At 39.8% G+C, this 115,836-nt stretch overlaps 4 protein-coding genes and 1 long non-coding RNA gene across 9 annotated transcripts; 1 reads left to right on the plus strand and 4 right to left on the minus strand.

Moving 5' to 3' along the window:
- Positions 1–17,401: 17,401 nt before the first annotated feature.
- HAVCR1 (hepatitis A virus cellular receptor 1) lies at positions 17,402–42,511 on the minus strand. Of its 4 annotated transcripts, none has more exons than XM_058544739.1 (9): positions 42,347–42,511; positions 36,733–36,790; positions 34,457–34,798; positions 31,344–31,427; positions 28,303–28,398; positions 24,699–24,754; positions 21,700–21,811; positions 20,798–20,834; positions 17,402–18,616 (listed from the first exon to the last, which is right to left on the minus strand). In XM_058544739.1, exons 2-9 carry the CDS (start codon positions 36,776–36,778, stop codon positions 18,502–18,504), a joined length of 888 nt encoding a protein of 295 aa, XP_058400722.1. In that variant the 5' UTR covers positions 36,779–36,790; positions 42,347–42,511; the 3' UTR covers positions 17,402–18,501. The 4 variants fall into 4 exon arrangements, with proteins under 4 accessions (XP_058400722.1, XP_058400711.1, XP_058400717.1 ...); XM_058544728.1 differs by having other exon boundaries at positions 28,303–28,401; positions 42,347–42,508; XM_058544734.1 differs by lacking the exon at positions 42,347–42,511 and adding an exon at positions 37,172–37,253 and having other exon boundaries at positions 28,303–28,401.
- A 5,866-nt stretch (positions 42,512–48,377) lies between these two features.
- HAVCR2 (hepatitis A virus cellular receptor 2) lies at positions 48,378–64,403 on the minus strand. Its single transcript, XM_058544750.1, has 7 exons — positions 64,122–64,403; positions 62,788–63,126; positions 61,600–61,683; positions 57,799–57,839; positions 56,182–56,308; positions 52,708–52,744; positions 48,378–50,568 (listed from the first exon to the last, which is right to left on the minus strand). Exons 1-7 carry the CDS (start codon positions 64,174–64,176, stop codon positions 50,409–50,411), a joined length of 843 nt encoding a protein of 280 aa, XP_058400733.1. The 5' UTR covers positions 64,177–64,403; the 3' UTR covers positions 48,378–50,408.
- A 14,447-nt stretch (positions 64,404–78,850) lies between these two features.
- Positions 78,851–87,749, minus strand: MED7 (mediator complex subunit 7). Of its 2 annotated transcripts, none has more exons than XM_058544759.1 (2): positions 87,669–87,749; positions 78,851–81,763 (listed from the first exon to the last, which is right to left on the minus strand). In XM_058544759.1, the coding sequence occupies exon 2, from the start codon at positions 81,744–81,746 to the stop codon at positions 81,045–81,047; it is 702 nt and encodes a 233-aa protein (XP_058400742.1). In that variant the 5' UTR covers positions 81,747–81,763; positions 87,669–87,749; the 3' UTR covers positions 78,851–81,044. The 2 variants fall into 2 exon arrangements, with proteins under 2 accessions (XP_058400742.1, XP_058400744.1); XM_058544761.1 differs by lacking the exon at positions 87,669–87,749 and adding an exon at positions 87,489–87,605.
- A 126-nt stretch (positions 87,750–87,875) lies between these two features.
- On the plus strand, positions 87,876–106,615 carry LOC131408248 (uncharacterized). The gene is made up of 3 exons (XR_009220741.1): positions 87,876–88,020; positions 93,031–93,073; positions 104,016–106,615. It is a non-coding gene; the product is annotated as an uncharacterized LOC131408248 (long non-coding RNA).
- On the minus strand, positions 102,040–104,595 carry GARIN3 (golgi associated RAB2B interactor family member 3). Its single transcript, XM_058544786.1, has 2 exons — positions 103,978–104,595; positions 102,040–103,179 (listed from the first exon to the last, which is right to left on the minus strand). Exons 1-2 carry the CDS (start codon positions 104,593–104,595, stop codon positions 102,040–102,042), a joined length of 1,758 nt encoding a protein of 585 aa, XP_058400769.1.
- Positions 106,616–115,836: the final 9,221 nt, after the last annotated feature.

The raw sequence follows: 115,836 nt of genomic DNA on the forward strand, positions 1-115,836 counted from the left end.
AGTTTTTCTCTAATGTGTTTGGATATGTAAGTATCCTTGAAAGATGCTTAGTATTGCTTTGTATATTATGTTTTAAATTTACAAAATATTTTGCTATAGATCTCATTCTGCTTCCTTTTTTACTCAACCTTTGTTTATAAGAAAGAACTGTGTTACCATATGTACATTTATCTTAAAGCTCCTAGTTGCTACATAATATACCATTGTAGGCATATCTCCTGTTATACTCGTCTGTTCTCTTAATGATGAAAGCCTAGTTTGCCTCCAACACCCCCCTAACGCAAAAAATATTTCAATGAACAACCTCATACATGTCCCTACATGGACCTGAGAAAGAGTTTCCGAGGGGTAGGTATCCAGGAAGGCTATGGTTATATCACAGGCTAGACACACACTTAATTTCCATAAGTACTGCCAAATCTCTTTCCAGAATAACTGGCCAGTTTTACTCCTATCAACTGTGCGTGAGAGTTCCTTTTCCACATATCCTTGCTAATATTATCCTTCTTTATAATTTTTGCCAAGCTGATGGATGTAATGTGTGACTTCGTTCTCTTTGGATTTCTTTGATTACTAGTGAGTTTAATCTCTTCATGTACTGGTTAGCTGTTTACGTTTCCCCTTCAGTGAATTGACTTTTCTTATCTTTGCCCATTTTTCTATTGGTTTCCTTCCTCTCTCTCTCTTTCTGTGTGTGCGTGTGTGTGTGTGTGTGTGTGTGTGTGTAATGTCATCTCTGAACATTAAAAGTAATTTATTTTGCTCCATCATCTCTCTACAAACTTCGTCCATTGAATACTTCACTGAAGTGAAATCATTAATAATGATTTATTAAAATCCATCAAGATTTACCTTTATGGCTTCCACTTTGGGATTCTCGTTTAAGATTTCCTTTTCCATTCCAAGATTACTATGATATTTACCTTTATTTTTTCTATTAACTTTATAGTTTTACTTTTGCAATTGGTCTTTAATCCTTCTGGAGTTCACCCTTATATATGATATGAGGTAGGGATCCAAATTTATTTTTTCTGTATCTTAAGCTAGTTTTCTCACCACTTTCTGCTAAGAATCCAGTCTTTCTTCATTGATTGGTGATGCCATCTCTATCATATGCTATGTAGAATATTAGACAGGTAGATAAATCTATGTGAGTGTGTGTGTGTGTTCTGTGCTATGTATTCTGTTGCACTGGGTTTTTTTTTTTTTTTGCTGTTGTTCTTGTGCCGGTATCACATGATCTGTTATGATGGCTTTGTAACAGGCTTTAATATTAAGAAGAGTGAGTCTAAACCCTCCCACTGCCTTTGTTTTTTTTTTTTAATTTTTTAGCTATTTTATAATTTATACTTCCATGAAAATTCTAGAATCAGTCATTGAGTACTTACAAAGATCCTGTGAGGAGGATGGGGGGTGGGCGAAATGGGTAAAGACGGTCAAAAGGTACAAACCTCCAGCATGTACAGTAATGTGCAGCATGGTGACTAAAGTTAACAATACCGAATGTATCATATATTTGAAAATTGCTAAGAGATTAGATCTTAGTTCTTATCACAAGAAAAAAAATTAGAACTATGTGAGGAGATGGAGGTTAACAAAACTTATTATGGTGATCATTTCACAATATATACACATATCAAATCATCATGTTGTACATCTAAAACTAATACAATATTACATGCCGATTATGTCTCAATGAAACTGGAAAAAAAATGATCCTATTAGATTTCTATTGGAATTGGCTTGAGTGACCTGATTGATTAAAGAAGAATTTGTATCTTTACACATGTTAAATCGTTCTGTCCATGAACTTGGTACATCAGGTTTTCCTGTATCCTTAATAGAGTTTTAAATTTGTCTTCATAAAGGTTTTGTGCACCCTTGATTGGGTTAATTACTACCTACTGGATGCTTTCTATTGCTAATGTGATTTATATTGTATTTTTATATTTTCTAGACAATTATTGCTGAGATAGAGATTGCTGTTGACCTCTTAGCTACTTTCTATTTTGTATTCAATTAACATGGATTACTTTCAAAAATTTGTTTACAAAATGAAAGGAGAAAAAAAAGAACACATACTAAAAGCTTGCCTTGCAGGAGCAAGGCTATTTCTTCCTCTAAAACAGGAAGGAGTAAAACAAGAAAGGTTAAAGATAAGGAAAAATGTAGTGGATTAAGTGAGGGAAGTTGAATAGTTCATTCCTCAAACTGAAATACAGTCAGGCGCCACATGACGTTTCAATAACGAGGGACTGCATATTCGCCGGGGGTCTCATAAGATGGTACCATATAGCCTATGTGTGTAGTAGGCTATACCATCTAGATTTGTGTAAGTACACGCTATGATGTTCACACAATGCCGAAATCGCCCAATGACACATTTCTCGGAAGGTATCCCCATCATTAAGCAATGCATGACTGTATTCCTAAGGGGTTTAATCCTCATTCTTTGAAGAAAGAAAATACTTTTCTGTTAGAAAACTCAGTCCGGTCATTGTGAATCAAGGAGTTGCTAGGGAAACAACTCTTTTCAAAAAGAGTTACATAAGCCAAGAATTGAAGAATCTTCAGTGCAGAAAGAAAACAAAGATCAGAATGGAAATCTAAATGTTATATTCTCCACCTGCTTCCTCATCTATAAAATGAAGAGACTGTGCTAAATGACATCTATAATGTCTTCTGCCTCAAGTCTCTGAAAATATTCTTTTTAGAAAATGAAGAAGTGGGAGTGGAAAAAGACTTTTAAGTGTGAATGAATCTTCTCTATTGACTTTCCTATTCTATTATTTTCTCTGGCAGAGACTTCATGAACAGTTATTCTTACGGCAACTCAAGGGGAATAAGTTTAGTCCATATAAACGCACAGAGACAATTTGGGAAAGGACACTTTTGGAGAGGAACTGGATTATTTTTGTCACTGTCATTTTGGCTGGTTACAGAACTGGCTCTTTCCCTGCCATCAGCTCTAGCCCCACTCTAATATTGAAGTTCTTCTCAACTGGGTGCATGTATTTTAAGAGTTTTCTAGTTTGGGAAGAGAGGAGGAGGAGAGAGAAGTGAAACTTCTGGAGTTGCATTGCTAAAGTAAGCTTGTTCTTTTAGACACTTTGCTGCCAAATTTTTACTCAAAGTTCCTCTTTTGTAAGGTAGGAGGGTTTTTCTTCCATACTCAAATAAAAAAAATATTTGAGACAAAGTACAAAACCCACCACCTGAGTGTCTTGCATAACAGACATATTTCTTCATTGAGATGCGTTCCATTCCTCCATCTACAAGCAAGTCCAATCCCCCCACCAACATCTCTAGGATAACTTGGAAAGAAACCAAAATTAAGCTTTTGAAGAAAGACAAATCTTAAAAGTAAATGATCATCTCAAAATTCAAAAATATGGTTTAGAGATAGGTGGAGATACAAATAAATTCTTAAAAACAAATACAAGACTATTGCTAATAACAGCACAAAACTGAAAATAACCTGAGTGACATGCGCCATTAATATCGAGATTCATACTGAGTCATCATTATAGAGATTCAGTAACCATTTAAAAGAATGTCATAGGTATATATTTATTGATGTGAAAATCTCCAGGATAGAAGTGAGGAATATGATCTTCACGATTGTGTGTGACAATCAGGACACAAAAGATTGTGCATAAGCTGAACCTATTTTGTAAGAAGAAACACACACATACCTAGGCACAGCCTGAAATGATATTAAAGTGTTAACAATGGTCTCCTCTGAACAGATGAAACAGGCAATTTTTGGTTCCTTTTTCCTTTATAGATCTATATTTTCTAATTTTGTGTAGCAATTAACCTACATTCTTGTACTAAAGCAAAAGTTTAAAAAGAAAGAAAACATAAACCAAAAGCAAGTGAGCACTGGAGATTTGTGCCCTAGTCTTACCATGTCCAAAGTCTAATAGTAGAAAAGTCTGAGTAAATCACCAAACTTTCCTCATGCCTCAGTTTTCTTAGCTGTAAAGTAGGGGATGGAGTTTTTGTGAAGAGTCAAAACATCTTCCCACTAACAATTAGCAACAAATGAAACATACACTTGCCATAAAGCCCAGCAATTCCACTCTTAGGTATTTACCCAAGAGAAACGAAAGCATGTCCATGCAAAGACTTGTGCATAAATGTCCATAGCATTATTCCCAGTAGCCAAAGACTGGAATGTTCATACAACAAAATGCTACTCAGCAATAAAAAAGAACAAACTACTGATACGTGCAACAACATTGATGAATCTCAAAAACATTATGCCAGGTGAAAAATCTAGACACGAAAGACTACATACTATACTACTCCATTTATATGAAATTCTAAAAAAAACACAAAACTATAGTGACAGAAAGCACGTCAATAGTTGCTTGGGGCTGGAGCGGAGGGGAGAGGTTTGCCTACAAAGAGGCACGTGCGAACTTTCTGCAGTGATGGAAACGTCTGTATCTTGAATGTGGTGGTGGTTACATAATTGTATGCATTTGCCAATATGATGTACACTTAAAATGGGTGAATTTTATTGTATGTAAATTATACCTGAATACAGCTGTTTTTTAAGCACACAGCAGAACTAGAAGAAAAAACACTATCCAGCAAAGTATGTGAAAAAATATTGTAAAATGTAAAGCTCTATAGAAGTGTAAGGAATTTTTCTTCAGCGCGTTTCTTTTAAAACTAAACAAAGTACAAAGAAACAACCTTGGCATATATTCAGCTAATGATAATTTCCCTTTGATAAGTGGGGGAGTGGGTGTAAGCAAAGAAAAAAAGAATAATTGTTATCTGTTCCTTTGATTTCTTTTAGCTGTGTTAAATTTTACGTAACGTTCAGGGGAAATATAAACATCCTCTAAATTATTTGAATACTGTTCTCTGTTGAATACTTAGTTGGAAAGTAGAGAGGAGAAAGTAAAGGAGAAAAAATTTCCTCAACTTCAGCACCAAACCTTGACATTGGAAACTTAGCAAAACAGCCATCAAATGTTAAATATTTGGAAAACCTCCAAGTTCACATTCTGTGTTTCTAATGACACTTTGGAGAAACTGAGTCTGAGAGTTGTTAATTGCTCTCTTGAGGATGCATGCTAACAAGTGGTAGAGCCAGACTTCCATCTGGCTAGAGCCTGGACATCTGGTCACCACCCGACCCTGCCTCAAAGAGAAGCTCCCTGAAGAACAAATATATGGCAAGAACCAATGAGGGGCTGGTGAGGGTTTCGGAGGACAAAGTCCTTTGGAAATAAGAAGTGTGGAAAGTGGGGCGGCCACACAAGGAGAAGAATCCCAAAAGGGAAATGGTGAGGAGCCGGAAGTCAGGCTCTCCTACACAGCTGTGGCCTGGCTGCCCTCCAGTGCCCCGCACCATGGGCACGAGGGCGAGACGCCCACATGACACAGCCTGCTCTGCGCCTAGGGTGACTGCCCGGTGTGTCTCAGTCACGGGGTGGGGCATTCGTGTGCTGAGGGCTCCCTGAATCTCTGAGTTAAAAAGGAGCAGCTAACAACCCTACTTGTTACACTATGAGACATTTACATTCTGTTTCTAACGTGTCTTGTCTGCCCCCTCTCCCAGGTTTCTGGGCTCCTGAAGCCGGTCGTGTGTTGCTTTGCTTCACCATCTGGTGCCTCTTTAAAGAAGATGGTCTGGAGGAGTTGAGGAACCTGCAGAAAGCCACAGAGGTTTACACCCTCTTTACATTATTTTGTTTCTGGGGGATGCTTTTGTAAGGTAACTTCCATTGGTTTTATGTTAGTATTATTACAAAGCAATGCATGATCATTATGTATCTCTCTTTTCTTTATTTCCTACAAAGGAAAAACAGGACAAATAGTTTATGATCCCACCACTAATTGATAGGGTCGTGATGTAGATCCTGCCAGTCATAATCACCCGTGGAATATCTACTCTTTGGTGACCAGTTTTTTTCATTTACTGTACCATGAACATGTTTCATAGTCTCAAATTTTAATTTAAACCCTCTTCTACTGCATGATTTTAAATGTCTTCAGGATTGATTGCACACTGTATGGATATGTCATAATTTATTTAAACGTCTCCTTTACTAGATAGTTAGGTTCCCTCTCAATTTTTTACTGTTAGAAACAGCACTTTAATAACACCACTTATGAAATATTCTTTACAAAAATATCGAAATTGGATCTAATCAAGCATTTATCTCTAACTTCAAATTTACAGGAAATGAAACAATCTGGACAGTCACGATGTGGAACATTTTACAGGACAACTCATCTAGTTTTTCAATAAGTCAATGACATGAAAAAAGGGAGGGCTCTGTTCTAGATGAGAAGAACCTTAAAAGACATAACAACCACAACCAATCAATGGGTCTTGTTTGGATATTGATTTGGAAGAATCAATTATAAACAGACACTTCGGGGGAAAATTAGGGAAATTCAAATATGGACTGGTATTAAAGATTTATCATCACTAGTTTTGTTAGGTGGAATAATGATGATTACATACAAATTTTATTTTCTGTTTCAGAGATACATACTGAAATACTTATATAAATGGCCATCACTTTAAGAAGTATCCTTGTCCCTAAAAATGTCTAGGACTATCAACCAAGAAATAGAAGTTATAAATATGAACCAAATGAAAATCATGGACTTGAAAAATGCAATAAGTAAAATAACTGAAATAAAAGCTTGATGGATAAGCTCCATACTAGAGTGGAGATAATAGAGGAGAGAAGCAGAGAACTTGAGGACAGATTAGTAGAATTTACCCAATCTGAGTAACAGAGATAAAATAGACTGAAAAAAAAAAAAATGAACCAAATCTCAGCGACCTGAATGACTATAATGAAAGAGCTAACATTCATATCATTGGAGTTCCAAGAGGAGGGAAAGAGTGGAACTGACATAATGGGAAGAAATAATGGCCAGAAACGTCTCAATTAGGCGAAGACATAAACTTAGAGTTCACAACTGGGTCTGTAGTTCAAGGGAGAGATCTGACTGTACAGAGATTTGGGGGTCTCCAGTAAATAGGGGAAGATGTTAAGAAAGAAGCAAGTGGTGGATTGCGTCCTGGAGGACATGAACACTTAGGGAGATAGCGAAAGAGGATCCAGTCAAGCATACTATGAACAAATGCAGAGGGGTATGAAGAAAACCAGGACAAATGGTACCACTCCTTGAGAGCAAAAGGGAAGTGTTGTAAGAAGGATGATTTGGTCAGTAGTGTCAAATGCTACGAAAAGGTCAAGTGTGATAAGGATTGAGGTATCGCCACTGCACTTACATTGAACTTTTGCCTCACAGCTTCATTGGAGGACTGGAGCCAGAAGCCAGACTTCAGCAGTTTAAGGAGTAAATGGGAGACAGGGAAATGGATATTTGGAATAGAAAATTTTGGCTCTGAAGTCAAGAAAGAGAAAGGGGAGTAGCTAGAGGTTTTAAAGTGTTAAGGGGAAGTTGTTAGGGGCTCTTGTCTGTCATGCTGACAGGCAGAAGGGAAAGTTCCAAAAGAAAGCAGACGGCTGCAGATATAGCTGAGAATGGAAAGTGCATATATCAGGGTATCTCATAAAGTTCTCTTAGTCATGGGCCTTGTTCAAAGCCCAGATGCCCTCAATCCAAGCTTTTCTATTCCTATGATTGGATCCCATAAAAAATCCTTCCTCCCACAGTTCCCAAGTCATACATGTCCCTCTATCAATCAATCCAAGTCCTTTCCCTACTCTTAATATTTTTTATTGAGGTGCAATGCACACATCATAAAGTTCCCCATTTTAAAGTGGTTTTTAGTATACCCACAAAGTTGTACAATCAACACCACTATCTAATTTCAGAATGTTTTCATCACCCCAAAAGGAACCCCTACCCATTAGCAGTCAGTCTCTATTCTCCCCTCTTCCCAGCCTCCGGCAACCACTAATCTACTTTCTTTCTCTATGTATTTGCCTATTTTGGTCCTTTCATAGAACAGAATCATGCACTATAGGCCTTTTATGTCTTCCTTCTTTCACTTAGCGTAACGTTTGTGAGGTTCATCTATGTTGTAGCATAAATCAGTACTTCATTCCATTTTATTACTGAGTAATATTCCATATATGGATACATCACATTGTATTTATCCATTCATCAGTTATGGACATTTGGGTTGTTTCCACTTTTTGCTATTAAGAGTAACACTGCTATGAACATTTGTGTACAAATTTTTGTATGAACATATGTTTTCAATTCTCTTGGGTATATACCTAGGTGTGGAATTGCTGGATCATATGGTAACTCTATATTTAACTTTTTGAGGAACAGCCAGACTGTTTTCCAAAGTGGCTATACCATATTATACTCACGACTGCAATGTACAACAGTTCCAAGTTCTCCACATCCTCACCAACACTTGTTATTTCCTGGGGTTTTAAAAATTATTATTATAGCTATCCTAGTGGGTGTGGAGTGGTGTCTCATTGTGGTTTTGGTTTCCACTTCCCTAATGACTAACAATGTTAAACATCTCTTCCTGCACTTATTGGCCCTTTGTATATCTTCTTTGGCGAAAGGTCCATTAAAGTCCTTTGCCCATTTTTTAATTGGTTACTTGTCTTTTCGTTCTTGAATTGTTAGAGATCTTTATATATTCCAGATGCTAGACTCTTATCAGATATATGATTTGCAAATATTTTCTCCCACTCTGTAGGTTGTCTTTTCACTTTCTTGATAGTGTCCTTTGATGCATAAAAGTTTTAAATTTTGATAAAGTCCAACTTATCTATTTTTTCTTTGGTTGCTCATCGTTTTACTGTTGTAGCTAAGAACCATTGCCTAATCTAAGGTCATAAAGATTTATACTTACGTTTTCTCCTACTCTTAATCTTAAAAGAAACAAATACCATCAAGGATGTGAAGAAAAGGGAACGCCTGTCCACTATTAGTGGGATTATAAATTGGTATAGCTACTATGGAAAAAAGTATGGAGATTCCTCAAAAAATTAGAAATAGAATTACCATATGATCTAGCAATTCCACTTCTGGGTATATATCTGAAGGAAACAAAAACACTATATTGAAGAGATATCTTCACCCTCATGTTCATAGCAGCATTATTTACAATAGCCAAGACATGGAAACAACCTAAGTGTCCATGGACGGATGAATGGATAAAGAAGAAGTGGTATATATATATACAATGGAATATTATTTAGCCATAAAAATGAAGGAAATCCTACCATTTGCAACAACATGGATAGATCTAGAGGGCATTGTACTAAGTGAAATGAGTCAGACAGAGAAAGACAAATACTGTATGATCTCACTTATATGTGGAATCTAAAAAAAAAAAAAAGGAAAAGGGGCCAGCCCGGTGGCGCAGCAGTTAAGTTCGTGCATTCCGCTTGGGCAGCCTGGGGTTCGCCTGTTCGGATCCCGCGCATGGACGTATTCACTGCTCATAAAGCCACGCTGAGGCAGCATCCCACATAGAAGAACTAGAATGACCTACAACTGGGATATACAACTATGTACTAGGGACTTTGGGGAGAAAAAAAAAAAAGAAGAAAAGAAGGAGACTGGCAACAGACGTTAACTCAGGGCCAATCTTCCTCAAAAAATAAAAAGAAGAATAAAGTTTGTTAATTAAAAAAAAAGACATACAAAAAAATCCTAACAGTGTCTTGTGCTGCAATTGCACAACAAAGATTTGTTAAATTTGAATGGAAGACCAGTTGGGGGTAGAAAAAATAAATATGAATTTTCTTTCCTAAAAAATGTGGATCTAGGGCCGGCCCGGTGGCGCAAGCGGTTGGATGCGCGCGCTCCGCTGCGGCGGCCCGGGGTTCGCTGGTTCGGATCCCGGGTGCGCACTGACGCACTGCTTGGTAAGCCATGCTGTGGCGGCGTCCCATATAAAGTGGAGGAAGACAGGCACAGATGTTAGCCCAGGGCCGTCTTCCTCAGCAAAAAAAGAGGAGGATTGGCGGATGTTAGCTCAGGGCTGATCTCCTCACAAAAAAAAAAAAAAGAAAGAAAAAAAAAATGTGGATCTATAGAGGGAAACTTAACTTGATTTTTAAAAAATCTACAAAAAACATACAGCTAATGTCATACTTATGGTGAGAAACTAGATACTTTTCCAATAATATTAGGAACAAGGCAAGGATATCCCCTCTCACCTCTCCTTTTCAACACCATACTGGAAGTCCTAGCTAATTTAATAAGATAAGAAAAGAAAAAAAAATGTATACAGATGAGGAAGGAAGAAATAAAACTCTCTTTCTTCACGTATGACATGATAGTCTATGAAGAAAATCCCAAAGAACTGACAAAAAAAATCCTGGAACTAATAAGCGATTACAGCAAGGTTGCAAGATATAAGGCTAGTATCTGAAGTCTATTGCTTTCCCATATACCAGCAATGAAAAATTGGAACTTGAAATTAAAAACATAAAACCATTTACATTAGCACCAAAAAAATGAAACACTTAGGTATAAATCTAACAAAATATGTATAAGATCTATGTGAGGAAAGCTACAAAACTCTGATGAAAGAAATCAAAGAATTAAATAAACGGAGAGACATTCCATGTTTATGGATCACAAGACTCAGTATTGTTAAGATATCAATTCCTCCTAACTTTATCTGTATACTCAGTGCAATGCCAATCAAAATCCTAGCAAGTTATTTTGTGGATATTGACAAACTGTTTCTAAAGTGTATATGGAAAGGCAAAAGACCCAGAATAGTCAATACAATATTGAAGAACAAAGTCAGATGATGGATGCTACCCAACTCCAAGGTTTATTATAAAGCTACAGTAATCAAGACAGTGTGCTATAGGCCAGAGAATAGAAAAACAAATCAATGGAACAGAATAGAGAGCCAAGAAGGAGACCCACACAAATATACTCTACTGCTCTGTGACAAAGGGGCAAAGGCAATTCAATGGAGAAAGGATTGTTTTTTCAACAAATGGTGCTGGAACAACTGGATATCCACACGCAAAAAAATGAACCTACACGCAGATGTTACACCCTTCACAAAAATGAACTTGAAATGAATCACAGCCCTAAAAGTAAAACCAAAACTATAAAATTCCTAGAAGATAACATAGGAGAAAATCTAGATGACCTTGAGTATGGCAATGGCTTTTTAGATACAACACCAAAGACATGATCTATAAAAGAAAAAAGTGATAAGTTGGACTTCATTAAAATGAAAAAACTTCTGCTCTATGAAAGACACTGTCAAGAGAATGAGAAGATAAGTCACAGATTGGCAGAAAATATTTGCAAAAGACCTATCTGATAAAGGACTGTTATGCAAAATCTACAAAGAGCTCTCAAAACTCAACAACAATAAAAATGAACAACCTGATTTAAAAAATGGTCAAAAGATCTGAATAGACACCTCATCAAAGAAGATATACAGACAGCAAAAAACCATATGAAAACATGTTCTACATTATATATTATTAGGGAATGCAAATTAAAGCAACAATGAGCTACCACTACATACCTATTAGAATGGTTAAAATCCAACACAAAAGGCTGGCAAGGATGTGGAGCAACAGGAACTCGTACCTTGCTCCTGGGAATACAAAATGAGATAGCCACTTTGGAAGACAGTTTAGTAGTTTCTTACAAAACTAGACACACTCTTACCACACAATCCATCCATCACAATCCTTAACATACACATGAATATTTATAGCAGCTTTATTTATAATTGCCAAAACTTAGAAGCAACCAAGATGTCCTTCAATAGGTCAATGAATAAACAAACTGTGGTACATTCAAACAATGAAATATTATTCCACAATAGAAAGAAATAAGCCAAGAAGCCACAAAAAGAAATAGAGGAACCTTAAATTCACATTGCTAAGTGAAAGAAGCCAATCTGAAAAGACTACATACTGTATAATTCCAACCAGATGACGTACTGAAAAGGTAAAACTATGGAGACAATAAAAATGTTGGTGGTTGTCATTGGTTTAGGGGGAGGAAGGGATGAATAGACAGAACATAGGAGATTTTTAGGGCAGTAAAACTATTCTGTATGATACTATAATGGTGGATACATGTCATTATACATTTGTCAAAACCCATAGAATGTACAGAACAAAGCATGAACCATAACGTAAACTACGGACTTTAGTCAATAATGTGTCAATGTTGGCTCATCAATTTTACCGAATGTACCACGCTTGGGAAAGATGGTGGTGGTGGAGGACGCTCTATGTTTTGGGGAGAAGAGGAACTCTACTGCCTGCTCAATTTTGCTGTGAGCCTAAAACTGCTCTAAAAAATAAAGTCCATTGAGAAATGTTGTGAATCAGTCATCATTCAAGCATTTTTTAGGCTCAGGCAGGTGCAGGGACTTTCAGACAGAGCAAACCCCATCTCAGCAGTCCACAGTACAAAACAGGGAAGGTTACCTTCGAGCATTTCCTCACAGGCCAAAGGGGACTTTCTTCTTTGCTTATTGTTACAACTTGTGGAAGAAAACATTTAGTTCTTAGGAGGCCCAGGGACAGTCAGCTAGACAGCTGCCGGCCGGCTTTCTGAGAAGTTTTACAGAAGCATGGCAGCTGCCACCAATATAATGCTGTTGCCATGGAAGCCAGACAGGGGACAGACCTGCTGTCACCCAGAGTCATGCCCTTTCTCTACTTGGTTGTTCACCTGTCCCAATCCATTGTTGATATTTTCCTGTTTTAGTTCGTATCTTTTATGCTTTTCCAGAGCGCTTGTCACACAGAACAAGAAAACATGCTGTCATCTTCCTCCCCCAAGTCTCTCTAGGTCAGTGGTTCTGAACCTCCGCTATATGCTGAAGTCACCTGGCAGACTGAAAAAATAACGATAACTGGGCCCCATCTCCTGAGATTCTGATTCAATTAGTCTGGGTGTGGGTAGTTGGCCAAGCTTCCCAGGTGATTCTAATGTACTGCCAAGGTTGCAAATTAGCGGTCTCAGAGAGTCCTTGAGGTTCACACAGACTCCCACACTCCAGCCAGTCATATGAAGAGAATTGTTTCTATCTCATAAAAGAATTTTAAAGACACTCTTCTCTACCCAACCCCCTCCCTAGCTCACACAGGAAGATTCTAGGAAACATTCTTTCAGTCAATTTATTCACTAATTTTCATACATATTGTTAAGCAATGTGTAACTTACTACGTGTAAGCTAGGTGCTGAGAAACTATCGAAACTTCCCTCAACGATCTCAGTATAAAAAGCATCAACAACCTAAACATCTCTAATACAGAGGACTAAGATATAGGGTCACTAATTGTGGTTGTAGTTTATACAGCACAAAGATCATAGGCCAGACTCCATTCGACAAGCCTCTGCCCTGGCTCAGGGCTGTGTCAGGCAGAAGGAGGAGCGGGCCTCTTTGCAATTCACCCAAAGGTGCCACACACACTAGGTGTGGCAGAATGACCTGAGCTTGTGCAAAATGACCTGAGCTAGGCATAGCACCACACCTGGCATAAGGGATGCCCTCTGTAATATTCGTTGAGTGACTAAAAGGGCTAACAGAAGTGTGAGTTAATTCTATCTAGGTGGTGAGGTCCAGAAAGGCTGATATGGGGATATCTGAGCTGAGCCTTGAGAAATGACACGGCCAGTGGAGAGACAGGAGACCAGCATTCCTGGGAGGTGGGTTGATCTACGGAGAGGAGGCTGGGTATCTGAGGCATTTACATCCGCTGGAGCACAGCAGAGAGGGGCTGCAAGAAGCAGGCAAGGGAGAAGCTGTGAAGGACTTACACAGAGTAGGGATTTGTACCCACTGGGGCGCAGCAGGAGGATTTTCAGCTAATATGTAACATAATCAGGCCTTGGGTTTTTAAATTATACTGGTGGCAATGTGGAGGAAGGACTCAGGGGACACTGGGGAAAAGCACAAGTGGCCATCAAAGACTCCAAGTCAGAGTTGGAAAGTCCCTTCAGTTCCTTACACCACGCTCACTTCTACATCAAGGCTACTAAAGGCACAACCTTATTGTTTGTTGGCTATTGTCACTTTTGTAGTGGGTGGTGCAATGACTTCTTGTTTATATTTCTTCAGATAATCTGATGAGATCAAGGGTCAAAGGAGAAGAAAAGTCTTGGGAGGATGTGTATCCTGAGACTCTCCAAAGCTGTGCACAACTAACTGATAAAAGACCTTGATCAGAGGGAGAGCAAATGACAAACTGTTATTCCTTTCCTTCCAGAGAACACTATGAACCTAGAAGAACCATCTGTGAACAAACCAGGCTATGAAGACCAGAGTGTAAATATGCTTCCCCTCCATTTCTTAGGGTTTTCCTTTATTTTGGGGACACTGAATGAGGAATTTGTTTAGCTTCAAAATTGGCAATCCAATACCCACACAGTCTAAATCTAACGTTTTCTTGTTCATTTCCTGAGATTTACCTCTGAAACAAGTAGAAATGAAGCATTATTGTGTGTCTTATTTCTACACATTCTTTCATGAAGTCTAAACTTTTTGGTTGACATGTAAAATAATTTGTAGTAGCTTGTCTTCTGTAACTTAAACAAACAAAAAAATTCATTCTTAGGGTCCACCTGTCTTACTGAATCAGCATCTCTAGGCTTAGGGCCCAGGAATCTGTATTTCAACAAGCTATCAGCTGATCTAACCCATTGCCTCCCCAGCTTCGGGCATCTACATAACCTTTGCCAGTTATTTTAGATTAATTAACTTTAAAATTTTAGTCATTTAAACAATATCCATTAAATCATGGTTTTGATGCATTGTTTTCTAAAAATACACATCAAAACACACAACTATGTTAAAAATCTACTGTGGACCAACCGAAGCAGCCCCTGCACCATCCCACTACTCAAAGCTGTGAGTTTGGGGAGAGTGGGTTCAGCTGCTGCTGGGCCCAGTATGATCAGAGCCAAACTTTGGCACCCCATCCCTCAGCTTCCAGGACCTCTCTTCCTAGGCCTGGGTGCCCTCATACAGTCCCGTGGAAAGCCCTTCACTGCCAGGATGTACCCCTCTCCCCATCTTTCCCCTATGCCCCCTCTTCTGTCACCCCAACCAAACTGGCTTTTTATATTTGAACTTAGAACTGTGTCACTGAAGCACATTAATAAATGTTCAAATATAATTTGGGGATGGATAGCAGGTTTAACCTTTAATGTGCTAAAGTGCTTTGTTTTCTAAGAGTGGGTCTTTTCCCAAACAGATGTGTTCCTAGAGCCCTATTCATCCAGCACCTTGCGAGATCCGAGGCCCATCTCTCCAGCTTCATTTCTTTCCAGTCTTCCTCACTCACTTTGGGGCAGTCACCCTGGCTTTTTTTGAAACACAGCTAACTTTCTTCCTCTTAATACACAAGCTTCTTCCTGCCCCATGGCCCTTGCCTTTGGTGGATCCCTTCAAGTGGCTGCCGCCTACACCTTACTTTGATTTCAACTCAAATATCACCTCTTTCCCAGAGGCAGCTCCTGATCAACCCAGCTAAAGCTACCCCACTCCCCACACCCCCACACCCTCCAGGCATCCTCTATCACAGTGGTTTTCAACCAGGGGTGGTATTGCTTCTCAGGAGACATTTATAGTTGTCACAACTGGAAGGGCACAACTGTTCTCTGGTGGATAGAGGCCTGGGATGCTGCTAAACATCCTACAATGCACAGGACAGTCCCCACAACAAAGGGTTATCTGGCCCCAAATGCCACAGTTGAGAACCTGGCTCTATCACTATGTTCTTTTTTTCCTTAGCATTAGTCAGTACTAGAATAGATGGTTTGGAGTTTCTTCCTTACTAAATTGGTGCTCCTCGGGTATTGGAGTTCGGGGTTGTTTTCTGCTCCACCTCCAGCACAAGACAGATGCTGGGCACACTTGACTCTCAAATCTTGCCCTACGTACCCTTGACTGCCACAGCAAGTTGAAGATGCCTGGCCCTAACTAACTGATGAGCCCGAGAAAACAAGTCAGTTTTCAAAATGAAAGCAAAAATCTCTTTTATTAGTGAGTGAGTATACATACAAACGAAAAGTCACAGGGAGTCCCTCACACTTTCATTCATTCACAAAATTATCTTCACAGCCATCAGTGAAAGATTGGTTCTGCTACTTCTTAAAGATGTGCAAATTTTCCTAAGTTTAAATATACAGTCTTAATCACACCAGTGTCCTAATGTCCCAAGACAAATTGTGGAAAATGGAATCCCAATTGTCTCAAAGCATTGAAAATAAAACTCAATACATTCTACAAAATTGATATATGTACCAAAAAAAACCTTAATATCAACTAAATACCCCCCTTCCTTCCCTCTAATCTGTTCACCCTCTCTATTGACAATTTTTTTCTGCAGTATAAAATTATAGCCAAATTACTCAATATCAACTTTTCCCAAAAAGCAACATTATTAAAAAAAAAAAAATGAGGTCCCATATGGCAAGAGACTTACAAATGCAACACTGTTGAAATTATTTACTGAGCACTAATGCTAGATCTTCTACAAATTCAACCAAAAAAAAAAAAAAACCTTTGCATGTCTATAGTGTTTTTCACTTTTCAAAGACTTCTCACAAGTAGTATGTGATTGGAATTACCACTATATACCAATGTAGGTATGGAAATGATTATCTCTAATAGATTTTTAAAAATTTAAGCATAAAGAATAATTTGTCCTAATGTCATCCAATGTTACTGGTAAGATTTAGGATTAGAACTCAGGTCCTATTCCTAATTCTGTGTGCTACCTGCTTTCCCCCACACTCCCACATATGGGTATGCCAGGAGTCATTGTGCTCATGGGTTTCAAACAAGTTTGGGAAATGCTGGATTAAACAAAGTTAACCGGATTCCCAGAGCCTTTATTGTGCCATCATAAATCTCCAGGAAGGGTATGGAGAATAGAGCAGGTGTCATAAATTCAAAGCCCCACAGTCACAAAGCAAGTAACAAATGTGAGTGTGCAAGAAAAGTGAGAACTGGGGGGCTGAAGGGATGTAATGCCATCTAATGGGGCCCTGACTACACAGGAATGCAGTTCAATGTTGCCAGTTCTTTCCAGAGAAGCTACAGATCTGGGCTTTAATCTGAAATCTCCACGTTTATGCCCATTGTCTTGAATTTAAAAGAAAAACACTGTAGTTTGAACAAAATTTTTTAGACCAGATCAGGCTGGCTGCATTTGAGAAATCTGATATAGAATGTTTAACAATCCTATTTGCCCACATAACCTTCATTCAGAGGTCCTATTAATTTCCTAGAACTCCGCAGAATAGTGTCAAAAATGTTGCCTTTGAAAACAAGCGTTCTGACCTCTTAGACCACTTATGGTGTGAGTAGCTCTGAACAGTTCACCCAAGCATGAGTTATTTCAGGGTATACTCAAAATTGAAATTAATACCCAGCCTTGTTAACTGTGTAGCAGTAATTTTCATGTAGAAAATGCTTCTGGTGACTAAAAATATCCTTACTTTTAGCCCTTGTTTAACTCTCTTGGCCAAACCAAAAATTTAATTGACTTGTGAAAAAAATAGCATTGGAATTGATTTGATATGAAAAAAAACCCTTCATCCTTCCAAAACACTTTTAAAAATCAAAGTGGTTTGGGGACCATTTAGAATTTTGGTCAAAACTAGTAACACTCTCAAACAACACTATTATATTTGCAAAACAACTTTTCAAAGGCCTTTTTCCCTATTCCTTCCCTTTCTTTTTTCCTTTTATGTCTTCCCTGCCTCATTCCAAACTTGAGTCCAGAAAGCCTGACAGTCGTCTACATAAGTGTCTAGAACTGTGACATAGATACAGCAGATATAGCATACATGTGTTAAATCACATGGCAATTGTTGTTCTTCCCCTAGTATCTACTTGGTCCACTCACTACCCTCGCTTCTTCTAACTGCTAAAATACCCATCTTGGTCCCAGGGAAAGCACTTAAAACCTTGTATTTCCAGAGCCATGAGAAACCAGTTCTACGTATAATGGTGAAATCACACTCCTATTTTCCCATGGGGGAAATAAAAATCTGTGCTCCACATGATTTGAAACCCTTGGGGGACCTAAGAATGTAATATTCGGAGTTACAAGATAAAAAACAAGAGAGAGTCATAAAATGCTTCCAAATGAAGTCAAGTTCCAAGTTGGATTTACTAATTCTACTTTTCTTGAGAGCATTGGTGACCAAGGTAGAGGTTCTTTTCCTGTTTCTCTAATGAAAATTGCTGATGGATACAGGATTCATAAGGTCTAAAGAGAATACACAATTTTAAAGTATTCATTTCATGTGTGGGAGAGAGCTCTGCAATGACCAGAAAGATGGAGCCAGTTTCAGTATAAAAAATTAGGACTATATTTCCAATGAGGTTGACTGTACACAGAGGAGCTGGAGTCACTCTACCCAACATCACTGACATGTTGGAATGACAAGTGAAACTGCCAGAAAAATCATCCTGGAGCTTAAAAGGAGTCTGACGTGGCGATATCTGTTCACTGTCTTCTGCAGTCAAGAGCATAAACCCTTAGAGGCCACTGGGTCTTAATCCATGACGTAAACATTGTCCTCAATAACGTAGATATTGTCTTCTGCTCGGACACGTAATTCAGCTGCACTTTGCAAAGCTCCAATCTGAGGGTCATTAAATGAAACCACACTACAAAAAGAATAACATATGTAAGGGAGAAGCAGACCACTTCTAAAGTATGAGCAGCACAATTGTATATGCTCAGGCAAGACTGGGTATTTACAACTCCTGGAGTCCCACTGACACAGCCTATGAAATGAATAGAAGCTTCCAGAGTTGTGACTATTAAGTCGCAGGAAATTCTGTTTAACAAGCAGATAGAAATCCTAAGCAGTAGTCAAAATCCTTCAAGAGACTCACGTAATAGAGTACAAAAATTGAAAATCTGAGAAGACAGATATCAGACATCAAATTAAAGTGCTACATCAAGATGCATTCTCAAAAGTGGCTAAGAAATAGTTCGGCTGGTGTTTTTCCAACTGTGGATTATGACCCTTTAGAGGGTTATTAAATTCATTTAGCAGTCTACATCCTGTATTTAAAATAAACATAGAATACAAAATATCAGAGCATATTGGATGTAATAAAATAGTATTGTTTCATGTTAAGTGTGTACTGGATCATGGTATCAAAAATCTTACTGTGTCTTAATGGTCAGAATTCAAAAGCCATGGATTAGATGATTTTTATAACACATACACTCACACATCAAGTGTATGAAAAGGTCATGTGTGGAGTTTTGGTATAGGTTCTCTTTTATGATTTGTATATAGTGACTGTTTTTATCACCTCAGCCCACCCAGAAATTATATTGAGTCTTCATTCAGCTCATCTTCAGACGGACCAATCGTACATGTGTGAAAACGGTTTAGGTGTCAATAGCTCAAAATGAGTCAGTGTGACATAGCTGCCAAAAAATATGTCATGAGGAAATGCTCGTTTTTATCTTTTCTATATTTTACAACATTTTCTACAATAAATATTTTTTTTTACAATTAGGTAATAAAAAGTGGATCTTTAAAAACAGTTAGTGATAGGACAGAAATCAACTAAAAGGATGCTACGTTCCATGCTCTTCTGCCTATAAGGAGTATTTTTTTCTTTCAATTTTGGAAGCAGACAGTCAAAAACTTCTATAAGTATGGGTTTTGGACTCTAACAGACCTAAAATTGAGTCTTTTACCTGCTGTGTGGTGTGACCTTGGATGTCACTTAACATTTCTAAACCTGTTTTCTAATCTGTAACCTGAGAATAATAGTGCCTATCTCACAGGTGTATTGCTGTGAAGGACATGATTGCAATAACAGAAGCCAACACTTATGGAGCACTTACAATGTGTTGGGTGTTGTTCAATGCACAGTCTGTGGATTGGCTCATGTAATTAACTCAGACCTAGGAAAGACTGTGTGCAAACTTCCAATGAAAGACAACTAGGAATAGTGGATGGCAGCCTAAGGGGATGAATTTTGAATCAAAGGAAGACCTTGCTTAAAGCCCAAGCTGGCGTAACGAAGCAGGCTACTTGGATGTGGAAGTATGTAGTGGTTTCCTACCATTACAGGTGTTCTGGCAGATGACCACAGGGCGTGGATGCAAGTAAAGGGGATTTAAGTTCTAATTGGACAGTAGAGTGGATTTACAAAACTTGTAAATTCAAATGCCTATGAGGCCAGATAACTAATGAGAATGAGCAGAGCAGGCTGAGTATGGAACAGTAGGCGATGATAGAGACTGTGGAGAACCAGAGACACTTGCCCCACCACAGTGCCTTGGCACTTCTTCAGCCTGCAGTTGTCTTCCTCCGGATCTTTGCAGAGCTGCCTTCCACTCCTCAGGGCTCCCTCAAATAGCCCATTATCCTGCTCTCTATTCCCCATGGTATTTGTCTAGAAGCACTAAAAGGACTGTGTATTTGCTTATATGTTTTCTGTCTGCTTTGTTCTTCTCTTTGGAATATAGTAGGCATTCAGTAAAAAAAGTGCTGAATGAAATCAAAGAACAAACCACACTCATTCAAGTGTTCCATCAAACACAATTTTCGATTTAGTTCTCTTGCTCTAAGGGGTTAGGATTGAGGTGTTCTTTCTGTAGCAGTTCTGGCACAATTCCAGGGAAATAGAGAAAGCTAAAAATATCACTGGAAGGTGTGGACAGCAATAGAGGCGCTCCTTAAACTAGATTTTTTAAGATCTATGGCATAAAATGGAGAGTTCAGGAGAAAAAGAGGATCAGCATAGAGAGAAATTTTTCTTTATTTTTACTAGAATAGGAACATCAAACGGTGTTGACACAAACCCTTTCAAACTTACCTGAGTTGCTCCTGCTTGTTTCTCATGCTCAAATATTCTAAATTAGGGAGTAGTTGAAGAGAAAATTAACATGTCAGCCAAAGAGTTCATGAGATCTTTTTCTAAACAAGTATATTATTTCTACTATGACTTCACCATGACCAAAATCTGTACAGAGCTCAGAGCCTGAAAAAATTAAATTTAGAAGAATGTTTAAAAAAATAAAGGAAAAAAACCCCAGACTGGCCTCTTCCTTGGTAACTTCAGGTGATTCCTTTTGAATCTGTATGACCCAAACAAGCCTCTTAGTGTAAAGAATCTCATGCTCATTAACGGTTTAGTGTATTCACCCACATGCCTCAGCTTACTTTAATGCAATTATTAATAATTATATTTCACTTTAAAAAATGGATGACTATGGTTCTTTTATAGGCGACAGATTGTACACACACACACACACACACACACACACACACACCCCTGGTGGATGGCTGCTTTTGAAACCCTTTGTTCTATCCCTAGCCCTGACATCAGTTTCCCTCCCAAAGTCTCACTGCCTCTTCAGTTAAATGAGTGTAGAACTCTCAAGGCTCTCATCCCTCATGGGGACAAAAACTGACTCTGGAGGGGTTGAGAGGAGGAGTGAACAAATCTTATGTATTACAATGATTTGCTGCCTTCCAAATCCCAACTCTACCCAACAAACTCTTATTTCTTAGTATTTAATTTCTCCTATAGAGAATATAAATTTCATTTTTCTCTTTACAGGTCAATAATTTCAAGGGAAAAAAAAAGAACAATGTTAAGAAACAGGGAAGTTATGTGAGATCGAAATCCCATGCCGTGTGAAGCTACTTGACCCAGGCCATCTGGCTCTAGAACCCTTGCTCTGTTCCCTTAGGCACAATCTTGAAATGACTTACTTTTGGCAATCATGACAACCAAAAAAGTGAGCACTACCATGGCAGTAATACTGATTCCAACAGAGAGCCCCTTACTGGTGATCATCCATGGATTCTGTGCCAGCAACACATGCTAAGGAAACATCGGCAGATCGAAAAAGCATCTGTTAGAGTTAGGTACAAAACAGGTCCTAAAATGACATACCCAGACACATTTATCTTCATTAGCCCTTGGCTACTTCTAGACCATGATGGGTAAGACCAAATGATCTGAGGTTGTAACCCTATGGTGAAATTCTAGATAATTTGAAATGCAAACTGTATTTGGGGATGGTGGAAATGTTTCCTATCTTGCTTGGGGTGGTATTTACATAGGTGTATACATTTGTCAACTCTCAGACTGTATGCTTCTAATGGGTGTACTTTATTAATATGTCAATTACATATTATATGTCAATTACATTTATTATATGTCAATTGATATTTTTTTAATCAATAAGCTACTTCCATAAATGCATCTTCTTATATTAAAAAAGCAAAAAAAAACAATTTTTGTTCATGTATAAGTTGACTTGGTGATATTATCTGAATGTGCTCAGTTATTGAATTTGGTCCTTGATTACAGTTTTGTTTTTTTTTAACTATAATTCAAGATTCTATCTATGTCTACATAAATGGACTTGGAAGGAGCTGCTCACAGACATGGCCCTGATTAAAAATTAACTTAAAATGCTGTGCAATTGGGTAGAAATGCAGAATTTTGTTTAAATCTCCTAGTGCAGTTCATAAGGGATCACTACCTCCTGGAATAAGCCTGAATATGCCAGGCATTATGCTTGGCCCCTCTACACAGCTTAGCTCTAATCCTAAAGCGATCCCACAGCATAGGTATTTTAACAGAAAGGAAACGGAAGATCAGAGAGAAGGATCAAGTTTCTTCCTGTGTCAGAGTTTAGTCTCTTAATCCCAGCTCTTAATTGCTGTGCAACCCTGGACAAGTTATTTAGCCTCTCTGAACCTCTATTTCTGTGTCTGTCAACTACAGATTAAATACAGTTCTTGGGAAAGGTACTTCTAGGTACTTCCTGACAAACAGTATGAGGAATATAGGGGAAGATAACTTGGCGTTTGAGCCATCCTTGCTTAAAGCGGGAATGGCCAGTGTCCGGGAGGAAAAAGTCATGTTGTTATTACCTTACCAATAGGCGGTAAAGTGGTTAGATGGAACATGGTGTTGCAGGAGTCAGGCTTTGCTTTCATTTTATAAAATATTATATTACATAAAAACTGCATGTCCATTTTAGAATGTGCAGCTAAGTATAAAGAAAGGAAACTAAAATCAACCATAATCCTAACATCCACAATCAACCACTGTTACCGTTTTTCATTATATAGTCTCCTAGAATTGTATCCTTCTGGTGTTTTTCTTATCAGAAACAATTACCATATTCAATATATACTACAGTATATCTACTATTTTAAAAGTTGCTTTTTTCATTTAACAAGCAATAGTAACTGTCTTCCCATGTCAGTAAATGTACTGCAGTGACTACATTCTTAATGGCAATATTTGGGAATGCTCAATTGACTTGTAATTAATCCCTTACTCCTGAACATTTAGGTTGTTTATAACATTTTCATGATTACAAGTAGCAGCAATGAACATCTTTTCTCATACATCTTCATGTATCTGTTCAATTCTCTCCTTAAGATAGAGTCCAGGAAGTTGACTTACTGGGTCAAAATATATGCTGCATGTTTTCAAGATACCTGAAGACATCTTAACATTCTCAGAGTCAAGGCACAAAAAGCTCACGAATTTGCTACTGCCTGTTGTGAACTTGCTTCTAAATTGCTTCTACTTGCTGCTAAACATACCTGTTCTGGAGGTAACTGAGGTCAAGAACAATGTCACCATTCGGAATTTTTTTTTTTTAATCCAACATAGATCTGGCCATATAGCAGTATAATAATCATTTACATGGTGGCAGTTCTGATATTTAGCAGGTATATACAAATTCAGCCCACATCCATCAGATCAATCAGTGCCCATGCCATACAAGTTGTTAAAATTTTTAATATCACTTCTATGTAGCATTCTCATTGTCACTAAGGTATACAAGATAAATCCATTTGACCCAACACTAAAGAACCCCACCATGACTGAGTGTGAGCTCCTCTTACTATGGCTGTGTTGTCATTTTCACCACTTGCAGCCAGAAGGATTATTCTGATACCTCAAACTCTTTTTGTTTGTTGCACATAGTTATTTGCCCGTAGTAAAAGGAAAATTGTGTCTCCCAGGGGAGCCAAAAGAAAATGTTCTATTGATAAATTTGTCTAATTTATTTGCAAAGATGAGACTTGATGGGCATCATGAGACTAGAACTCCTTAGATTTTTCCCAAGCTCACTGTGGAAAAAGTATGAGAACATTTACAGAATCACGAAGGTGTTTAAGACCCTAAGACCTTAATAAGTAATAATATGGGGAGGTTTATGCATAGAAAAACTCAGCAGTGGTCTCCAAATTTCCTCATAGGAGGGCAACTGGGTTGGAAAAGAATATTAGGGGGCCTATGTTTAAGTAAGCACACTTTCACTTCCATAATATTTTTGTTCGGGATGTCCTCCACTCCACCACATTGATTCAAAGCATGTTATTTCTCTAACAATAACAAGTCTTCATTGGTATGTTATGTTAACTCACTCTCTTTGAATTAGTTCACTCTTTTTTTCCAATTTTTGGTCAAGAGAAAGTCTGTAGTGTGTGAGTGTGTGCGTATATAGAGTGAAATATCACTTATCAGGTATTTCTAACAAACTGGTCCATCTATACGAAATTTTCAAATTAATTAAAGCATCCATATTTAAGAGTCAAATTCTTTTCTTCCTTTTTTTTTTTAACTAGAAAGAATCAATCTCTGGGCTAGTCTTACAGAAGTAAGCTCTAAATGTAAGTTGCTTCCAGAGAAACATACAAGTGAATCTGGCTAATAAAGTAGGAAGGAATATGCTTACAGTTTGATTGTTATGCCAAAGGCCATCTGAAAACTGTGTCACAGTGCCATTCTCATCTGCTCAACAAGAAAGAAAATTAATTAGAATTATAAAAAATATTGAATTTTTACTGCAGACACTAAATATATTCACATTGCCTTCTGGTGATGAATAAAAAGTTGGATAATAATATGATCAAACGCTGCAGGCATTGCAAGAGTTATATCAAGTTACTAACATTTATTAATCTATCCCATAAGGTTGTGTTTCTTAACCATTTTGTCATGGACTCTTCGAAAATGGACCCTCTTTTTCTTCTTTAGGGAAAAAAATGCAAGTTCACACAAAGTTTTACCTAGAATCTTAGGGGCGTCACAGACACTCAGTCTTGGAACCAGGTTAAAAATGCCACTTAAAGATAGGTAATCAATATTTTCACGCCAAGTAAGAACCTCTCAATAAGTGCCCAGTGACTATATGCATATCCAAAGATCAGAAACATGTTATTTAGAATGGACATTACATTGGCTTTACATTCAAAATGTGAGTAAAATGTACTAAGATATCTAAAACAGGTGGCATATAACTCCTGCACTGTATGCCAATGTGCCTAGACATTGATCCAGAAGTATTCTAGAAAATATCTGTCACATCAGCCACAAGACCAATGTATCTTACACTACCTAAAATCCTAATACAAAAGGATATTATGCCTTAAAGTTTTGAATGTTAAAATTTTAACAGTGTTTGGAAATATCTATTTTGTAATACAGAACATCTATTTGTTGGCCTTCCTAGGCAACTATAGGTCAAATATAGAATTCCCTTTTTACTGAGTATCTATTGCATATTTACTGAGTATTTCAGCCCTGGTGGTCTAGTGGTTAAGATCAGGTGCTGTCACTGCTGCAGCCCGGGTTCATTTCCTGGTCAGGAAATCACACCACTCATCTGTCTGTTGTCATACTGGCAGCTGTGTATTGCCGTAATGCTGAAAGCTATGCCACCAGTATTTCAAATACCAGCAGGGTCACCCGTGGTGGACGGGTTTCAGCAGAGCTTCCAGACTAAGAGAGACTAGGAAGAAGGACCTGGCCACCCACTTCCAAAAAAATTGCCCGTGAAAACCCTATGAATAGCAGTGGAGCATTGTCTGATGCAGCACCGGAAGGTGAGAGGATGGCGCAAAAAAACTGGGCTGAGTTCTGCTCTGCTGAACACAAGGTCACTACGAGTCAGAATCGACTCAACAATACTAACAACAAACAAAATCGACCATCTACTAAGCACTTTCCATCCTTACAAGAATTTCCTTAATCCCATTTTGTAGATGAGGAAACAGACCCGGAATGGTCAAACAAGTTTCCAACTCTAGTAAATGAGAAGAGCCTCTGCTCATCACCACCACACACTTTGCACTCCCATCAAATGAAAATACTACGGGGGATTTCAAAGACTACTGACAAAGCTATAGAAGCTCAGTGGTAATGAAACTGGACTAACCACATCTCCCAAAATCTTTACAGTACTACTGTGTTTACATTTTACTCATTCTGAGACCACTTCTTAGCCAAAGAAGTATCTACAGTCTAGGTTCTGTCTGTGACTTGTGTTACAACTTTAAGTAAGCCCTTCAGGTATAGAACTGGACAATGCAGTAAAAATAGCATGGACTTGAGTCAGATAAAATTTGAGTTCAATGCTGAAAATGTCCCTTTGCTATGTGACCTTAATCAAGGTCCTTTGCATACATATATATGTACGTATGTGTCTATGTGTACATATGTATGTGTGTGTGTATATATATAAATAATATATATAATAAATATATAATATTTCTAGCTGGAGTAACCTTGAACTACAAGCTATTAATAGTACCTATCTCATAAAGTTGTTAAATTAGATATTGCATGTAAAGCACTTAACACCATGTTAGATAAATATCAGCTATTACTAACTATTATGATATTATAACGGAAGGAGCAGTGCAGGATAAACACCGTGCAATGCATTTCCCAAACATTGTGCCCTTCAAGCATCAGAAACATCCAGTGAGGAGTGCGACAACTTGCCCATGGGCACGCAGCTAGTAGCTAGCAGTTGAATTGGGAGCTGTCTGTCTCCAGAGCGGGACTACAGGGCCTCCTCAATCTGGCCATGGCAATAAATAAGGCGTGCCTTGAAAGAATTAAATGACATGATGCATGACAGTTTCCTGGCACATACATCTTCCAAAGGTGGGTGGCGGGCCATATGACGACCAAAATCCCTTCCAGACCTAATATTCTTTGCTTCTGTGAGGCTTCAGCCTACTGAAGGCTGACTCAGGCACAGTGAGGATTTGGCTCCAGAGCCTCAGATACACCGCCAAGATGGCAGCAGTCACACAAGCCATCGGGACACAGCTGCTCCAATGTCTGTTCCATTCTGGAAAGCTCTACCTTGACTAGGTTTTAGTGACATGATATTTTAGAGAATGATTCTCCTCTCCTACTTTCTTTCTCCTCACACCCCAAAAGTGTGGGGTGCAGCTGCTCCTACTGTTATTACCTTGTGTTCTTATCTGTTTTCGCTTTGTTTTTGTGCCTGGAAACGGCTCACACTAAGGATTCCACTTTCAAAACCAAATATCACCATTATCTAATCCCATCGGAATGGGTCCCACTGTGAATCTCACAGCAGGTCCATCTTAAACTAACCACCTTCCAGAGATGACTGGCAAAAGGTAGGTCATATGGGGGCCCCCTACAGATTGGCAACTCCTGAGTACAAATGAGTCATACACATGAGGAGCTTGCAAGGCTTGACCTTGTCTAGATGCAGCACAGGCACAAGGACACATAAGCCAGCTCTGCGTTACACAGGGGTTCTGCGTGTGGCACTCCCCCAAATTACCACTATGGGTAACAGAGCTAGCTGAGAAAGGTGACAAGGTTCAGTATCGCCTTTCTTCACCACAGGAAAGACAGGTCAATCTTATATTTCAAAAGAGTAGAGATTATATGGGACCTGCCCCGAATGCGGAGAGTGGAGAAGAGTTTTTGGTGCCAGTGTCGGTGTCCTCAACCCAACTCAAAGAGTTCAGGTGCAAGCTTGACAAGGTAGCAGGGGAGCCTCCTCGCTGTATTTAGGTTCTGGGGCTCAGGCGAAGCATAACTGGGTGACCAGTTTGGTTTGGATTTAATTGTTTTAAGGCTCCCCAGTAATAAGTTTGGAGTCAAGACTGGTTCATTTGATTTAGAAAAATACCTATATGCATGTGGATGTTGCCAAATCTTACAAGCTACCTAGGCCAGTCAGGTGTATGTATTCTGGACATTCTAAGTAATAGTCATATTGCCATTGTATCTATCACTTACTCCCTTTAACCACATCCCAAGCTCTTCCGTCTCATGTAATCTTCACAAGGATTCTACCAGATCAGGGATACTCCATCCATTTTGCAAATGATGAAAACAGGTTCAGAGAGAGTAAGACATTTGTTCAAGCCACATGGCTGATTGAAGTGGCCAGTGTAGGCACTCAGGCACATCCATCTTATTCCAGAATATGTGCTCTTAATAATGTGTCAATGGTTATCAAAATGCGAGTGCTCCCGGGTGCTCAGGAAAGAAAACGAAGTTACCTGCTGAGCAAGAGAGCAATGGCGCGCTGGTCGTGCGTGTTTCCTGCAGGGTGGTAGGCTGGGTTTCTGCTGTCTGCACTGGAGAAGACAAAGTAGCTACTGGAATGAAAAGAATGGGATAACTATGTTCTATTTGTGGAGGCAAATTCCCATTCCCAGCAAAAATAAAAAACAAAACTAAAATCAGAATTACGTTTCAACTCCCTCTTAGAAATTTATTCAAAGATGGCCTGGAGGCATTGCACGGGCATCTAGGTATTTCATTATCATGAATAAATCTGATCTAGGTAATGATCTGGATAGCTTATCTATAGAAAGAGTTATTTCACACTTTTTATACTCCTAGGATCCCCCTAAATGTGTAACTTCTAAAACAGGGCATCCAATTAAGCTTTTATTCATACAAATGACATTTCACTTTCACAGAACAGGGCCTGGAAGTTTACACTAATCTGCCCTCCCTCCTTCACAGCAACCCCAATCTGGATTTCCTGGGCTTATTCAAATTACCAATTATCCATTCACACATCTTTCCAGGGAGATGCACATATTGACCAGCGCAGAATACATCCTCACAATAATTAATTCCTTGTGGTCTCTTCAAGGTAACTGTAATGTCCAGTGTCTGAACCTTGGTAATGATTGACAACCCTCAAAGCAACATTCCTGGTAGACCTTGACCCTGGCTCCTTCTGCAGTGGCTCCTTTTGTTAAACTGATTTCCTGTGTTATCTGACTCATCTTCCATTTCTCACCGAAAAGCTTCACTAAGAATTCTCCCTTACAGGACTATGTTTCCCTTTCCTTTTTTGAAATCACTCAGTTATTTTCTATCAGATATCTCACCTTACCTGCAGAGGTAATTACTTGCCTCTTTATAAGATCTTTATATTCCTTCCCATTAGAGCACCACAGAACTTTAGAGCAAATTACTGGCGCCAGCTGGACAAGAATTCTCAATCCTCAGCTTTTCTTATTGCCTCTCACTGGTCTTTCTGTTTCCTCTTCTCCACCATGGTCTTCACACTTTAACATCACACTTTCTCATGTCCTGAACTGTTTTCCTCTAATACTGAAATCTCTAATGGGATGTAGCTCTCTTTAGGAACTAAGAACAGGACAATACAAGAAAGTCAGATGATCAGTCTTTATCCAACTTAGATCTGTGCAAAACAGCTCTTGAGCATAACTTCTTTCCCAAGTTTGCGTCTTTGTGGGCATCATTTTTTTCTCCCCTTCCCCTACAACCTTACATCTAAACATTCCATGAATATTTTAGGCAACTAGCATGTACTAGAGGCACTGAGCACAGGAAGGGAGTGGATGTAAAGATAAATGTCCCTGTATTGGATTAGCTCCAGTGCTCACCTCCTTCCTGTATTATAAAGTTCAACTCTAAGCTCAAACTCTTTAGGAAACTATCAGGATAAGGATAAGGCTTGATTCATTTAACACTATCCACCAGGAGGTCACATGGACATATAAACCAATACTTTTCTTTTAAATCTCTGTTTTAAATGAAGTTAATAACTTATGCATGGTCGCCAAACCAGGTCCATTAATCCATCCACCTTCACAGGCACAAACTAAGTATTAAGAGGCTAATCAATATTGAGAAACTCAACAGATTCTCTCATGTGTTCAGCTGCCTGGAACAAAGCTGTTTTTCTTGCAAACTTTTATGGCTCTAAAATCCCAGTTTTAACCTAAAGCCCTCTCTTCCAAACATAGCTCATAGCCCAATCCTTCAGATCCCTCCTGGTTGAATATACACGTGCTTCAATGGGAGTCAAGGGAAATCAATACGTTCAATCAGATTTTTCTGGCTAAAACGTTGCGACATCTCTGTTACTCCTCAGAATTCAGAGCCACCTCAAAGGGTCAAAGAGTTTTGGAGGCTTTGAGAATCTCCACTAAAAGTTATCTTTTTAATCCTAGAAATAGAAGATTTGAACCTAAACTTGTCCTCAGAATGGCAAGCTATTTCCCAACCTATAAGTCAAATTATTCTCCATTTGTACTAAATCTAAAGTTTTATCTATCGAAAATTTGAAGCATGAAGCATATGGCCTGAATTGAAAAAACAACAAACGTGTAAATTTTAAATCTCTGAGGTCCTTAAATCTGATGTTTACTTTTTAATGAGTATAAATGGCATCTTTTGCAATTTCTATGCTACATAAATAAATTAAAGGAAGCTAGAAGCAAAACCCTGTAAGTCACGGACTGCCCTGAAAAGACAAGGTAATTGTATAAAGGCTTTTTCAGCGAGGATGTCAGATCAGGAAAAACTCATCCAAACATGAGCTCAGTGTTCATGATAGAAGGCACGATCTGATAGGTAAAAGCACAAGCCCCAAATTCAAATTAACAGAGACTGAATCCCGACTCAATCACTTTCTATCCGTATGACTTTCAACAACAAACTTAGACTTTGTGCCTCGGTTTCCACAACTATAAAATAGGATTGAATCACACCTACAATGCAAAGGGTTGTCATAACAATTAAGTGATATAACACTTGTACAGCACTTAGCACAGTTCCTGGTACATAGGAAAGAGTAAATGTTAACCTCACTGAAATCTTATCCTCAAGTGGAGGGTCCGACTTCAGAACAGAACAAACAACCTCCATTCAGAGCTCCTTGTGAGGACAGAATCTCATTAACCTGACCCTTGTACTCTGGCATTCCCTGTTCTTTCCTCATAAACCTGAGCTCAAGTGGGCCGAATCCATACCATTCTCATTAGATGTCCAAGATCAGTTGTCTGGCTTTTGTTTTGGGGGATTTCTTTTGGCTAATACTGAATCCCTTTGAGAATGTGACAAAAAGCTATGGGTCCCCTCACTCTGAAAATGCTTATATGTTCAAAAGGTGCATATAATTTGGGACAAGGTGTTCACAGACCCTGTGAAGTCCATGTTTGGAATCCAGGTAAGAACTCTTATCCTAGATTGTACTTCTGCCTTAACATAATGCCCTGGATGGTCTACATCCTCTCATTAGAAGGCCTCTAGGCTCAGAAACACATCTGTTTACCTGGCTTGAGGTTCTGCGTGGCTGCTGGCATTGGAGGAGCAGAGGTAGAGGCCCTAGGTGATGTTGGAACACTGGTGACCTCAGCTGGAGTTAGAAATCAACATGAAAGCAAGGATTAGTCAAGCAGCAGGAAACAAGAGCCTTGTGCTGGGCCTGTGCATACACCAACACAACGAATGAGAGACCGTCCCCAGGCAGAACTGGGTACTAGTTTCCCATGAACTCAGAGTTCATGTCATTGGTCAACTAGAATCTGTGACTAGGGATGGCTTGAAGACATGTTTGCAAAAAGGAAACTGCTGTATTGAAAGGTACATATTTGGGGAGGTTCCGAGGTAAAAAATGATATCTGGGATTTGCATTCAAGCACTTTGAGAAGACCAGTCATGCATATTAGATTTATGTATCATCATAAATATCTGTGAGGTAGGGGAAAATGTCTAGACACTGGAGCTATCTTCGTCCTCTCAGTGGTGAATGACTAAGACGTAAAACAGTAGTTTCCAGGCCCAGAATAGTTACCAAATAAATAACATTTAGCTCAGTCAGTCCTGATGGCCCTGATGCAGTTCCCAATGGCCCTGCATCTTAAATGAGGGATAACTCACACCCATTAGCATATGCTAGATCCCACGGATGATCTATACATTTGGTTAGAACGTGGACTAGACCTTTTAAGGTTCCTTCTCACCTAAGAGATAATAGCAAGAGGTAACAACTTTGACTCTCTCCAGAATCAGAAGTGATGTAGGATTCCAAACCACTTACTGAAGGTCTCAGAGCTACCCAAAGAGAGACATGAAACCAGAATTAAGCCCAAACACAGTACCTGGCGCAAAAGCAAAGTTAATGAAGGACTGAATCAAGAATGTGTACTTTTATCTCATTAGGCACATTTTTTCCTGCGAAAGATTTCTTTAAATTTCAACCCTACTAACTATAAAAGAAAACCTCAGGTTCCTTGGATAGGGGACAATTGGTTTGAAAACTCTTCTGAGAGATCCGATTTAATTCGGAATCTAGCCAATTTTTGCCTTGAAGAGGAAAAAAAATTTTTGTCAACAAATACTTGCTAGTGCCTATTATGTGCAAGGCATTAATCTAAAGAGGTCAGCAAGCTTTTTGTAAAGGGCCAGCTTGTTAATGTTTTAGGTCTTGAGGGCCCTGTGGTCTAAGCGGCAATTGCTCAACTGTCAGTGTGAAAGTAGCCTCGAATAGTATATAAACAATGGGTGTGGCTGTGTTCCAACAAAGCTTTATTTATAAAACAGTTGGTGGGCCTGTTTTGGAATCTGATCTGACCCAGAGGCTATAGTTTACTGACCCTGATCTATTGTGTAGTCAGAGGCTTTTAAGAAGAGTACAATCTAATCCCCTCCCTCCAGTTTAAAATCTAATCTAGAGGGCCGGCCCCATGGCTTGGTTCGGATCCCGGGCGCACACCGACGCACTGCTTCTCCGGCCATGCTGAGGCTGCGTCCCACATACAGCAACTAGAAGGATGTGCATCTATGACATACAACTATCTACTGGGGCTTTGGGGGAAAAAATAAAAATAAAATAAATAAAATAAAATCTAATCTAGAGAAAAAAAGCCAGCATGCAAAAAATCTCATGGAAGGATCATAATGGAAACAATAAAGAGGAGGAAACCTAATCGGCTTAACTAATGAATTTGTCTTCCTCAGTGGTAAATATTTTCCCCAGGAAGAAGCTAGGAAACCATAAGTGGAGATGCTGGTGTGGAAAAGCTCTAACAGAAGGTTGCAGAGTAAGTACGGCCTGTGAAAAGTGCGAGAAAATCGAAGCAAAGAATTGGTTATCAGAAGCAGAGAGTCACTTTGGCTCAGTTATAGATCCACTTGCCACTGGACAGAGCAGTGGCTTTGTAAATACCCGCCTATTAAAAAATTGCTAGGCACTATAAAAATCTCCCACTAATTTCTTTCTATGTCATTTTTTAAAAGTCAGCCAGACCAATAATATAATTTCACAACTCCAAAAATGTTGTAACCACAGTCTCTTCTCCACCTGCTGCCTCCTCACATCTGTCTTTAGCACACTATATCACCAGCCTCTTTTGGCTTCCCTAAATTGCCTTCTATATATCATTTCCCCACAGTCAGCTATTTTCTCTGTCAGAATGACCTTATCTTTCTTGCCCTCATAAGGGAAACAAGCCGAGTCCAAAAGTTGGGAAATTGCACAATCAAGTTCCTCTTAACTAAAAAAAAAGAGAGACATAGCTATTAAGGCCAAGGGCATTGGATTCTATGGTCAACAGAAGACCTTAATAGAAGGAGATTCATTAGGAAAGAGCACCAGAAACCAGGAAATCCTGAAGAAACTACTTCTTTCATTGAATGATAAGGAAAATTAGGATGTCCACGTCAAGACAGAAAAATGTGAACTTCCCAGATTTTTGGATTTCATGAAATTCTTAAAAGCAACTGGTGAATAGCTATTGGGATGCAAATATTTTCATATTGCAATAAGATCATTTTAATTTTTAAACAAGCAATTTTGAGATATGATGTGAGATATGCTTCAAAAAATCCAAAGAAGGGCAGAGGGAGGGGGTGGAACTATATATGCTTACGTATATGCAACAAGATTGAGTTGACAGTTGTTAAAGCTGGGCGATGTATCTTCTTGACAGTACCTTATATTATGTACTTTATGTATTCGAAATTCTCTGTAATCACTTTAAAATGTTAAGAAAGGATACTTTAAAATTCTTTTAAGACATAATCTCAGAGAAAAGGGCAGTTCTTTAAGCTGAATAAACTCAGTTTGATAAGAATGTTCACTATATTTCACTATGAAACAGTGAATGCTTTTTCAGGAACCCACTAGCATTTTTGAGGCACTGTTTTAAGAGACAGTTTGCTGACTGGGTATATCCTCTAGCCTATGGTCTTGAATCAAGGTTGGTCTTAACACCTTATTCTCCACAAATGAAGGTTTTTCTATTTCCCAAGAGTTATTGGGAAACAAGATAGTAGGAACCTCCTCTTTCCCTATTAAAGGAAGAGAAAATTACTACCAAACAGAAAATTCTATCTGAGTTAACCCACATGAAGTGATCAAAGGAAGAAGGAAGACAAGCTCACCTGGTTTTATTTCCAATGATAGGGTGAGTTTCATATCATTAAACCACCCCTTGTGCTCAACACGGCAACAATACAGACCACTGTCAGCCTGGACTGCATTCTCTATGGTCAAAGACACATTTCCTTCCAAAAGCTTTCCCTTTAACTTATAACGCGTGTGCTTCTGAAAAGTGACATGGGATCCATTAGTCCAGATAATTTCATCTGAGCACTGAGACATAGGACACTGCCCTCGGCCCCAGCACATGGTTGTGATGGCTCCATTAGCTGCTGAGTAGGTGCAGAGCAGCGTGACAGGTTGACCCACCACTCCACTCACTTGTGTATAAGAAACTACAGCATCTGCAAATAAAAAGAAAACAGGAAAAAAAAATAGAGAAAACTGAGCATGGGGCCTCAATATTTTCACTTTTTTCTTTATGTACTTTATTTGGTTTGTAATCAAATGACTATATTCTTAATTTTTAAAATTTATTATAAGCATTTTCCTATGGTAACATATTCTTCATCAGCAGTACTGTTTATTAGCTATATTTGTAGATAAAATATCATTTAAACTTTTTCTGTATTCAGGATTGTTTTCTAGTAGGATAGATATCTAAGAGAATAAGTACCAAGATAAAGGGCAGAAATATTTTCAGTCTCATGATGAATATGGCCAAATTTCTTTCCAAAAAGTTTGAACTAAATGACACTCCAGTAACACATGGGTGTGTATTTCATGCTGTATTTGACAGGTATCTGCTAATTAAACAGGTAATACCTACATGTGGCTTTTTTTTTTTTTTTTGGTGAGGAAGATCAGCCCTGAGTTAACATCTGCCAATCCTCTTCTTTTTGCTGAGGAAGACTGGCCCTGGGCTAACATCCATGCCCATCTTCCTCCACTTTATATGGGATGCCGCCACAGCATGGCTTGCCAAGCAGTGCGTCAGTGCGCACCCAGGATCCAAACCAGCGAACCCCGGGCCGCCGCAGCAGAGTGCGCGCACTTAACGGCTTGCGCCACCGGGCCGGCCCCCCTGCATGTGGCTTTTCCTCTCCTCTAGATTCAATCACTGTCTCAGTTGAAATACGTTTAAAAATTCTATTGCATTTAAAGTTTTAATTTTTATTGCAGTTTTTAAAACTGTTATTGCAAATGAAGTCACCTCACAGCCTCTCTCTCATTAAAAAAAAAAAAAAAGAAAGCAGAGCTAATGTTTAGTTTAAAGGATTGTTGGCTTAAAGGCAGAAGTCTAGTAAACTCTTCAGAAATCAGTTTTTAGAACATTGGCTTCTAATACTTCCAGGAAGAACTGCAGCTTATCATGGGCTTTAGGATCAGTCCAAAAAAGTCCAAGTAGGGATCCTTTCTCATAAGTTGATGACAGTCTGGCAACTGAGCAAGGTCCACTTACCCTGGTGAAACCAGAGAATTGTAGAATATTCAATCAAACACTAAATTATGCCACCTAAAAACAAAAACAAACTCAAAACCTCTTTCCTGTGTCACTGACATAAAAACCCTATATTGCCAAATGCAGTCAAGGTGGCCTTTAAAAGAAATCTGAGATTCACCTACTAATCATATTTAGGACTGGGCTGTGAATTTGGGAAATGCTCTGGGAATAAAATGTTCATTGTTACATAAAATAAGAGTCCATTTTTTCACAGGAATTCTTATAATATTTAATTTTGCCTAATATCATTTTTGGATTACAAAGATAATACATGCTAATTATAAAAATTAAGTTATAGAAGTATACCAAAAAATGAATTTTTGCCCATAATCTCACCTCTAGAGATTATTGTTTTTACAATTTAGGATATGTCTATTTCTGAATTTTTCCCCATCTCATAGAATGTTCTGAATTAAAATATTTTATTTTTAAAAGAAATAGTTGTACATGGTTAAAAAAAAATGTGTCAAAGAGCACAGAATGGTCCAATGAAGACATCTCTTTTCCACCCTAACACTGTTAATATTTCTTACATACGCTTGAGTAGTCCATGCATACACGTCTATCTACCCACCCTTTTTGTTTAAACACAAATGATAGCACATGACACACTGTTCTGCGTCATGCCCCGTACACTTACCCATGGATTTTGTAATTCGTAGCATTTAAGCAATTTCTTTGGAGTAAGATTTCAGCCTGGTTCTCTGCTCACTAGATGACCCATTACCTTCCAAGAACAAGCCCAAGAACATCCATCTTCCTGCACCATACCCACACCCCCCTTACACTCCCCCATCCTCGGGTTTCCAAACCCCAGCCCCTCTATTCACTCACCTGTCAGAAGTAGGATAAGGCTTGAGATGGCTACCAGAGGATTCATGATGGCACTGGCCTGAATAAGAGAAAACAGACTGGTTGGTGTGCCCCCCACCAGATGGTATAGGAAAAAGTCTTAATTCTCAGAGTGCAACTTCTCCTTTCACCCTGACTGTGCGTATCACGTGAGCTAGCGATGAGAGACCACGTACGCATGCTTGCTTTAGGTCTCTGTTAGCTCCAGGGTGGCTGAGGGCTCTGTATCTTCCAACAGACAGGCGAAGTTGTCCTTGGAAGCAACCCCTTATTTCCCAGCTCCTTCTCCACATAGAGTCCAAACTGACTCCTGGTGCTTTGACAGGAGATAAGGGAGCAAACAGAAAGGAAACCAGAGGCAGGCTCAGTTGGGGGAATACCAGAGCAAAGACAAGTCTTCCAGTGGCCGAGGGGCACTTACCCTGGGCCTCTGAGATGAGAGTCAACTGGCGCTTTGGTGAGTGCAGAGTACCTCCTGCTCTGTGGCCACAATGGCTAGTCCCTAGCCTCAGTCATATTGCCAAGTTTGCAACTAGCAAGAATTAAGCAAGAACGTGAATCACCGTGCCTAACCATTCATGCTACAGGAAGCAATGACTCAGACTACATCTTACTGAGTGATGTCAGGGCAAATTTTTCAGAAAACAGACTTTGGTTCAGATCCTGGCTCTGCCACTTATGAAGCGGAGTATGCCTGCAAGTTAGTGAGCTCCTCCAACCCTTGACTTTCTCTTTTGTAAAATAGCACTAAAAATACTTGCTCTGACTCCCTCAAAGGATTGTTATAATGAGCAAAAATGTTGTGGGAGAACTTCGAAAACTAAACCTAAATAAGCATTAATATTAACCAAGGTTTCTGGAGACTTTACTGTGTAGCAGGTTCCGTGCCAAGCGCCGAGGTGCATTTAATCCTCACAGAACCCCTTAGCAGGTGTTGCTTTTAATCCTATTCATGGAGGAGGAAGCTGACGCTTGGAGAGATTAAGTGAGCCTAGATTCCAGATGAGGTCTTCTGACTTTTGCTCTTAATATTAAACCATACAAACATGTCTAAGCCTGCCTAGTACTTCATTAACTCCCCTTCCGGTCTAAAGATTCGGTGACTTCCGCCCAGGGGAGCACTTGTGCTCCATTTCTAGCCTTCTTGCAGCCCATGACAGGCTTCCCGGAGAAGTGGATGATGGCCTTGGCATACTGTGGGTCCTGCACCACCCTGGAATGCAAACCCCAGGCTCCAGCAGCCTCCCCTCTTGGAAGAGACCTAAAGCCTGATGCTGCAAACTGGTGGCTCAAAGACTATATTTGGCTGCAGAGGGCTCTGTACAACAGTGTTTAAAAATTCATCTCTCAATAGCAAAATTTTAAAATCCAGAGAGCCCACATGAGGACTCAGCTTTTTGGCGTTCTGTGAAATAAAATTACATGGCAACACACAGCCCTTACCACCCTCCCTTCTTCAGCCTGCCCTGCCCCAGCCTCCCTGGGGAACCTCGGTGTCTGAAGTCCGCCTTGGTTGGAGGTGGCCCCTGTCTTTGAACCTCCTTGAACACAAGCTCGCTCCTGTCACTCGGCCTTCACACAGGCTCTCCCCTGGCCTATTTGCCAAAATTCGTCTCTTCCATAAAATGATGGGGGTTCGACCATCTGATCTGTAATAGCCCTCCTACCTTTACAATGTCACGCACTTGAATTCAACTGAGTAACAAGATTAGTTCCACCAAGGAATGGGCACATTTCTGTATACCTGCTATCCTTTTATTCTCTACATTTATACGTTTGGCGGGGACACTATTGACCCCACCGCAACCACCACCAAAGGTGGGGGGAAGAATTCTGAAATGCCTCACACAGAAGTGGGTCATGCCTTATTTATTTGGGAGGAAAAATATTTTATGGCTAATTTTGTTTTACTCTGAGACTCAGCCAAATCTCAATAGGTCAGTGATAAGGATTTTCTAATTTAATTCAATTCTTCCACAGGTATTACTAGTATATTGAGGCTAATGGGGTAAGATTCAGTATACTAAGGATGAAAAAAATCCAGGATTGTGCAATTCGGTGGAGACACAGGTAAGTAAGCAACTAACTAATAAAATTGGGCAGAATGATATAAATGGTAAATATAAAATCTGACCGTGTCACTCCCCTGCTTACAACCCCCATGGCTCTTTCAGAGGAAAAAAAACAGAACTCCTTACTCAAATTTACAAAGCCCCATTGTGGCCCCTGCCTACATCTCAGATTTCTTCTACCACCCTTTCCCCTCCCTACGGGGCTCCAGCCACTTGGGGTGCATTCAAGTGTATCCCTTCATTGGGACATTTCCCTTGCAGTATGCTGTGCCTAGATCCCAATTCCTTCGCCCCACCATTTTCAGAGTTCTCCTGTTCATTCTGATACCTGCTTACATGTCACCTTCTCAGACATTCCCTGGCCCCTCTATCTAAAGTAGTCAACCAGTCACTCTGTCTGTATCACTTTATTTCAGTTCTCCACACAGCATTTTTTTTTTTTTGCTGGGAAATATTCGCCCTGAGCTAACATCTATTGCCAATCTTCCTCTTTTTTTCCCTTCCTCCTCAAAGCCCCAGTACATAGTTGTATATTCTAGTTCTAAGTCCTTCTGGTTCTTCTATGTGAGCCCCCACTACAGCATGGCTACTGACAGACACGTGGCAAGGTTCCACACCCAGGAACTGAACCCAGGCCGCTGAAGTGGAGTGCACCAAAATTTAACCACTAGGCCCTCAGGGCTGGCTCTCTACACAGAATTTATTACCTTAGTTTCTGTGAAATAGGTGTGTGTACGTGTGTGTGTGTGTGAGTGTTGTGCATCTCTCTTCCCTCTTGTACAGTGCTGTCCAACAGATCTTTCCCGTGATGATGAGGTTATTCTCTATGGGCGTTGTGCAAGCACTTGAAGTGTGGTTAGTATGACTGAGGAATTTTTTTTTCATTTAATTAGATTTTAATTAATTTAAATTTAAATAGCCACACATGGCTACTCTGTTGGACAGCATTCAACACTAGACCAGAAACTCCTCTAAGGCAGAGCTCCTCCCTTTCATTCTCTGCTCTATCCCCGAAATGTTGTAAGAAGCCCGCTAAGTATTGATTGAATACACTAATGGAACCCAAAGGCACGGGGAAAGACCGTTCATTGACTGGGGAGTGAGAGGGGGGAGTGGGAGGAAATCTCTAACAAAAGTGACATGTGAGGTTCATGGCTGGAGAATGGGGAAGGGGTGGAGGGTGTTTTAAGTGGAGGAAATGATGAGCAAGGGCCAAGACAGGAACACATGAAAAAGAGCCAAAACAGGAACACATAACCAAGGCTCAGAGATGTTAAATAACTGTACGATTCTGTAGGATTGAATTTTCAGACAAGATCGTCTCTTATGAAAGTCTCTACTGTGTCGTAAAGGCTCCCAAACAGCACAATGGAGTTTTTTTTATTTGAGCTATACAACCTCCATAAATCGCTACTCTTTAGTATCAACTTTGAGACCCCTTGAAGGATACATCCCAGCTGAGGGATAAGGCTCAGGTACAAAACATGAACTCGCAGCTGCTAACCCCACATGAGAAGGAGTGCTACTGTGGGCACATAGGGGTGGCAGGATCAGGCTTACTTTTGAAAAGAAAGGCTCTGGCTGCTAGGTTGAGAAGCATGAAGACCTGTCAGGAGACTATTGCAGTATTTTAGGACAGAGGAGGGGATAGAAGTGGAGGTGATCAATGAGCCTCTAGAGTTCAGGCTCTGGATGTTTAGAAAGCAGAGCAAATAGGATTTCCTGCAGGATGTGAGGAGTAGGAGCCCAAAGATGACTCCAAGGCATTTTAGCCTGAGCAACTAGAAGGACTGGAGGTGCCACCCAGAGACAGGGAAAGCCGCATGTAACAGGCTTCAGAGGAACTATTCTGGACTTTGAACATGTTGGGTTTGAGATGTCTTAGACACCCAAGTGGAGATTGTTAGAGTTCAGGAGAGAGGTCTGGGCTAAAGATACATATATGGGAGTCATTGGCATAGAAATGGTATTTTAAAGTCATGAACCTGAAGGAGATGCTCAAGGGAATGCCTGTGGCTAAGGACTAGGGCCTGCGGTGTTCCACAAAAGGTTGAGGCGGAAGAGGCTTTGTATGGATGGGCTTGTTGGTGCCTTTTCTATTGTGACCTCTATCCTACATTATCTTTACAGCCATCATGATAGATCTGTTCCAGGAAGGAGCGACCATGTCAAATTCTTTAGGCAGTTAGTCGGGGGGGGGGGGGGGGGGGGGCGGGGGGGGGGGGTCAAATGTCCCTAGAGAAAACAACCAAGGTAAAGAGATAGAGATAGATTTCAGGGTGGCCAAATCTTGATCTCCCACACAAGGAAAGGAAAAATCAAGAGAGAATTGGAGACAGGAAACACTTTCAAGGAGTTTTGCAGCCAAAAAAAACAAGAGGGATTTGGGGAGTAGGGTCAAGAGAAAGTTTTTTTAAGATGATAAAAATAACAGCATTTTGCATGATCTGGAGATGGTCTAGTGGAGGAAGCAAAATTGATTTGGGAGAGGGAAAATTTGTGGAGCAATGGAGAGATGGAAGCCAGTGCCCAACTAAGGGATTCTGCTTAGACATGTCCAGGGATATCATGTCGGTGAGAGCAAAGGGACTAGGGACTAATACACAAGCATCTGGTGGCACTAAGGTGCCACTGGAGGTAGGGGCCATGAAAGTGAGACCAGCCCGAGAGGCCGATGTTGTTCTTCAGCTACCTGAAGCTGCAGGCTGTGGGGGAGGACTAGGAGAATCCACATCTGAGGAGATCATTTTTTTTTATCTTCTCAGCTATCTGTCTAAATAATCCAATCAGGTATCTCCTCCACCTTAAAAGCATTCAATAGTTTCCCAATGCCAAAGTCCAAACTCTACAAGCAGCATGCCTCTCCAAGCTGGCTACACCCTTCCACCCCGAGCCTCACAAAACTCCAACCAAACTAAACCATTTATATCTGCTAATCTTTGGAAACTCCGTAGTTTCTGACACAGAAGAGATGACATAATATCAAACCTGCAAAAGTCAGAAGCCAATACTAGGTTCCTCCTTTAATGAAGATTACACTTTACACAACTAGTTATTTTTTACAATTTACAAATATTTTTACCTTACAAATCACAAAAGTCAATGAATAAAACTGCTAATAGAGCTACGATCCAGACACACATATTCCCATTTCCATAATACCCATTTCACAGATAAGGAGAGGCCCAGCAAAGGTACGTGTTAACTCCAAAGTCACACAACTTTCAAGTAAACTTAAGTATGGCTTCCTCCACTGTTCCGCTGTGGTTCGGTTTTCCCCTCTATTCCCCTTGCTGATGTTACTCAGGAAAAGCTTAAACAACTCAGATGTATAAATCCATGATTCCAAGTTAAATGAGAATGTATCTCCCAAGAAATCCAAAGAACTCTATTTTATGTGAATTTCCCCTAATTTCTATTGGCTTAATCATCATTGTCCGAATATCCCATATAATACCGAGAAAGTTCAAGCAGCAAAGTTCTGGTTTTCTCTTTGGCATAAGTTTCCAGAGGGCTGTACTTACGGGTGAGTTAGGAGGTAGTTTTCCAGCTCCACGGGCGGTCTGTCACTGATCCTTTCTCCAAAGGTTTTTATGGATAAAGACAACTTTCTCCCAGAATTCCATTCTTTATCTCTTTGCCACACCTTCACATAAGAATATTGGAAAGCACCTTCAAAGTAGAACTTCTCCAGTCCGCCAATCTTTTTGTCGGATTTGATCTACTTACTAATTTAAATAGATTATAGGGAGATACTAGTGGGCTGGAACAGTATTTGTTCTCTGCTAGGCTGTTTTTAAACGATTCAGCACAGATCTTGATTTTAGGTCAAATTCTAGGCCTGAAAAGTCATACGGTGTACTTTCAGACTGTTTATACAGGAAGGGGCCTTAAACTACTTGGGGCCAACCCTCTCAATTTATAGATGAATAAACTGAGGACCAAAAAGAGGAATAGAGTATGGAGCCTATACAAGTCACCTGGGGCAGATGCAGAAGTGAAAGCCAGATTTACCTACTTCTACTCCACTGGTCTTGTCACTCAACAAACATTTTTTCACCAAATATTTATTAGGAACCCCTGCTAAGCAATGGACCATTCTAAGCCAACAAAACAAACCCACAGTCTCTGCTCTCAGAAGTTTAGGAAAACGATCTACCACCTTTAATAAGAATGAAGTAGAGGTACCTCGTGCACCAATGTAGTTTATATACGTCTTGCGGATGTTAATAACATGTCGACTGAGACTCAGGGTTTTCAAGCTGTGTTTGACAAGGATGTGAGAAAACTGGATGTGAGTTGAAATTCTGCTCACACAGCTAGAGGGCGCCACTTGTGTAACACAGAATGCTTCCCCAAGAAATTATATTATGGGGCCTTTTTCTTAACCTCTGAAACAAAAACAATGGATGTTGTCTACTTAAAAACATTCACATCAGGGGTTTGTGTTTGGATTAAAACTTTCGCTTTTAATGAGTGTGCCTTGCTGCATTATCGCATGATTGTGACACATTTCCTCCGCATGCATTTTAGGGGAGATGAGTGGCAACAGCACTGGGCTTTTATCAGATAGGGTTAGGTTGGTTTTCTAAAGGACTCTGTACTCTCCCAAACCAGGACCACTGCAGGACCCGGCACCAAGCTGAACTGCCTGTGCTAGTGGCAATTATTCAAAATGTATGCTGAGCTCTGTCGAAACCCTTGTCAAGGCACTATGTTGGTGGTGGGCATTGGGACTTTAATCAATGTACTGCTTATATAATATATGCAAAATGTTTTAACTAAAGAAAAATCCCCCCAAAACAAGCAAGTTCCCAAACTGTGCATTCTCACAAAAGTGGAAGTCTTTTACATTCACATAACGTATTTTTCACAGCCTAATTACAACCATTCTTTTCTTTATCCAAGATAGAGAGAAAAAAAAGCAACTTAAGTTGCCTAAAGCTACATCCAGACATCGTCAAGCACTTAGAAAGATGCAAGATTGTGAAATAACACTTTAATAAATATACAAGTGCTTACACTGCAATGCACATGTTTTTCTACAAAGTAGAAAATACATCGGGTCACTATATATTTATTTAGGGGTCTGCTCTTAGAATCTATGTCACCTGTATCACTTCACATGTTCACCCAATTAATATTTATTGAGCACCTGTTGTGTGCCAGGCTATCCTTATTCTCTGAGAGTCACCTAGAATTTTATAGAGTGAAATTAATTAATCGGTAAAGACAAGAATTAGTATTTCCAGGAAAAAGAAAAAAAATAAAAACATCATCAAAAAATGTTTTTCTGTATCATTCAGAACCTAGTATGCAGGTCTGCTAATGCTTATTGCCTTGGATTGTAATCATTTTCTTTAACATCAGGCTGCCCCTGCTGGATTCTGACTTCCTTGAAGGTAAACATGAATCTTTGTATCTGTAGCACCTGTGTCATGGCTTGAGTTTGCAATATAGCAGGCATATATTCAGTCAGTCAGTCAGTCAACAAATGCTTGTTTAGCATCCCCTACAAGTCAAGTATTATACTAAGTCCCTGGGGTATGTGATGAATGATAGAGTTTACTTTCTAGTTGAGGGTCAGGGGAGGCAAATCACCAAAAAGGTAAACAAATAAGAGAATTTCAGATTTGAATAAACCATGTAGGAAATAAACTGGACTAGAGATGGGGAGGTTGGTACTTTGGATAGGGTGGTCAGAGAAAGCTCTTAGATGACATTTAAGCAAGAAACTCAAAGATGAGATAGAGACAGCTCTGCAAATAGTCTGAGAGAAGTATTCCAAACAGAGGGAAACAACTCCATTGAAAATGCACTGGAGCCAGAAAGAACTTAGTTTGTTCTAGAAGCAGAAAGAAGACCAGTGTGGCTGAAACACAGAGAATAAGGAGAGGTTGGTGAGGTCAGCTGAAATCCAGTCCCATGGGAATCTGTTGAAAGGGTTTAAACAACAGAGTACTTGACCCTGGTTGATGAATGAAAAAAAGAAAAAGAAAATACTTAGGCTGCTGTGTGAGGAGAATGGACTACTGGGAGAGCAAAAATGGAATAGTATGATGCCAATTAGGAAGCTATTTCTTGGATGGATGGATGGATGGATGGATGAGTGAGTCGGTGGGTAGTGGATGGATGGGTGAAATGAAAGGAGAGAGGGAGGGAGGAAATAAATGAGTGAATAAACCATAACTGTGATTACAAAGGAACAAGGCTTGTGAGAGTCACTTGGCCCAGGTATTTTAGCTTAAACTGGTTCTTAAGTCATATTTCCAAAAAAAAAAGAAAATCATTTTGAGCACAAGGAACATTGCTGGAATAAATAGTTTTATAAAATGACTGCCTTGAGAAAGATAATATACGTTTAGCAACACAATGACTGGCATATTTGTTTAAAAATATATTATTGTCCTATAGTCATTATACTTCAAACACGATCATGTTCTTTGACACAGCAATTCCATTTCTAGAACTGTATGCTTTGGAAGTACACAAATGCACATAGGTTTTTGTATAAAGAATGTTCCTTGCAGCCTTATTTGAAATGGAAAAAAACCCTAAATATCTATGCGTGAGGAAGTGATTTAATAGATTATGCATATTTGTTCTACTTAACACTACATAACTATCTAAATAAAGGCTGCTGTTCCATATATTCTGATATGGATCCATGGTCTCCTATAAATAGCGGGAAAAAATTAAGTTAGAACGTGTGTGTGTGTGTGTGTGTGTGTGTGTGTGTGTGTGTGTGTGTGTGTGTAGGAAAGAGAGAGACTAGAGAATGGTCCCGAACTGTGCTAAAATGGTAGCCACTAGCCAATGTGACTATTGAGCACTTAAAACGTGACCAGTCAGAACTGAGATGTACACTAAATGTAAAATACTCACTGGATCTTGAAGACTTACAATAAAAAAAAGGAAACTCTTGATAATGTTTATATTTATTCTACACGGAATTGATAATACTTTAGATGGATTGAGTTAAATAAAATGTATTCTTAAAATTAATTTCACCTGCTTCTTTTTACTTTTTTGAATGTGGCCAGTAGAAAATTTAAAATTACCTATGCAGTTGGCATTTTATTTCTATTGGACAGCGCTGGTCCAGAAGGATAAAGCAATAACACTGATTGCTCCTAGGGGGTGGGATTACAGAGAAGGTTTGATGGCGAGGACAGGAAATAGGGACTTTCACGTTTAACCTAAACTCTACAATATTTTTCACAAAGCATTTAATTTATAAATTTAAAAATGAATAGTAGGAATCCAAGCAAAGTCTGTAGTTTACTTAATAGTATCATATCAATGTTAATGTCTTAGTTTTGACAGATGTACCATGGTTATGTAAGCCGTTAACATTAGGGAAAACTGGTGAATACAGGAACTCTGTACTATCATTGTAATTTTTCTGTAAATGTCAAGTTATTTCAAAATAAAAAGTTAAAAAACAACAATAAGGGAAATCAGCAATCTAACAAGATGTGTGTCTTCTGCTTAAACAGGGAGTCTCTTACTCAGTCTCAACATACTCTCAGGCAACTGGCTAAGACTCTCTCACCCAGAGTGTCCCTTGTAAACCCATTTACTTGAAATAAGGCAACTAGATAACTAAACGTCATATTTCTTAGCTTTTACCTGAAAGTCCATCAATTCAGATAACTCATTTCTCCTATGGTGATTAGAAGCTGTTTGGCTGCTGCTCATGTAATAGGAATTTTTGCTGGACTAGCGGGGTTGCTGGGAGAGTACAGAAAGGCATGTTGCTCTGAGGACCTCACTGAGTCCTGGGCAGCTGGCAGAGTTTAAAGCTCTCTCGCAATTCGATCCTTACTTCAACCCTCAGATTTAGCCAACACTAAAGTCAAGAGATTTTTTTTAAGCTCTAGTGGTGAACTTTGGGATAAAGAAATGAATGAAAACTCTATATTTTTAGTATAACAAAACTGTGTGAAACAACCTTCACCTACATTTATACAGTTGTTACATTTTACTTAAGTGTTTTCTGAACAAGAACTAAATTCAGCGTGCAATTGAGCAGTAATGGCAAGTAAAATTGTGGATAATAAAATTAAAAACAGATTAGACACAGATATATAGATTTACAGACATTTCAGAGCTAAGAGAAGATAAACACTGCATTGGAATGTAAAATTTTTCTGTTTTACATGAACTAGGTTTAAAATGAATAAGTATAAATACAAATTGTAGAAATTATGAAGAACAAGATATCAACTTATCATGAAGCAGATTTTAGTATAGACTATAAAGTTATAATGAAATATTTTCCAAAGGTGACCCACTCACAAAACAATTACATTAAAATAATGTGCATATTTAAACAGATGTGACACCACACATTAATAGCTTAAATAACCATTTAAAAAAAACTCTCACTGCTTTCTCTGGAAAAAGAGAGTCACACCATAAGCAGAAGGAATTTGAACAAGAATTCACAAAAGAAATCACTACTCTGCGTGAATGAGTGACTTGGAATGACTTTAATCATTGCAGTCAATATGACTGAGAAAAAGATACAGAGGATCTAGAAGCTTGAAACTAACATTTCTGACTCATACTGCTCCTTTGCACAGGTTTCCGCTGAAAATTGGCCAAAATCAGCCCTCCTTGAGCTTGAGAACCCTCCAACCAAATGGTCCAGCTGCCCCCCTTTTCTTTCCCGTTTCCCAGCTGAGTCCCAGAAAAGAATGATGGAAAATCTTAAAAATTACAGCTCTAGGGCATCTCTACTTATCTCCAGAAGAATCCAGATTTTCTCAATAGAAATCTAGAGACAAAATTAGTGTTCAGTTTAATTTTTTTAATTTAAATTTAAATGAAAATTAAATTTAAATGGGAATAGGCATGAGGGGATGCCCAAAAATCAATTAGTGAAGGGTTGAACAGCTTGGAATTTCTGCCTCTGTAATTCCAAATCTAAAAGAAGTGATAGGCGGATAAAACGTGGTAAGACCTTACTTCTTCAGTCTAAAAAGATCAGAGAGACCCTTCTTGCCCTGTGGGGTTCTTATGGCAGAACTCTGGAAGAAAAATCCTAAGGCACTTCTAAGAATGCATACAATCTTACCACACTGCTGTTAATTAAGTTAACATCTGTCATCTGGACCCTTTGTAGTAGCTTTGCAGATTTTTGTTCCCCTTTCTGCCATCTTCCTCATTCCAAATAATTGAAACCAGGGTTCCAGTCCTGGCTTGCTGCCGCACTCTGCTGTTGGCCATGACCTTGAACTTAACTTATTCATTTCTTCATTTATTTCTATGATGAGGAGGGCAGACAGGAAAACATTGCTATAATACTGAAATCCAACTTTTTTTATTACAAAAGAAAACGGAGAAAATAATTCAAATAATTACAGAAGTATATAAAAGGAAAAAGTGAAAAATCTATCTCTTGACCATTTGCCCCATGGGGTAACAACATTAATTTGGGTATATTCTTCCAGATTTTTTTAAGGCAAAAGAAAAAATTAGCAGCAACTATATACTATTTACTATATACTATACACTATTTTAGAACTTTTTTTTCTTTTGACTTAGCAATATAGCATTCTCCTCTGACAGGTAATGTAAGCTCTGTGAAAGCAGAGATTATGTCTGCTTCTTCCATCGCTATACTTCTAGGGACCAGAACAGTTTCTGGCACAAAGCTGGTGCCCATAAATGTTCACTCATTGAATGAAGGGAATGAATCCTCCTTCCCATCAGATCAACTAGAAGCTCTATGGGGTCAAGGATGTGTCTATTTGGTATCTCTCTATCATCTCAACACCAGAGTACCTGGCACATAGTGAGCACTTAATAAATACTTCTGAATTAGCAAAACAGCTCAGTGATGAAACCACTTAATTCTTTTTAACTGCGCCAGTCTGTTGACACACGACAATAATCAACTATTTCACTATTGATGGAAGAAGTCTCTTACAAACACCGTGGCAATGATCATTCTTGTATATATACCCTTGTATAAAGATTTTTGTGGGATAAAAATCTCTTTTGGGAGCGAACCTCTGATCTGGTCCGAATGTGTTCTGAAGTCCCTTCCCTCTAGAATTTCATTACTTTAAAACGCTTATGATTAATTTTTCAGCTTGTATGAGAGCCACTTCCTATAATTTTGCAAAATGATCTCCCTTACATATCACCCTGTAGAAAGCCAGTGCTTCCCAAAACTGTCTAGATGCAGCCCAAACACTGTAATTCACACAACAAGATTGCCGGAAAGACTTCTAGAAACAAACAAACAGGCTGCCTGCATCTTTGGTGAACAACATCTTCTGCATGTGGCACAGTAGCACTTTAGTCATCACATGGGGAGGAGTAGTTTTCAGGCAGCAACAGCCCATATTCTTGATTGATTCTTCACGTGCTGCAGAGGGCTCAGCACAAAGGGAGGAAGAGACAAGAGAGTAACAGACTTCCAAGGGCCTGAGCTGGGAGATGATGCTGAGAAACAAAGGCCACTTTGGCCTAGATAAGAGCACATATGGGAGTGTAAGGGTGTTTGTGAGTTCTCCAAGAAGTGAAGTTACAGAGCTCTGTCTGAGATCTCCAATGGAAAAATCTTTCCAAAAAGCTATCTTTCTGCTTATTTAATTTTTTTCAATCCAAAGCTATTTAGTAAATTTCTGCTATGTGTCAGAGCTGTGTAAGGCACTAGAAAGGCAAAAAATAAGCAAGGTAGACCTAGTTGCCACCATCTTGATATTGAAGCTTAGGGACTATTCTCTCTCCATTAAGGGATCTGACACTGACAAATACAGATTACTGGAGCCATTTGCCTTCTTTCCACCAGGAAACAAAATCTGCATCCCAGTTACTGCTTCCTCCTCTGTGAAAAACACAGCTCCAGTTCTCTCCATGAATGGAGAAGTTGGTTAGAGATATTTCCCTTTGAGTGCACCCCAAGCAAAACTTGGCAAAACACACCAAGTACACTTCCTTTTTCTCCCGGAGCTCCTGCCGCAACACAGGCCTTGCTGGGCAGTCTTCTTAACTGACAAGGGAGAGCTGTGCAGTGGCACTTACTGTTGGAGAATCAACATTCAAAGACATATAAACCATGAGACTCAGAGAGAACGTTCAAGACCATCTAGTCCTACTCCAGTAGTTTCTTATCCTTTTGTGGGTCACACATCTCTTTGAAGATCAGTGACTCCTTTGTACTTTCTGTGCCAAAAAAGACATTTACATACATTTCAGCACATAATTTTTCCTATATTTTCAGGAACTTCATGGACACATGATAAGATTGAATTTCCGAGATCCCATATTAAGAATTCTTACTCTGTGTAAAAGCCCATTTGAGCTCTAACGCCTTGATTAGCATTCTCTGAGTTGGGTAGCCCATCGGCTGGAATACAGAAGTAATGTGCCTAAGTAGAGTACAGGTCACAGTTCAATCCCCATGTGAGTTAATTATCTTCAGAAAATGGAAAAACTCTGCTTGATGGCCATGGATAGAGCCTCTAAAACAAGTCAGCTGACATATTTCATAGTTTTCAAAGACAAGACCAAGCTCAAAAATGAAGTAGTTGGATCTGATGGCGTTGAAAGGTGACAACTCAGAGGTTGTCAGGATTGCTGCTCACTGTCAACGTAGCAGTAATACTCATACGGATCCTCCATTTCATATACGTTCTCCTCAATGGTATAGATGTTTTCCTCCGAGCGCATCCCCTCTGCTACTGTATTTTCTAACTCTAAGGGAGAGGGGTTGCCCAAAGTGATGAGGCTGTGGAAATAAAATGTTGCAGTTGAGATAAGCACTACCCGGGCAACATAGAATAGTTAAGAGAATAGGCTTTGCTGAAGAGACAGCAACCAAATGAAGTACATGATCCTTGATCGGGTCCTGACTAGGTGAAAAAAACTATAAAATAGCAATAAAATAATTTGGGCAACAATTGAGGAAATTTGAATTAATCTTAATTTTCTTAGGTATAAAAATTTGGCATTATGTTATCTAAGAAAACATCCTCATTCTAAGGAAGTACAGATTGAAGTGTTTAGGTGAAGTGTCAAGATGTCTGAATCATCCTTACAAATGGTTCAGAAAAAAATTGTGAACTCTATAAATAGAGAAGCAGATAAAGCAAACATGTCAAAATGTTAAATCACATGTGTTGAGGTGAAGGATTCTATTGTTCCTTGTACTGTTATTTCAGTTCTTCTGTGGGCTTGAACAATTTCAAAAAGAAAAAAAAATGAATATGTTATAGATCCAATCAGATTTGAGTTTCAATTCTCTCTCTGTTGCTTACCAGCCACACGACCTTGGATAAGTTGGGTTTGGTTTTTTCATTCATTCATTCAAGAGATATTTAGTGTGTTACACACTGCTCTATGTAGCAAGAGATACAGCAGTGAACAAGACACAAAAATCCCATGGAGCCTGCATATTAGTAAACTTTGTGTCTCAGAGGCCTCATCTATAAAATGGGAATAATGAGTGCTCTATCTCAAAGGGCTACTGTAAAGGATTATTTCTTCATTCAATCATCAAATATTTACTAAGTGCCTACTAAGTATCAGGTGCTGTGCTAGGGGAGACAGTTGTTAATGTGGCAGACAAGTTTCTAGTTTTCTATGGAGCTTACTTTATACATAGGGATGAACATTAACCAATTTCACAAATAATTTGTGAAATTAATGAATTAATGTATGTAAATGTTACCTATGGATATTACCACATTTTAGATTTCAGCTCTAATAAAGAATACTGGCACAGATGATCTAAAACCATTGATAATTAAATATTTTATTCGTCCTTATTTGACTTTTTTTTTTTTGGTAAGGAAGATTGACCCTGAGCTAACATCTGTTGCCAATCTTCCTCCTTTTTTCCTTTTCTTTTTCCTCTTTCTCCCCAAAGCCCCAGTAGATAGTTGTATGTCACAGTTATACATCCTTCTAGTTGCTCTATGTGGGACACCTGCCTCAGCATGGCTTGAAGAGTGGGTGCATAGGTCCGCACCCAGGATCCGAACCAGTGAACCCCAGGCCGCCGAAACTGAGCACGTGATCTTAACCACTATGCCACTGGGCCGGCCCCTGACATTTTTTACTACAGGCTATTTTGTCTTCATCATTATACTCTCTATACTTAGTCTAAAATTATCAGTGGTTTAGATAGTATTCAATGGGCAAAGTCATTTTTTCTTGTACTATGTTTCATTCTACTCGTACCAAATGTCACTAAAATCTAGTAAAAGTTATGTAAGCTATGTGTATTTGGAATGGGTGTGTGTATGTGTGTCTGTAATATAGTCAGGAATAGAGTCTAAGACTGAGATATAATAAACTGGTAGTTCTCATCCCTGTCTGCACTTTAGGATCACCTGGATAGCTTTTAGAAAAATACCTATGCTTAGGCCTCATCCCCAAAGATTCTGATTTATTTGCTCTGGGGTTGGCAAGAGTATGTTTAAGTGCTCTAGGTGATTCTAATGGGCAATCAGAGTTAAGAACACATGGACTGAGTTGTTAAAGCCCTGAGAGTAGATTCTGGGTTTCTTGTTCACTTCCTTAACCCAATGGCCAGCCCAGAGCCTGGATGTAGTAGGTGCTCAATCAACTGAAGGGTCAGTTCATTGAAAAAAAATCCATTAATTCAGAACTAAATAAGCATTTCCTATCAATGGGGAGATAAATTCTATATCTTAACGTTAGGACTAAGGAAGCTAGAGGGATCAGGTAGTAAACAGAGCAATGTGTTGAATTTGCATTTCATAAATCTAGGCCTAAAGCAAAAAGGAAGTATAAGTTTAAATCCCAAAGTCCCAGGTAAGGACTTCCAGAGCAAAGATCAAAGCATATGAGAGTAGCAGCCTCCAAGAGTCCCAACTTCCCCTACTCTACCCATTATTCTTACCTTGAATTCTGTAAATTCTCTTTGCTATGAGAATACCCTAGGGGAAAGGGGGGAAGAGAAGTCAATTAAAAATTCTTTCATAAAATAAATGAGATAAGAAATAAAATGGGCTCACTGGAGGCAAGTTTAGGGAAATCTGATCTCCTCTTATATTGAATTGAGTCAAACTATCAATGTGTGTCTTGGTTTATTACATGAACTATGCTAGAAAGTAATAAAGATGCATTTTTCATATTCAACAAATATATGGAAAACCTACTATTTGTCTGATAGTATGCTAAGCACCAGGGACACAAAGGTGAATTATGAGCCCTGACTTCATGAAGCTTGTGTTCTAATGAAGGAGGCATTTAAGAAAAAAAGAAAGAAAGAACAGTAAATAGGAAAATAAAATAATTTCAAATTGTGATGTGATATAAAGAAAACCAACAGTGCACTGGAACAGATAATAGAGAGGGTGAGCAGGAAAGAATTCTCAGATGAGATGATCTTTAAGCTCAGTTCTGAAAGAAGAGAATGAGTCAGGCAAGTAAAGAACCAGGGGCAACATTCCAGGTAGAGAGAACCCCTGGTAAATGTGGTGATAAGTGCCTGAAACTGAAATCATGGTTGGAACAAGAGAGTGGCCCAAGATAAGATCTGAGAGGTAGGCTGGGGCTAGATCCTATAGGATCTTTTAAGTAATAATCAAGGGTTTGGATTTTATTCTAAGACTCGTAGTAAATAATTGAAGGGCAGAAATATGTGATTAGGTTTTAAGATGATCACTCTGGCTGGTACATGGAGAATGGATTAAAAGAGGGTATAAAAAATAAGGACATAAGTAGAGATGATGGTGCATCAGAGTAAGGTGGTGACTGAGAGAGATGCAGAATAATGAATGGATTTTAGATATATTTTGGAGAAAGACTCTGCAAGAATTGAAGTTGGATTGTGTGTTAGGAGTGAGGAAAGAGAGGATTCAAGAATGTCTTCTGGCTTTCTGGCTTAAGCAACCAGATAGCTGGTGGTGAAACTCTATGATAGGGAAGACCAGGGAAGGAGAGGTTGGGTTCTGGGAAGATGGAATATAGAATCTAGAGCTCCATTTTGGACATGTTAAATGTGGGAGACATCTAAGCAGAGATATCAATTGGACAGTTGGAAATCAGTACCAACACTCTGAGAGCTGGAGAGAGAAATTAAGGATGACGTTTAAGTCTATGAGAATATAGGTCATCACTTAGAGGTTAAATAGAGAAGAAAAGGGCCAGCCCTGAGGAAGTTCAACATCTAAAAGTCAAACCAAAGAAGAAGAAATAACAAAGTGATTGAAAAGGAATGGCCACTGAAGTAGGAAAGTGGTGTTTCAGAAGCAAAGAGAAGAAACACTTTCTAAAATGAGTGAGAGTCAACTTGGTTAAAGATTGCTGAAAGATGAACTACAATGAAGATAGAGATGTCTGTTGGATTTAGCAAAATGGAGGTCATTGTTGAGCTTGACTAAAACTATTTCCATGGTGCTTCAGGGGTAGCAGTTAGATGGTGGGTTGAAGAATTCAGGGGGGTGAGAAGTAGGGACAACTCATTTGAGAAATATGGCCATGAAGCAGAGTAGAGATATGAGAGTAGCTGGAGACAAATGTGTGAACTAGAACACATTTTTATGCTAATGAAAATAACATAAATAGAAAGGGAGAGATGATTCTAGAGAAAGGGATAAAAGGAGGAATGAAGTCTTGGCTAATGCAAAGGAGATGGAACAGGCCTTTCCTCAGTTGAGTGAGAGAGGAGGGAGATTTGAGGGGCAGTGAGGTAGGGAAACTCATCTCAGAGAATGCACCAGAAAGATATAGGATTGCTGGGCATTATTGAGTGCCACTTTATGGCTTTGATGTCATGACTTAAAAACCTGTCACCTTGGTTATAAGATTTTCTCCAGCAACTTCTAGGGAAAAGATTGCAAATTGAACAGGACTTTCCCATCTGTTCTAAGTAGCCATGTTTTTGGAGTAATATATACGTGTGTACAAAGCATCAGACTTCTCTAACTCCTCATTACTCTCCTTTCAAATCCCTTTACACAAACTAGAATTGTCCCTAGTATCTAGGCCTTGGCAGAACTCAAAATGATAGTGAGTGTTATCACTGCTCTTTGTCAACCCATAGACTTAAATTCACGTGATCAATTCACAAACTCCACTGCTACCTCTCTGTAAACCAGGTAAGTGTGGGTGGGGTAGTTTCTTTCTCTGAACAAACCATTTGCTGATAATGGCAGAACAACATAACGGTGAGAAGTGGGACAACCTTGGTTTCAAATCCTATATCTATCAATTAATCATGTGACTTTGGGTAAGTTACTTAACCTTTCAGCACGCTGGTTCTCCTTTTGTTAAATTAGAATAATATTAGTACTTATCTCATAGGGTAGTTATGAGGATTTAATGCATGTAAAGCGCTCAGCAGCTTCAAGCTACACAGTTAGGGTGACCAACTCATCCCAGTTTTCCCTGGACTGTCCTGTTTTAGTACTGGAAGTCCCCCATTTAGGAACCTCCTTCAGTCCTGGGCAAGTCTAGGACAGTTGGTCACCCTACACGCACTCCATGTTTGTATATTAGAAAGGAAAGCTGCTAGAATGCACTAAGCCCTGGGGCATGAGGCCTTGGCCTCTGCCCACTAAAAGAAGAGAATATATCACAATTGTAAAAGTATGTGAGGCCTTTGGGGTGATGGAAGTGTTTGGGTCTTGACTATGGTTATGGTTTCCCAGGTGTAATCATCTATTGAAATTCATCAAGTTGAACACATTTTTAAATATGCAGTTTATTGTATATGAATCATACTTTATTAAAGTTTTTTAAAATAAAGATAAGTAACTTAGAAAAAACACTGTGTGCTGAGTGCCTCAATGGAGGAAAATACAAATACTGCAATCCTGGCCATGACCCAGTGTTAAAGGACTGGCTACCCCTCTCTAAAGACCCATGTCTGAGAAAAGGTGAGATAGAAAAATGCACAGAAGGAAATAATTTTCATTGTTGTGCTTTCTAATAAACCGGGATGCGTTCATGAATTAAAGAGGTTTGTTTTCTTAACAAAAGATAAAAGAACAGGTACTGGAATCAGCCTGCCTGGATTTGAATTCTAGCTTTGCCACTTAACTAATTCTGAAACCTTGGGAAGTAGTTTACTCTCTCTAAGCTTTACTCTTCTCTGTTGTAAAATGGGAATAATACTACTACCTACCTTATAAGATGGTGACGATGATAAAATGTATATAAAACATTTAGCACAATGCCTGCCTGTACATCGTAAGCATTGAATTAAAATTAGCTCTTATTATTGTTAGGGTTTGAAAGGACCAAAGGATATTTATTCTAATCACCTTTAGGTATAAATATAAATTTATATTTCTATCTAGGATTATGTTGGTTCCCACATTAGCAGTTTCTTATCAGAGGGAGAGAGAAGTAACACTAAATGACTTACATTTGAGAATTAAAGCACCAAAGATAAGAGCCAGAGCCAGCCCAGCAGAGACCCCTGCTCCGATGTAGACGCCCATTCTGGTGGTGGCGCCGGAGTCTTGTAACTCATTAGCCAATGTGGGTATTTGCTATGGAAACACAAACAGAATTGCGGCCAATGGCCAGAAATCGGTTGCGTGCTCAGCCAGTCTCGTGACTTGTGCATCAGACTATCCCTTTCACAGGATCACAGGAGTACAGGGACCTTGAAATCACCCTTGATCTGTCCCCTTCTAGACAAGCCTCAAACCACCCAAAGAAAGGGATTAGCTTAATCTTTGGAGTTAGCCAGGGCATAAAATGTGCCCTTCTCTGCTGTGGGTGGAGAAGGAGCTCTTAGAAATGGACTCCCCTCCCTGCCAAACAAAAATGGGCTTTAGAGTTGAGTTCTGCTCTTTCAAGATCCCTCTGTCTTCCCAAGGAGTTTCAGAGTGGTCTAAATTTGGTGTCTTGCAATGAACCTCTTATTTTCACAGAAAGACAGTAATTTAAGAGCTAGGACTTTATAGCCAGACAGTTCTGAGTTCCAATTCCAGCTCTGTCACCAAGAGCTAAGTCATCTTGTAGAGTTATTGAGAAAATGAAGTGACAAAAATCATAAAATGTTGGGCACAGAGCCTGGTACATAATGCTCAATCAATGGTAGCTATTATGGCTATTGCTCTAATTAATTTGATTTTTTAATAACTGAGAGTCACACAGAAAATCCTTCTGCTTCTAAAATTTCAGTCCATGTTCTCCATTTAAAAACAATAGTAGTAAACACTTAAAACAAAGAAGTTAAGGAAATTAAATCTTCCATTTATTCAATAAACATTTACTGCAGGAGTGCTATACACAAGGTATTGTGCGTTAAGCACTGTGGATACACAGAGGTATTTAAAAGGCAGTCCTTGATCGGGAAGAGGGGAGGGACAAATACAAAAAGCTGAGCCTAGGTTGTCAACACACAAAAGAGATTGAGTCGAATGAATGTGGACTCCTAGATACGTCCTCAAAGAATTTTTAAGTCACTGCTATAAGCTTGCTTTCTAGTGATTTTCCCTTTTCTTCTGAGGTGGGGACACTAAAATTGTGGTTCATTGAAATATTGCTTTATTGATGGTTAGATATATAAATTCTTGGATTAGAATATTCCTGACTGGTATCTTGTCATACATAAATAAATAAATTTAAACAAACAAATCATCTTTCTCATTAGGGTTACAATGGAAGCAAGAAGAAACATATTCTAGGGAGACAGAAGGTCTTTGAACCCTCCACAGTAGGCTACAATTGTGAAATCTGAGAAGAGGGACAAAATGCTAACGCTTCTTCTGTCTGGTTTTCCAGCATTTACTATGTGCAGGCATTTTACATGCATCACCTCATTCCACCCTTACAACAGGCCTGTGCAGTTAGAACTGTCATCAGCAGCATGTTACAGCCAAGGAATCTGAAGATAAGGGAGATTAAGGCATTTTTCCCAAGGAAGGAGTGGGCAGGCAGGAAGGCTCAAGCCATTCTTTCTTTTCCCTGAGTTGAGCACAATGTTAGCTCACACACACACACACACACACACATACGCAAAGTTACTTACTGTTTGATTTTTATCATGGCAGGTCTCCAGTGTCTGTGTCTCTGCCATAAAGAGGAAAAATAGCCAATAGAACAGTTAGGAATGTTTTATTTTATCTGAGTTAAAAAAAAAAAATCTTAAAGATGTCTATAATCCTATTTGAAATTAATTTTACTGCATACTCTTCACAATAATTAATTGGGAGACCAACAATATTTACTGAACACTTACAAATCAACTTTAGGATGACCACATTTTTTTCATCTAGATAATGAACCCAGCTACTTATGTTCTATGAAATGGAGACTTCTGCCAGGAAGACCTATGTTGAATATGTGGTTTGTTGTGTCCACAGGGCCCTAATGGGGTCTACAAAATTCCAACAACATTGATAACACTCAGGCAGGCATTATATTGTAATTAGACTTCGAAAAATAACAGAAGTTAATTTTCTTGAAAAAGTTTAACATTTACGCAATAAGAGGGACATAGAGTATTTGGTTGCCTAAAAATGAATATAACAATAACTATAGTTACAATTTACCATGAACAGGCATTGTGCTAAATTCTTTAAGTGAAGCATTTCATTTAGCATTCAAAACACCTATCCTAAAATAGGGACTAATAGCCCCATTGTGCAGATGAAGGAGCTGAGAATTAGTAAGTTAAGTGACTTACCTAAGGTCCCACAGCTCAGTGAATGACAGAAATGGCCTTCCAATTTAGATCCATGTGGCTACAAGCATACACTCTTAATTACCCTGTCTTCAACAACCTTCACCTGGACATTGTCACTACTACTGAGTACATCACATTGCCCAGCTGCCAGCCCACCTTCTTTCCTTTTTATTTGTTTATTAATTTATCTGTCTATCCATTCGATGAACTTGTACTACTCCCCTACTCTATGCCAGGCATGGGGGGCAGAGCAGTGAACAGGTGGGCACAGGCCCTGACCTCATGGACACTGCATTCTAAAAAATCAATACGTAGATTGTCGGCTTTGGGAAAACCAAGCATGTATACTCATTTTTCTGGCTGAGTCAGAGACTCGGAAACTTCTTAAATGTCATGATCACTTTCTGGAAGCCTAAAAGTCTAAACCCTTTAATGAAAACTCTTGTGTGTAAAGGATTTGACTAAATGCTGGCTTAATAGTCTGTGCTTTTAGTATTAAAAGGATGGTCTCTGCCTAAAGCTATTTTTGAAAAAAAGAGGCATTTAAAGTATAAAAACCACATTGGTGGAACAGCTAAGTAAACGTGAATCTTAACCACACATGAGATTTTCTAATGCAAATTCAGTTTATGTTTCCCTGTAATTATTTTTCTTGGTCTAAATGGCAAGATTGTCTGACAATTTTTTTTTTTACTTCATTTTATAGTGAAAATAATCAATAAAATAGAGCGCTGCTGGGTTATCATGGCTTATTTTCACATAGATAGCCATCAACCCGATGCGTGGGACAGTTGCAGGATGTTGCAATATTTTTCCTAGAGAGCCCAAGACTTGGTTGAGGTGGAGGCAACAGTGGGGGTGGAAATGATGGTCTTATAAGTATATAAATTTAATAGTTACCATCTAGCAAGTATTATGTGCCAGAGATGGTGTTTGGCACTTTACATGTACAATCTCTTTTAATCTTCACCACAATAGGTAGGTACCATTATTTTCCCATTTTTCAGATGAAGAAACTGAGTCTCAGAGAAGTATTTTGCCCAAGAGCATACCATTATTAATTGGCAAAGCTGAGATTCAAACCAAGTTTACCTTCAGAGCTGAGGACTCACCCATGACCCAGTCCTACTTCCTTCAGGCAGAAGAGAGATTGAATTTGTTCTGTGTTCAAGTTGGATTTAGGACCTTCCAGAATCCTTGGAACTCTTACTTGGTAAGGCTCCACTCCACTTTATAGCAAACATATTAAATGCACCCGCATTTCACATTAAAGAAAAGATATATATAACTACAGACAAGTTGATTGGCAGGTAACTAATTGACATAATGTTACATATTATAGAAATGCCATCAAATATTCATTAATTTCAATTTTTCATTTTATTTTCCTATTTTGGACCTATTGCCTTTTTTTGTTTGTTTAAATATTTTCTCAGGCCTTTGAAAAGCTCGGAGATTATAGGTATTGTGTCTATATTCCTTGATGCAAGAGCTGGCCCCATTTTTCTTGACCTAGAGGGAAGAAACTAACAAGTAAAAATGAAAGGGAAGGAGATTTCTGTTCATAGTATAAACAACTCTAAGGAAATGCTCTGCCTCGTGAGGAAGTGAACTCCCCATCCAGGAAGGTGTGTGGGCATACAGTGAATGCCCACTTGGTGATGTTGTAAAAAGCATTGGAGCACAGGATGGGAAAGCAGGACTAAATGACCCCTGAAGTCCCTTGTAGGTCTATGGTTGTAGGATTCTTTTTAAAATACAGCAATGGCATACAATAAATATCTGGTATGACTTGATTAGCCCATAATGTGGGTGATCATCTGTTCCCCTCATACTTAATTTCGTCACTAATTGCATAAAAGCTGTTAGCTACCAATCACTAAAGAACAACCAAAGATCGAACCTTTAGAGAGCTGAAGTTAATAACTATAATAATGACTAATATTTGAGTACTTTCTGTGGGCCAGGTACTACGCTGAGCACTTTACATACATTATCACATTCAACCTTTACAACAATCTTATGAAGTAGGCACTGGAGTTACCCTCATTGTAGAGGAGAGGAAATTGAGCCTCACAGACTTTGAGCAAATTTACAGAGTTCATAAAGCTAGCATGAAGAGCTGACATTAGAGCCCCTTCTACCTATTATTGAAGCACTTAACCACAATCTCATTCTGCCTCCAGATCTTATTGATAATATTAATAACAATAATTAACATGTACTGAGTACGTACTATGATTAGACACTAGGCTAAGCGCTTTAGACACACTTTCTTATTTAAATCTCATAAAGTGGGACCTAAGAGATGTATGAGACTAGGAAATGGGACTTACCCATTATTAACCGCATTTTACGGAACAAAGGCTGAGCTCCAGAGAGTTTAGGAGAGACCAGGACTGTGACAGGTAATATTTAAGATTAACCTCCTTGATCAGTGTGATCGGAGGTCTGCCCTTCTGGCTCTACCTTCTCCTCTAGAATAGCATGGAAATGTCTTTGCTGAATTAATTGAAGAATTTAATGGTCCTCCTCCAGAGCTTGGAATCTGAGGAAGCTGATGGGCTTTATTTCAGTCAGAAGGGATCCTAGAAATCACCTAAACCAACCCTGAACATGGACTGGAGCCAATTCATGACAAAACGTCACCAGTCTGGGTGTAAATCAGAAAATAATAATGATATTGTAATGAGTTTCCCATTAGATTAAATTTGCTTAATTTAAAAGACTGTCCTTTTTTGGTGCAGTGTTGTCAATAGTAGATAGAAATTTGTCTTTCCTTATTTGGAAAAATATATTGATCACCAAAATTCTTTTTGGGGGGTTGGGAATTTTACTGGGTCATGAAGTCCAAAAGTCTCTGAACCTGCTCCTTGGACAGAAGAGGAAGCTGAGATCCAGAGAAGTGAAAGGCTTTGGCCCAGGTCACAGAGCTAATTGTGACTAATCCAGAATCCTAGTCTGGGGCTCCTTTTTCCCAGCACAGGTTTGTCTCCATCACTTCCCTCACCTCAAATACTGTCTCAGGTGCACGGAAACATTCATGCCTCTACTCTTAAACTTGCTTATCTTTTCCCCATATTCAAAATCCCCTGAACTCAGCAACTTGCCAAAGTCTTCCTCCTACACCTCATGTGTAATTACCTGAGCCATGTCCCTTGGTGGTGAGCATCCTTGGAAAGGCTGCAGTGAAGTCTCTCCAGGGACTCCGAGCAGTGGTGACCTTGGCTAATGTCAGAAACCAATGTAAGAATGAGAATTCTCTGAGAGCAGAGACCTTGTTTCAGGGAATCAAAAGGGCAGCACAACAAATGAAGAGAAACACATGCTCAACTTCCAAACCTACTGGACACCTTTGTTGAGAGTGTATCACACACTTAAAATGTTGGTTACACACTTTAAGAAGAGTGTTACAGTCATCATTGTCACAGTCTAATTGTTAATAATAGGACTAACTGCCACACAAATGGCCACACTAAATGCTTTTCATAAAACATCTCTGAAAATCCTTCCGATGGCCTATATGGGAGGTATTATCATATTTTTTTTTAAAGATTTTATTTTTATTTTTTTCCCCCAAAGCCCCAGTAGATAGTTGTATGTCATAGCTGCACATCCTTCTAGTTGCTGTATGTGGGACGCGGCCTCAGCATGGCCGGAGAAGCGGCGCGTCGGTGCACGCCCAGGGTTCTGAACCCGGGCCGCCAGCAGTGGAGCGCGCGCACTTAACCGCTAAGCCACGGGGCTGGCCCTATTATCATATTTTATAGAGGAGGAGGTCACAGCATTTAAATAACTTGCCCAAGATTACACAGCTAAGTGGCAGATTTGGATTTGAACTCAGCTCCATCAGCCACAAAGTACATACTCTATAGATCTTAAAACATACAAGCACATGCACCGCCTCCCACCCCTAACACACACACACACACAGTCCAGTAGTTCTCAATTCTGGCTGCACTGTGGGGAAGAATCACCTGGAAGAGACTTTGTAAAATCCTCGTGCTCAGGCTCTACCTCCAGAGATGCTGATTTCTCTGATTTGTGGATGAGACCCCAGCAACCCAGGTGACTCAAATGAGCAGTCAGGGTCTCAAAACCACTGATCTAGGCCTTTCCTCCCATTCTGTAGATCCTATCCATGAGTTTCAAAATAGGTGGAGAGAATTAAACATGGCTGGGCATCACTGATGGGGCCTGTTAAACTTTAGGTCTGAGGGGCCCACCCCCGAGGCTGTAATTGGGGAGGTCAGAGGTGAGACCAATCAGTATATTTAATATGATCTGCAGGTGAATCTTATTTATAAAGAAGGCATACAAAGGTTCACTCACCTGGTTTGATGACCAACTCCAGGTTTGATTTTTTATCATTCATTGGGCCTGGGAATTGGATCCGACAGCAATAGGTCCCACTGTCAGCTAAAGTCACATTCTCTATGATCAAGGACACGTCTCCTTTGTATAAATGCCCCTTTAGCTGATATCTGCTGGATATCTGATATTTCAAGTTCCTTCCGTCGGTGCTGACCACCAGACTGTGACATTCAAACACAGGACAGGATGCCTTGCCCCAGCACACAGGCACGAGATCCTCAGAGGTGGGTGGAGAGTAGGTGCAGGGCAGATAAGCATTCTGACCCACCTCAGCTGTGTATTCCCCTTCCAAAAACCCTGAATAAAGAGGGAAGGAGAGCAAGACGCAGGCAATGAGTGAGGTTGGTCCATTTCAGGAAAACTGCCAATAATGCCTTGTAGAATAAAGGGGAAAGCACTGCTGCTATCCTGTGTGGAGGATGATTCACTATGACAATGATTCTCAGGCTTCAGGGGCATCAGAATCACTGGGAAGCCCTGTTAAAACACAGATGGCTGGGCTCAAATGCTGGAGTCCCTGATTCAATAGGTCTGGGGTTGGCCCTAAGAATTTGTACTTCTAACAAGTTCTTAGGAGTTGTTGACATGGCTGGTCTCAGAACCTCACTTTGAGAACCAATGCCGTAGGAGAGAACCATGGCCCAGACCTGTGAACACCGGAGGGCAAGGCTGATGGAAACAGACAATCAGAAAATGGGTCGTTGTCAGCCAGGAAAATAACTCACCCGTCTGGGCTAGTTGTCTGTTCATCAACAAAGGGCCGTTATCCTAATACAAATCTCTCTCTTTTTTTTAAGCACCAGGCACATGATGAATAAAACCCCTTGGCTGAATAAGAAGCTAGTGTATGGCTCTTTTGAGCTTTAAAATTAACTGCCTTTTTAAACAATATATATACATGGTGAAACATTCAAACAGTATAAAAGTCGTTGGAAAAGTCTACTCCCTTGCTCGCTGCTCTTTCCCATTTCCCAGCTGCCCTTCCAGAGCCTACACATTTAGAAGCATTCATGTAGTTCCACTCCCCTGCAACACACACACAAATAGAAGTCTAATATATGCATTATTCCGCTCCTTGCTTTTTTCAATTAACATTATGACTTAGAGGCATTTCATATCATTACGTTTAGTCAGCTTCACTCTTTGCATGATGGATATATCACAATTTATTTATCCACTACCCTGCTGGTGGACATTTAGGTTGCCTCCAAACTTTTGCTATTACAAACAATGTCCATCCTTGTGTCTTTACCTTGCACTATCCAATTACAAAAGTCTATGCCCAGACTTACTTGTAAGTAGTAGCAGCAACAGCAGGACACAGTCAAAGGAAAGATGTGAAAACATGAGTTCTGAAGAAGAAAAGTCAAAGAATGGCTCTGTGTAGGTGTCGTTTTAATTCTCCAATTGAACTGGGTACTTCCTGCAGCCGTCTCTGTTCCACAATCACAAGAGCAGTGGCCACTGTCCCCCAAGTGTCAGCCCAGCACACCAGGGCGTCTGATTACCCGTCATTCCTCTATTAACGCTGTGAAGTCTACAGTCGCATCGAAGGAAACCCCAGGTCTCTGTCATGCTCCACCACACACATCCTGTAAGCGCTCTGACATTTATCCTGTTGGTATCAACAAAGAGGAAGCAATACTCAGAGGAAGAAAAATGTTAGTCAAGAAAAGTCTCTCCATGCCCAAGAGTACGCAGGTGACAGAACTGGAACCAGTTATCCTAGTATGCACTTTTTCTAAATGTTTGAAATATTTAATAGAAGATTTTTTTTAAAAAAAGTATCTCTCAGCAAGTAGAGAGAGCCTTCTAATATCTCCGATGAGATAGTCCTCTGCTTGAAATGGCAGGGTGCAGTTCCAGCTGTTACCTGGAACCAGGGAACACAAGGTAGGAACATATGTATGCATTCATTTAGTCAAGTCAGTCAGTTGGTCAGTCATATGACCAATGTTAATGAAGCACCTACTATGTGTCAGGCAGCGGACTAAGAGCTGGAGAATACCACGATGAATGGCATGTTCCTTATCCTCACATGTCTAGACCTTTTCCACTTCAAACATGAGCCTAATTCTTAGCTTTGTTCTAACATAAATTGGGCTATGTTGTATAACCTTGCTGGATCTCAGTTTCCTCATTTATAAAATTTACAAAATGAGGGAACTGTGTTGGATGATATAGACACAGTTCCCTTCTCTAATATTCTGACTTTGACCAGAACTTTCAATCTCTTCCACTTAGGAAAGACACATTCCTTTCTGCAATGCTTTCTCCCCACTACTGTGGGTAGAATTGAGGGGACCTCATTATTCTATTTCATCTCATATACACAAGATGTCCCCTCTTCTCCCACCCCAGGAGCTTCAGGCACAAATTGTCAGAAAGCGTTGAGTTCCAGCCACACTCTCCATCACTAAGGTAACATCTCAGACCCAAATAGTCTCAGCCCTGGGAGAGCGACTTTTATTGACTTAAAAGCCAACAGTTCTTCATAAAAGGGAAGTGAGCTCACAAATTAAATAGTTTTTGAAAACCTCATGGTGGCCTTCCTCTGTCTTTCCTTCTGGAATTTCCTTGCCTCTCATCTTTATGCCATTAAATACATTTAACATAAACATCCAGCTTGTTCAATATGTGTACTTTCAAGGCATCAGAGAGCTCGAAGTCACTCAAGAGACCATAGTCAACTTCTTCATTTTATAGATAGGGAAACTGAGGCCTGAAAAGACTGATTTGCCCAAAGGCACATGATTGGCAATTTCAAATGAGAACTCGAGTACCCTAATTTCCAGATTTTTTTCCATTATAAACTATGTTCCATGAATTTCATATTTGCCCTTAATATGTCTGCCCACATAACTAATAACAACCAGCGAAAGCCCATATTCAAGTGTAAGGTGGAGTAGAGTAAATATGGGGTCAGAGCTCATATTTACTAACAGCATGACCCCAAGCAACACTCTTAAAAGGTTCAGCCATCAGATTTTGTGTTTTTTTTTTTAATTTCTGTTTTGTTTTTTCTTGTTATTACTCTGTTTTCTGTGCATCTCCAGAATTGCTACTGGGACCAGCTTTATAAAATATGAACAATTTATTAATTCATTGAAGTCTAGACATGAAGGAACGGAGAAAGCTACTCTAACTCCATTTTTTTTTTCTGTGTTTAGGGAGCCGTTTCTGAACATTTTCATGTTCATTTAACTTTTATTTTTTGTTTATTAAAAAAAACAACTGTTTAGGTAGTACATCCAAATGGCTAAAACTGAAGGAGATATAAAAAGCTTATATTAAGAAGCCTTGTTCCCACCCCTCCAAATCTACCCATTTCCCCACTCACCCTCTAGGTTTCCATTTTCATAAGTCTCTCGTGTATACTCCCAATGCAAACACAGGAAAATAAAATAAATATTCCTATTCCCTCCTTTCTTAGACAAAATATCATATCATACATAGGTTTTGCACTTTGCATTTTCTATTTACTATTTTATATAAAAATTTTTTGACATATACAAAAGCAGAGAGAATAGTACAAGTTCCCAACACACAGATTCAAAATTATCAAACTTTTATTTTAAAACAAATCCCAGACATCGTGTTATTTCACCCTTACAGACTTTAGTAAGCATCTTGTTTTTAAAAAATGGACATTCTACTATTTAGCCATAAAAAAAAAGACAAAATCATTCCATTTGCAACAACATGGATGGAAGTTGAGGGTATGATGTTAAGCGAAATAAGCCAGAAAGAGAAAGACCAACACCACAGGGTTTCACTCATATGTGGAAGATAAACAAACATGGACAAAAAGAAAAGATTAGTGGTTACCAGGGGGAAGGGGGTTGGGGGATGGGCACAAGGGGTAAAGGGGTACATATATATGGTGACTGACAAATAATAACGTACAACTGAAATTTCACAATGTTATAAACTATTACGAGCTCAATAAAAAAAAATGATGTTACAAAAAATATTTAGAGGCATGGAAGGATGCTCAGGATAGGTTTTAAAAATCAAAAGGCAGACTCCAAACAGTATATAGAGTGTGATCTTATTTTATTAAAATAAAAATTGTATATATTTTAGAAGACTAGAAGAATAAATAAAATAACTGAATTCTCTGGGTGGTAGGATTACAACCAATGTTTATTTTCTTATCAGTATTTTCAAAATCTCTATAACAAACTTGCATTATGTCTTAAACAGAAAAAAAATGGACATTCTGCTACATAACCATAATACAACTATCACACATTACAAAATTAATAATGATGTTTTAGCAGCACCTAATCCTTCAGTCCATAATCAAATTCCCCTGGTTATCTCCAAAATGTCCTTTTACAATAGGTTTGTTTAAATTCAGACCCAAACAAGTTCCCTACACTGCATTGTGTTGTTATGTTTGAGTCTCTTTTAATCCAGAACAATCTTCCCCCCCCTTCCCCCTACCATTGGCTGGTTGTACAAACCAGTTGTCTTGTGTAATGTTCCCCATTCTGGGTGTGTCTGTTTCCTTGTGGTGTCACTTGAATTATTTCTCTTTTCTTTGCATTTCCTATAAGTGAAACTTAGCTCTAGAGGTTTGGTTAGACTCAGGTTCGACTTTTTGGCAAGAATACTTCCCAGCTGGTGCTGTGTGCTTCAGATTCCATCACAACTGTCTGGTTGTTCCACATTTAGAGATGCTAAGATGGATCAGCTTGCACCTTTTTGTGTGTGTGTGAGGAAGATTAGCCCTGAACTAACATCCACTGCCAATCCTCCTCTTTTTGCTGAGGAAGATTGGTCCTGAGCTAACATCCGTGCCCGTCTTCCTCCACTTTATACGTGTGACATCTGCCACAGCATGGCTTGATAAGTGGTGTGTAGGTCCACGCCCAGGATCCGAACCTGCCAACCCCGGGGCCATGCAAGCGGATTGCGCAAACTTAACCACTGCGCTATCTGGCTGGCCTGTACCTTTCTTTTTTAACTTAACATTCTATTCTGAAGATCTCTCCATTTCAGATCATATAGAATGTCCTCATTCTTTATTATGACTACTTAGATCCCATTGGATGAAAACAGTTGGTAAAAATAACAGTTATCATCGCCTTGAAATGGATACTTCATGTCTCAGTTTATTTGTAAAGATGATTATAAAAGACCCACTGCGGCCTATGATTCTTTAATTACGTGCAATGAAAGTTTGCTTTTAAAAAGCAGCCTGGGGCCGGCCCCGTGGCTTAGCGGTTAAGTGCGTGCGCTCCGCTGCTGGCGGCCCGGGTTCGGATCCCAGGCGCGCACCGACGCACCGCTTCTCCGGACATGCTGAGGCCGCGTCCCACATACAGCAACTAGAAGGATGTGCAGCTATGACATACAACTATCTACTGGGGCTTTGGGGGGAAAAAATAAATAAATAAAATCTTTAAAAAAATAAAAAGCAGCCTGGAATGTGTTTTTGGTAAAGAAGGCTTTCATATTGTAATTAGATTCTAAATTGTGTTTGAAAAGTTGTACCATGAATTTTCTTAAGGGGCAGTTGCTAAGTGTTGGCTATAATTATGCAAAGGGATACTACATAAAAATACTGCATATGATACTACTGTAGAGATTGTTAGTGTTTTGTTTTCTCCCTTTGTCAGCAGTAAAAGTGGCAGAAAATCTGACTCCTTAAATAGCCCCCAAGCACCAAATGGAAACATTGGAAGTATGTGTAATTAGAATTACTTAATAATAGATAACTAAGGCGCTGCTTGACAAAATTCGTAAAATGGAAGTTAGAGAATTTTACCCAGGTCAGGAGACAGGAAAACATGGGTGATATAGATGGGATCATCCGGAAAAACTCAGTCCAATTAGAATCTACCCCACACAGTGGAGGAACTGCAGTGGAATGGATACTGGGGAGATAACCACAATGCCCACTAAAGCTGGAATCCTATACGTACTTGATTTGAATTGAAAATGCTCTCTTATTTAACCACAACATCTCAGTTAGTTTCCATGTATCATTAGTCCCAAAATTCTACAAACGGAGACGCTGGGGTTGGATATGAAGGATAAGAGGTTAAGCAATTTTGAGCTAGATGTTCTGACTTCCCGATTGCAGCTAGCCATGTGACTTCCCTTTAAGAGTGCTTGTACCTTTGAGTGTCTGTAGAGTACTCGGAAAACCTTTTTTTATTATATAAGTCATATTCACTGTGGAAAATTCTGAAAAGTAAAATAAGCATAAAAATAAATACACATAATAAAGGCCACAATCCTAGTGCCAGGAAATACCCACTATCAACATAATGGGTCTCCTTTCAGATATTTTTCTGCATACTTCTCTATATGTACAAACGTGTAATGTCAGTATCTCGTGGGTGTATCATCTGTAAGAACGTCTCACTCATGGACAATTGTGAATATCGTAAACACAATAGGATCCAGGAGAAGGTATAAAACACTTCTTTACACTCCCTATTAAATCCCCTATCAGTTGGCAGACTCCACCTCAGATGGAAGTCGTTTTACTTTATTTTACATTTATTTGTGTGGTCTCAAGGCTCTCATTTGCATCAAGTTGCTTTTGACCTTGTCCTCTCTACCAGGTTCCAGCACTGAGAGGGCAACTTCAGACCACTGGGATCCTGGGCATACCTAGAGGGAACTCCAGGTCTCTCTGGGTCATTTCCAAGACAAATAAATTTCTCTCTTGCTATTGACCACCACTCATAGCGTGATCTTGGTGTGTTCTTATGCCAACAAATACTCCTCTCACCAAAGACCCTATACTTTATTTATGCTGCAGATCACAGAAACCCAACTCAAACTAGCTTAAACTATAAAGTGAATTTATTGATTGACTATTGAAAAGCCCAGCTTCAGGCAAGACTTGGTTCATTGACCCCAATGAGGTGAACAGGGACCTAGTTTCTGGCTCTCCGGTGTGGGCTCCTTCCTCAGATTCTACACGGTGTCCCTCTCCTGCATCTGCAGAGCACATATCTGCATACCAAGAACATCTCTTGGCTGCTCCCAAATAGGCCCAGGGATTTACGTTCCTTCAAAGGTCCAAGTTGGGTCATAGACTCATTCCTGAACAATCTGTGTCCACAGGGTCAAAAAAGACTAATTGGGTTAGGCCTGGGTCACATCCCCAAACATCATGTTCTGAAAGTAAGAGAAGGCTGGTTCCCCCAAAGAAAAAGTGCAGTGCATTTCGGGAGGAGAAATGGATGCTGGGCAGCAAAAGTGAATGTCCACTACAGACCCCTCCCAGAAAGGGATGGGGTAGGGAGATGGTGAAAGAAAACCTGCCCCTCCAAATATGTATGGTCCTTTTGCTTACAAAAAATGGCATTTTACTAATATAGTGCTTTTTAACTTACAAGGACATACTCTTCACAACCCTGGGAAGATGATAAGGAGCTCTCATGTCTATAGGGAGTTTTTATATTTAGTAACTATGGATGAATGCCAGGGAGATTAGGCTTGAGGTCACACTCAAGTCAGTGTAAGAGCCAGCTCAGAGCCTTCTCCAGTGCTCTTTGCCCCACAGCACAGAAAACAGTGGCCCAGCGAGGATAAATCAGCATTTTGAGATATTACAATATATATGCAGCAAGTAACTTCTAAGGGAAGTTAATGCTGCTTCTGCCCACATAATCAAACCTCTTCAGAGTAGAGGAAATGGGGAGGGGTGTGAAATAATTTACCCTTAATAACTCAGCAAAGCTTCCAATGATGAAACTGAAAAGGAGTCTACCATTGAGAAAACTCTGTTGAGCTGTGGCTGAGTCACTGTGGGAACTCCTATCTGCAGTTTCATCTTGAAAATACAGGTCCCAATACCCGCTACAGAGGCCACGCCCGTAGAGGAGCTATGTGAGTCGTCCTCATCCTGAGCGTGTCCTCCAAGGTGGCACCTTTTTTTTTTTTGCTGGCTTATTTGTCTTTTACTCCATGTTCAGATGGTGAAGCTAATCATACTCCTCAGTTCCAGGGACATACTCCTCATCAATCTCGGTGAGGTCTCTTTCTTGTTTTATTTCATTGTACTACTCTCCCCCTTTGTCCCTGATGCACATTCTCATTTTTCGCTTCTCAAGGGCATCCACTTTATAAGAGAATATTGAGCAGTTTTCCAAAGTGCTTATTCCAGCTTACATTCTCACTGGCAGTGAGAAGGAGTCTTATGATGCTCCATGTCTTTGTCAATATCAATACTGTCAGACTTTTTATTTTTTTCCAATATGATGGGTATATGATGATATCACCATATGGCTGTAAGGTTAAACTATTGTTTAATGGAAAATAGAACAGATGTACAGAACATTGCATAAACTTAAATGTATAGTTTACGAACACTTATAAAGCAAACACTCAAGTGACCAGGACCTCAAAACAAAAAACATTGCCAATCTCCTAAAGTCCCTCAGACCCCTACTCCAAGCCCATGTGTCCCTTCCTGATCACCAACATTCCCCCTCTCCTACAGGTAATCACTATTCTAACTTTTACAATAATTGTTTCTTTGTCTTTTTTACAGTTTTACCACTGATATATGCATCCCAAAATTATATGTATAGTTTTGCTTGTTTTTGAACATCATATGAATGATATCATATTGTCTGTAGGTTTTTGTGTTTTGTTTCTTTCACTCAACAGTGTATTTGTGAGATCCATTCATGCTGTTGTGTATCCCTGTAGGTTGTTTGCTTTTATTACTGAATAGCTTTCCTGGGAATGGATAGCCTCAAATTATGTGTTCATTCTATTTTAGGTCAACATTTCATCTTCTGTTTCAGTTGTCATGAACAACGCCATCCTGGACATTCTTGTACACGAATCCCGGTGCACACATATAGGAGCTTCTTTGGAGTATATTTCTGAGAGTGGAATTACTGGGTCAGAGCGTCTGTACATTTTGAACATTATTAGATAATGCCTAGCAGTTTTCCAAGATATCTACCAGTCGTGTATAAGAATTTCTCTTATCAACACTTAGTGTTGCCAGATTTTTTTTATTTTTGCCAAACAGGTAAGGATATGATGGCACCTCACCGTGGCTTTACTTTGCATTTCTCTCATTACTAACGAGGTTAACAAGCACCTTTTCTTGTTTATGAAACATTTGGATTTGGGAAGGGGTGGGGAAACAAATGCTTGTTCAAGTCTTTTGCCCATCTTTCTGTTGGGTTTCTCAATTTTTTCTTATTGATTTATATAAGTAATTTATAGACTCTGGATACTAGTCCTCTGCTGGTTTCATCTGTTGTAAATATTTTCTCCCACTTCGTGGCTTTTCACTTATTTATGGTGCGTTTTCTTGAACACAGTTTCTTAATTCTAACGTAGTAACATTTACTAGCCTTTTCTTTTGTGGGCAGTACTTGTGTACTTTATTTAAGAATTCTTCTCTTACTTAGAGATTATGAAAATATTCACCCACCTTAGCTTTATAGTTCTGTCTTTCACTGTTAGAACTTTAAGCCTCCCAGAACTGATTTTTGTATGTTTTGTCCCAGCCCCATTTATTGAAAAATCCAGCATTTTACCACTACTTTGTAATACCACGTCTATTTCAAAAATAATATGGGCATGGATCTGTTTCTTGGCTTTCTACTCTGTACCAATATATATAGATATATTTGCCTCTCCTTCTGCCAATATAATACATTGTTCTAGTTGCTGCAGCTTTATGGTAGGTGTTGATATCACATAGGGCAAATCCTCCCCTTAGTCCTTTTATTAAGGGCATCTTGGCTATCTGGGTCCTTTGTACCTCCCATACATTTTAGAATCATGTTGGCAAATAAAAAATAAATTAAAAAAAAAAACTGGTGGAAATTTGATTGGTTTGCGTTGCATCCACAGATCAACGTGGAATAAATTTGACCTCTTTACAATACTGTGTTCTAACCCATACATATGTTTTATGTTTCCTTATACCTAGATTTTCTGTAATGCCTTGGAATAAAATCTTAAAATTTTCTCCATAGGGGTCTTCAACTTATTCCTTGATTTTTTTCCTGGGTACTTCATATTACCGACACTATTTTACATAGTATCTTATTTTTAAATTTTTACTTTCTGTTTGTGCTGGTATTTTTTTTTTTGGTGAGGAAGATCAGCCCTGAGCTAACATCCGATGCCAATCCTCTTTTTTTTTTTTTCTGAGGAAGATTGGCCCTGAGTTAACATCTGTGCCCATATTCCTCTACTCTATATGGCACGCCGCCACAGCATGGCTTGACAAGCGGTGGGTCGGTGCGCACCCAGGATCCGAACCTGTGAACCCTGGGCCGCTGAAGCGGAGCGTGTGCACTTAACTGCTTGCACCACCGGGCCGGGCCCTGTGCTGGTGTTCTGAAATGCACTTTTTTTTTTGAATGTTGATTTTTTTCCTCCAACCAGTGAACTCTTTTATTAATAAATTATCTGTAGATTATATTGAATTTTCTATGTAGACAATCATATTTTATGCAAATAATGACAGTTTACTTTCTTCCTTTTCAATCCTACGTTGTTTTTACCATTCTGGTTAGGAAATCTAGTACATATTTAATAGACATTTTGATAGCAGCCGTCCTTGTCTCATTCCAGCTCTTAAAGGAAAGGTTTCATCTTTCCACCTTAAATATAATACATGCTGTAGGTTTTATGGAACTACCATTTATTAGATTAAGGAAGTTCTCTTCTATCCCTAAGTGTTTCAAGGGTTTTTTCTTTTCCTTTTTCACGAATGGATACTAAATTGATAAAATGCCTTTTGTGCATCTGTTGAGATGATCAAGTGATTTTTCTCCTTTAACCTATTATTGTGACAGATTACATTAATTTTCTATTCTCATTCCTAAAATAAACACAGATTGGCCATAAAACATTACCTTTTATTTTTATGTATTACTAGGTTCAATGGGTTAGTATTTTGTTTATGCTAGTCTCATAAAAGGAGTTGGGAAATGTTCCCTCTTTTTCTGTTCTCTGAAAGAGTCTGTAAAAAAATTTTTTCTGGCAATGTTTGGTAGAACTTGCCAGCAAAGCTGTTTGAACTTGAAGTTTTCTTTGTGAGAAGATTTTGACTACTGGTTTGTTTTTGGGTTTTTTTAAAATCATTAGAAAGCTAGTCCAATTCCCTAGTCTTAAACCAATATTGGTAATTTTATAAGAATTTGTCCATTTTCAAGGGACAAATTTTTCAATAAATTTTCAAATTTATTGTTATAAATTTATCCATAATATTTTCCTATTATTTCTCTCTATAAAATCCATAGTAATGTCCCTTTTTCATTTCTGCTATTGATTATTTGCGTCTTCTTCCTTTTCTTCGTTATCACTCTCCCCTGTAAGCAGCAGTTTCAGAGGCCCAGGCTCAGGTGCCCTGTCAGCCCTTCCAGATCAGATGCTTCTGCACAGATGATTAGCAAGCCTGAGCAAGCCTGAGACCTAACAGAATATGTTGCTTGGGGACAAATGAGTTTCATAAAAATTTAGAGTGGGTCTTGTCTTTAATTCTTAACATTAGATGGTACCTACACTATGATTTGGGTACTATAATTACCATAGCTAAGGAAATTGAGTTTCAACTAAGGCTACACAGCTAGTAAAGTATGGAGGCCAAATTCTACCATGCCTTGCTCTTTTTCTTTCTTTTCTTCTAAACCTGAGTTTGTTTTTTTTGTTTGTTTGTTTTGTTTTTGTGAGGAAGATTAGCCCTGAGCTAACATCCGATGCCAATCCTCCTCTTTTTGCTGAGGAAGACTGGCCCTGGGCTAACATCCGTGCCCATCGTCCTCTACTTTATATGGGACGCTGCCACAGCCTGGCTTGACAAGCAGTGCGTCGGTGCACGCCCGGGATCTGAACCTGTGATTCCCAGGCCGTCGAAGCGGAGCTCATGCATTTAACCCCTATGCCACCAGACCGGCCCCAGGATTCTCATTCTTAATGGCTCTTAATGGTTACATGGTATTCATAGTAGATACTCATGTTTGTTGAATGAATGAATGAATGTGAAAATCAATAAAGCCCCAAAAGACATTTTTCCTTGTAGTTCTGATACAACGCATTCCTGGCCAGGGCCCCTCCCCCACCTGACTCCCATCCTTTGAATGTCTTCCCATATTCCTGTCCATGCAAATAATCCATAAATAATCTATAAATCAAAATTGGGGTGAGTTTATTATAAGCCAACCTTGAGGACCAAATAGCCAGGGAGAATCCTTTCACAAAGTAATGGAGCACTCCAAAGAAGTGGGGAGTACAGAGTGGTTATATACTGTCAAAAAGCATGTATCACATATGATTGGTATGTCCCTTTTACAATAGCCACGAGACTGCTTTGCTGGCACAGCAATTCAGTGAACACAGCAGGCCGGTGGTCTCAAGGTGAGTAGTCACAAGGTCAGCGCAGCAGGTCAGCAATCAATCCTTAGTTTACAGAGAGATGCTTATCCTTAAGGAAATGCTGATGTGGGGGAAGTTACATCCTTATCTTTAAGGACATTGTTCTTATCTTTGCAATATAGTAAATACTTAAAGCAGATGTACAGTGCATGCTCGAGGGCCACATCAGGCCATTTTGGAAAAACAAGTTCAGGCTGAATTAGTTTTACACCAAATATCTTCCTCATATACTCCAATATACCCTATTGCTTGTCATTTAGTTATCACTCCAAACCTCGAGTGGGGGGCAGGGAAGCAGCAGCTTCATAGAACTTGATCATATGTGTTAAGCAAATGTGAGAAGCAGCTTACTGTCATCATCCACTCAGTATTAACCAATAATGCCTGAGATCTTCCCCAGGTCTTGTCCAGGCAGCCTTGGCAGAAAGCCTCTGATCAAAAGACTCTTATTCACAACATAACACTGATTATTTTGAAAAATTCACACCCTGTTCTCTCCATGAGAGAAGATTTTGCAGGCCTCAGACAGGCACAGGCAACAAGTCTCGCTTGAATAAAAAGCTCTGTATCATCAGCAGCACTGCTGAGTTTCTCCATCTTACTCCTCTCCTCTGCCACCTGGCTGCAGCTCCTAAACTGGAGGTAAGAGTGCCACTTACTGTTAGACTCATCACATTGCAACTTGAAACCAGTTCTTGAATCTTTGATTCTAAACGCCAAATGTAAAAGACAAAAGACTTAGCAGGAAGGATGCTAGTTGACTGTTAATAGCTTACTAAGTACTGGAAATGGTGCAAAGTGCTTTGTAGCCATAATTTCATTTAGGCCTTAGAACAATCTCATAATTTTTATTTCTGTGGTTATTAGTGGTTTTCTGAAAACACTCCAGGGTTTAGAATCCAACCACCCAGATCATAACCTGCTGGCCAAATCCAGTCAGCTGCCTGTTTTCGTACAGTCCACAAGCTAAGAATTACTTTATATGTTTAAATGGCTGGAAAAAATCAAAATAATAACATTTCATAACATGTGAAAATCATTTAAGTTTCAGTGTCCACATACAAAGTTGCATTAGAACACAGCCACACTCATTTGTTTACATATTGTCGATGGCTGCTTTTGCACCATAGTACTTCAGTGGTTGTGACAGAGACCTTATGGTCTCCAATGCCTAAAATATTTACTAACTGGCTCTTTACAGAAAAAGTTTGTCAACTCCTGACCTAGATTCTAATCTGAATATGCCACTTGGGAAAACTACAAAACTGATCCTCAGTTTCATACCTACCAAGAGGGGTTTTTAGGAAGATTAGCACTATAAGCACAGTATCTCTTTAAGATACCTGCAGAAGTCCAAGACATAAACACCTTAACATGTTCAAAGGGAGCTCATCATTTCCATCTACAGATCTGCTCCTCCCTCAGTCCAGCATCATGTAGTGCCTGAGAACGGACTTTAGGGTCAAAATATTGGATTCCACTCTTGGTCCACTACTTATTACCTATGACTTGTTAACTCTATGATGCAGTAGAGAGGTGGTAAAGTATGGAGGATGAGTGCTTAGGCTTTGAAACTAGAATGTTTCAATCCTAGCTCTGCCACTCACTAGCCTGGTGACCTTTAGTAAATTACATAACCTTTCTGAGCCTCTGCTTCCTCATCTATAATATGAGTATAAAAATTATACTGATTTCATTGGATTGTTGTGAGGATAAAATGACTTTATGTATGCAAAGTGATTAGAACAGTGCCAACAGAGCCCTAAATATATTTGCTATTGATTTCCCATCAGATTTAGGATTAAAAAAACTCCTTCCCTTGGCCTTATAAATCCCGCAATCTGCCCTCTATCTGCTTCTCTGGCTCCAACCTCCTCCGTGTGTTGCGGCCATAATAGCCTTTCTCACTCAAATCATGCCAACTTTTTATTTCCTCATGAGACACTTGCACTTGCTGTTTTCAGTGACCTCAGGGCCTAGCACAGCCTCTTCTCTGAAATACAGCGCAGCACAGTTGAAGTTTCCTTCCAAAGCCCATAACAAATGTGAACATGTCAACATAACTTGAAAAGATAATGTGGACAAGGCTTTTTGAGCAAGCAATAGGAATATAACTGGAAGCAAGATTCTTCTGAGTGTTGTAATGGCTGCATGGTTAAGGCATGAACTTCCACCTTCAAAAATTAGCTCATTTGTTTTGTTTTGTTTTGTTTTGTTTGTGAGGAAGACTAGCCCTGAGCTAACATCCAATGCCAATCCTCCTCTTTTTGCTGAGGAAGATTGGCCCTGGGCTAACATCCGTGCCCATCTTCCTCTACTTTATATGGGCCACCGCCACAGCATGGCTTGACAAGCAGTGCATCGGTGTGCGCCCGGGATCCGAACCCACGACCCCGGGCCGCCAAAGCGGAACACGCACACTACGCCACCTGGCTGGCCCCAACTCATTTGTTTTATCTTTCATTTTCCTCCCCACTCTCCATACCCCCAGCAACTAAACCAATGTTGGGCATAGAGAAGACCACAATATTCACTAAGTGAATACAATGAATAATGAATGAATGGTGGTGGGGTGACCACTCACACAGAGGTAAAAGGAATATATACTAGTACACGTTTATGTTTGCTATTTATATCAAAAGTTCACATATGTGCTTAACTTGCATTGGATATCTACAGTATGGTCAGCTCAGCACCTCCTTTCCCCTGAGAGGTAGAGTACCTCCCCCCACACATGGACATTTTGGGGACTGCCAAATTCTTACAGGCCCCAGGCCCCAGCTGATTGGCCCAGTTGGAATCAGGAATGCCACCCCTAATTCCTTCTCCCAGGCTGATTCATTAGCCTTCCTCTTTTTTTTTTGAGAGACAACTCCCAGGCAGTGGTGCAGAAAGACTTAACGCTTGGGAAGTGTTAGCAGTCATGTGCTCCACCCATACCATGAAAGCAGTTGGTTTGTAAAGAAAATGAAACTAACAGAGAGAGGCCAGACAGGAGAGACAAGAGGGGGTCTGGAATTTGAGTCCCAGTTGCTCTGGAGACCCTCCTAGTCCTCTTCATAGTCTGGAGGTTCAACTTATACTTCAATCATGTAACAGCAGAGTATCTTTTCAATAAATTCATCTTTTGCTTACACTAGTTCAAGTAGAGAGTACTGACTAATGAAATACTCCTTTGACTCAGTGCACAGTAAAATCATCTACAGATTTCTTAAAACCAATGCCACGAGGCCGGCCCGGTGGCATAGCTGTTAAGTTCACGCGTTCTGCTTCAGCAGCCCGGGGTTCATACGTTCAGCTCCCGGACGCGGACTGACGCACTGCTTGTCAAGCCATGCTGTGGCAGCAACCCATATCAAGTAGAGGAAGTTGGGCACGGATGTTAGCCCAGGGCCAGTATTCCTCAGCAAAAAGAGGAAGACTGGCAACAGATGTTAGCTCACGGCTAATCTTCCTCACACACACACAAAAACCAAAACAAAAAAAAAACCCAATGCCACAGCCCCACTCTAGAACAATGAAATCAGAATCTCTGTGGTCTGGGGCCTGGGCATTGGTAATTTCTTGAGATACTCAGGCTCTTCCAAATATTTCACTTTGAGGCCTCAATCTTATCAGGAATATTCATTATAACCAGGTGTGCAGACATGTATTTTAATCCTCACAAGACTGAAAGACTTTATATAAACTTTTAAACATGTAACAACTATCAGACCCCCGGAGCTCCTTCATCCCATTGTAATAGCAGTTCACATCACAACTGTTTTTAACAAGTTTTTTTGTCAGTTCCCACCCACAGACCCACAAAATCAAATCCTCCCAAAGTCAGAATTTAAGATTCCTCAACAAATTTTAGCCCCTTCATCCTTCTTCCCCCAACACACACACACACAAATTCATAAACAAATGATGTTGTGACTCCTAACAGTGCTATAACGTTATTGGATTAGTTATTTCCATGCAAGAATTTGCAAAGCAGCCAAAAATTGGTTTTGTACCTCTAAGCCCACACTCTCTTCAAGATTATAAAACGGTTAGGTCAAGAAGAAGGGAAGAGATCTCTTTGGAGAGTTGCTCAAGTGTTATGCAATGTCCAGCTTGCTCCCCAAGAGGGTATGATGAGGTTCTCCTTCCCCTTCAATTTAAGCTTAATAGAGCCTGGACTGTGTCCTCTGGAGTCTCAGGACCCCAAAGATCTATACCAAATACGTACCAGAAAAAAACAAGCAAGACTGGCCAAGTAGCTGCCTGTCTAATAGAGAGGTGTTTACTTGGGAACAGCCTACATTCCTATCATGTTTTTCAAAAAGGATGCGTGAATGTTTCATACAGAATTGGCCTGTGGCCACTTTAAACTGCACTTTGCTAGCTCTAGGCAAAGGATGGTATACTGGAAACCAGGGACTGAAGGAAGACTCAAAAGTGGACACCTGGGAAAAGGCATTACCTTTATCAGTGATTCTTAATCTTGAGCGTACAACAGAAACCCCTGAGAGCTTCTTAAACTACTCTTGTTGGGCCCCAGCCCTAGAGTTTGTAGTAGGTCTGGGATGAGGCCTAAGAATTTGCATTTCTAACAAGCCCCCCAGTGATGCTAATGCTGCTGGCCCAGGACTACACTTTGAGAACCACTGGCCTACATTAAAAGGCCAGCAGAGAACCTCAGATATAAAGCAGACTCTCCACCACGACCTTGGTTGAAGAGAAGTTGGAGGGCAAAATAGTAAGTGCAGAATAAAATTTCAGTGCTCAAAACAAGTTGACTTCGTGCTCAGATAAAGTCATAACATCTGGGGTAGGGGTGGGCGGTGGAGTTAATAAAAGGAGGGCCTAGTCCTCAGTCATTCCAGAACCCAAACTGCCTGCACCTTTACCATCTTCAAGCGGCTTCCAAAGTTATCCTGGGTGTGGCCATCCAACCAGATAAGAGAATGGAGGGTCACGCAAGCAATTTTTGAGGCAGGCCTGGATTTTTATACCCATATTCCATGGCTAAGAATTTAGTCACATGGCCTTACAAAGATGCAAGCAGAGTGGGGAAATGTAGTCCCTGGCAATGCAGCCATTATCTCAGCAACATATCCCAGGGGAGCAAGAATCTCCAGTGCACATCTCACAGTCTCTGCCACCAGACTCCCTTCCCACTGCAGCCTTCCAACCTTAAGCAAGTCTGAGTTCAGCTTAAAAGGAAATGTATAGCTAATTACATAGACATTTTAATTACTAAAATGAATGTTTGTAACTAAAAGTGACCCAAGGACTTACTATCTGAGTGACTAGAAAAAAGTTATGGGACCCATCCAGAATAGGGACAAGAGGCTGACATAGTATGTTTACAGGAGGAGTCAAGAGTTAAAATTGCTGTTTTATAACTACGGGATTCCTCTCTTTTAACGTGCTACACTACTTTAGAGATTAAGCAAATTTTTAAGTGAAAGTCAAAAGATTTCATAATTTCACATTTATACAGCTTGATATTCTTTATTTATCTATCATTCTTAAAGCAAATGACAAATCTACTTTACAAGGTTTGCTATTACTGAGGACATCTTCAATGTTTACTGCAACTCCAAAAACAGAAGGTTCCACACAAAAGCAGCAAACATTTTCCTTTTTAAGGTGATTACTCTTAATGTAGGCACACTCATTTGCCTATGCTTGCCATAAAGTGAAATTACCGCCTATGACATCTCATCATTAATGAGGTTGGAGAGTCAAGCCATTTACATGACTTATAGTTATCTCTTTTAAGACTCTCCAAGAGCAAATTAACTAATATGTGATGCTATTTACTGAAAGGAAAAAAGAAAAGCTAGAAGAAAAAGAAACATCCTTCATGGCCTTTCATTCATTTCATCAATTAGGACACATAAGGCAGCATCTTTCTCTATAATCTGATCTCTCCTATGACCTGAATTTTCTCTTTGTTGTTCATTCTGTCCAGAACAATTGTTGCTATCATCAGCATCCATTGGTTCAGTTTTTACTCTGATCCCTGCTTCTGAATGAGGCAAATCATCAGGCAAAGAAGCCAAGCAATTTTGAATCATCTCAATGACTCTTTCCAGATGCTTCTGAAACCTCTCAGCTGTTTCAAGGCGTTGACGTTTCTGCACCTCCATCATGACTCTCAAGGTCTCTCTTGCTTGGTGGGGTCGGTATTCATTTATGAGATGATGCACATGGACAAAAAGCAGCTTAAGATCTTCTAGCTTCTCTTCTCGTTTTATACTCCCAGGGCTCCTTATCAAGATATCTAAGAGGTCTAAGAAATTAATAAGGATAGACATATTGAGTTTTCTCAGTTCTTTCTTGTGATCAAACTGCATAGGATGAAGCCGTTCGATGCCCTGACTTTCTAAAGGGCGGATGATAAGGTCATCACACTGGAACTGGTTGCCAAACATCATATAGCTGTCTTTTATTGGAGGTGGAGGCTTGGGAGCTAGGCCTTCCTGAATATTTTCATCTGTATACTCCTTGATGTACTGCATCGGAGGTGGTGGAAGAGCACTCACTTGCTGTGGCTCACCCATTGTGGGAGATCAAGAACCTAGAGGAACAGACCAGAGATTCAGAGTAGAGCTACAGAGCAAACATGTCACACTGGGTGACTACAGACAGAAGGTTTTCCCTTTTTCCCCCATGGCAGTTTGGGGCCCGGGACAAAATATCTCCTTAGTTTCTACAACTAACATTTAAACAGGGAAAGGCTGCCATCCTTTTTTGATTAGCATTATATCCTCAATCATCCAAGTATTTTTCCTTCTCTACTGAACAGTCATGTGTTGCTTAACAACAGTGATACATTCTGAGAAATGAGAAATCCTTAGGCAATTTCATCATTGTGCAAACATCACAGAGTGTAATTACACAAACCTAGATGACATAGCCTACTACACACCTAGGCTATACGGTACTAATCTTATGGGACCACCATCATCTATTCAGTCCATCATTGACCAAAACAGTGTTATGTGCCACATAACTGTACTTTCATCAAAACAAAAAACATGCTGTAGTATATTTTCATCTGTAAAGAAAATCTTCTGGATTCCACACCCCTCACCAGTTATGCCCCATTTCTCTACTCCTCTCTATAGCCAAACTACACAGGCTGTCTACCCATCTCATTTTACAACCACTTTTGTTTTATATTATAGATTGATTTCCAAAAGCAAATACTTACTTGTAACTCCAATAAACACTCTGACAAAATTAACACTGCCATCTTCCAGAAAGCTGGTATCATCTGAGCTTCTCTGATGAAACGATGATTAAATTTCATACCTTTTTTTTCCGCAACATACTCTACAATTTTTTATGGACATGTGATTTTTCTACATCCACTACAGAAAATTTCAAACACAAATGTATTTTCTATGGCCACAAAAACCTCTATTTATTTCATTTTAAGCTTAGGTACATCATAAAATGAGAAATTCTCAAGTGCTCATTTAGACTAATCTTATCAGATTTTCAAGATATACCACCATCCAACATCAGAGATGGCAAGTAATATACCAGCAGTTTTACACTTGGAACTTGTGAGGTACTAAGGGCAGCTGTGGTGCAGCCCTGAGTTTCCACCAAGCCACAGTGGTGGATAAGACACTGCTGCAAGTCAATGAGTCAGTGGCCATGGGCATTGTGAGTTACTGTAACTATACCAACCCACAATTCATCACTTTAGTCACCTTCTGCATATTCATTTTTGTCTTTATCCAGTTTAGCTTCAACCTCCTACCTCCACAAAAACTGCTCATCAAGGTCATCAACAATCACCACACAACCAAATCCAATGGATAGTTTTCTAATCTTAATCTCTCTGCAGCACTTTTTTTTCTTTCCAACACACTCCCCTTCTTCCTCAGCTTCTGTGAGCCTGCATTTATGTTTTCCTCCTACCTCACGGGCCTCTCCTTCTCTACCCAAACGTTAAGGTTGGTGTGCCTCAGAGGGCTGCCCTGGGCCCTTTTCTCTCTCTAAATTAGGAAATCACAAACTCAAATATCAGAGAGAAAAGGCAGGCAAGATAAAGAGTGAAGCACTCTGGGGCAGGGATTAGGGTGAACTAAGCATACGCATGCCAAATCTCAACAACTCCAGCCATTAGCATTCATGTGGAAATGAAGTTTCATTGTTCCTCAGTTTCTTAATTTTTCAAGAGAGAGCCAAAATCCAGATTTTTAGGTGAAATCTCTCAATTTTTAAATACTGGTAATTAATTCCAGAAATTGTCAAGTACTGTGGAATCAAAAATAACTTATCCACAACAATCTTTGTGGTCTGCTGGCCAAGACCTCTGCTTTGTATTCTCCCTTGGGTGATCTTAGTAAATTCCATAGTTTTTAATACCATTTCTACAAGTGGCTCTCAACCAGGGACAATTTTGCCCACCAGGAGTCATATGGCAAGGTCTGGAGACATTTTTAGTTGTCACAACTGGGGGGTGGGAGGGGTATGCCATTGATGTCTAATGGGTAGAGGCTGGAGATGCTGCTAAACACTTAGAATGCACAGGACAGCCCCCTACAAAAAAGAATTATCCGGCCCCAAATGTCAATATATTGTGCCAAAGTGGAGAAACCTTGGTCTGTGTTTATGACTCTTTACTTCATATCTCCAGTCCAGACTGCCTCTGAGCTCCTTCTGGATGTCTCACACAGGGCGTTCAAACTTAAAAAAGACAAAAAAAATTCTTTGATTCCATCCACTACATGCACACACACCCTAAACCTGTTCTTCCCATAGTTTCTAATCTTCCCCAGCTCTGTAAAGTGTCCCCTTTGTCCACCTAATATCCTAGCAATACTGTCTTCAATCTAGTATTCTTACACAATTCTTTATACCAACCTCTTCTGCCTTTGGGTCTTTCCACATGCTTTTCTTCCTGCTTCAGGCACTACCTTAAAACGTCACCTCTAAAGAAACACCTTCTCCGATTATCTACCAAAAGTAGATCCTGCCTTTTCTCTTTTATCTCTGTACCAGGATCTGATTTGTCTCCCCGTCCAGACTATAAGCTCCATGAGGGGAAGGACTTTGAGGATCATAGTTCTCATTGTGTCTATAACCTTGCACACAGGAGCTTCATCAATATTTGTTGAGCAGCTCCATCCACTTCAAGAGGGCTCCAAATCAACCGGAATTTGGAAGAAGATACAAACGTCCTCAACGTGTATTCATTCCTTCAAATATTTATTGTTTGTCTAATATATGACAATGAGTATCCAGGGATGATGATCAGGATGATAGATGATATTTAAGTCCATACTATGTGCCAGACTGTTCTAAATACTTTTTTCATGGTTGTGAGACATCTGAGAAAAGAAAGGTACTCTTTCCATTTTAGAGATAAGACAACTGTGGCTCAGAAGGGTTGAGCTGCTTACGTAAAGTCACAAAGTAGTAGAGGAAGGATCCAGAACCTAAAGATCTCAAACACTATACTATCTTTCAAAGACAAACAAGAAACAGTGCCTCCATCCTAGTACTGCTTACAATCTATCAAGGAAAACAGACAAGAAATAACTAACTACAAGGCTACTACAAAAGACCAACAGATCTAACTACCAAAAATAAATTTAAAAGTTCCATACAGGAAAATATCATAAGCAGAATTAAAAGATAATCCATTTTCCTGGGAGAAAAATGCTTGCAAGCTAACAAAGGGCAAATACTAAAAATTTTATTTTGATTTTTTAAAAATGCATTGCCTGACTCCACCTCCACTAGAAGAAAAGGACTATGACTCCAGGAAGTGCCTATCTTGTTCCCAACTCTAATCCAGCACCTCAAACAATGCCTAGAAGGTGCTAGATCCTCAATAAAGGTCCACTGAATGAGTTTTTTTAAAAAAAAATCTACATTAAAAAAATAGACAAAAGATGACGAGGAAAATACAAATGCTGAATAAAAGCTAGAAAATATTCAGACTAATACCTTTTTCTTTATTGGTGAGGAAGATTAATCCTGAGCTAACTAACATCTGTTGCCACCTCCTCTTTTTGCTGAGGAAGATTGGCCCTGGGCTAACATCCATGCCCATCTTCCTCTACTTTATATGTAGGATGCCGCCACACCATAGCTTGATAAGCAGTGCATAGGTCCGCACCCGGGATCCAAATCTGTGAACCCTGGGCTGCAGAAGAGGAGTGTGTGAACTTAACCACTACGCCACCGGGCCGGCCCCCAGACTAATACACTTTTAAAAGCAAATTTTAAAAAGAATACTTTTGGGCCGGCCCCGTGGCGTAGCGGTTAAGTGCACGTGCTCCACTGCTGGTGGCCTGGGTTCCAATCCTGGACATGCACCGAGGCACTGCTTGTCAACCCATGCTGTGGCAGCATCCCATATAAAGTGGAGGAAGATTGGCAGAGATGTTACCCCAGGACCAGTCTTCCTCAGCAAAAAGAGGAGGATTGGCATGGATGTTAGCTCAGGGCTGATCTTCCTCACAAAAAAAAAAAAAAAAAAAGAATACTTTTCATTTATCAGACTATCAAGACTTCAAATATTCCATCATTCAACAAATACTAGAACACCTTCCATGTGGCAAGCCCCAGATTCCCGCAGAGGTCACATTCTCCTTCCTCTCAGTTTCTTCAGAGTGGTCATCTCAATCTCAGAAGCAGGCTCTTAGCTATTCTGGCCCTGCAGGGAAGTCGCCTCTGGTGGAGAGCATCCATTCCCTTCAGCTCTCACAGAAGCCACCATCACCACCACCACACAATACTCTTAGGTGGTAGATCAGTACCACCTAAGAGAATCTGAGGAAGTCTCATATACAACTGAGAGGAAAGGAAACAAATATATATTTGGAATTTAATTTGGCAGTATCAAAATTTTAAATGCTGATATTCTTTGAACCAATAATTCTATCCCGAAAAATTTATCCTATAGAAACATTGGTACAAGTACACAAAAATGTGTATAAGGATGTTTAATGCAGCCCTGTTTGAAAAAAGAGCAGGAAACGTTAGAAATAACTCATGATTTCATCAATATGAGGGCTGGACAAAATACATCTACATAATACAACACAGCCATTAAGGTAAAAGGGGTGCAAGTACATGGGGTGGGGTGGGAGGTTATAAACACTGTGTACTGTTTCATTTACTTACAACACACTTATGATAGTTGCAAACAGTCATAATCAACTTTTTAAAACTTTTTAACATAAATTCAGACTTACAGAAAAGTTGTATCAACAGTACAAAGAAACTTCCATATTCTTCACCCAGATTCTCCAAATATTAACATTTTCCCCTCATTTGCCTTACTGGTCTCTCATCTCTTTACCCTCAAATACTTCAGTGCGTATCCCCAAAACAATGTTCTCTTATAAGCACATAATTACCAAAATCAGAGAATTAGCATTGACCTGGTACTTCAAAACAAATTTTAGACAGCCCAGGTTTCACCCCACTCAAGCCTTTTTAGGTTGGGAGTCGTTTTGTGCTTCCCAGCACCACGTGCATTCCTCTAATTAAGTTGCCATTTTCCAAAGGTCAACTACGTGACAGGTACCATTGTTTTATATCCTCTCTTACTTACTCTTCATAACAAGTCTATGAGTTAAGTGGTATCATCAATTTCATTTTAAAGATGAGGATGCCAAGTCTCAATGAGGGGAAGTGCTTGCACCAGGGATCAAAACGCCAGTAAGTGGCACAGCGGGAATTTTTATCCTTGGTCCTTTGAGCTGCACAGTACAAGCTCCCTTAAACCAGCAGACTATGAAGCCTCTTAACTGCACAAAAGGAACCTGACATACTACAGAAATTATGTTTATTTTTCTATCACTTGTTTTGATTGAATTTTTCAAAGGCGATGGAGGTGTTCAGTAAAACCATCAAAGCCGGTTATCAGACTCAAGATCCACCTTCTAGTGTTTGTTCCATTCTGGGGGGTTTAACCAAAAAAGAAAGGTATCCTGGGGTCCCATCCCCAGACATTTGATTCATTTTGTCTACTGTGAATGAGGCCTCTGGAATGTAGTTTTTAAACCTCTGCAGATGAATCTGACGTTAGGCTTGAGATCTACCTCCTCTCCCGCCCCCCATTAATTCAGCGGATTTCACGATCGCTCCCTGGAGAAGAAGGGCAAGGAGGGTTATTCTCATTTTACAAACGCCGGAGAGGCCGAATGACTCGCCAAGGCCACACAGCCTAGCAAACCAGCGGCGCAGGACTAGAACCCAGGTCTCCCACCCTCCAGTCTGGCCCGGCCTCCCCACAGGGAGGAAGCCGGAGCCCGCCGCCCTGAAGGCACCTTCCGCCAGGCTGTCCACCCGGGGCTCCTCGAGCGGCGGGAAAGCCGCGCTCTCCGACAGACAAAGAGAAGAAAGAAAGCGAGCACTCCCCCCACTCCCAGCCCGCCCTGAGGAAGCCGCGGGGTCCGGAAGAAGAAACGCACGCAAAACAGAGCCCCAACCCGTCGCCGCCCACTCACCTCAGTGCTGGGTATAGTCTAGCAGCCGCTTTCGCCACCGCAGCCGAGATCCGACTTCCGGTCTCCTCCTCCAGGAAGAAGCCACCGACACTGCCCCTTGATTGGCTGAAAGAGCTTTCCTTTAACCGAAGCTCTAGTCCCGCCTCAGACCCATGGCTCGCTATTGCGCCTGCGCGTATCTCTTTCCTACGGCCCACCCCAGCAATTCTGCGGTGGGGTCGGTGGTTGGGTTTGCAGCTGGGGAGGGTTTCTATCAGTAAAAGGAGCAGGTGATATCTCCGTTCTTTCTTTTTTTAACGCTTGAAATGAAACAAGGCAGCCATATGCCTTACATAAAAGTTAGAAAATACAGGTAAGCGGATATTTTAAAAAATTATATCGACTCTAACCCCACTGTCAAAAATAACATTTAAAGAAATGAGATGGACTCTATATGCTGTTTATATATTTTTTCAGTCTGGAAATATTTGTGAACATGATTGGAGATCAGTAATAGTCTCAATTTCCATTTCCTCACCGTCCATTCACTTTTATTTTCACTTAGGAATTCAGCCATGTCTATTATATTTCCAGGCAATAAATTAACAAATTTAAAAACAAAATCAAACTTAAAGGTTTCCTTTGGACGTTACTTTCATAAGTGTCACAAATTTCTAAATTCGTGGGAATCTTACAAGAGCATGTTGCACACAGAAAATAAGGTTGTTATTTTGATAAAAGTTCTCAACCTAACCTCTTTAAAATAAAATTCTTTGACTTAGTTTTTTAAAAACTTATTATGGAGAGTTCCAAATATTTACAAAAGTAGAGAGAACAGTGTACTCATCACCCAACTTGAACAATTATCTACGTATAGACATTATTTCATTTCAGCATGCATCTCTAAAAGATAAGGACTTTCTTTTTTTCACATAACCACAGAACTATTGTCTCATTTAAAAATAAATTAATAATTATGTTACTGCCCAAGGGGGGTCGTCTGCTCAACGCAAGGCATGACAGTAGTAGAGAGGAAAGGTGGTAGGAGAGAAAGAGTTTTATTATAGCTTGCTAGCGAGGGGGAAGATAGCTGACTAAAAAGAACCAACAGAACCAAGACTACAGGCCAGTTTATAGGCGGTTGGTCTCCGCATGGTTGGAGGGATTCGGTCTTAGTTCCTGGAAATCTTTTGTTTTACTGGATATGCATCAGAGACTGGAGCAACACCTTATACCCTGGTTTAATTTGAAGATAATAAGACCAAAATCTTTAATATGTATAGTAAAGATTACTGTTTACGTGAGTGGTGCCAACAATTTAATACCATCAAAATCAAGTCAGTATTTGGATACCAATTGTCTCAGGATCCAAATGAAGTACACTCATTTGTGACTGACTGATGTGTCTTTTAATTACCTTTTAATCTATAGGTTCCTTCACTCATCTCAATTTTCCCCCTACATCAATTTATTTGTTGGAGAAATCTATTTACTTTTGAGCATACTCCAATCAGGCTTTTCTCCTCGCCGCTGAGACCACTGTGACCTACAGCTGTGACCTCCAGAGGTCATTCTTAGTCCACTTTTTACTGCATGCTCAGCAGCTTTTGGCACATTTGATTATTTGAATTGCCCCACGACGCAGTTCTCACTTATTAGTGGGATATCATCCAGGTGATAATATCCAGGTGATTCCAGGCCCTGGCAACACCCTCTGCTTTGCACTCAGACCCTTTATCCAACAGTATTGTACATCTTTACTCATGCAAGTGCACTTCACTCAATTGCAAAGGCTCAAGTCTAAAGATTCATCTTTTACCATTCTTTCTTCCATGCTCCTTCAAATATACTATCCCAGCCTTTTGTATCAGTTCTATTTAGAAATAAGTAAAAGTCCCAAATATGACTAATTTTCACCATCTCTGCTGCTATGGTCCTAGTCCATGCCACCATTATCTCCCCTGGACCTCTGAAATAGCCTCCTAGCTGGTTTCTTTGCTTCTCTTCTGTCCTCACTTCGCCTGTTTATCACACTCTTAAAATATAAGACAGATCTGACCACTCCTTTATTCAAAATTCTCCAAGGTTTTCTGTCACATTTACGATAAAATCTAATGTCTCACCATGGCGTATATAAGGCCCTACAAAATCGAGTCCTTGGCTACTTCTCCAATAACATTTCCTATGATTTTTTCCCGTGCTCACTCTTCTCCAGCTGTAGGCTTTCCAACCATACTCCTACCTCAGAGCCACTGCATTTGCCTGGAACTCTCTTTCCACAGATATTCATATGCCTCACTTCCTCACTTTATTCAGGTCTCTGGTCAAATGTGACTTTCTCAGAGAAGTCTTCCCTGGTCACTATAAAATAGCATGCCCCCAACCATTCTCTTGGGGGATGCCCCCAGTCCCCTTACTATGCATTATCCTTCTTTCATTGAACTTATCATCATCTGATATCATATTATGTAGTAGATTTATTTATTTATTTTTATTGTCTTTCTTCCTCATCAAAATACAAGGTTTGTGAGTGTGGGGCCTTTGTTTCATTTGCTGCTGCATTCTCAGCACCTAGAACAGTGCCTGAAATTGGCAAGTACTCAAGGAATAGTTATTGAATAAGTAACAAAATGAATATAATCATCATTTTCAAATGAATTCACAGTATGACATTGATGGATAGACCACAATCTATTTAGCCAAAGCCCCATTGTGTAAAATTATCTTCTTCCCAATTTTTGCTATTGTTAATACTCTGGATGAGCATCCTAGTGCATATGTTTGTGCATGTGTCCAATTTTTTTCCTTGAGGTAAATTTCTAGAAATGGAATTACTTGACCCAAAGGTGCGGGGTCTTACCGTTAGTGGCAGGATCAAGGCTAGAATTAGAACATTTGACTCTCAGTCTAGTGTTCTTTACAGTAAACTACACATGAATAATGATATGAAATGTATATCATGAGAGGGGCTAGTGAGAATATGGCATACAATAAACATTTGTTTAGGTGGCATTTTCCAGAATCTGAATGGAAAGTTTATTCCTTAAAGATGCTTTCTGTAGCTTAACAAGGAATACAGCCATTCAACAAATCTTTATTGTGCATCTACTGTGGCAAGCACTGTTCTAGAAGGTAAAAAAGACAGACAGAAGCTTTGCCTTCTAATGGAGAGACACAGACAACAACGTGCCAACAAATAAGAATTTCAGATAATGATAAGGGCTATAGGGGAAAAAATAATACAAAATAATGTGGTAGCTATGTGAGTTGGGGGGTAGCTACTTTATAGAAGATGATCAGGGTAGCCTCTCCCAGAAGGTGACTTTGGAGCTAAAACATAAGTGATGAGAAGAAGTCAACTGTGCAGACATCTGGGAGACGGCAAGTGCAAAGAGCCTGAGACAGGAAGGGAGTCTGTGTGCTCTCTAACGAATGAGCAAAGGGAGAGTGGGTGGAGGTGAGGAGCAGAAACTGGCAGGGGTGTATGGTAACTGGCATCTTGCCTGTTTTAGGAGCTTGGCACATTATAAACATCATCATTATTTATCGTTTGATCCTAAGTGGCAAGCAGAAATACTCACACATTTTCTCCACTCTGTTGGTTTTTTAAGGTTAGGTTTATTGAGGTGTAATTTACATCCAGTAAAATTAACTTTAGGTGTAGAGTTCGATGAGTTTTGATGAATATATACTGTCATATAACCACTACCACCAGAATTAGGATATAGAATATTTCCATAACCCCAAGCAATTTCTTTTGTTCCCCTCTTGTACTCAATCACTGTCCGTCGCCCCCAGCCCCAGTAACCACTGATCTGATTTCTGTTCATATGGTTTTGCCTTTTCCAGAATGTCATATAAATGGAATAATGCAGTATATAGACTTTTGTCTCTGGCTTCTTTCACTTAGCATAAAACTTCTGAGGTCCATCAGTGTTGTTGCATGTATCAATAGTTTGTTCCTTTTTTATAGGTGAGGAGTATGCCATTATACAGATGTACCGTAATTCATTTATTCATTCACCAGTTGATGGACATTTGGGTTATTTTCAGTCCTATAAATATTCATATATGTCTTTGTATGGACATATGTTTTCATTTCTTTTGAGTAACTACGTAGAAATGGAATTTCTGGGCGTTCTAATAGTTATATGTTTAACTATATAAGAAAATGTCAAGCAGTTTTCTAAAGAGGCTGTATCATTTTTCATTTCTACCAGTGAACTATGAGAGTTGCAATTGCAATTGGTATTTTCCTTTTTATTTTTACTTTTTGCAATTCTAATAGCTATGTAGTGGTTTTAATTTACATTTCCCTAGTGTTGAGTATCTTTTGTGTACTTATTTGCCATATGTATCTTTTCTTTGGTGAACTGTCCCTTCAAATTTTTTGCCCATTTTTTGATTGGCTTATTTGTTTTCTTACTATTGAGTTGTAAGAGCACGTACACACACACCACACTGGATATAAGTCCCTTATCAGATATGTGTTTTGTAAATATTTTCTCCCAATCTGTGGCTAATCTTTTCATTTTCTTAACAGTGTCTTTCAAAGAGCAGAGGTTTTTAGTTTGGATGAAGTCCTATTTATCAATTGTTTTCTTTTATGGTTCATACTTTTTGTTTCCTATCCAAGAATTCTTTGCTTAACCCAAGATCACAAAGATTTTTCCCCTGTGTTCTCTTCTAGAAGCTTTATAATTTTAAGTTTTACATTGAAGTCTAACATCCTTTTTGCATTAATTTTTATATGTGGTGTGAGATGAGTTGAGATTACTTGGGGATTTTTTTGTTTGTTTTGCATGTAGGAGTCCAATTGTCCCAGCACCACTTACCCTGATTTTGATTTGTTGGTCTTATTACCTCTGTCACTGGTAGACAGGTTCATAAATAATAATCTCTGAACTCTTATTAGTCAATTACATTGTATCTCTGCGTGTTAATCAGCCCAGGCAGAAGAAATAGAAGCTAGCAAATTAAATTTTTCATCTCCATCTCCTGCTTCTTCCTATCATATGATTTTTATCAGCTCGTATAGACTGTTTAAACAGTGCACTTTGGATGAGAGTCATCACTAATGCATTGTTCCCTGTAGTCTGCTGTATAGTTTCAATTCCTAATCACCATTTTAGATCTTATTGTTGTCTCCTGGGTACTAATGACCTTATCACTAACAACAATCTCAACACCCAGACCTGTGTGCAGCAGATGAGGGGGGAGGATGCCCAGTTGTCTATGGCTGCCACACCTTTCCTTAGCAGCAGGGGGCAGCAGTAACCCTGGCATTTGGGAACTATGACGAGTTTACACTTTCATTTAAAACAAAGATTTGTGTCCCACATGTGAGATCCCACTGGGCGACAATGTTATTTATTTCTTGCAGGCTGAAGAACTTAAAATGGATTTAGAATCCTGCAAAAAGGCAGGTAAGCCCTTTTGAATTATTTGTTGTAGCCGTTACTGTGTTTAAAGTCTACATTTACATTATTACGTAGAATTTTACCAAAGAAAAATATCCATGCCATTATCATACCTGTTTTTGAATCATCGCAAAATCAACCCATTTTATTGATTCCTTGATTTATTTCCTGTGCACACCCCAAAGGATCTGGGCTATATCCACCCCATTTAAGATCCTTCTTTAAGGTCCATCTCAAATATGACCTCCTCCAAAAGGTTTCTCCAAGTTCACCCAAATAAAAATTACCTCCATACCCACTCATAGCCTCTTTTCTGTACTTACGGCACTTCTCTACCTTCAGTTGTAATTATGCACCTGCTTGACTTGTTACCTGGGCATCAGCTCTGACATTCCCAGCCTTGCCTCACACAAAGCCAGTGCTGAATATATTTTTGTTGAAAGATGGATATTGAACAAAAGCAAGAGAAGGAAGAAAAACTCCATGTTTCCTGAATGGCAAGCGTGTACAAATATGAGCTGCCTGCTTTCGGTATCACCCACCTCAGGACAGGGACTAGGATAAATTGTGTGAGGCACTTGCCTCAGATGCAAAATTAAGGAGGGGGAGCAAAACTCAGTAATCATGATAAATAATATTGTAATGCAATATTTTAAAGATAAAAATTAAGGCAAAAATCCGTGATGGAAAAAATATTACAATTTTTTAAAAATTTTATTTATTTATTTTTTCCGCCAAAGCCCCAGTAGATAGTTGTATGTCACAGCTGCACATCCTTCTAGTTGCTGTATGTGGGATGCGGCCTCAGCATGGCCGGAGAAGCGGGATCTGAACCCGGGCCACCAGCAGCAGAGCGCGCACACTTAACCGCTAAGCCACGGGGCCGGCCCCAAAATATTACAATTTTAAATAAAGACAGGATCAGTAGTTTGTAGACCACCATTTAAAGAGGAGAGGTCCTTCCATGGAACTCGATCGTTCAAAGAATGGAATTATTTTCCTGAAGGTATGAGGGGCAATACACTTTTAGGCAGGGGTTTAGAGTTTAATGACACATCCATTTTCTAATAAATTCATTCATTCATCAATTATTTATTGCTCATTTACTAAATGCCAGCTACTGTCCTAAGGGCTGCAATATAGTGGTCCAACCCATTGCAAGCCCAGAAGCTGCTTCTCTGCAGTTACCTAAGAAAGTCTTTATCCACTTAGTTCTACCTGCCTCAGGTCCAAAATGAACTTCTCTTAGAACTTTGGGCCTCCAAAGGACAGAGACAGATTTTGTGAGATTGGACCCCTATGAGCTTCTTTACCCCATACAGACTCTGGTCTTTGTGACTTGCAGGATTTGATGGTCTTCCTTCTGAATCTACTTTCCTTTGTCTCATTATTATCTTTCTCCAACTCTGACACCTGAGTCCCAATTTGTCCTTAAGCATGTGTTATCCTGGGCTAAGGAACCCTCCAACTGAATCAGAGTGGAGCAGAGTGGAGAAAGCCCTGGACTGAGAGTCAATAGACCAGAGTTCAGTTAGCCCAGTGGGTAACCTTGAGCAAGCCATGTCTCCTCTCAGTAAAATGAGAATCTCCGGTGAAATCAACAGCCTCTAAATCATGGAAATACTTTCCAGGTGTCTACTGAGGCAAAGGGGAGCCAAACCGGTGGGACTTCAGGCCGCTTGCCCTCTCCCCACTTTCAGCCAGAGCACTTCCCCTTTCCTCTCTTTGTTTATTAGATTCCATTTAAGATTTCTTATAAAAATTTTTTTAAAGGTCAAACTATACCGAAAGTTTGGAAACCACTGAATCATATGGTCTTTAAGTTTCCTTAAGATTTGACATTGATTAGTTCTTTTAGTATCTCCCTCTGTATGTATTGCTGATTATATACAAGTCATGTCCAATGGGAAAAAAAGCTTTTCTTCCCAGGGGTTCATTAAAAAGCTCTGTAATTCCATAACCAAAATGCTTGGAAGTACGATTTTTAAAGACTTTATTTTTTAGAGCTTTTAGGTTCACAGCAAAATTGAGTGGAAAGTGCCGAGAGTTCCTGTATACCTCCTCCCCCACATACTCTCAGCCTCCCCCACCGTCAATATTCCCCATCAGAGTGGTACATTTGTTACAATTGATGAACCGACATTGACACATCATTATCACACAAATTCCATAGTTTACGTTGGGATTCACTTTTGGTGTTGTACATTCTATGGGTTTTGACAAATGTGTAATGACGTGTGTCCACTATTATAGTATCATATGCAATAGTTTACTGCCCTAGAAATCCCCTGTGTTCCACCTATTCATCCCTCCATCCCCCTAAACCCCTGGCAATCACTGATCTTTTCACTGTCTCCATAGTTTTGCCTTTTCCAGAATGTCATATATTGGAATCATACAGTATGTAGCATTTTCAGATTGGCTTCTTTCACTTAGTTATATGCACTTAAGTGTCCTTCATGTCTTTTCATGGTTTGATAGCTCATTTCCTTTTACTGCTGAATAATATTCCATTGTCTGAATGTACTATAGTTTATTTATCCATTTACCTACTGAAGAACATCTTGGTTGCTTCCAAGTTTGGGCAGTTATGAGTAAAGCTGCTACATACATTGTGTGCAGATTTGTATGGACATAAGTTTTCAGTTCCTTTGGGTAAATACCAAGGAGCACGATCCCTGTATCTTGTGGTAAGAGTATGTTTTGTTTTATAAGAAAACATCAAACCGCCTTCCAAAGTGGCTGTACCATTGTGCATTCCCACCAGCAATGAATGAGAATTCTTATTTCTTCACATCTTCAACAGCATTTGGTGTTGTCAGTGTTCTGGATTTTGGCCAGTCTAATAGGTGTGTAATGGTGTCTCATTGTTGTCTTACTCTGCGGTTCCCTGATGACATATGATGTGGAGATTTTTCCATATGCTTATTTGCCATCTGTGGATCTTCTTTGGTGAGGTGTCTGTTAAAGTCTTTGGCCCATTTTTAATAGGGTTGTTTGTTTTCTTATTGTTGAATTTTAAGAGTTCTTTGTATATTTTACATAACAGTCTGTGATCAGATATGTCTTTTGCAATTATTTTCTCCCAGTTTTTAGCTTGTTTTTTCGTTGTCTTACTAGGATCATTCTAAGAGCAAAACGTTTTAATTTTGATGAAGTCAAATTTATCAATTTTTCCTTTTATGAATTATGCTTCTGGTGTTGTCTAAGATCTTTGTCTAGCCCTAGATCCCAAAGATTGTGTGCTATATTTTTTTCCTAAAAGTTTTCTCGTTTTATATTTTATGTAAGTTTGTGATCTATTTTGAGTTTTTTTTTAATAAAGTGTGAAATTAGGTCAAGGTTTATTTACTATTTTATTTATTATTTATTTACTGTTTTACTATTTACTATTACTATATTATTATTATTAATATTATTATTATTATACTCCAGCACCATATGCTGGAAAAGGCTGTCTTTCTTCCATTAAATTGCTCTTGCATCTTTATCAAAAATCTGTCGGGAATATTTGTATAGTCTATTCCTGGGTTCTCTATCCTGTTCCATTTAGCTATGTGTCGTATCCCTCCATCCATTACCAGAGTCTTGATTACTGTAGCTAGATAATAAGTCTTGAAATTAGGTACATTGATTCCCCCCACTTTATTCTTCTCTTTCATAATTATTTTAGCTATTCTAGTTTCTTTCCTTTTCCATATAAATTTTAGAATAATCTTGTCTATATATACAAAATATCTTGCTGGGATTTTGATAGGAATTTTATTAAATCTATATATCAATTTGGATAAAACTGACATTTTTACTTTGTGGAGACTTCCAATTCATGAACCTGATATGTTTCTCCATTTACTTGGATCTTTGATTTCTTTCCTCAGTGCTGTGTAGTTTTCAGCATACGAGTCCTATACAAGTGTTTTTAGATTCACACATAAGTATTTATTTTTTGAGCTATTGTAAATGGTTTTGTATTTTTAATTTTGGTGTGCACGAGTTCATTGCTAATATGTAGAAATGCAATTGATTTTGTATTCTGCAAACTTACTAAACTCACTTATCAGTTCTAGGAACTTTTGTTTAGATTGTTTGGGATTTTCTACATAGATAGTCATGTTATCTGCAAATAAGGAAAGTCTCATTTCTTCCTTTCTGATCTGTATGCCTTTTATTTAGTTTTATTGCCTACTGTACTGCCTAAAACTTCTAGCATTATGTTGAGTAAGAATGATGAGAGTGGACATCCTTGCCTTGTTCCTGATCTTAGGAGGAAAGCATTCAATATTTTACCACTACGTATAATGTTAACTGTAGGTTTTTGTAGATGCTTTTTATCAGGTTGAAGAAGTTCCCTCTTTCTATTTATCTGAGAGTTTTTGTTACAAATAGGTGTTGAATTTTGTCACAAACTTTTCCTGCATCAATTGATATGATCATGTGATTTTTCCTCTGTAGCCTCATAATCTAGTTGATTACATCAATTTTTGGAATGTTGATCAGCCTTGCATCTCTGGAATGAACTCCACTTGGTCATGGTGTATAATTCTTTTTATATATTGCTGAATTCTATTTGCTAATATTTTGTTAGAAATTTTTGTGTCTATATTCATGAGTAATATTGGTCTGTTGTTGTTGTTTAACTATCTTTGATTTTGGTATCGGGATAACACTAGCTTCATAAAATGAATATCTTGAAGGATATTTTTACTGGGCATAGGATGTGGGGTTTTCCATTCTTTTCTTTCAGCACTTGAAAAACATTGTGTTACTTCCTTCTGTCCTCCTTGGTTTCTGACGAGAAATCTGCTGTCATTCAAATTGCTTTCTCTTATAGGTAAGGCACCATTTTTCTCTGGCTTTCAAGATTTTTTTCTTTGTTTTCAAAAGTTTAATTGTGATTTGTCTTGGTGTGGATTTTTTTAGATCTTTCCTGTTGGGGTTCACTCACCTTTTGGATCTGTAGGTTTATGTCCTTTGCCAAATTTTGGAAGTTTTCAGCCCTTATTTCTTCTAGTATTTCTTCAGCCTGCCCTTTCTCCTCTCCTTCCAGGTCTCCAGTGACAGGAATAACAGATCTTTTGTTCTAGTCGCATGGGTCCCTGGTGCACTGTTCATTTTTTTCCTTTTTTCTCTGTGATGTTCATATTGGGTAGTTTCTATTGTTCTGCCTTTCAGTTCACTGATTCTTTCCTCTTTCCCCTCCATTCTGCTGTTTCAAGCATATTTCTGATTGCTTTTTCGTGGATGCTTTGTCAGATAGTTCTAACATCTGCCATCTCGGTGTTGCCATCTACTGATTGTCTTTTTTCATTCAGTGTGAGATCTTCCTGTTTCTTGGTATAACAAGTGATTTTTTGGTTGAAGCCTGGACATTTTTGTATCATCTTAGGAGACTCTGGGTCTTATTTAAACTTCTTTTAACAGGTTTCCTCTGGTACTACTCCAGCAGAGGAATGGGGAGGGGGTAGCCTCTTGTTACTGCTGTAGAAGTCCAGGTGTCTCACTTGGCCTCAGTTCACGTACCCCAGAGGTGGGGGCTTCTCATTACTTTTGGGCAAGGGTGAGATTTTCAGCTGCCTACATGGTCTCTAATGACACAGGGAAGAGTGGAGAGGGGCTTCATCACCAGCTACCTGGGTAAAAGCCCTAGCTCCCTACTTGTCATTCTATGACACCAACCAGGGGGGAGTATTGGAGGCCTTGTTACAGCTTCATGAGGATGCTAGTCCAGACTCCCCACTTGGCCTTTGCTTGCGTGGGTGAGGGATGGGGGAAATGTGGTGTTTGGCTGGAGTGGAGCGGTCATTGTCTAAAAGCCTTCCATCTTTCGTGGCTGCTCCTTTCCTGATTCTCTGGCTAGAGAGGTTTTTGTAGGGCCTTTTTTTCAAGATTGCCAGCTTCTTCAGCACCAAGTCTGAGATGTAGGAGGCAAAAAGAAAACCCAGGGAACTCACCACCATGTTTTTCCTCATTTCCTGCAGTCCCTGGTTGGTCTGTCTTTTTCTCTCCACCTTTCTGAGTCTTCTGATGTTTGTCTAATGTCCTAGGTCTTTAGTTGAAAAAATGAGAGGAATAGGGAACAAAATGTCTACTCTATTTTTCTGGAAGCATAAATCTAACCAGTCCATTTTTGCATAAACAGTGAATTATCAAGGCAATCAATGGGATATTTGTTTCTTTCGTTTTCATATCTACATGTTCTAAACTTTCTAAAATAGACACAATTTTGCAATAAGAAAATGTACTTGACTTTTAAATTATTTAAATTCAGAACCATAAATAGTGCATTATACCCTTCCTGGCTATAACCAATTCTTTTCACAAGGTTAGTGGAGTCAGAAGAGGTGACCACAGCACATTACACTAACAGAGTATCGCAGATTGTGTTCTCCAAGAAGCAGATTTTGAGATGGTGTTTCATGAGAAGGATGTTTATTAAGAAGTGCCCCTCGGAAGGGAAGGGACAGAAACAGGAGTGCACAGAGGGAGAAGTCAAGCTGTGATACAGGTCCCCCAGGGAGCTCTCAAACTAGAATGGCCCTTCAGAGTTGGTCTGCCTTGGGTTAAGATGGCCCGACTTTCACACTCCACATCAATCAGTTCTTGTGCACTCTGGGAAGAGCGTCACCTTGGGTGAGGGAGTTCTCTGAAGCCAAGGCAATTTCCAAACTCACTGCCAGCTGAAGGCTGTCCACCAGCAGCACTCGCAGCAGCTGGGACTGCAAGTCCTCATTGAAGAAATGTCCACCCGATATGGACATTTCAAATGGAAAAGTGTCTTTCAAAACATCCCCTCCAGTCTCCTCATTTTATAGATCCTATGGCAAAAGACAGGAAGTGACTTAAGGTCACATGTTAACAATTCCCTCTCCAAATATTTCTCTTCACAGCAACCACAGTGCCCTTTACAAAGTGCACATTTGATCAAGCCACTACCCTATTTAAAACATTCCAGTGGCTTTCCATTGCTCTAAGATCAGAAGTCAAAATATGGACCTTTATATGGACCTTAAAGCCTTGCATGGCCTGTCCCTTGCTGCATTCTTCAGCATCCCTCTCATCACTCTCACCTTGCCAGTCATGATACTGCCTTCAATATTTTGAGGCACCTTGCTTCTTCCCTCCATAGCACATCTTTCTTCTATGTGAAAGACTCCACTTGATCACAACAACCCCATGAATGACCTTATTTTGCTGTTGGCAAAAGATCACTTTCTTGTCTTTTGTATGTATGTATGTATGTATGTGCCAGATTTTGTATGTTTGGGACCCTCGTTAGTTAATCAACAATCCATTGCATCATTGCACATGCAGCAGCAGAATTGCTACCATGGTGATGAATATTGCTGTCAAAAATATTGACCTTTATCTGATAGGGTGTATTAATTTGATGCCCCAATTGATATCTCCCTCTGGAGGAAGAGACATGTTGCTTTGAAATACATAGGTATTTATGCATGTGTCTCTTGATGAACTGTCAGATAGAAAAGGAAATGCAGAGAAAGTGCCTGGCAGAGCACATTGTGGTGGGCAAGTCCCCACCTCCACTTTACTTCAGTGGTATTTTTATAAATTGTGGGTCTGCTCGGCTAACGCCCTGCATGGTGGACAAACTAGGTTCATGTTAAAGGAGCCCTTTGGGGTGTAGGAGTGGGAGTGCACAAAACAAGACTAAGAGAAGGACGAAAGATAAAGCCAGGGGCTACAGATTCATGAGATCAAGCTATATGTAGCTAGGATAATTCAGCCTCTGGCATAGTGTAAATTTGGGGCTCTGAGTGAAAGGCTTTGTAAAGAGTTCCCTTTTATCTCTCTTCTCTATCTCATAACCTCTCACATTCCCAGGAAGCTTCCCCAAAGCCCCTGAGGTCTTTGAGAATATGTCTCTTTCTCTCCTACCTGTACCCACTGCTTCGAGAGTCAACTCCAAGGATACCTTGATCCCCAGCATCTATCTGTCTTTGTATATCAGAAATCACAAGGTGGGATTTTCCAGCCACTCACCAGGGCAACTGAGAAGGGCTTCCCCCGATACTCCCAAGCCACCACTCCTCCCAGAGTACCTTGTTTCTTACCTCCTCCACCTATACCACACACATTTGCTCTGTGGAGAAAGTCCCTACACTTTGCTGAAAACCCTACTTCCATCCTGGTAGACACTATTGACACAGAGGAGAATGAGGAAAGAATTGTAAGGCTGGGCAGATGACCCCCAGGCTCATACAAAAACACATGGTTCTCAGAATCATTTTTCTCAAATCCTACTTTTGCCAGATAGCAAATATTTTAGACTTTTCAGGCCATATGGTTTCTTTTGCAACTACTCAAATCTGTCTTTTTAATGTGGAAGCAGCCATAGACAATATATAAATGAAGGGCTCTGTCTGTGTTCCAATAAAACTTTGTTTAGAAAACGGGGCAGTTGGCAAGATTTGGCCCCCAGGCTGCCAATTCCTGATCTAGATGATAAACTTCACTATTCTGATTGCCTACAAATGCTACTGCACCCCCTCTTCCCTCCCCTAATTATTCCCTGAGGAGACATGAGTTCTATCTTCACTATCTATGGACTGGACTGAATGTCCATGTTCAGGGACCTTCAGGGAGAAGAGGAAGAAAGGCATGGGGATATGGTGGTGGTGATGCTTCTCAGCCCATAGTCTGTGACTTGCTTTTCCATAGTCTTGGGGGAAATCAAAGGCAGAAAGGGGTTGAGGCGGCAGGTCACTCTGCTGGGCATGGGTGGGAAGTGGGGTTCTGCTTGACTGGAGGCTGGGGTCTCAGGCTGCAGCATAGTTCACATCACAGAAGCCACTGTGAGGTCACTATCAGGCTAGGGGACATAGAAATTCAAACAGAAGATAGCATTTCTTTTAGAGTCGTATGATTTCTTTATTAAAGAAAGCTGGAATCAACTCTCTAGGGATACTTCCCTGAGGCTGCTCTCCTTTGGAGCTTCCGGCCCTGGCTCCTATTTAAATGGATTTGGCTTCAAAGATTATTGTCTCCATCGTCTCAGATGTCATGGTACCACAGATCCCCACATCCTGGCCATCCGGGGTTTTTTCCAACTTGGCCTCTATGTTGCACTTCTCTACCGTCTTAGCCACGATGTCTACCTCTCTATCGTGTTTTGTGACCACTGTTTTTGAACCAGGAATGACTCTGAAGCTCCTGAAGAAAGAGCCAATCCTACTGGATTTCTTACTTACAGTTCCTGAACTGGTTGCAGATCTGCTCTTCCCCAATTTGTGAGCTGTCCTCAACTCCTTTGCAGTGGAGCCGTGGCTGGCACTCTTGCGAGAGCTGTGTCCTCTGTGTCCTTTTTCTTTTTTGTCATCTCTTGCATTTCCATGGCCAGATAAGGACCGGTGGGAGGACGATTTCCTGGTCGACTTGTCCCCTCCTATCCTGTGGTGACTTTCACCTGTTCTATGGTGACGGGAACTTTTCCTAGTGGCAGTTCTGTCCCTCTTTTCTCTTCTTTCCTTTTTTTCCTTCCGGGCTTCCGTGGTGGGCCGGGAGACCTTCTGGCTTCCATCCCGTTCACTCATGTAGCCTTCACTCTGCAAGGTTGAGACGAGGGGTCGTGCCACGTGGCCTTCAGCTCTTTCTGCAGCAGGCTCGTTGGCCGTCACTGCGCCTGCAAACACTATACTCATGCTGCTGTCTGGGGAGAGACTGGCAGCCCCTGTCGTTACGGTGGAAGTACCTACCGAGGATGTACTTGCAGCGCCCACCAAGACCATGTTCTTACCCTCTGAGGATATGTTGGCAGCACCTGCAATAGCCTTGCTGGATCCACTTTCTCCTGGAGACTTAGTGACGGCTCCTGCCAGGGCTGTGTTTACCTGACCTGTACCTGCAGTCTTGGTTGCTGCTAGGCTCACAGTGCCTGCTCCAGGGCCTGTTGCTGTGCCTGCTACTGCCACGCCTGTGGCTGCCCCTTTGGAAGTCCGTGGAGTTTTCATGTCTACAGGTGAAGAGGGCGTTCCTTGGGGGGCATGAGGGATTCCCTCTCCCCCAACATAAGCAGAAGAGCTAGCTCCAGACACCTCACGAAGCTTGCAAAGGCCAGCCTCATCCTGATCTCCTTCTCTGTGGTGCTCTGTGGTCTGTGCCAAGGGGAGGAGAGACAGGTAAGATAGACATGACAGAAAGTGAGACCAGAACTGTCTGCTCCTCTCTCAACCTGAAGCTGAGCAACTCAATGGTTTACAATTAGAACCTTGAAATCGTCGTCTGATCTCCCATTTGGTGTAAGATCCTGTCTATAGCACCCCTGTCAAACACTTGGTTTTGCTTGAACAATCCCAGTGCTAGGAAAAGCACTGATACAATTCCCCATCCTCCTACACTTTTATTTTACATATTTGTGCTTATATGTCTGCAGGACAGATTCCTAGAAGTGGGATTGCTGGGTCAAGGGATCTGCACATTTTACATTTTGGTGGCTGCTAAAACCAACTGTGCATGTGCAGACACACACGTAGGTTGTACTATTTTAATCAGCACACGGTAGTCACAGGGAGACAGAATGAAGGAAGGTCTTCCTAATTGTTGACAATGTTCCACAACCAATGAGACTACCTGGGTTGGGGTGAGCGTTCAAAAGAGACTGGACAATCAGGATGCTGTCCTGAAGGGATTACAACCCTGGGTATGAGACCATAGCAGCTGATGCCTAAGGTCTCTCTGAAATTGGGCCTGGTGGGACAATTTAGAGAAGCACTTGGAACCTCCCCAGTGTGGTGAGTCCCATAGTCGTGGCTCATTTGGCCCTGAGCTTTTTCAAAAATGGAATGCATTTCCCAGGTGAACCTCAGGCAACACGAAAGGCTTTGTGGGACCAGCTTAGAGCTGCTCTCCCAAAGCTCCGTGCCTCATTTTCTTGAGTCTCTGTAGTTGCTTACCACTAGGCTTTTGTCATCGTCTATTGTTGCATCCGCAGTTTGGAGTGTCGGGGTACTGCTGAAACTCTCCACTGGTGGTCTCAGGAGGTAGACAAGTTTTTCCCAATAGCAGAAGAGGTCTTCTCGTGCATCTGAAGAAGGACACAGCTGCAGATAAAAAGTGCGGCCGGTGGCAAGCTTCAGGCGCAACTGCTGTTTCTCGCGATCGTGGATGGAGATCTTGACAAACTTCAAGGGAAGCAGCCTGGTGAGCTCTAGGGTCTTCATGGGCTTGTGACCTCTCCCCCTGGTGGGCCGGGCAGGTCTGGCATGCTCTTCACAGACTTTAGTTGGTCGGGCCAGCAGCATGACGTCAGGTAGTGGAAGGATGGGGCTGGTGGATGCGATGCCCACAGTCACCATTCGGACACGGTTGTGTACATCAATCACCTCTCCTTTTTTGCTGATCTGGATAAAGTCACTCTCAAACATCGGTGCGTACTTGAAAATATCATACTCTCCTCCCTTGTTCAGTTGTCGCTGCAGGTCTCCCATGGAGGTATTGAACACACCCGTTGAACGGTAGCTGTGGGCCGTGTAATAAGGTAACAAACATTCACTGCTCATGGTTCTCTTCATTCTGGACAGCTCCGCCAGCCACAAGTTGAGTCCCCGAGAGAGAGATGGAGTGAAGGCAACTGCCCATCTCCCTGCAGGGCTCTGCCTAAATATCCTCGCACTACCACATTTATCCTCCACAGTCCTTTGTGACCTGTCACCATCCCACATCCCTTTGTCCCAGCCTCCAAGCAGCCACCCCCTGGGGCAGGGTCACCAGCCTCCCCCCAGACAAACCACCACCTCCACAGGGGACAGGCTGACCCTGCCAGGGTTAGGTGTGGGTAGGCTGGATATTCTTTCTAATCAAAATGTTGGGATGCATAATTTATGAAACCATTCCACTTTTGTAAATGTCGGGATTGTTTCCAGTTTTGTTGTTGTTGTTACAGACATCTCTGCAATGATCATCTTCCTGCAAATATACTTCTGCATCTGTTGAATTATTTCCTGTGGATAAAATCCTGGAAGTGGGCCATGTGCTTGATAAGGGGAGGGATCCTGTCGGGGTTGTTATTCCCCGTGTCCCTAGTGCATAGCACAGTGCTAACAGATACTCAGAAAAAGTTGTTGAATGAATGGTTCAAAAGGGCTTCTGCTACCTATCAGAAACAGAGTCCCATTTGTACAGCAGTTTCCAGTGTGTGAAGGTTTTTCTCACCCATTTTCTCATTTGAAGGAGGCTAATGTTTAAAACCATAATTTTATGTTGAGGAGTTGAGGCTCAAGATGATCTTGCTCAGGGTCAGAATGCACAGCTGGATTCTATTCCAGGTCTTGTGACTCAGGTCAGGGCTTTTTCTCTGTCTCAAGCTTCATGGTTCACCATTATACTCTCATTCTGCACCAAATATGGAGTCGTTTGCAGTTAGCAATATGTGTGGGGACTTACTGGGAACCACAGGAATTCACAGAGGTCTTGAATCACCATAGGATTTCCCACACTGGTATGCCTGCTGCTTAGCCCTTGATGTCTACCTGATAAACCATTGACGTTTCGTTTCTTTGAAAAGGTCTTCAGAGAAATTATGGCAAAGACACCTTTCTGGAGTTTTTTTACTTTGTACAAGGTGATGAATCCAAATTCCCCCTCCTCCAGTTAGAAAATGACTTCTGAAATAAAAACATATCCCCCAAACTCAATGATTGCTATGTGAAGGTCTTGAAATAAACTTCAACCCCCTGAATGTTCTTTTTTATATTGCTAGTGCCTACTGCAGTACCTGGCATATGGAAGCTTTTCAATTAATATGAACTTGCTTGTACCCATTGAAATTCATTCTTCCGTTCATTTAGTCAACAAAATTTATTGAGCAAGTACTATTTTTGGGACCAACTAGGAAATGGAAATGCGAAGATAAAGGTCTCTGCCTCTGAAGAGCTAAAATGTTTTTCTAAAGATATAAAATGACTTCTCCAAAAATAGAACACAGTGGCTTATATTCTACTATAAGGAGATAATCACTGAAAGTTAACACTATTAGCCTTAAAAATAAGAAGTAAGTAAATTTTCTATATTCGGCCATATATTCTTCTCTTAAGCTCATTTCTGATGAATGATTTAATAATGAGAGAAATCATAATTATATCATTAAGAACTTACTACAAGCCAGGCATGGTGCTAGCCACTTTACATTCTTTTAAAAATTTAATCCTCACAACAGCCCTGTAAAATGTAGGTACAACAACTATCCCTGTTTTATAAAGGAGGAAATCAAAGCTCCAAGAAGTTAAGCAGCTTCATCAAGGTCACAAGAGACCAAAAGCATATGGAAGACCCCAAATGTGGCAATGGTTAAACTACACTGGAGTGGGTGGCACAAAAAGAACACAAATGCACAAGTACTATGCAGCATAAATTCATCCACTCATTTAATTAATATTAAGTGCCTACTTTGTGCCAGCTTCTGTTCTAGGTGCTAGGAACACAGCAGTGGACAAAACAAATATCCTTGCTCTCATGAAGCTTGTGTCTAATAGACAGTAAATGAGCAAATATATGGTATGTCCAATGCTGGTAAGTGCTATAGAGAAAAGACAAGGTAGGAAAGTGGGATGGGAGTGTGTCCAGGGGGTGGGGAGCTGGAGACGGTGGTCAAAAAACGCTCAATGAGAAGTGACACTGAGCAAAGACCTGAAGGAGGTCAGAGAGATAGCCACACAGGTGTCTGAGGGAGTAGCCTCTCAGTCACAGGGAATGGAAGAGGCCAAGATCCTGAGATGGGAGCATGCCTGTGTTAGAGGAACACCAATGGGCCTATAGTGACAAGAGTGGAGTGAGGGAGGGTGGTTGGAGATGAGGCCAAGAGGCAACTGTGGTGATGGGAAGGGAGCAGATCATATGGGATGGAGCTTGTAGAACACTGTGGGGTTTTTGGCTTTGCCCTAAATGGGAGGTGATCTGACCTATATAGAGAGAGGATCATTCTGGCTGCCATATTGAAAAGAGATTGTACAGGGGCAGGGGGCAGAAGTGGAGACTTGGTGGTTCCTGCAGAGACGATGATGGGTAAGACATGTGTGGCAGTGGTGAAAGCAGTGAGAAGTGATCAACTACTGGACATGTTTTGATTGAGGCAACTATTATGTATACTGATGTTGAACAATTTTTAATAAATACTAGTAAGTAAAAAAAGCAAGTTGCAAAATAGCATATATGGTATGCCATGTATTTTTGAATATAAAATTTTAAAGTGTGCGTGTGTGTGTGTGTGTGTGTGAAAGGATGCACAAGAAACTGGTAACAGGAGCAACTTGTTGGCTGAGGGAAATGGTGGTATGGAGGCTTAGTTTTCCGGAGCATTCTCTTCTATACCCTTCAGATTTTGTTCCATTGTATATACTACTTACACAAAAATAAATAATACTATAAGTTTATAGATTTATAAAAATGTTGTTCCAGTAAAATTATATTCTTAGAATATTCATTAATTCAAGCCTTGATATGGCATAGAAGTAAATAAGTAGCTTAATTCAAATTTAACTCTCTCTGCCCCAAAATTTCAGAATTTGAGAACCAAAATACAAAATATCATTCAAAATTCACTTTATCATTTTTTTAAGACCTTTCGAAAATTTGTTCTTTACCCCCAAAGTTTAAAAGTCTGACACGTTCTCTATCAAAAAATAGAGATCAGTAAGTCAAGATGTATTTATTGATTGTCCGCTCTGTGACTATCATTGTGCTAAGAGCATTCAGGTTTGTCAAAATATAAGTTTCAAAAATTTTTACACATGACTCTCATACAAATATAGAATGAAAACATGTCAAAGATTTAATAAACTCATCGATGAGGGAATCAGCAGGATGGTAAAGCTGGTTCAAAGAAGAGTTAGAAAAATAAGCACTGGCCTTGGAGATAGAATGTGGACTAATATTGCCAGGTTATATACAAAACTGGTTAAATGTCTACAGGGCAATAAAATCATATCTTTTGGGGTTATCTTTTCTGCTAAACAGAAATCATTTGCATCTCTTCTAAATGAAAATCTATAAGTTATTATAGAACTTCACAGAGTCTGAGAATTTAATCAATAATAGCCTTCTTGGGGTGTTGAAAATGTTCTAAAATTACATTGTGATAGTTACACAAGTCTGTGAATATACTAAAAACCACTGAACTGAACACTTACAATGGATTAATTTCATGGTATGTGAAATATATCTCAATAAATGTTAAAAAAATAGATAGCAATACTTCAGTCTTGACTTATTGATCCAATCCCATTGTTTTACTTCCTCCTCTTAGATAAATAATCCTCGGGCAGGCATATTAAACAATGTTTTAATATGACATTGAAAGTGCATGTTTCTTGATTTCCAATTTTCTTATTTACAAGTTTTGGGTAATTTTTCTTAACAAGCAATATAGTGGAACATGTATAAACTACCATCCTAAACTCAAAAGCTTACAGTCCAGTAGGAGAACACACTGAAGGAACAGAGAACAAAACAGGAGGGCAATCAAATCCATGATAGAGTCATAGCAAATGAGTTGAATGAATGATGGACCTAATAACTCTTATCACAATATTTAGAACCAACAATCTTTTGTAAGAAGAAAAACTGCCAAAACCACAATTCTAAAGATGGTTTTGCGTACATTTTAAATTGGCCTGAGATTGAAGAGATGTGAGGAGTGAAAACACAAGACACGGTACATGATGTGCTGAGAATATGTAGACATGCAAAGATTGTAGATGGTTGAAATCTTCATATTTATCATGGGAAGAAGTTTCAGGTCAATAACTTTTGTTCCCCATCTATTATTTTGAAAAACAAGGCAAGCAGGTAGCTATGTAGCCTTTTCAATGAGTATGCCACCTGAGAGGGCACTGTGAGCTAGGCAGGATGTGAGGGTGGGGAGATTTCCATACTGTACACAAGATGTGTCTGCTGGGTAAATCCCCTGGCCTAAAATACAATCCACAGTACTTTTATGTCGATGCTGCTAAGCCAGGGTGGCGTGGGATGAGCTGCGGTTAGCCTTAGGTACCTAGGACTGCAGGAAGCCAACCTGATTTCTGTCTTACCTTCTGGCTGTCAAAAAAAGACCACAGCCACCTAGACTCTTCCCCTAGGGCCAGTATGCAAATCAGTTTGCTTCTGCCTTGGGTTTAAAAAGAAAATGAGTTGGTATACATAAAAGAAGCCAGACAGGTGATCTAAATAATTTTATTTCTCAACATTATGATCCAGCTAGTGTCATCTCTTCCCCTCCTACACTCTATCTGCTCCCTTCTTGTTTCTGTCCTGCTCAGCCATATTTAGCCTCACTCTGAGCCCAAATTCTGCCCTGCTCATCAGTCTTATGACTACTTTCCTCTCTCAGCTTCCAATTTTACTATGTTTATAAGCCACGAGATATTCCACCTCAGTATATATATTTATTTCTTTGATGTTATCCTGAAGAAGCTTGCAATTAAATACACACAAAAATAATAAAACAGTTAACATTAAAGATAAAAATAAAGATCAAAACTATATAGAGGTAGAGGGAGGTAAATGATCCACGAACTGGGATAAGATGATTATTGCAATTAAATATTAAATTTAACTCTGAAAAAAATCCTAGAAGAATGTACAATAAATGTTAACATTGATTTTCTCTGTAGGGTAAGACTAGACGTGATTACTATTTTTTTCTATTTGCTGGTCTGCTTTTTCTAGCAAGAATATATTTCACTTTTGTAACCAGAAATATACATATATTTCAAAAAATTAGCTCTAAGCTTCCTGGCCACCTCAGTTATCACTGTCTTCTACTCATCAAACCAATGATTTCTGACAAAGAACGTATTTTTCTTTTATTTTAAATTAGAAGATAAAAAATTTTCCCACAATTTTCTCTTTTTTTAATTATATAAATTAAAAAGTGAAATATCCCTCTACCTTTCCAGTTCCATTTATTGGGAGTTTGATTTGTAAGCTCCCTGACATTGCCCTGTGCATATACATGTACGTGTATACAATCACAAAAGGCTTTTGTGTAAAAATGGGATTATGCCATACACATTGGTCTGCACCTTTTCTTTTTTTTTTTTTTTGATTTTTATTTTATTTATTTTTCCCCCCAAAGCCCCAGTAGATGATAGCTGTATGCCATAGCTGCACATCCCTCTAGTTGCTGTATGTGGGACGCGGCCTCAGCATGGCCGGAGAAGCGGTGCGTCGGTGCGCGCCCAGGATCCGAACCCGGGCCGCCAGCAGCGGAGCGCGAGCACTTAACCGCTAAGCCACGGGGCCGGCCCTGCACCTTTTCTATCTTAATATATCTTGTAATTTTTTAGGGTGATACGTTATAGATATACTTTATTCATTTTCACGATCTTATAGTGTTCCATTGAACGGATGCACTGTAGATGATTTAACCAGCACATATAGGTTATTTCCATTACAAACAACACTGCATTGAACATTTTATGTGTATATCTCTATGTGCTCATGCTATTTTTTTCTCTAGGATTGATAGCTCTAGAAGGAAGAAGGAATTTTTTGAATTTTTCACAAGAAAGAGGCTAGGTAATCACCAAAATATTCTGGGTATGACTCTTAAGCAGATACAGATAAACTTGATCAAGCTTGGATGAGAACCACAGGAAAATAAAGGGCTTCAAAGCCACATCCTAAGAGGACAGTTGAAGAATCTCTTTGGCCTGGACACAGAAGGGCTCTGGGGTTGTGTAAGAAGCATCTTCACTTATCTAAATGGCTGTTCCCTGGATCAGAGAAGAGGACTGGAATTGTAAGGCCTCAAAAGATAAAGCAACAAAGATGGGCTTTAGGTCAGTATAAGGGTGAGATCATTTATTGATGAGCTGGCATCTGTTCCACTGTCTCAAGGGGCAATACTCTGGTGTTCCTTGGGAGGACCACCTCTCCCTACTCTCAGTCCATGTGGTTGGCTAGGGCTGACTCTATCCCACCCACAAAGCCAGGAGAGAGTGCAGACCTAGAAATGGACAACAGAATATTCTATTGCCTTGGCTGTAATGATTGAGTTACGTGGAAGCATGTCACCCAAGCCAAGCCAGTGATTCACCAATGAATTGCCAATGATTCAGAAAGTTCTGAGACTTTCACTGGAACTATTAGGGAAAAGAATCCAGTTCCACCAGTAAAATGTCAGCCTATAACTCCTGGCAGCCATTTTGCTGCCATGGAGGAAAGCCTGCCTAAGTGTGAACCCAACACAGAACTAAGAAATGAAAATCAAAATTTCTGATGTCATTGTTTAAGCACCTGGATCCAATAGCGCCAGGTTGAATTGGTTTTTTCTTTGTTATAGAATGTTAAGTGAGGCTTTTCCAACTCAGTTTCAGTTGAGTCCACAAAGCCTTATAAATAATATAATTAAAAGAATCAAGTACTTTCCTATCTTAAAATAGAGGACTATATCATCCATGTTTGACACAATAAGAAGCAAAACAGGTTCTGCCAGAAATAGTGTTCACCCACCTCCAGCCTTCAGAAAACAAGGGCTTGAAAAATCGAGAGTTTTTGATGTACTATGCATTTCCTCTCACAACCCACCCAGGAGGAAAGAGAGCAGGTGCTTGCATCCACCAGAAGCCAAGTGACGGGGACTTTAAGGGGCCACTCAGTAACTTGACATAAGTCTCATAAGAGTTTGGGAGACATAAGGATTGGTGTCTAAATCCCATTTGGAGAAATGTAATGGTGAAAGCTTGGGGAAGAGCTGGTTATATGGTGTCAGAGGGAGAAGAGGCCGCACTCAGGGCAAGTGGTATATCCATCAGTGGCAGGGCAAGGATGCCTGAGTCTTCCAGTAAAGTCACAGGAGGGAATAAGCGGTATGCAGTTCATTTTCAAGGATAACTCACCCAAGAGGACAGCCAAGATGGACAAAGGGACCCCATTAGAGTTGGGAGAGTAGGAGGCACATGGGACGTGGACCAGCAGAAGCCCAAGGGGTTGGGCTCATTGGCCAGTCAGAGTGGCATCTCCCTCCCCAAGAGACCTGCTGTCAGAGCCCTCTGAAAATAATGGCCACAACAAAACCTTCCCACGAGAGAAAAAGCAACAATTGTGTGTTCACCACATGCAGAGGGCATCAGCCCCAGATTACAGCTATAGCCACATTGACTGCTGTGCCTTTTCCCCCTCTTCCCCCAGACCTGAGCCTGAAGGGGTGTGTCAGGAGCCAGGCTAGTGTGTGGGGAAGGAGGAGGCATTAGGACATAGTAGAAAAAGCAACATACTTCGAAGCCTGAAGCAGACCTACGCTTAGGATGAGAAAAAGCATTCAACTTAGTATGTTTGGAGTTTTGATTATTGCACTGATCTGGACCAGTCTTTCTTTTTGTTTTCTTAAGTTTTCATTGTGGAAATTTTCAAACATACAGTAACACAAGGAGAATAGAATAAAGAACCTTCACCTACCCATCACTCAACTTCAGCTCACTGACAAATATTTTGTCAACTCATGGACAAGCATTTTTCATCTCTTCCCCTACCTATTTCTCCCCCTCCCCTGGATTATAAGAAAGCAAATATTGGGCATTTTATTATTTTATCCATAATTATTTCAGTAAGTTTCTGTGCATAATAAGGACTCTTTTATTTTTTTTTGTGAGGAGGATCAGCCCTGAGCTAACATCCAATGCCAATCCTCCTCTTTTTTGCTGAGGAAGATTAGCCTTGAGCTAACATCTGTGCCGATCCTTCTCTACTTCATATGGGAAGCTGCCACAGCATGGCCTGACGAGTGGTGCGTCAGTGTGTGCCCGGGATCCGAACCTGCGAACCCGGGCCGCCAAAGCAGAGCGCGCGCACTTAACAGCTGTGCCACCGGGCCGGCCGCCTAGGACTATTTTAACATAACAACAGTGCCATTATCACACCTTAAAAAATCAATAATAATTTAATAATCAAAAATGCAGTGTTCTGATTTCCCAATTGTGTCATAATGTCTTTATACAATTAATTTGTTTGAATCTAAATCCCAACAAAATCATCACATGCTTGATATGTCTGTTAAAGGCTCTTTTAATGTATAGGTTCTCTTTCTGACTCATTTGTTGCAGACACGGGGTCATTTGTCTTGAGCGTTTTCTGTATTCTGGACTTATGTAATTGCATCTTCATGGTGTCATTTGCCATGTTTCTTTATCTCTTGTATTTCCTGCAAACTCGGATTTAGATCTCGAGGTTTGATGAGATTCTTGTTTGATTTTTTTTTTTGGCAAGACTTCTGCGTAGGTGGTTTTGTCTACTTCCTATTGCATTACTTCAGGAGACAGGTAATGTCTCATTGTCTCTCTTTTTGTGACGTTAAGATTGATCCGTGTGACACAGTGTTATTAGTCTAATATGTAAATTATGAATTTTTTTATTTGCTTTTCACATAATGATTTTAGCAGCCATCAATGATCATTGCCTAGATCAATTATGTCATTAGGATTGCAAAATGGCAATTTCTATCACTCCTTCTTCATTTATTAGTTGGAATTCTTCTCTAAAGAAAGACTTCCCCTCATTAAATAGTTGATTATTAAACTGAGATATAATTCTTAAGGAAAAAACAGGAAATATGTTTTATTCTTTTCTTTTGTTTTCCAGTTTTCAGAATAATAAATTGGTTCTCCAGCATCCTCCAAAAGTGATCCATGGGCTGGGTTTTTTTTTTCACGTACCTTATGAACTCATGATTTTAACATTTTGGCTCTTCTTCAATTAATTGCAGTTATTGTTCTTTTTGATGCCTGAATTATTCCATCTTTGGCAACTGAGAGCTTCTTGAATTTGGCTCCTGTGAGTTGGACTTGCACAAACCAAAAAAAAGAGGTTATTTATTTTTATGTATGTTTTCCTGAAAGTGATGGGGGAAATATTGGGCCTCTTAAAGTTATATTTAGGTCAGGGCAAAGACCAGTTGTAGTGAGTGGGCTTGAAGACGCTATGGAGAGAGAATAAAATTACTTATGATCGTACTCTATGGAGACTTGGCAAGTGAAAGGTTCCTATTACAACAGCTACTGATGATATTTTGCTTTCCCAGATGAGAACACTTTGTGAAGTCTGTAAATCTTTTAACCTGAACCAACCAGGTATAAATCTACCCTTCTCAAAGAAGTTTATAGTCTAGTTTGGAATATAGCACTATGTTGTTATAATTCGGTTTGTTGTTAGTAACAGAACTTCAAAATACCAGGGACCTAGAAAATTGAATTTTATTTCCCTCTCTGTGAAAAAAGAAAAAGATGATCTCAGGCTGGCATGGAGGATCCAGGGTCGTCAGGGCCCCCGGCTTTTTCTATCTTACTCTCCATTATCCCCCACCTCATGATATAAGATAGCTGCTCCAGGCCTAACTATCATATCCACATTCTAATCAGTAAGAAGGAAGAAAAACAGAAGGAGATGAGCAAGATGACTACCACTAAGAACACGTCCTAGAAGTTGTGCTCATCACTTCTGCTATGTTACATTGGCTAAAAAACAGTCATATGATTGAAAAATATAGTGTTTATTCTGGCTGGCCAGATGCCCAGATAACCTTCAGGGAGTCAGTTACCCAAGAAGAAGGGGAGAGTAGATATTTTGAGAAAGCAGCAATCCCTGTCTTAAGCGCATATGCAGAAGGAAAAAAGTAGTATATCTTTTGGGCAGTGTACTTTCACACATATGTCTTAAAACCTCAGAATGTGGGAGGGGGAATTATTTAAATATCCCTTCCCCCACCATCCTGAGTGTCTCAATTATGCTAGCACATCTAATATATGAAACAAAATTAAGCTGTAGTCTGGTAATTTACATTAAAAAAAAATTTTAGGTAATTGAACTCCTATATAACAATAGTGGTTGTTTTACTTCGTTTTTTGTCCCTGACCCATATATGCCACCTCTGCTTACACTGCGATTTCTTGGTTATTTACTTCATGCTGGAAATAAGACTCTCATGCTGTACTTTGACTGTGTACTAATTCTAAGACAAGATACATGACTAGCACCCACCGCTCCAGCGTTTATGAGATTCAGTCCTCAAAAGGACCCTCACAAGGATCCTTAGTCTTAAGGATCAGCGAGGATAAGTAGCTTGCTCAAAGAGAAACAGCTTAGTAAGTGACAGAGATGGGATTCCCATATAAGTTTGTCTGTCTTCAGAGCCCATACATGCTTTGTTTTTTATGCCATTCTGAAGGGTTTACATATTTTCTGCTCTTCGACTAAATTTTGGGATAGAAAAGCAATCGTCTGTCTGTAGCACAGAGAAACTTCTATGGGCTTTCATTTAAATTTTGAAAAATAATAAAATTCAATATATTTCTCTTAAGTGTTTTATGGTCATTGTCTCTTTTAATTGTCCAACCCAGTTTGGTGATTATTCATTCAACACATTTTTCTTAAACATCGTTTTTATGTGCCAGCACTGTGATGGTTGCTGAGTATACAATGGTGAGCAAAACCACACAACAGTCCTCACCATCATGGAGCTTCTAGACCAGTGGGGGAGACAAACATTAATCCAAATTCACTCTCCAAAATGTACAATTACAACTGTCATAAGGAATGTATAATTTAGAGTTAACCAGGCAAAATAGGGGAGAAAAGATATTTTCAGATAAGATACGCAGATGTTCAAAGCAGCATAAAGAGCAGGTGCGAAGGCTGGAGTGAGAACTGAGAACGCATGAATGTGGTATGAAATGAGACTGGAAGGAAGCCAGAGAGCAGCCCTGTAGTGCCTTGTGTAGGGGCACTATTATTCCCTTTCACAGATGAAAAAACTGAGGCTCAGA

The sequence above is a fragment of the Diceros bicornis genome, chromosome 1, assembly GCF_020826845.1.
Source record: "Diceros bicornis minor isolate mBicDic1 chromosome 1, mDicBic1.mat.cur, whole genome shotgun sequence".
Lineage (NCBI taxonomy): Eukaryota > Metazoa > Chordata > Mammalia > Perissodactyla > Rhinocerotidae > Diceros > Diceros bicornis.

Excerpts from the sequence above, each read along its gene's own strand:
- MED7 (XM_058544759.1), bottom strand. The coding sequence starts at position 81,746 with ATGGGTGAGCCACAGCAAGTGAGTGCTCTTCCACCACCTCCGATGCAG.
- HAVCR2 (XM_058544750.1), bottom strand. The coding sequence starts at position 64,176 with ATGTTTTCACATCTTTCCTTTGACTGTGTCCTGCTGTTGCTGCTACTA. Across the intron at positions 57,840-61,599 it reads CACCAAGGGACATGGCTCAG|AGACACAGACACTGGAGACC; the intron begins GTAATTACACAT and ends TCTTTATGGCAG. Across the intron at positions 50,569-52,707 it reads GAGAATTTACAGAATTCAAG|CCTCATCACTTTGGGCAACC; the intron begins GTAAGAATAATG and ends TTATTTCCACAG.
- HAVCR1 (XM_058544728.1), bottom strand. The coding sequence starts at position 36,778 with ATGAATCCTCTGGTAGCCATCTCAAGCCTTATCCTACTTCTGACAG. Across the intron at positions 31,428-34,456 it reads ATCATTGGAAATAAAACCAG|CTGAGGTCACCAGTGTTCCA; the intron begins GTGAGCTTGTCT and ends TTCTAACTCCAG. Across the intron at positions 18,617-20,797 it reads AACAAGCAGGAGCAACTCAG|TGTGGTTTCATTTAATGACC; the intron begins GTAAGTTTGAAA and ends TTCTTTTTGTAG.
- GARIN3 (XM_058544786.1), bottom strand. The coding sequence starts at position 104,595 with ATGAAGAGAACCATGAGCAGTGAATGTTTGTTACCTTATTACACGGCC. Across the intron at positions 103,180-103,977 it reads ACGATGACAAAAGCCTAGTG|ACCACAGAGCACCACAGAGA; the intron begins GTAAGCAACTAC and ends CCCTTGGCACAG.